The sequence below is a fragment of the Hyperolius riggenbachi genome, chromosome 3 (genome assembly GCF_040937935.1).
Source record: "Hyperolius riggenbachi isolate aHypRig1 chromosome 3, aHypRig1.pri, whole genome shotgun sequence".
NCBI lineage: Eukaryota > Metazoa > Chordata > Amphibia > Anura > Hyperoliidae > Hyperolius > Hyperolius riggenbachi.
This window is the reverse complement of record NC_090648.1, coordinates 185,821,812-185,965,990: the sequence shown is the minus strand read 5'-3', so window position 1 is coordinate 185,965,990 and position 144,179 is coordinate 185,821,812. Positions and strand designations below refer to the sequence as shown.

General features: G+C 44.3%; 1 long non-coding RNA gene across 2 annotated transcripts; it reads right to left on the bottom strand.

Moving 5' to 3' along the window:
* Positions 1 to 44,809: 44,809 nt before the first annotated feature.
* LOC137561252 (uncharacterized) lies at positions 44,810 to 132,705 on the bottom strand. 2 transcript variants are annotated; one of them, XR_011029950.1, is made up of 5 exons: positions 132,446 to 132,491; positions 132,255 to 132,359; positions 98,390 to 98,490; positions 68,345 to 68,429; positions 44,810 to 45,106 (listed from the first exon to the last, which is right to left on the bottom strand). It is a non-coding gene; the product is annotated as an uncharacterized lncRNA (long non-coding RNA). The 2 variants fall into 2 exon arrangements; XR_011029949.1 differs by lacking the exons at positions 132,255 to 132,359; positions 132,446 to 132,491 and adding an exon at positions 132,635 to 132,705.
* Positions 132,706 to 144,179: the final 11,474 nt, after the last annotated feature.

Here is a 144,179-nt window from a genome sequence, read left to right as displayed (position 1 = left end):
AATAGGACTCCTGTCCCTTCCAGTCTCTCACACAAGTCAGAAAGCAGCCCTCCTGGAGTCTAGGGACTGTCAAAAAATGTTCACCTTGTTTAACAAGATGCAGTCATTATGACATAGGGGAGAGACAGATTTTGTCTCATGGACCCTCCAGGCAAGCTCTGCATCATGCTGTGTATATATACCAGCTTGCCTGCCCTTTAATTGCAGTTTTATCAGCTAGCCTAGTATTTTGCATTGCCTTACAACAACAAACCTGAATACACTAGACACCAGCCCTAAATCACTGAATGAAAGGGGGCCTGGGGGGAGATTGCCCCCCAGGTGGAGTGGAGAGACTGAGATAGAGCAGATAGTGTATCTGTATTGCAGTCCCACATCACACAGAGGCTACTTGCATGTACTGTGTCTCCTGTCCCTGCCAGCCAAATCCAAAAAAGCTTTATTGGCAGGACCAAATACATTTAGCATTGCCAAAGCAAAAACAAAACATTAACAACATGGTGGGGAGGATTGTGGGAATAGGGGAATGATATTGTAAGGGATGGTCAGCCTCTCACACAAGCTGCAGGCAGCCTTCCTGGAGTTTAGGGACTGTCAAAAACGTTTCAACCTGTGACACACCTTATGTAGCTGTCTACATGCAGTCTTTACAATAGGGAAAGAGCTGAGTTTTTCCAACAGACCCTGCAGGCAAGCCTCTGTATATTTACCAGCTTGTCTGCTTCAGCGATTTCAGGGAATTTTTTTTAAAGGTACAGGAGTCTCAGGGGGGTGTTCCATACATCCAGAACCCCCGTCTGGATACGCCAGTGAGTAAAGCTAATGGAAACGGTAGCAGCCATTTCCATTAGTGCGATCCAATTGCGTCGTGATTTTTGGCCAGAGTGCAATCATCATCCTGCCGCATTTTATATGCGATCGAGCTCTACTATACTTAGTATCACAATCGCATGAGTGGAAATTGGTTTGAAATGTGATTGTGATCGCATTTCATAGTGGAAAAGAGCCTTTAAAGAGACTCTGAAGTCTCAAAAAAAGATCTTTTTATTTAATAAAAGTGTTTAACATAATAACCTTACCTAAACCGCTGCATCTCCGCCGCTCTAATCTAACTAAATACCCCCAAACTCCTAGGGGTTTAATCCAGGCAGCGCTTCAGTGTGAAGCAGGGCTATGAGCTCTGCCTCACACGTGTCTGTCAGCCCAGATTGCCGCCTCTCCCCCGCCCCTCTCAGTCTTACTTCACTGAGAGGGGCGGGGGAGAGGCGGAGATACACACTGACAGACTGCCTTACACGGAAGCGCTTAGGGCAGCAAAATCCACGACCAAGAAAGTCTGGATGTTGCAGGGGAGAGGGAGGGGGGAGTTAGGGGGGGATTTAGATAGTTTACAGCTGCGGGGATGCGGCGGTTTAGTTAGGGCTATTATGTTATACACTTTTATTAAATAAAAAGATGCTTTTTTTGACACTTCAGTGTCTCTTTAAATCACTTTTTTCTGACAGGACCGATCTGATTTTCAATTGTTTTTCTGGTCGATTGTCCGATCACTTCTATAAAAAAAAATCAGTGAAGCAAACGGAAATCAGATCAGAGGATTAGCCTGGTAATCATAGTTTTATTTACAGTATATAAATAAAGGAGGTACACCAGCTTTAGCACAGAAAACTATGTAACTGTTGCAAAAAAAAAAAATGTTTTATAACTTTTGTTAAAGAAAACCTGAACTGAAAATTAAAAGTCAAAATAAGCATACACAAGTCATACTTACCTTCCATGTAGTCTACTCCTCAGTGTCTTTCTCCTGTCCCACATCCTGTTTGTTCACTGTGATCAAGGGAATTTTCCGTCCTCCATTTTGAAAATGGCCATTACCCATAACAGCTTTCTGGTCAGCACACAGTTAAACTGTAACATCGCTCACTTGGGCCATAGGAAAACATGGACATTACCAGGTACATCAGTTGTCCTCTCAGCTATAACTGACAGCAACTGATATTTTACTGACAGCAACTGATATATTTCAGATCTGACAAAATATTGTCAGAACTGGAAGGGATTATTGTCAGAAGAAAATGGTGAGCTTCTGAGAGTAACTGATGGCAAGATAACTATGTAATGTTCATCTGCAGTTATCTCGTGTGTTTATTTTAAATATTTTTACTCAGTACAGGTTCTTTTAAACATTATGTTTCAACTGGAGTCTGTGGTTTCTTTTAAACGCAGGGGTCATATATGCCAAAAATCGTGTGCATTTTCTGCAGTGTAAAAATGTTTTTGAAAATGCTCATAATGCGTCCCAAAGCAATGCACAATTGCAGTGCACTGAGAGCAATGTGTGTTTTCCCACAGTTAAAATACCGGCAGTGTTGCTTTTTTTCACACATAACATGCAATTCCCTATTGCCAACGGTCAGCTGCTCTCAGCTGGCTATCGGGCAACAGTGCAGATTTGTCCACTGAAAACCATGCATCCGTGCTCTCAAGTGTGACCCCTGCCTTTGTAAATGTACTGGAAACTATGTATACAGCTTGGTGTTTAATAATGATTGCCAATGCACATAATTCAGAGCTGATGGAGAATCATTTATGAACATTTTTTATTAAAACAACAAATGAAGTCAGAGGGATATGCAGGCTGCCATATGCTTTTAAGCAATACCAGTTGCCTGGCTGTCCTGCTGATCTTCTGCTTTTAACCTGCTGGGCGTTTCAATTCAATCCATGCGGCCGCGGGAGGGATTTTTCGCCCGATTTTTTTTCTTATCCTGTAGCTAGCCTAGCGTTAGCTACATGATTCTCCCATTCCTCATCTCTCCCTCCCACCCTTCTGATCGCCGCCGGCGATCACGTCCATAAGGAAATCCCGTTCTGAACGGGATTTCCTTTAGGGCTTCCCCCGTTGCCATGGCGACGACCGAAGTGATGTCATCGACGTCATCGATGTCGTGACGTCACTGGGACTCCCGATCCACTCCAAAGCGCAGCCTGGCAGTGATTGGCCAGGCTGCGCACGGGGTCTGCGGGGGGGGTCCTCTTTCGCGTCGGGTAACGGCGGATAGGCGGCGATTGGGGCAAACACGCAGCTATCAAAGTGCTATCTGCGTGTTTGAAAAAAAATTATCAAAATCGGCCCAGTGGGGCCTGAGCGGTGCCCTCTAGCGTCTCTGGACGAGCTCAGCTCGTCCAGAACGCTGTGGAGGTTAATACTTTTAGCCATAGACCCTGAATAAGCAGGCAGCAGATCAGGTGTTTGACAATATTGTCAGATCTGACAAGATTAGCAGCATGCTTGTTTCTGGTGTTATTCAGACACTACTGCAGTCAAATAGATCAGCAGGGCTGCCGGGTAACTGGTATTGTTTAAAAGAAAATAAATATAGCAGATTCCATATTCTCCTCATTGCAGGTTTCTTTTAAATCTATGCAGCTTGAAAATGGACCACCTAAATCCGACCTTGGCTTGATTTGATTGGTCCATGTCAAGCTGCAAAATTTTACATTTTACATGCAGCTTGGAACTGAGTCAATCTAATGCACTTCCTGCTAATTGGTTTGTCTAATTTCAAGCTGCATACAGTTTATCAGATTTGCTTGCTAGTCAGAATTATTAGAATCTCATTATCTTTTGTGGACATGAGTGGCGTGCAACTAACCCAACTGTATTTATAATAACCTCTCAGGGATTTTTTCTATGGTCTAACTGGAGTGCTGCAAACTTTTGTCACCTAACTGAATACAATTTTTTAAAACCCAGACCAGACCTAACAGATGTGTGTCTGGTTCTTAGGGGTGCAAATGGATGGTCTGTGTGTTGTGGTGCATCATGAGAGATCTTTCTTAAGCTATGTACCCACATTGTGATTTTACTGAGTTTTCCCAATGATTTTTAAACGCAAAGTGGTCATTTCCATAATATTGCAAAGTGGGTACAGGTGCACGACCATGCAAACATCGCTTAGCATTACACGGCGATAACGACTGTCATGGCGGATCTTTAACCACTTGACCACTGCTGACTTTTTTCCCCTTTGAGCACCAGAGCAATTTTCACCTGTCAGCGCTCCTCCCTTTCTTTCGCCAATAACATAATCATTACTAATTACAACAAAATGATCTATATCTTGTTTTTTTCGCCACCAATTAGGATTTCTTTGGGTGGTAGGTTATGCTAAGAATGATTTTATTCTAAGTGCAGTTTAACAGGAATAATACAATTTCTCAGTTTTCGGCCATTCTAGTTTTAGAATAAAAGTTCTACTGTGGCTAAGACCCATACATTTTATTTCCAGTCAAAAATAGCAGCGCCAGCAGGGTCCACTTATAGCCTTCACAGAACCTTTAAACATAAGCAGAAACAAAGAGGGGAGCCCTCATAGCGAGTAACGCCTTATCACAACACCCTTGTGCTCAAAAAGGTCAATAGGAGTGATCAAACTGAGCGCAGTTTCACTCGATACATACATTTTATTTGCCCATTTGTCCCAGTTATTGAAACATTTAAAATATTTCCCTAGTACAATTTATGGTACCAATATTTTATTTGGAAATAAAGGTGCATTTTTCAGTTTTGTGTCTAATTGCAAGCCCATCATTGCAAGATTAACAGTTATACACCCTCTTGACATACATATTTAAAAAGTTCAGTCCCTAAGGTAACTATTTATGTTTTTTTCAATTGTGATTTTTTTTTTATGCACTTTTTTTAGAGAGTAACTTTAGGAGAGTGAGAGATAAGGGGTTAATTTTAAATGTAAGTGTAGGTCAATTTATTATAAAAAAAATGTGTATAGCTGTATTTTTATTATTTGGTCACAAGATGCCCTCAAGATGTCCTCACTCATTATTTTCCTGCTAACGTACTTATTATGCGAACAGGAAACAATGCATGGACATGTAACTTTTTTTATTACAATGGCGGCTTTTCATTGAAGCCGACGATCAATGATATGGCAGCTTAGATCAATGAATTGAAGAGGTGGGAGTGGTGGAGATGCGTATATCTACACCCCGGTAGACTTCACCTCAGCGTCCGGGTAGTTATACACATCTCCACCGCTGTCCGTGCTCCCACTTGCTTGTGCACGCAATCCTGCGCTCGTCCTATTGCTGTCGTTAGCAGGGAGATCAGAGAATGGGAACTCAGTTCCCATTCATTGATCTAAGCCGCTGTATCAATGATCACCAGCTTCAATGAGAAGCCTGCCATCATTGTAAAAAAAAAGTTACTCATCCACGCATTGTTTCTCTGTTTGCATACTAAGTAAGCTAACAGGAAAATAATGAGTGAGGACATCTTGTGGCCAAATAGTAAAGTTACACCTACACACATTTTTTTTTTTAATATATTGAATACCGTTACGATATATACAATATACCGCTGCAGGGCACACAAGTAGTTAAGATCCCCGATGACTCCCACACAAAGTACCACGATCAATTGAATTCTCGTTTGCACCTGATGTGTAACTTCGTGTGATGTCATGCATACCCGCCAGCAGGAAGAGGCGTCGCTGGACAACTGTCTTCAAGGGGAGGTAGCTGGACCCATCGGGTGGTGAGTACGGAGCTTTAGGCCCCATTTCCAGGTCTAACAAATGTGTATCTGGTTCTCAGGGGCACAAATGGATGATCTGTGTGTTCAGCTGTGGTGCATCATGAGAAATCTTTCTTAGGCTCCATTTCCACTTGTGTCTGCAACTGTCAAGAGAGATTGAAGCCAGCACTTGTGCTGATGAAGGTATGAAGGCTGACGCTGTTTTTTTCCCCGCACGCAAGGTCAGAAGCAGCCTATTGCAGTCAATTATCTATCCAAATTCGGGTGCCAAGAAACAATGTGAATCGTACCACATTTTAAAAAGGCAAATTCATGTTTACAATCTCCAGTGGTTTCCAATATAGGAAAACCTTAGCAATTTAGGGCTAAGAAAGCTGTGTTTCCTCTGAAAACTAGCCTTGGTTTTAAACATCAAAATGCCAAAATGTTTACATATTGTATCAGCTTATAATTATAAGTAGCGTCTTTAGGTATTTATGTCACCAGAGTGCAAATTTTAATGGACAAATGTTGTTACTGACTGTTCACTAGATTAGAATTTAAAGTTACAAGACGTAAGCCTTTTGTACCTACAACGTACAGCAATATATTTTGCTAATGGCATTCCTCACGCAAACCTTCAAGTTTCCATGTAAAGTTCATTTATTTTCGATGCCCAAATGAAATAAAACATCTAAACATACTAAGAACATAAATTGAGTATGACTCTTTGCTATGTACAATGCTTTCACCCACAGAGCTGATGTCACTTGCAAAGTCATCATTCATGTCTTCTGCATTCATGTGAAAACAAAGTGCCGAACAATGGGATTTTGTGAGCCAACAGAACAGCTTTACAAGGTTCCTGCAAAGTTCTTAAACTGTGAATGTGTGTTGTGTCATTAGCCCTTCGAGGTATGCTTTTATTCCTTAGTGTACTAAATCAATGCATGTGTTTTAAATAAATGCATGAGGACTTGTTAACCTGCTATAGCAGAAGTTGCAAAAGCGAAAACAACATAGTAAGCTGATAATGTGTGCTAACTATGTGTATAAAGATATCATTTATTGATACCTGCTCAGTGACAAACAAAAAAACGATAGTACCTTGTAAATTAGTGTGTTTAGTTCTTTCTCAGGGGCATAACTAGAAATCACGAGTTTCTCAGCTGAGACATGAATTGTCTACCGAAGCTAAAAAGGGTGCCACAGGTGCCTTGGAAAGAAGGGTGTCGCCATAGACGCCCATTATAAAAGCCACGACTAGCAGCATTGTGAGGAAATTTGGGCACCCAGAGTTGCCTAATAAAAAAGCAGGCACCAAGGTTTCCCACTATGCTAATTGTGGCTATGCAACAGGGGGAGGTTGAGGATTAGGCTTTGCAGTGCGTTGGGGGGTAGTTAAGGGTTAGGTACTATGGATGGGGGGGGGCTTAAAGTGGACCCAAATTAAAAAAATACAAGATTTCAGACATAAAATATGTTTTCTAAATTATAATAATAAATAGCAGGCTTTTTTCAGCTGAATGATGACAAATATAAAATATTTTACATTTATTGGAGGAACCACTCCCTGCCTTTTATATTGCCGGGACAGAATCCGGCAAACTGGTGGAGGAGATGGTGTCCAGCAAAGGATGAATTGTTAATGCCTGCCACCTGTATAACCCTAGTTATGAAAAGAGAAGGGTGAAAAGCATGCACTGAAATGCTCATAGGCTTGAAGAAGTGTTTATTTATCTTTGTATGTGTCAGAGTAGTGCAACTAAATATTTTGAATGTAAAACATTTTTTGGTTTGGGTCTGCTTTAAGGGCTAGGCATCACCAGGGGGGAGGGGGGGTTAAGTGTTAGCCATAGGTAGAGGGAGGGTTAAGAGTTAGGTATTGGCAGAGCGAGGGTCAAGGGTTAGGCATCCATAGAGGTACTGATACAGCGGGGAACACCTCCTTGATGGATTTATCCAGGCGCTCCAAATTAAATGTTAATATCTGCTTCTATGCATGCATTTAGAAACCTTGATTCAAACAGATATGGAGACCATATCTATTAGATTAATAATTAACAAGTCTGTTTATTGGGACGCAGCCCTTGATTTTATAGATTACATGACGTAACAATTAATGTTTATTCATTTGAGGAATTGGTTATGGTTAGTAGAGGGTGTACATAATTATTAAGAGGTGTGTTAGGGGTGTACATAATTAAATATGATGCAATCCAATGAGCTCAGTGTCCTGTGATGTCTAGGTCAGGCCAGCATTGCCAACTTTCTGGCATCACACAACGTCTTGTGATTGATCTTCAATGCTGATTAGGATTTGTCTTTTGTCCCAGAGTTGGGACAGAGTTGGGTATTTCCACTGACATAAACTAAATTAATTGCAGCACATTACACAAGAGAATAAGCAGTATAAAACAATATACAGTGGCTCCCCCTGTCGAATGGAACTTCAATGGGGCCGAATACTTTTGCAAACCACTGTATATATTGAGAGATATGAGCAGTGAATGTTTGGGGGGGTCTAATCAATCAATCCTGGATTTAATTAATAACCTATGAGGTAAAGAATGTTATTGAATACCTAGTCAATAATATGCCCATGACAGCAAGGGTTAGGAATCCATAGAAGGAGGGTTTTGCATGAGAGTAGGCTTAGGTTAGATCAAAGTAAAATATCAGTAAAGATTACTGATAGTTTACTATCAGAATGAAGTGGTAGAATATTGGTACATTTACTGATATTCTACCAGCGGTAATTCCCTGCGTCCTTTTTTTCTAGGCACCTTTATTACATGGATGCCTATTTACGCATGACACCGGTTTAATGTGATAATTGTTATTTATGTGATGGTACATGCCACTCCTATTGCATTCCTAACAAAGCCCCTAAGTTGTATTGAAACAAGTTGGGTTTGTGGGTTGCGTAAGTGTAGTTAGCAATAGCCCCTTATTCTTATCATTAAGGTGATTACTGTGAATTAATATAGTGCTGCCATCTTTTACAATGTTATTTGGAGTCCAAAATTGTGTCACCAAAACCTTGTTCAGACTAAGCAACGCAGGTGGCCCTGACTTGTGGCGCTGATCCCATTCACTTACATGAAATGAGACAACACCATTTTTGGACAAAAATACATGCAGCAGTACATTACAATAATGCACTGCTGCACACCGCAAGTAAGAACATCAGACAGTATATTCTATACAGTACTTATGTACTGAACTTGCATATACCACACTATACACAATCAGTGACGGACAAAACCAACATCAGGCCTCTGTGCAGAATAAATATAGGGGGCCCCTTGAGAGTGGACGTGGTCATAACCAATGTGCCCATTGGTAAGGCAATGCATGCTACTAAATTTAACACTAGTTAGTAACACCGCCGACCAGCAAAGCCCTACACCAGTGTATGCCTATGGGGTGGTCCCACTAGCAGCACTGAAATCGCAAAAACCTGCTTGCAGCATTTTGGGAGTGATCCTGGAGCAATAGCATCAATGGCTATAGTAACCATTGCGGGATCACTCTGGGTATCAGAGCACACGTAGTAGGTCACAGGCTTTAGGCCTTCTTTGACTAACTAAAGCAATAGTTTCCAAATACTCTTATTTCAGTAAATAAAAAACTTTTGTTGCAGTCTGACATATGACATGTTTTTAACGTAGTAGTATAGAGATCAACAATCAGAGGCTGTTTTTTCCAACTCTAAGCAAATTTGTGTTACAATTTGTATGCAGATTGAAGCTGGACCAATCAAATGTAGTTTATGCTGATTTGGATTGGTCTAATTTTAATCTGCATATAAACTGCATCTACATTTGCATCAAGTCTGAAAACATTGCAATTTGTTGATTACCTCTAAGTGGTAGCAGCCCTCTGTTTACTGGAAAAAAAATAGAACTCTACCACTCTAATATACATTATTTTAAATAATTTAATGTCACATTGTTTTCATTTTATCTGAAACATGGCTGTTTTGGTGTTTTAATGTCGCAGTAGTTTGCTTACATTCTACAACAGACAAAACAAAAGCAAGGAGCTGTGTTTTCATGTAGTAGCATACTACATGAAATAATGCAGTCATTTTGTAGATTCACCTAAGGGCCTACAATGGCTGGCAGAAGTAATACTTCCAAAATACTTTTGCGAGACATCCACATATTTTTTAATTTTAATTGCAGTGTGTTCTGAGAAAACTGAAAACAACCCTCCATTCACAAAAATATGAAAAATATGATTATAGTGAAATATAATTATTAAGCACATTAAGAATATTTTTATTATTGATTAATAGATCAGTATTGTCTATGGTGCTGTTCAATACATAAATACCTACACAGACATGTAATATAAAGTAGATTGTATTCTATTGTCTAATTAATCTTGTAGTAGCTATACTATACATATATACATACATACTTGGTAATGAGAAACACAGAAATAATAGAGACAAAAGGAGAGAGAGCACTACCCATTCCAACTTACAGTCTGATAGGAGAAGAGATGCATTCAGGCCTGTAAATAGGGCAATATCTGGGGCACTTCCCCAAATATCAGCCCACGGTGCCCCGGTTGTTTCCGGCGGGCGATAGGTGCCCTGGCCAGGAGCAGTACCAGAGGGTGGTGTAGGGGGGTGCAGGAATGGCGGGGCAAAAGTTTTTAGAAGCTGGGGGATGCAGGGAGGGAGGTGCATCTTCTATCCTATCTTCCTCTCCTCGGGGCCCCCTTCCTGTCACTGCTCTCTCTTGTGCAGTGGAAGATACAACTTCACATTCACCTGGCTCCAACAGATGCTAGAGCGTCAGCTGTCAGGTCCTCTCCTCTGCAATACTACTCACACTACTTCCCGAATCAGTGTGAGCGCATTGCAGAGGAGACAGCGTGGACCTGTTGACTGGCACACTAGCTTCTGATGGAGCCTTGTAAGTATGAATTATGAAGCTGTATCTTCTGCCACTTTAGGGAGCACAGTGACAGGAGGTGGGCCCCAAGGTGAGTTGCACAGCCTCCCGACCAGCCAAAATTGTGACCCACCCCACCAGCCACCACTGTGACCTACCCAACCAGCCACCCCTCCAGCAACCAATGTGACCCACTCACCCCACCAGCCACCAGTGTGACACACCCTCCCATGAACCACCAGTGTGGCCCACCCTACCAGCCACCAGTGTTGCCTACCCTACTTAAGTTGCCCACCACACCAACAGACATCAGTGTTGCCCACCCTCCCATCCCACCAGCATTGACCAGCATTTCCCACCCAAGCAGAATTTCTCACACGTGTTTCCTACCCACCACAGAGGCATTTCCCACCGATCCCCACCAGCCACCATCATTTCTTCCACCCCATCAGCACCCAGCATTTATCCCTTCCTCCCACCACCAACCTCATCATCACTCAGTGTTTATTCCTTCCTCCCATCCCACCAGCACCCAGCATTTATCCCTCCCTCCCTCCTACCCCAACAGCACCCAGCATTTATACCTTCCTCTCTCCCACCCCATCTGCACCCAGTATGTATCCCTTCCTCCCTCCCACCCCACCTGCACCAAGTGTTTATCCATCCCATCCCACCCCACTAGCACCCTGCTACCTTATGTCTGAGGCAACATTTGCTGCATTTCATATATGTGGAGTAATATGTGCATTTCAAGTTGGAGGTAAAGTTTTCTGCATGTCACATCTGTGGTAGTGTTTTCTGCATTTTATGTCTGTAGTAACATCCAAGGTAACAGTTTCTGCAGTTCACATTTTTGCTAATGGTTTCTGCATTTGCAGTATGTGGCGTAACAGTTTCTACATTTCACGTGTGGTAATGGTTTCTGCATTTGACATATGGGGTAAACATTTTTGCATTTAACATGTGGAGTAAAGGTTTCTGCATTTGACATTTGGGGTAAAGTTTCTGCATTTCATATGTGTTGTAATGGTTTCTACATTTGACATCTGGGGTAATTGTTTGTTTTTATATGTGGAGTAGCGTTTGCTTTATTAGTTATGTCTTGCTAGTACTGAGTTGGACCCCTTTTTTATTTCAGAACTGCCTTTATTGTTCATGGAATTCATTAGATTTTGGTTATATTGACAGGATAGGATCATGCAGTTTCTGCAGATTTATCATCTGCACATCCGTGATGTGAGACCACATCATCAGGGAAACACTGCATTGTTGTGTTGGGTATTTTTGTGGGGGAAATGCTGCCCTATTGTATGTGTTTTGTGAAGAAAACTATATCTAATTACCTTTAGGGTCACTTTGCCTAATTGTGTTTTGGGGACCACGTCATGGTCACACCCACTTTCTGGCACCCACATCATGGCCAAGCCAATTTTTCACAGTTGCGCCGCACTCTACCATGGATCTTTAGGATTCTAGCAATGTCCCTCCCATAGCCCATAACAGCCAGTTCCCCCCCCTTCATTCTTCACGAGCCAAATTGAGAGTAAAAGGGAGAAAGTGAGTGGTTGCTACAGAAACACAATGGGTCTTCCTTTAAATAATTCACTGAAGTAATTATATAATTCTAATTATGTTCACTGTTGCTTGTGAAAACAGGAATGCAACAGAATGGGAATGTCGAATCTCAAATTATCAACACATTGCATTACATACAGTGAAGCATAAAGCCAATGAAAAGTATGTTTCACTGTCAACCCACGCGTTATGCGGTAACGCACTGAATGCAGTGCGTTAGGATACTACACATGGTGATAGTTGCATACAGTTATCATTGCAGTGCAACTTTCTGCAAGAACATTCATTAAATCACAATGGGCCAGATTTATTAAAGCATTACCAACAGTTTTTTCTTCAAAAACTGTTCTAACCGAGGAACTGTTTGCATGATCGTAAGAAACTTAAAATCCTACGTAATAGTGGCAGTTTAGCGTGGATTTCTAGAGCTACAACACAGTTAAGAAAAGTGCAAATCCATCCCTAAACTGCAGCAGATTACGAAGTGCTTCAAAGCAATTCTACATATAGTGCAGCAGTGCAGGCTAGACATGATTTGTGAAGGGCTCCTCCCCGTTACTCAGAACCTGCTGACAGCAGATATGTTGGTTACCTCAGCAACAGTCATTTCTGTCACACACTGCATTGCCTGAGAGACCTCCCTAACTCCTCCTATTCCTAAAGGTTTAGGAAGGACTCTGCACTATTTAGTGATTTCTTAGGACGTCTGAGACAATTCTTCACGGATTTCTAAAAACCTAGTAATATTTTGTCTCAGACACTTTTGATAAATGTCCTTCAATGCCCATTGGACCAATAAACTTCCACTTTGATCATCCTTGATCCTTGATTCTGAGATAGAATTGAAACTGTAGCAGATTTCCTATTTGGAACTGCTTCAAATTCAAATAGGACCTCTCAACAATCTTGACATATTCAAAGTCAGCTCACCAAAAGCTTTTTGTTAACTGATCTGCACACACCAGCTAAACCCACACACCACAGGCATAGGACCAAACAGAACTCATTTACATAGCACCCAACGAGGACTGTTTCTGGCCATTTTGAAGGCCAGGGCAAGGTAAACAGTTACATAATCGATTCATAATTTTGCATAATTGCACAAAATTTCACGTAATTTTTGGCCGACTTAAAGAGAGTCTGAAGCGAGAATAAATCTCGCTTCAGACCTCATAGATAGCAAGGGCATGTGTGCCCCTGCTAAAACGCCGCTATCCCGCGGCTTAACGGGGGTCCCTGATCACCCAAATCCCCTCCGTGCAGCGGGGGAGCTCTTCCGCATTGGGGCAGGGCTAACCGCCGCAGCCCTGCCTCCCATGCATCTATCAGACGCATACCTCCGCCTTTCCCCCACCCCTTTCAGTCTTCCTTCACTGAGAGGGGCGGGGAGAGGCGGCGATGCGCGTCTCATAGACCCGCTGAGAGGCAGGGCTGCAGCCGTTAGCCCTGCCTCCAGGAAGAGCAAAATTTACAACCAAGTTGGTCGTTGATTTTGCAGGGGGAGTTTGGGGGTGAAGGGACCCCCGTTTAGCCGCGGGATACCGGCGTTTTAGCAGGGGCACACATGCCCCTGATAACTATGAGCTCTTGTGATGATCTGCTCGGCTGCCTGTGCAGGCAGGCAGCTTTTTGACCATTGTGTAGGTTTGCATGCTGCAGGACTCTGGAAAGAAGAGCTTCTGTCAGTTTTGCAGCTTGTGCTTGCTGAGGAATTTGCATGCGTTGTCATGCAAATTGCCTGACCACATTCATTGGAGGCGTGTACTATAAGTACTATGTGTTTCCCACAATGCTTGGCGGTTCATAAGGAGTCTTCCTGTGTAACAATCTGGGGAGTGTCAGCCATGCTCTTGGTTTGAAGATCAGCTATCAGTCATTCCTGGTAACTGTGCTAGGCAGATTCCCTAAGTGCAGTTAGGATTGTTTATCTGTTTGTTTGTTCTGTTGCTGTTGTCCTGTCCCAGTGGTGGTCGACAGGAAATGGTTGTGCTCTCTGTTCTTGGAGTATAGCTGGTGCAGCGGTTGCTACCAGCTATCTCTTCTGTTCTGTCTCCTGGGATCGCGCTAGCCACTTTTCGCTAGCGCTGTGGATCCTTCTGTTCTGTCTCCTGGGATCGCGCTAGCCACTTTCCGCTAGTGCTGTGGATCCTTCTGTTCTGCTGCTCTGTACCTGGATCGCGCTGGCCACTTTTCGCTAGTGCTGTGGATCCTATCTCTCGCTTGTCCCTGTTTTCGTGTGTCTGTCTTGTCTGCTACGACCGTTTGCTGGAGGCTCGGTGAGGTAACCGTTAAGCAAGCGTTCGCGTCCTCTGTTTCATGTTTGTCTGTCGATGGTTAGTTAGGCGTGCTTGTCTCTATTGTGCTTATCACGTGGAGACTGCGCATAACCGCGTGCACTGTTGCGAATGAGTGCGGTGTTCGCGGTTAGCTAGCGTTTGTTATTTTCGCATCTTCTTATTGTATTATTTGCTGTGCCTTTGCTACCCTCGTATTCTGTTCTGATCTGCCTTGTGTCACGTCTGGCGATCGCACCTCTCGCGATCGCGTTCCTATTTCATATCTGCTGTTGTGTGTGCGCGGTCGCGGGGTGGCGACTGGATTGGAGCACACACATACAAACCTGTCCCTTTGCTCGTTCTCATTCGCAATCGCCTCTCTTGCGATTGCGTTCTGCGCTTCGTACAATTCCTGTCTGGCATTTGTGGAGGTAAAGAGGATTGGTTCCTCTGCACTCCCCAGCGCCATCTGCCGACAGGAATTTCCCTCTACAGGTGCGTAGCACCTTTTGCTGGGTGCCTGCAATTACACGCTTGTGGAGGATTTCCGCCGTGTCAGCGCACGCGTTGTGCGCTGATCACAGACAAAGTTCCACAATCGTTACAGTATGAACAGCCCAACCCAAAGCCCCAGTGTAGACGGAATTTCTGATTTGTACGATTTTGTCGAGTTTGGGTCCTGTGTCTTTAAGATCTTTAAAAGGCTAAATTCAGAGACCAAGGCGGAATTTCTTTCTGAATGTGTGAGGTTTTGTCTGAATCCCACCTTTCAGATTTCTGATCCGTCCACGTCGGCTCTTCTGTTTGCCTATGTGCTCTTAAAAGACGATTTGTTCACCTGGGCATATGATCTGTTAAAAATCAATTCCTGGAATGATAATCTGTATCAGTTTCTTGCAGTGATATTCTCTCACTGGTTTAACCTGACTGGCTTGCCACCTGCTTTGATTGAGTGTGTAGCTGCTGATAGGTCAGCTGATCTTTCCCTTCCATGCACAGAGGCGAATCTGGGTTATAAGGCGCCCATGGCAAACACTAAAATTGTGCGCCCCCCACGTGCGCAATAACAGCCGGTTGCAGGGTGGCGACTGAGTGCTGGCTGAGGGCAGGGTGCAAGGTGCTGCTTGCTGGGGCGGAGGGTGCTGCTTGCTGGGGGGCAGAGGGTGCTGCTGGCTGGGGGCAGAGGGTGCTGCTTGCTGGGGGCAGAGGGTGCTGCTGGCTGGGGGCAGAGGGTGCTGCTGGCTGGGGGCAGAGGGTGATGCTGGTTGGGGGCAGAGGGTGCTACTGCTGCTTGCTGGGGGCAGAGGGTGCTGCTGGCTGGGGGCAGAGGGTGCTGCTGGCTGGGGGCAGAGGGTGCTGCTGGCTGGGGGAAGAGGGTGCTGCTGGCTGGGGGCAGAGGGTGCTGCTGACTGGGGGCAAAGGGTGCTACTGCTGCTTGCTGGGGGCAGAGGGTGCTGCTTGCTGGGGGCAGAGTGCTGCTGGCTGGGGGCAGAGGGTGCTGCTGGGCTGCTGGCTGGCGGCAGAGGGTGCTGCTTGCTGGGGGCAGAGGGTGCTGCTGGCTGGGGGCAGAGGGTGCTGCTGGATGGGGGCAGAGGGTGCTGCTTACCGAGGTCTGAGGCAGAGGGTTCTGTTGGCTGCAGCAGGGGATGCTTCTTGCTGGGCACTGTGGGCAGAGGGTGCTTCTGGTGGGCTTAAGGTGCTGCTTAGCTGCTGCCTCACAGTCAATGATGTGCGCACTCTGTGCCACTTGACCGCCTGCAGCTACAGCCACCCACTGTTTCCTGGTAGTCTCGTCTCATCCCACCTCCATCAGTTTGCGGCCAATCAGGAGGAGGATCGGGGATACAAGGCAGCGAACGGAGCGGCGCCGACGTTGCTATGGCGACCAGAGACGCTGCTGGGACGGAGGTCCCCGCAGCGTCTCTGGTCACCATAGCAATGTCGGCGCCGCTCCGTTCGCTGCTTTGTATCCCCGATCCTCCTCCTGATTGGCTGACTAGTTGAAGGTGGGAGTGGGAGGGGAGACTAGCAGGAAACAGTTGGTGGCTGTAGCTGCAGGCCTTCGGCAGGTAGCAGGGTGAAATACAGGGGTGGGGGCGCGCTGCACAGTAAGTGTCACAGTGAGCGTCGCTCACATTCTCCTGCTTCTCCTCTCATTCTGCGGGCGCAGGTCCGGCGGCACAGACAATTTCGCTGGCGGTAAACCGGCTACTATAGAGGGGGTGATTAATTGCTTACTGGGGATGCGCCCCCCCCAGGTGAGTGACAAGGGGCGCCCATGGCAGGTGCCCTATGTGCACCCCTGTAGATATACCTCTGTCCATGCAAAACCTTTCAGTATGACAATCAGTTCAATGTGTCTGTTGCCACTTCAGGTTTTAAACAGCAGACATGCAAAGTTGCAAAAAAAGGAAAAACTAAAAAGCGCAAGCATCTGAATAAAACACTCCCTAATGATGTGTATGATGATGTTGCTCAATCTTCAGGTTTTTTGCCCCAATCCAAAGCTTATGTGGATCCTGCTGTAGGTAGGATCGCACACTATATTAAAGCAGTTAAAAAATCTGTTCTTGTTCCTGAACTCCACCCATATGGAGATTATCTGGATACTGGCCTGTTTGAACCCCCATTTGCTTCCTGGGATGTTGGGGCCTTGCTGGAAGAATTCGATTTTGATTGGAAAGCCTTTTGCGATTTTTACATCGCAAAAAGCGAAAATGTCTTGAATGCTTGTCTCGATTCAATGTACCTTCTGATTGATTCCGATGAATGTGACAAGGATGATGTGGATCTGGTGATTTATGTGTGGCAGACGATTTTGGATGAGCTGCACACACACCAACCAATTGATTCCAATAAAGAGACATCGTTGTCGGATGATTGTTCCTGCCTTTCTGGGGTAAAGCATGTGAGTCTTGACTTTGTGCAATCTGAAATGAATGAGTGTGCCGCTGTGGTTGATTTCTGTGCGAATCCTGAAGGATTCGCTCCTGACAGTGTGCAGTTTAAATCTGTGCGATCTGATGCCTGTTTCTCGGATGTTCCTGCAGATTGTGATCGGCATGAGTCTGCCGGTTTCCTCAAGGATGTGTGGGATCTTTTTTCGTTTAGAAACAGATCTTTGAGATCTTCCGTCTGTGACCCTGCTATGGGGAAAATTTCTCGACTATGCAGCGTCAAAAGTAAAATTAATATGCCTAATAAAGTTTATCCTGTTGATGTCGCTATTTCTTCTGCAAATGAGTCTCTGTCTCACCCTGTTCTCACCTGTAAGGGCCCGTTGCCTGGGGACAGTTGCTCCAGCGTTTCGGTCCTAGATGCCTTGCAGTCTGCTCCGCAGATCGCGGAGGTTTGCGCTATGAAAGCGTCAGTTTCACAACCTAAAGTGATTTTTGATTCGCAGGTTTTGCGTCCTGGCTCCTCGGATTTGACATTGTTGGCCGAATCTAAGAGTGAGACAGCGCTTCGGTTTTGCGAATCTGATGCTGAACCTCCTTTGCCTTATTCAGAGACGCTTTCTCTGAGCCTGCCCTGTACCATGAATGAAAACATGTTTTCCTTTCACACTGACGTTTGTGAGCCCCTTTCTTGCTCTGAGGGAAGTGCTGATTCTGCACCCTGTACTCTGGATGAGTCAATGTGGCCTACTTAGAATCCCCTGCAGTGTCCCTAGAGGCTCGTCTAGGTATTGCCACTATACTCACCTGTTTTTCTGCAGTTTTGGAGTTACAAGCTAGTTTGACTGCCACACAGAATTCGGGGTACAGTGAGAATGAAGTTAGGGAGTCAGTGTGTGATCCAGTAAATATTCCTGTACATCCCGCTAATTATGATGAAGTTCAGTCTCAGGTTATGGTGGAACCATTCCTGGGACATCTGCCCTGTCCACAAAATAAAGTTCCAGTTTTGCCCTGTGTCTTGGATAGTTCAGAATCCTTTTTAGAAAACCTGGAAAATGATGTTCCTGAGGTCTTGTTTGATGTTCTGGAGGTCTCCGAGTTCCTCCCAAAGGGAGCAGAACTTGTAGGAGATGTCTCCTGCCCCCCAAGTCCTTCTGAGGTGTTGCCCACTTCAGTAGGCATTGCTGTTGTGCTGACTACCTTTGCAGCTCTGGTGGAGCTTCACTCATATGTAGTCAATGATGATATTACAGTCACAGAAAATTCTGAATTTATGTCCGAGTCTTCTTTTGAAAGACCAGTACCTGTGACCTCCACTCATGATGATTCTCTGCCCGGTACTGGTTTTGGTCTTGTCGTGCCGGACTCTGAGGTTGGCAGTTCCCCGACATGTCCTAAGGTTTCTCCTGTGCTGGTGTACCCCAGTGTGCTCTGTGACCCAGAAAGCCCAAGTGTGCCTCGGTTACCAGCGTACTCAGATGCTTCCTCGGTGGAGACATGTTCTGATTTAGCCTGCCTGCTTGCATGCCCAGAAGTGGTCCCTGAAAGTCTTGATCTTGATGGGTGTCCTCGTAATTCTGAATCCGGAATTGTCATTGGTTCCATGGGGGTTCTTGGTAATTCTTCATGTGAGCCTGGTGATTGTTCTGCCCTCTTGGGATCTCTGTGGAGCTTCAAAAGGTTCTGGGAGATTCCGGGAGAAATTTTGCTTGGTACCCTGGATAAGATCAATGGTGGCTTTTGTGTTTTAAGGGACACTTCGAACAGGTATTGTGGCAAGTTTGGTATTTTCGGACGCTCCTTGGAAGGTGGTGGGTATTGTCTAGAGGGTATCGATGGCTTCCTCTCTGGTATCCATAGTCCTGATGGGTGTTACGCTGAGACTTGTAGTGCTGATGGGCATGTTTCGGTGGCTTCTGTTTCCGATGAGGTCGGTTTCGGGTGGACTGACTCTGGAATTGGACCTTGTCGGGCTGTCCCGACCTTCATGAGTCTTCAGTTTGAGTCTGTTGCTAATAGCACTTTTGAGGGTCGTCTGGAATTCGACCTGGAGGGTGGGGTACTGAGATGATCTGCTCGGCTGCCTGTGCAGGCAGGCAGCTTTTTGACCATTGTGTAGGTTTGCATGCTGCAGGACTCTGGAAAGAAGAGCTTCTGTCAGTTTTGCAGCTTGTGCTTGCTGAGGAATTTGCATGCGTTGTCATGCAAATTGCCTGGCCACATTCATTGGAGGCGTGTACTATAAGTACTATGTGTTTCCCACAATGCTTAGCGGTTCATAAGGAGTCTTCCTGTGTAACACTCTGGGGAGTGTCAGCCATGCTTTTGTTTTGAAGATCAGCTTAGAGTAATTCCTGGAAACTGTGCTAGGCAGATTCCCTAAGTGCAGTTAGGATTGTTTATCTGTTTGTTTGTTTTGTTGCTGTTGTCCTGTCCCAGCGGTGGTCGACAGGAAATGGTTGTGATCTCTGTTCTTGGAGTATAGCTGGTGCAGCGGTTGCTACCAGCTATCTCTTCTGTTCTGTCTCCTGGGATCGCGCTAGCCACTTTTCACTAGCGCTGTGGATCCTTCTGTTCTGTCTCCTGGGATCGCGCTAGCCACTTTCCGCTAGTGCTGTGGATCCTTCTGTTCTGCTACTCTGTACCTGGATCGCGCTAGCCACTTTTCGCTAGTGCTGTGGATCCGATCTCTCGCTTGTCCCTGTTTTCGTGTGTCTGTCTTGTCTGCTACAACCGTTTGCTGGAGGCTCGGTGAGGTAACCGTTAAGCAAGCGTTCGCGTCCTCTGTTTCATGTTTGTCTGTCGATGGTTAGTTAGGCGTGCTTGTCTCTATTGTGCTTATCACGTGGAGACCGCGCATAACCGCGTGCACTGTTGTGAATGAGTGCGGTGTTCGCGGTTAGCTAGCGTTTGTTATTTTACGCGTCTTCTTATTGTATTATTTGCTGTGCCTTTGCTACCCTCGTATTCTGTTCTGATCTGCCTTGTGTCACGTCTGGCGATCGCACCTCTCGCGATCGTGTTCCTATTTCATATCTGCTGTTGTGTGTGCACGGTCGCGGGGTGGCGACTGGATTGGCGCACACACATACAAACCTGTCCCTTTGCTCGTTCTCATTCGCAATCGCCTCTCTTGCGATTGCGTTCTGCGCTTCGTACAATTCCTGTCTGGCATTTGTGGAGGTACAGAGGATTGGTTCCTCTGCACTCCCCAGCGCCATCTGCCGACAGGAATTTCCCTCTACAGGTGCGTAGCACCTTTGTTGGGTGCCTGCAATTACATGCTTGTGGAGGATTTCCGCCGTGTCAGCGCACGCGTTGTGCGCTGATCACGGACAAAGTTCCACAATCGTTACAGCTCTGAAGCGAGATTTATTCTCGCTTTAGAGTCTCTTTAATTGGTTACTAGCAAAGCTCCCATACATGCTATTGTCACCAAAATTAATTTTCAAACAGTAGTTTTTGAGAAAATTTATTTTAAAAATGCAAAGGAAAAATGTTTTTTTAGACTCAGAAAAATGACAATCGACAAGGTCTTTTTGACTTATTTCCAGTATTCTCCTTAAAATATGTAGTAATTTTGGTGACAATATCATACAGTATGTGGGGGCGTCTAGTAGCCGCTAAATTTAACACAAAATTACACAAAAAATATGCAAAATATGATATCTGATTATGGTTACAAACTAAATTAATTACAATTTTTCCCAAAATTGTGCGTTACGATTTTGTATTGTAATCGTGAATTACAATGCAAAATTATGATTATACAAAATGTGTGCTCATTCTCTAGTGTAATAATAACAGGAAGATGTTAGTCTATGTTATTTGAGCAGGAATCAATAATAAACTGATAGATTTAAATAGAGCAATGCGTATACATAAGGATACACAAATTCTTTCCATGCCAGTTACATATTACCAGCCCGAAACTCACTGACCCACATAACAAACCTTTCCTATCCCTTTGAGGGTTATATAGCCACTTTATAAGTAACGTTATACTGTTTATATACAGTCTGAGCCTTTACAGATCACAATATTGTCCTGGAAATCTAGAAGAGTAGCAACAATCAATACAGAACAAATCTAAAACAGTTACAGATTAATTAGCAAATTAATAGCACCTGCCATATTAGTGGTATGCTTCCCAGGCTTCCTTTGTAATGAAACTGAGCACTCCATATTTAGAAGATAAAATTACCACCCATCCTTTTGTTAATGGAACTAGCAGTTGTACATAACAATTACATAGAACAGTGTGTTAAGAGTACACCTGTAGTCCCCTCTACTGCTAGTGTCACCCCAGGCCTCTGCCTGTTTTGCCTATGCCTAAAAACGCCTCTGCATTTGTGTATTAATTTATTTATTTGAAGTATTTATATAGCGCCAACATATTACGCAGCACTGCACAAAGTATATTTTCTTGTCACTAACTGTCCCTCAGAGGGGTTCACAATTTAGTCCCTGCCATTGTCATATGTCTGTGTAAGTATCGTGTAGTGTATGTATCATAGTCTAGGGCAAATTTTTAGGGGGAAGCCAATTAACTTATCTGCATCTTTTTGGATATGAGAGAAAACAGGAGTTTCCAGAGGAAACCCACGCAGAAACAGGGAGGCCATACGAACTCCTTGCAGATGTTGTTGACCTAGCTGGGATTCGAACCGGGGACCCAGCACTGCAAGGCAAGAGCGCTAACCACTACGCCACTGTGCTGTTAATAGCTTAGTGTGTCAGCAAGAGATATGGCAAGCTGGATCAACTTATCCTCTGTTGTGCATTGTCTCTCTGCCCCCTTCCCTAGTAACAGAAATCATCACTAACCTACAGGCTAGTGATGAGTCTGTAAGTCAGCCATTAACTGTCGCCTGAGGGAAGGAATGAACATCCACGTGGGCAACAGTAATTGAATAAGCATGTTTAACTTTATTGTACAACCTGCCGTTTTTACAGGTTGATAAAGAGCTGCTAAAGTAGTGTATAAGGGCCTGAGCCCACTACTGCAGTTGTGCACAGTTGTTTGCAGTTGTGTCCGCTTTTCAGCATCTGTAACATTGATGTGTTGCTGAAAAGCGGACACAATTGCACATAACTGCATTAGTGGGCCCAGGCCCTAAAGGAAAATGATTAGTTGTTCTCTGACAGCTATTGCATATCTCAATTTCCTTTTTGAATTTCTAGTATGTTTTAAAAACTGGATACAGAGTGTGATTGGTTGTAGTTAATTACTCCACCATTTCCTTCCCTCCTCATAAAATAAACCTAAAAGGTAATATGATCACAACATGTCTAGAGGCAAAGTATGAGCACGCAAGACATTCAAGTGAAAAAAATATCTCTCGTTATTTCAATGAAATTTACAAGTACATTCCAGCTGTGTTCTAATAAAATGACTAGGACATTCAAGACAAATAATTGAAAAGGCTCGCTGTCACTTAATGAATCCTTGTACTCTTCATTATGTGAATACTTAGATAAGCTCTCCAGGACATGGCTTTATTGCAAAGAATACTACGCATTGTTAGGAGAAAGGAGGTAGCCAACTCTTTTGTCGCGCTCTGGGGTTTGTTTTTTTTATCAGATATACTGAAATGTACATTTTAAAACTCAGCTACATTTCATTGAGGTTAAATGTCTGCAAAGTGGATGAACGGATACATTTGTAATGTCAAATGTTCCAAACATTTTATTAAAAATAATAATAATAAACATTGAATTATCCTGCATGCTATATGTTTAAAGCCCCATCTACATGGTACAATTTTTCATCAGATTTACCAGTGATCTGATAAGAAATTGCATCGTGTGTAGGCATCCAAATTGTTTCCGATCGATTTTGCAAAAGATTTTGCATTAAGTACCCAAAATTTATCACAAAATTGATCAGAATCTGATCAGACCGGTCAGAAATGATCTAATAGATATGTCAAACTGACGAAAAATTGTACCGTGTAGATGGGGCTTAAGACTGGAAGAAGCAAGAAGGGTGATGAACCTACTCACTTTACAGAGGAGGGAAAAAACATCCCACAGTGATTTACCTTTCCAGCAGTAAAGTTGCCGGCATCACTGATAAACGTAAACATGATCAGTGTGGGGTGGGATTAGGCAGGCATTGACAACATAATTGATAAATGAAAATTGTAAAAATAAGCAGTTTTATTCATGAAAACATAGACATTAATGTTCCACTCAAAGGAAAAAAATCTGCATTTAAATCTCCTAAAATTAAACATTCACTTGCAGGCCCACATTTACCTCACATGAGCCTATAGGCACAGGTGTCCTGGCACCTTAGACTTCACCCTCCATGGACCTACAAACTCCACCAAACTGCACCACAAGTGTGCTGGCCCAGCTGTCACCACTTCCTTCCCCTGCACGTCGTACGTAACTACAGGTGCCCCTTAGTATTAGGTCGTCAGACGTACCCTCAGTAATAAGTAGCTAGAGGTGCCCCTGACTCAAGGGAGATCTCCTCAGTGAAACACCGAGAACAGGGTGAATAACCTCTCATTTACACTCTGCTCTGAACTCTGTATAGGGAAGTAGATTGAGGAAGGGAGACACTCAGGGAGAGAAGCGAGCTGCCTTTCCATCATCAGGCACCTGTAGGCAAGTGCCTAAAGTGCCTTATGGTAAATCCAGCCCTGTTACCTTGTATTATTTAATTTCCTCCTAATTTTAAAAAGTTATAAAAAAATCATATTTACTATTTAACACAACTGATAAATAAAGAGACATTTTTAAAAAATCACTATAAATTCCCTTTCAGGTGATGACGCCATGAGCAATTACAGGTGCTATCCACTTTTTAACATTTGAAGGAAATATGAGAAACTTGCCGCACTCATTCTCCTACCACTTAACCACTTGCCGACCGCACGCTTATACCGTGCGTCGGCAAAGTGGCAGCTGCAGGACCAGCGACGCAGTACTGCGTCGCCAGCTGCAGGCTGATTAATTAGGAAGCAGCCGCTCGCGCGAGCGGCTGCTTCCTGTCAAATCACGGCGGGGGGCTCCGTGAATAGCCTGCGGGCCGCCGATGGCGGCTCGCAGGCTAAATGTAAACACATGCGGAAATAATCCGCTTTGTTTACATTGTACGGCGCTGCTGCGCAGCAGCGCCGTAAGGCAGATCGGCGATCCCCGGCCAATCAGCGGCCGGGGATCGCCGCCAAGTGACAGGGGACGTTCCGTCACTGGCTGCACAGGATGGATAGCGTCCTGTGCAGCCTCGATCGCCGGGGGGGCCAGGTAGGAGAGGGAGGGGGAGGATTTTGCCGCGGAGGGGGGCTTTGAGGTGCCCCCCCCCCCCCACAACTAGCCTGCCCACCAGAGCGATCAGACCCCCCCTGCACACCGTCCCCATAGGGGGGAAAAAAGGGGGGCGATCTGATCTCTCTGCCTGCAACCTGATCTGTGCTGGGGGCTGCAGAGCCCACCCAGCACAGATCACTCAAAACAACGCTGGTCCTTAAGGGGGGGTAAAGGGTGGGTCATCAAGTGGTTAATCCACCACTGCTGTCATTTGGGACAGATTCACAAAACACCCATTGTGCGACAAAACTTTACGCACGTTATTCTGCTTACCGCAATTTAGAGACTACGCCCATGGTAACATGCAAAAATCTCCTATCTCCTATAACAACAACAACAACAACAACAAATAACATTTGTAAAGCGCTTTTCTCACGTAGGACTCAAAGCGCATAAGCATGGCTCAGACCATCGTGGTACAGAGGAAGAATTTTATAAGTCCGGAAATGCCAGGCTAAACAGGTGGCTTTTCAGTCTGGATTTGAATAGCTCCAGGGATGGTGCTGTCTTTACTGGGTGTGGCAGGGAGTTCCAAAGAGTAGGGGCAGCATGACAGAAGGCTCTGTCTCCAGATTTTTTGAGGTGCACTCTGGGAGTGACCAAGTTTATAGAACTTGCTGATCTGAGGTTGTGAGAGGTGAAACAATCCACTATTTCTATCTGGAACCTCAATCAACTAATTATGTGAAAAAAATTATCTTTATTTAAACTACATTTATTTTCATTACCTTAGATTATTGAACAAAAATAAGAATTCAAAATGAGGTGGTTTTTATGCTGTTGTTGTTTTTACATATTGAATTTGAATAGTAGCGACATAGATTGGTTGGAAAAAAAGACATTTGTCTATCTCAACCTAAGGAAAAATAACAAAACTAAGTAAATAAGTAAAAATGATGTACATTTCTGCCCTGCGCCTTCTCATTTCCCAGTTGCTTGTGTGACATGCAGACGTCAATCCATGAGAAATACTTTCACAAACAAACCCAAAGCTCTGCCTTGCTGGTCTCCGCTATGAACGAGTGTTTATGTATCTGGGACTCTTGTCTGCACAAAGCAGAGTCCCTGCTGTTTGGACAGAAAGTAGCTTGAATCCCGCCTGCGTAATTAAAAACCCTTTCCAATTATAATGTGGCAGCAAAGTCTTCTATTTCACTAAGACATGTTTGTGCACTCCACAGCTGCGGCAAAATGATTCTCTGATTGAAAAAAAATGCACACAAAAGTGATATAGAAAAAGAATGACTTCATTTATCTATGGCATTTTAAGACAAGTAAATAAGATACTAAATCAACATACAGTTTATATAGAGTGGTTATATTCACAGAATGCTTTTCATGCAAAATTAGTAGTCAAGCAATTCCAGCTAGCCTGGCTATTAAATCACTTCTGCAGCAGTTTTTTAAGCTTCAGCTTGTAATAATGCCCTCATATCAAGAAATCAGAATTAAGCTTGCGCTGCTCTAAAATAGTCAATACTGTGGTTATGGCTGTTTAAAGGGACTCTGTAGTGAAACAAAAGTAAATAAACTTAACACAACCTCATGTGGGGCACTGACTGTGAAGCACAATCTGTGCTCTACGTGAGGCGATGGCTAGTTTATTTACTTTCGTCTCGCTGCAGGGCCCTTTAAATCCCAACTAAACCCGAAATTGAATAAAGTAAATCCTTAAAGCAATCATGTTGATCACTGTAAATTATAACTACAAAGGTTGTATAGAATGAAGAGAGCCTGAGGATGAGTAGAGCCTTCCAGTCCTCTAAGTGGCAGAGGAGTGAATGTCAGAATTGATAAAAGCTGGATATGAAAGGGGCACTATGGCAAAAAATAAAATAAAATTTAAAATATGTGCAAACATATACAAATAAGAAGTATATTTTTTTTTCTAGAGTAAAATGAGCCATAAATTACTTTTCTCCTATGAAGTGACAGGTTTTGGACTAGTCTATCTCTTCATAGGGGATCCTCAGGGATTTATTTGTTTTCAAAAGCACTTAGTGAATGGCAGTTGCTCTGTCCAACTGCCAAAACATTGTGTAGTGAGCGGGGAAGCTGGCCAGCATCATTGTTTAAATCCTTTTTAGGGAATATCTTTATATAGAATAAAAGTCTTGCTGAGAATCCCCTATGAAGAGATGGATTAGTCCAAAACCTGTCACTTCTGTCAGATTTCAACTACCTACTGTAAGTGACAGCAACATAGGAGAAAAGTAATTTATGGCTCATTTTACTCTGGAAAAAATGTACTTCTTATTTGTATTTGTTTGCACATATTTTAAATTTTACAATTTTTCACCATCGTGCCCCTTTAAAGAGAACCCGAGGTGTGTTTAAAGAATGTTATCTGCATACAGAATCTGGATCTGCCTATACAGCCCAGCCTCTGTTGCTATCCCAAACCCCACTAAGGTCCCCCTGCACTCTGCAATCCCTCATAAATCACAGCCGTGCTGTGAGGCTGTGTTTACATCTGTAGTGTCAGTCTCAGCTGCTCCCCCGCCTCCTGCATAGCTCCGGTCCCTGCCCCCGTCCCTTCCCTCCAATAAACAGGGAGGGAAGGGATGCAGGCGGGGACTGGAGTTCTGCAGGAGGCGGGGAGAGCAGCAGACTGACACTATAGAGATAAACACAGCCCGCTCTGACAAGCTGTTTGTCAGCAGCATGGCTGTGATTTATTAGGGATTGCAGAGTGCAGGGGGATCTTAGGGGGGTTTGGCATAGCAACACAGGCTGGGCTGTATAGGCAGATCCAGCCTCTGTATGCAGATAATATTCTTCAAACCCACCTCGGGTTCTCTTTAACCACTTGCCGACCGCGCACTCATACCGCGCGTCGGCAAAGTGGCAGCTGCAGGACCAGCGACGCAGTTCTGCGTCGCCGGATGCAGGCTAATTAATCAGGAAGCAGCCGCTCGCGTGAGCGGCTGCTTCCTGTCAATTCACGGCGGGGGGCTCCGTGAATAGTCTGCGGGCCGCCGATCGCGGCTCGCAGACTAAATGTAAACACAAGCGGAAATAATTCGCTTTGTTTACATTGTACGGCGCTGCTGCGCAGCAGCGCCGTAAGGCAGATCGGCGATCCCCGGCCAATCAGCGGCCGGGGATCGCCGCCATGTGACAGGGGACAGCCTGTCACTGGCTGCACAGGACGGATAGCGTCCTGTGCAGCCCAGATTGCCAGGGGGGACAGGGAGGAGAGGGAGGGGGGGAATTTCGCCGCGGAGGGGGGCTTTGAGGTGCCCCCCCCGCAACACCCAGGCAGGCAGGAGCGATTAGACCCCCCGGCACATATCCCCCTAGTGGGGAAAAAAGGGGGGCGATCTGGTCGCTCTGCCTGCACCCTGATCTGTGCTGGGGGCTGCACAGCCCACCCAGCACAGATCAGCTAAAACAACGCTGGTCCTTAAGGGGGGGGTAAAGGGTGGGTCCTCAAGTGGTTAAGGTTTGTTTGCTCATGAAGTAACACCAAAGCCAGGGCCAGAGCAACCATCTGGGCAGCCTGGGCATTTTCCCCAGCCCCCCCACCTGAGTGCTACTGGGTCTCCCCCTGACTTGTGCTGCCCAGAGGCCATACAAAGTTATTTGCAACTCACCTGTACTGTCATGCTTCTGCGTTAGTCTGTGCCCCCCATCTTCATCCTCACCGACCACATCTTTTCCATGACCTGGCACTGAGAAGACAAGATTGCACGGACTAATGGAGCAGTGCACCTGGACAGGCTGCAAAAAACAAGACCTGAGAGGGCCCAGCAAGGCTCAGGGGCCGAGGGGGGGGGGGGGAATTAACCCTTGGTGAGTAGGGGTCAGAAGGGCCACCAAGTTATTTTTGTCCCCGGGTCAAATTGAACCAGCTTTGACCAAAGCAGTGAGAACTGGGCCAACTAAAGTGCAATAAAAGTGTCTGCTTCAGTGCAACAGCTGACTCATGTCGTCTAATGCTCTGTCAAAGGTGGTCTGGATGGTTCATGAGGAAGGTAATTATGCTGCAACATCCACAGGAGTTTAGTGGCACTGGCAATGCATGATGACGGTGCCCAGTTATGTGTAGCTGTTTACATCTTGCAATTGGCAAGGAAACAGTGCAGGAGAGGAAAGACAGTAGCCAGCTGGCAACCCTGCAAACACTGGCAATGAACCAACTTGTGTTAGAACTGATCAGCGACACAAATGCATTGTATTTGATGTGTTGGAGGTGGGAACTAGTTTGAGTCAGAGCACACTGGAACAAGTTGTCCACCACAAGCACCTATCAGGGATAATGTGGGTGGCACGCCCAAAGATGAGTTTCCTCAGGCAATATGGGCATTGTCAAAAATATGGCATTGGTGCATCAACATCTGGGAGAATATCTGGAAAGTGTAACTTGAATGCTCCAAGAATTAGTGACCATGTAATTCAAAGCAGTCTAATCTACTGTATTTATACACACCTGCATTTTCTTTGGAATTGAACTTTTCAAACTGAAAAATCTATTGAATAGCTCTACTTACCTGAACTTGTATGTCTATCCATACAGGCTTACAGCCTATTCACATATGTAGCAATGCACACCACCAATGCTGACCTTCACTGTGTAGTGGTATGTGTCCTTATTCTATAGAAGTGAATGGAGCTACTCATCTCCACAACTTCAAAATGCATCTTGATTATGGACCACATTTAACAATGAATCAAGTAGCTATAACATTCGATTTAGGTCAATTTGCAAATGGCAGCTGTTGAAATTTAACATGAGCCACTCCAAATGTAGATCAATGAGAAATAGCTTCTTACCTAGAATAATTGAAATGTGCAGAATGATATGTCAATAATACTATACATAAGGTTGACTATAATACATATAAAATGTTCCAAGCTATTCATGGCATATGTGCCCATCAGATACACACAATACTGGTATGTGCTAATCAGTGCCAAGCTGTACTTGTCAGGTACACAAGGCAAGATGCAGAATACCAGTATACGTCCATCAAATGTATAATACCAATGTGTGCCACCAAAAAAATCCGTCCATGCAATAAGGGTCAGCACCAGTTAGAAGTAAATATAAGCTCTTTATTTAAAAATCAGCTGCTGCCGCAGCTTGATAAAGTGGGATGACTACCCCTCAAAACAGCAGTCAGTCACTGCAGATGCTTTTAACTCATTAGCAGCTTCAAACAAATGAGTGCACTGCTTTTGACCTCAGACGGCAGAACTCGTTGTGCTGTAAATTCATGGAATGTGTTGATGTCTCTCTGCTAGCAGAAAATGTAGAAACTGAAAGCAGAAGTCTTCTGCCCCCAATGACAAGTGTTCATAAATACACATTACAGCAGTACTTATTTGTAGCAAGGAAATGTAACAAATAATGTGCTAAAAATAAATTGGCCTGGAGCCCTTGCAAACCTCTAAATACATTGACTGCTAAAGGGTTACATGCTTTTATGACTGATTTTTGAATAAGGAGCTAGTATACTACTTCTAAGTGGTGCTGACCATCGTTGCATGGGCTTATGATCAGCTCCAGAAAGCTCCTGGTTTTAGCACACTGAGCTATAATTACATTGCTATTGGGTGCTCCTACTACCCGTATACCAAAACATTCAGTAGTACAGGAATAGATTGACTTGCTATGGATGTACAGGAGTTATTCTTACAGGATTTTTCCACAACCAGCATTAATTTGAGCTTGATCTGAAGTAGCATATTAAATTGCTTCATTTTTTAAGCCTTTTATTTATTTTAGGTAGCCTGTGTATAGCAGATGGTAAACCTGGCACTGCATCCATTAATGATGATGTTACACATCAGTAAACCCTCTTAGCTGGTATTCCAATGTAGTATACATATGAAGGAATATCCATATATCTATCCACTGAACAACTATAAACATTTTACAACATGCTGGAAATTTTGTGATTGCAATGGTGAGCATTTCCATCTCTCATAATTTAATTGCTTTTGCTCTCAACTAAATCCCTACATAATTATGTCAAATGAAGTCTAGCTCATTCTCACCATTTGATAATAACGTGTGCACAGCTAGATTTAGTGGAAGTGATGTCACAATTACAGGACTGGAAACTTGGCATTTTTTTTTCCTAGCAGCCATTAGATATTCTAACTAATCTTCAAACCATACAATTTATATGGCGCTGGTAAGTAACCCTACACAAGCTGCGTGTTGCAGAGGGATACCTTCAACCCTCTCTCAATGTAATACCACAAAATATAATGTAATCACAACTCGCGCTAATTCTGTATTCTATAGAATAAATTTTATTAAAATATAATGTATAAAATTCCAAAATTCCACACTCCACACTCCACACTCATACACACCACAACCACTCAATATTGTTATAGGGCCCTTTAAATCAGCAGTGCTCTAATTGCCAACTAACTATAATAAGTTCGATAGGAATCACTTATCAATGCACAGAAGGGATCCAATTTGTGCTTAAACTTGTGAATAGATAGTTCTTATGTTTATAGATAACACATTTATTATGCAGAAGCGCTCATATCTGTGCACGAAGGGGATCCAATTTAAATTGTCCCGTTTTCATTGAGGAAAATTACAAACAGATCCTACTTATGTTGTCTCAGAGTGACAGGGTTCAGGTCTCTTATATAGGAGCTCTGTTAGTAATCACTTAGTATCCAGTACAACGATTCCTTGTATGTTTAATTCTTATATGTCAGTCTCTCATAGCCAGCTGCACTCACCACGGATTCTTTTCTGAAAACCACTCTGATGCAAGTGCTTATCCTCTACGATCTCCGCGCTGCCTTCCACTGTCGGCGGTGTTCAGGCGGGGCCGCTCTGGTTGTCCACAGAGTCCCCTCGCTGTACTACTTTCGCCCAGCTGGTACCGGTGTGCGCTAGTTGGGTGACGTCACCACTGCAGGGTATTGGATCTTTGTTATTCAGAACGGCTGCTGCGCGCTGTAGGTCAGCCAGATCCTTGCCCTTAACTGATCGTAATAGTAAATCAAATTAACCTGAACGCGTTTTGACCGATTAACGTCGGTCCTCTTCAGAAGGATTTTGGTTATGAGAGTGTCCATCAGTCCAGTGTGATATAAACTCCTTGTGGGTAATCTCCGCCTCTATGCAAAATTCCTCAAAGGCTTTTCATTAAAGTTATATAGTGCCCATTTTCCTGTTGATTAGATTGTGTTTCACCTATGCATAGTTCCCATTTTGCTGCTGATCTGGTTATATTTCACCTATGCAAATCACCACACCACACTCACCTACAGTAACCATCAATAAAATTGTATAGAGATGATTCAAACAAATGCATGAGAAAAACAAAAAAAAAAAATGATTCAAACAGATGCAAATGCATGCGCAGATCACCCCTTGTGGGCAATCTCCGCCTCAATGCAAATTTCTTCAAAAGCTTTTCATTAAAGTGATATAGTCCCCATTTCGCTGTTAATTGGATTGTGTTTCGCCTATGCATATTCCCATTTTGCTGCTGATCTGGTTATGTTTCACCAATTCAAACCACCACACTGCACTCACCTCCAATACTAACCATCAGTAAAATTGTATAAAATACTTCAGGCAAATGCAAAAAAAAAACAGATAAATGCATAGACACATAACTGCTCCAATAAAAAGATACTGTGCTATTTTAAAAAACCAAAGATTTCCATCTCACTATTGAGAACCTTTGGTATCAACGTGTCCAGCTGGAAAATCCATTTGGATTCCGTTTGGGACATTTTTTTAAATATAATCCCCACCCCTATCATGTTATTTTACCACTTCCAATCCAAAAAACACAGTATTTCTCAGACTACCCTGACGTTTTTCACTGTAATGCTTAGACAGGGGATGTTCAACATTTTTCTTCTCGATATTATTAAAATGCTCTCCAATTCTTTCCTGTAATTATCTTTTCGTTTTCCCAATATATCGTTTCTGACAAGGACATTGTTTGCAATAGATCACCCCGCACGTAGTGCAGGTGATACTATCCCTAATTTTATAGTCAATTTGGTCGGGAGACTGTATCTCTACCACTCGTCCCATATTTGTTGTTCTTCTACAGTTTTTACATAGACCACATCGAGTGAAACCTCCCCTTCCCCTTTGTATTATAGATTGTCCCCTCTTTATTTCCTTTGCTGCGGTGGCGATAGTTAATCCTATGTTGGGGGCTTTTTTAAATACTAATTTTGGTCTGTCTGGTAATAGTTCTCCCAACACTTTATCCTCTTTTAAAACGTTCCAGTGTTTTTGAATAATTCGCTCTATTTTTTTGTGAATGTGAGGAATACTGTAACACCATATTATATTCTCCATTGTCTCGATTGTTCCTCACTGTAGGCTTCAACAGTTCCTCCCGATTTTTCTGTCTAATCTCTACTCTAGATTTCTCCAACTGCTCTGCTGGGTACCCTTTTTCTATAAAGAACCCCTTTAATCTCACTGCCTCACTATCATAATCCTCCACCTTAGTGCAGTTGCGACGTAGTCATGTATACTGCCCTTTTGGGATATTGTTAAGCCATCTTGGTAAATGACAACTAGTATACAGGATGTAACTATTTACATCGACAGGTTTCTGATAGGTCTTAGTGCACAATGCGCCATTACTAACATACAGTTCCAAATCCAAAAAACTAATAGTACATTTGCTAATATTTGCTGTAAGCTTAATTTTCCAATCATTACTATTCAATACCTCAATGTGTTGATTCAATGAGTCCACATCACCCCTCCAGATCAGAAGCACGTCATCAATAAAACGACGCCACAGGACCAGATTCGCACCCGGGGCCCGTTTCCCATAAACATACTCCTCCTCCCAATGGGACATGAATAGATTTGCATATGTGGGTGCGAATCTTGACCCCATCGACGTGCCACTCACCTGCAGGTACCAATTACCTTCAAATTCAAAATAATTGTGATTCAAAATGAACCTTATAGAGTCCAATATAAAATTCCTATGTGTCTCATTGATATTGTCACTTTTCTCCAAATAGTGTTTTGCTGCCTCTAATCTTCAAACCAAAAGTACAAAATGAGTCTTAAGACTTTTGGGCTACGTAGCATTCTCTTCTTCCACCTTCAGTAAATGAGCTTCATTGGGTGCCAGAGCATTAAAGCTGTTATTATCATGTATACGTAAAGTGGCAACAGTGCTAAGCATAGATGCTATTTTAATTCTTAACAAGAGTTAAACTATGTAAAATTATGCTGTCAGTTCTCAGTGACAACACATTTTCCACAAGTGTAACAAATTAACGCAAGAATATATCAATAAGCTGAAGCATGTATCCTTAAACCCACAGTCTTCCAGAGTACTACCACTTTACCTCCCTAAATGCTTGTATTTTATCTTAAAGCATCTGTTCTTCTGAAACCAAATCATGGGGCGGGTGGAATTATACAACTATGATCATTTATAATAATGTCCAGAGAACATATTGCTTATAATCCCTCTGCAGATATTCAAAACTCTAGTATTAAGCGAACCATATGTGACATGGCAGCCACATGTCAAACACATATGACCCAACCTATATGATCTGGCTGTTTGACACCTATTCTCTGGACAACATAAATGGTCTCACAATAACCAACTATCTATATAAGTTCAAGAGAAAAACTGTCCTGCACTACTCCAAATCTCACAAAATGGTTTTATTCCGAAGGCTGCTTTAAGCGGAAGTCTCAATACAAAAGGCTGGAAAAACAGATTGACATACCAGATGTGATGATATGGCTATGGGGCAGATTGGGCCCGCCTAACAAATGTCTCTCATGTCCCGTGTCTTCAGAGGCCTTGCGGCCTTTGGAATATAGCAGTTTTATGAGATTTGGAGTAGTACCAGACAATTTTTCTCTTGAACTTAGATTTATGCATGCCTGCTATTGGTGTCCAGAGCACACCCAGTAACTCATCCATTTATTTGGACCACCAGCATACTATCCCCTTCAATCCAGCTCACCCGAATGATAATTTAAAAAGTATGTTTACTGCAGTGCCAGCTCTGTGTTTTCTCTGTGATCCATCTACCTATATGTTTGATAAGTGACTATTTTTTTTGTATTCGCTTACATAATCGCCATGCGGCTACTGATAAAGAGTATCTTGGACCCATGTCTGTATCTCTAGGCAAGGTCTACAGGAAACCAGCTGTGTAGCAATCTCATCCTCCAGGAAACAGTTGACTAAAACCTTAACCTTACCATTGCTGGCAAAAAAATAACCAATCATATGTGCGTGTAGTATGTGCCACCCAATATATATTTAAACCAATCAACCCAATTCACCTAATCATTGCTGCATTGCTTTATGCCTGACAAGCTTAAAGTCACTTTCCGTTTATTTGTTGGGCACACCTACAAAAACACAATTGTGGGAAGAACACCTCTCCTCACCTCAGCAAGGTTTTCTAGCTATTCTTTACACTTTTACACTTTTCTCTTGGTGATTTCTCTTCTACTCACCGTGTTCTCCAGCGGGTGGGACAACTGGGAGTGTGGGACAGCCCCCCAACTGGAACGAGTGCTAGTAGTGTGGTGTGTTGTGTGTGTGTGTGCAGTGGTGCTCAGCAGAGCTCGAATATTCGAGTAGCTCGAATATTCGAGCTCTTTTCCAGCTATTCGAGCTCGGTATTCGAGCTCCGAATAGCTGGAGCTATTCGAATGGGCTATCCGAGTACACTCGAATAGCCCATTCACTATTCGAGCTATTCGAGCAACCCGGCGCTATTCGAGCTCGGTACCGAGCTCGAATAGCGTCATAGCCCAGATTGATGTCCTTAGAGCCAATCAGAGGGCTCCCAGGCCCTCTGACGGCAGCCAATCACAGAGGGGGACCCTGGCCAGCCCCTACCCTATAAATAGCGGCCGCCATGTTCCGTTTCTCCATGCTTGCCTGAGACTTGTACAGAGAGAGAGAGTTGCTCCTTTGTGCTTTGGCTTAGCAAGTGCTCTATTGTGATCATTTACCTAGCGTTTTTGCTCACCTACACCTGCCATATACACCTATATTGTTGTTAGTTAGATAGACATTGTATTTTAGTTAGTAGCTTGTGTGTTACATTAGAGACAGGCAGCTGCTGCAAGCTTACAGGTTTAGGCCTCAGGGGGGCCTTGCCTCTGTGGGCAGCTGTCCTCTGTTTATTTCTCTCATCTATACCAGTATTTCTGCTGTCCTTTACTAATAGTATTGTAGTTATACTGTACTAGGAGTAGGACACTCACTGACTGTCACTGTTTATAGGCTACTAGCTAGCTCCTGCGTGTGTGCACTCACTCACTGTCTGTGTGTACACACACTCTATTTCCTTCTGATTACTGATAGATTATTGTTATTTAGTTGTACTTACTTACTACTTACTCTTACTGTACCCGTAGGGACACTCACTGTCACTGTTCATATAGGCTACTAGCTCCTGCGTGTGCGCACTGCACTCACTGTCTGAGTGTACACACACAACACACACTCTATTTCCTTCTGATCGCTGATTGATTATCGTAATTAGTTAGTTGTACTTACTGTTACTACTTACTCTTACTGTACTAGGAGTCTAGGACACTCGGTCACTGTCCATAGGCTACTAGCTCCTGCGTGCGTGCACTCACTGTCTGAGTGTACACACACCCACACTCCATTTCCTTCTGATCGCTGATTGATTATCGTAATTAGTTAGTTCTACTTACTGTTACTACTTACTCTTACTGTACTAGGAGTCTAGGACACTCAGTCACTGTGTTCATAGGCTACTAGCTCCTGCGTGCGGTCACTCACTGTCTGAGTGTACACACACCACCCACACTCTATTTCCTTCTGATCGCTGATTGATTATTGTAATTAGTTAGTTCTACTTACTGTTACTACTTACTCTTACTGTACTAGGAGTCTAGGACACTCAGTCACTGTGTTCATAGGCTACTAGCTCCTGCGTGCGTGCACTCACTGTCTGAGTGTACACACACCCACACTCCATTTCCTTCTGATCGCTGATTGATTATTGTAATTAGTTAGTTCTACTTACTGTTACTACTTACTCTTACTGTACTAGGAGTCTAGGACACTCAGTCACTGTGTTCATAGGCTACTAGCTCCTGCGTGCGTGCACTCACTGTCTGAGTGTACACACACCCACACTCCATTTCCTTCTGATCGCTGATTGATTATTGTAATTAGTTAGTTCTACTTACTGTTACTAGTTACTCTTACTGTACTAGGAGTCTAGGACACTCAGTCACTGTCCATAGGCTACTAGCTCCTGCGTGCGGTCACTCACTGTCTGAGTGTACACACACCCACACTCCATTTCCTTCTGATCGCTGATTGATTATTGTAATTAGTTAGTTCTACTTACTGTTACTACTTACTCTTACTGTACTAGGAGTCTAGGACACTCAGTCACTGTGTTCATAGGCTACTAGCTCCTGCGTGCGTGCACTCACTGTCTGAGTGTACACACACCCACACTCCATTTCCTTCTGATCGCTGATTGATTATTGTAATTAGTTAGTTCTACTTACTGTTACTACTTACTCTTACTGTACTAGGAGTCTAGGACACTCAGTCACTGTGTTCATAGGCTACTAGCTCCTGCGTGCGTGCACTCACTGTCTGAGTGTACACACACCCACACTCCATTTCCTTCTGATCGCTGATTGATTATTGTAATTAGTTAGTTCTACTTACTGTTACTACTTACTCTTACTGTACTAGGAGTCTAGGACACTCAGTCACTGTGTTCATAGGCTACTAGCTCCTGCGTGCGTGCACTCACTGTCTGAGTGTACACACACAACACACACTCTATTTCCTTCTGATCGCTGATTGATTATCGTAATTAGTTAGTTCTACTTACTGTTACTACTTACTCTTACTGTACTAGGAGTCTAGGACACTCAGTCACTGTCCATAGGCTACTAGCTCCTGCGTGCGTGCACTCACTGTCTGAGTGTACACACACTAAATTTACTTGTGATTACTACTGATTATTGTAACTGCTAGTTGTACTTCCTGACTGTTACTACTTACTTACTGTACTAGGGGACACTCACTCAGTCACCTCACCAACCAACCCACTCCATTAAAGTACCCCACTTTTCAGCCGCCCTTTTAAAAAACTTTTCTCTATACGCCCAAAACATTGAAGATGTCTGGAAGTGGCAGCCAGCGCGGTTTGGGCAAGGGGAAGGGCAGCAAGGGAATCAGGAGGAGAGGGAGCAGCATTGTGGCAAGCCGCGGCCGCGGGCGCGCCACCATGCACAGTTCCGCAGCAGCAGCGTCAGTGGCTAACATTCCTCCCATAGCCACTGGCCGTGGACGCCTTGGGCGCCGCCCAGCAGGAGCATCTGCAACTCACGCTGCAGAGACACAGCAGCAGCAGCGTGTAGCACCTGCTCCCATTTTCCTCCAGCCGGGTCGGAAACGTCCCATTGAGGAAAAGGATGCAGACACTGTGGTGCAACTCATGACGGAGGATGAGCAGCCCGCCATCAGCTATGCATCCGAGGCCTCCACCCTCACCACCACCACCACCCCTGTTCGCAGCAGCCGCCCAGCAGGGTCTGGGGAGGAGGCCAGTTCACCGTCACTCGCCGACCTGTCATTCAGCAGTCTTTTGACCCCAGGCATCATGAGTAAATTGTCTGCTGTTGTTGGCGATCTTGAGGAGGAGATGCTGATGGGCACTTTGGGGGATGAGGGATTGGACAGCAAGACTGTGGCGACAGTCAAGCAGCCCATCCATGCATCAGGAGAGGAGTTTGGGGGGTCCTCATCCCAGCAGGACATGTTTCAGGAGGGGGAGGATGATGATGACCCGGTGACAGACAGAGACTGGGTGCCACCACCTCCAGGGGATGTCGTCCTCAGCAGCTCTGAGGAGGAGGAGGAGGATGCTCTTGTGGGCCTTGCAAGGAGGCGCATCATTGCAAGCATTGGCAGCAGCAGTAGGCAGGTCCCACAGCCTGCTGGTGTCTCAGGCTCAGCAGCAGCAGCAGCAGCATCTGCCAGTACCACCACCAGCCGCACCCAAGCCCCCCAAGCCCCCCCCCCAACCACCACAGGGAGACAGGCAGCAGCGCTTCCATGCCGTAGGGGGATGTTTAAGTCACCAATCTGGCGATATTTCACCATGCCCACTGTGTACAGCAAGTACGCCACTTGCAACCACTGTCAGCGGAAGTTGAGCAGAGGTGCAGACCCCTTAAAGTTCTGCACCAGCTCGCTCATCAACCACCTTGCGGCTAAACATTTCCACCAGCATGAGGAGTTCCAGAGGCTGAAGGCATCTGGTGCTGGCAGTGGCACCACACCCATCACTGCACAGCCTTCAGCAGCAGCAGCAGCAACAGCAGCCACCCGCCCTCCTGCTCCTCCAGCAGCACCAGCAGGAGTGCGGAAACGCACTGCTCCTCCCCCCTCTGCAACTCCTGCCGCCGACACTGAGGCCTGTTCTGGCAGCCAGTCCTCAGTGGCCTCCTCCGCTGTGTCTGCTGATTCCCGTGCCAGCAAAAGGCCACGCCAGAGCCTTTTGAGCGAGTCCTTCCAGGGGGTGGTTAGGGCTCTGCCTCCCAGCAGCCGTCGCGTGCGGCAGCTGAACGGCTTGCTGGCACGGGCCATGTGCTCCCAACTCCTGCCGTACACGCTCGTGCAGGAGGGGAGCGACATTCGTGCGCTGCTTGCTTGCGCAGCCCCAGACTGGCAGCTCCCCAGCAGACACTTCTTTGCCCGCAAGGCCATTCCTGCACTGCACCGCTTTGTGATGGCCAATGTGGAGCGAGGGCTGGAGCACGCGGTTGGTGAAAGGGTCCACGTCACCATGGACTCCTGGAGCAGCCGCTTCGGGACAGGCCGCTACCTGTCCTTCACTGTCCACTGGGTCAGCTTGGTGGAAGGGGGTGAGGATGGGAGAGCAGCAGCGGGCACAGCAGCAGCAGCAACACAGTGGGTGGTGCCACCCCGCAGGGTCAGGGGAACTGCAGCAGGTTCCTCCGATCCTCTGCCATCCTCCGGCACACCTGGCCAAACCCCCCGCCTCAGCAGCAGCGTGAAGGCCCGCCACTGCCAAGCGCTGCTGCACTTGGTCAGCCTTGGGAAGACCAAGCTGACGGCAACCCATGTGTTGGCCAAACTCCAGGAGCAGGAGAGGATTTGGCTGACCCCCAGAGGCCTCAGAGTCGGAGAGGTGGTGGCCGACAATGGGGCCAATCTGGTTGCCGCAATAGACAGGGGAAACCTGACCCACATCCCCTGTCTTGCCCACGTGCTGAACCTGGTGGTGCAGAAGTTCCTGCGCACCTACCAGGGGATGGGCGAACTGCTGGAAACGGCAAGGAATGTTGTGCGTCACTTCCGGCGCTCGGCTGCAGCCTGTGCGAGCCTGGAAGACGTGCAAAAGGAGCTGGATCTGCCACGCCATCGGCTGATCCTTGACGTTCCGACTCGCTGGAACTCCACCCTGGCGATGTTGGAGCGTCTGGTTGAACAGAGGCACGCTGTCAACCAGTACCTTGCCCTGGCCACTGTTTCCGCAGCTCAGAGAAGGGACAAGACCAGCAACATCCCATCCATCGTCCCCGATGATGACTGGAGGCACATGCAGCAGGTGTGCTTTGTGCTGGCTCCCTTCCTGCAGGCCACAAACATGGTGAGCAGGGACCATGCTATGGTCTGCGAGTGGGTGCCCCTGGTTTCTCTGCTGAACAGGGCCCTCGATGCTTTGCTGGAACAGGGAGCGGCAGCCTTGGACCAGCAGGAGCGGCAACCAGCTGCGCAGTCCACCTCTGAGGGGGAGGAGGAGGAGGACTTGGTGGAGGTCCCTGACCTGGCTGCTGATGAGGGGGATCAGCACAGCGCAGCTGAGTTGGTGCGGGGGTGGAGAGAGGATGAGGCGGCAGAGGAGGAGGATGAGGACAGCACTGACGTCGATGTGCCAGCAGACGTGGCCCGCCTCTTCCCAATGGCAGCGCACATGCTGACGTGCCTGCGCAGGGACCCCAGGGTGATCCAGATGAAGCAGAGGGAGGACATCTGGATCAGCATGATGTTGGACCCACGACTCAAGGGGAAGTTGAGCCAGTTCCTGCCGCCTGCAGGAGGAGACCCAGCGCAACAAATAAGGAGCTTGCAGCAGGCCCTTGTTGAGCGCTTGGAGGAAGCCTTCCCCCAGCCTTCCACCCCCACTGTCCAGCAGCCAGCACAGAGGCAGCAGCAGGTGCCTGCATCCAGCAGCAGCAAGCGCCCCACAGACCTGCTGTCTCTCAGCCACGAGCTCTACAGGACTGTAGAGGCTCCGGCAGCAGTGACTAGAGAGGAGATGCATGCAGCAGCATCCTCCTCCGGTCACAGCCAGCGCCTGACCCGCATGGTGGCTGACTACATGGGGTCGTACAGCGGGCTTGACAGCGATGCCCCTGTTGATCCCATGGAGTATTGGGTCAAGCGCATGGAGATCTGGAGCGAGCTGGCGCAGTACGCCCTGGAAGTGCTGTCCTGCCCCCCTTCCAGCGTGCTGTCCGAGCGCTGCTTCAGTGCAGCTGGTGGCGTGGTCACCGAGAAACGCTCACGTCTGTCTCACAAGTCTGTGGACAGACTGACGTTTCTCAAGATGAACCAGGCGTGGGTGGAAGGCGAGTTCCTGGCCCCTGTTGTCGGCGAGAGGGGGACATGAACTGGCTGCCGGAACCATCGTTAATGTGCCTTACCACCCTTTACCACCTCCTGGCTCCTGCTCACTAAGCCAGCCTGGTTCACTTTGACTATTACGTCGCCTGCAGCCACACATTTTACACCTACAGTGGGCTGCTGTGTACTGCCCTTCTGCTGTCTGTCTGTGTTTCCCACTGCCAGGGTACACAGAATTACCTTCTTCTGCTGCCACTCTGCCACCAGCTATTACGTCAAACAATAGCTATATTGGTTGCAAAACCAAAACCAAACAAACCATTAAAAAAAATAAAAGGTTTAATTTTTCGGAGGTGCCCGGGTTGAAAACTGTGTTGTCCCAGTTGTGTATTGGACACAATGTGGGCTGCACGACCGCTGTCTGGGACCTCCTGTTGTGTTTATTTACAGCCCTGGTATCACCGCTAGGTACCAGGGCTATTATGTCACGCTGCCTACCTGCTGCCACACTCACACTGCTCCTCCACACCTCCTCCTGCTGCTGCTGCTGCTGTCTGTCTGTGTTTCCCACTGCCAGGGTACACAGATGATTTACCTTCTGCTGCCACTCTGCCACCAGCTATTACATCAAACAATAGCTGCTCGCCTACTCCTCCATTCCTCCTCCTGCTGCTGCTGTCTGTCTGTGTTTCCCACTGCCAGGGTACACAGAATTACCTTCTTCTGCTGCCACTCTGCCACCAGCTATTACGTCAAACAATAGCTATATTGGTTGTAAAACCAAAAACCAAAAAAACATTAAAAAAAAAAAAGGTTTAATTTTTCTGAGGTGCCCGGGTTGAAAACTGTGTTGTCCCAGTTGTGTATTGGACACAATGTGGGCTGCACGACCGCTGTCTGGGACCTCCTGTTGTGTTTATTTACAGCCCTGGTATCACCGCTAGGTACCAGGGCTATTATGTCACGCTGCCTACCTGCTGCCACACTCACACTGCTCCTCCACACCTCCTCCTGCTGCTGCTGCTGCTGTCTGTCTGTGTTTCCCACTGCCAGGGTACACAGATGATTTACCTTCTGCTGCCACTCTGCCACCAGCTATTACGTCAAACAATAGCTGCTCGCCTACTCCTCCATTCCTCCTCCTGCTGCTGCTGTCTGTCTGTGTTTCCCACTGCCAGGGTACACAGCATTACCTTCTTCTGCTGCCACTCTGCCACCAGCTATTACGTCAAACAATAGCTATATTGGTTGTAAAACCAAAAACCAAAAAACCATAAAAAAAAAAAAAGGTTTAATTTTTCTGAGGTGCCCGGGTTGAAAACTGTGTTGTCCCAGTTGTGTATTGAACACAATGTGGGCTGCACGACCGCTGTCTGGGACCTCCTGTTGTGTTTATTTACAGCCCTGGTATCACCGCTAGGTACCAGGGCTATTATGTCACGGCGAGCTGCCTGCCTCATTGACTGCCTGCTGCCACACACTCATCCTCCTCCTCCTGCTGCTGAATTTACCTCCTGCTGTCTTTGTGTTTCCACTGCCAGGGAGCACATACAATGGCGCTTCCAACATGCGTGCGCCCACCAGCTATTTGTTACGCTCAAAAATAGCTGCATTTCTTTAAAAAAAAATTGAAAAGAGAAATACGTGAAGATGATGAAGAAGAAGATGAAAAAGAAGAAGAAGATAAAGAAGAAGAAGATGAAGAAGATGAAGAAGAAGAAGATGAAGAAGAAGATGAAGAAGAAGATGAAGAAGAAGATGAAAAAGAAGATGAAAAAGAAGAAGAAGATGAAGAAGATGAAGAAGAAGAAGATGAAGAAGAAGAAGATGAAGAAGAAGAAGAAGAAGATGAAGAAGATGAAGAAGAAGAAGATGAAGAAGATGAAGAAGAAGAAGATGAAGAAGAAGAAGATGAAGAAGAAGAAGATGAAGAAGAAGAAGAAGAAGAAGATGAAGAAGAAGAAGATGAAGAAGATGAAGATGAAGAAGAAGATGAAGATGAAGATGAAGAAGAAGATGAAGAAGATGAAGAAGAAGATGATGAAGAAGAAGAAGAAGAAGAAGATGATGAAGAAGAAGAAGAAGAAGAAGAAGATATAGAAGAAGAAGATCTAGAAGAAGAAGAAAGATAAAGAAGAAGAAGAACAAGTATATACAGTAACACTACTGAACAAAATTTAGGACACAACTTCTCTTTCCACATTTTTTTTTAAAGGAACATCCCCACATAATCACTTGCTGTTGTTACTTGGAAAAAAAAGATGTTTCTTGCATCATTCACCCTCAAAACAAGTGTTGGAAGCTATTTAAGGCCAATTCGAATAGTCAGCTCGAATAGTCAGCTCGAATAGTGAGCTCGAATACCGACTCGAATAGTGAGCTCGAAGTCCGAGGTCGAATCGAATAGTAAAAATTATTCGACTCGAATATTCGACTGACCTCGAATAATTTACTATTCGAATTCGACCAAACTCGAATTTTAAAAAGGGGTATTTGAGCATCACTATGTGTGTGTGTGTGTGCGTGTGTTTGTGCCTGTGCGTGTGCCTGTGTCTGTGCGTGTGTCTGTGCGTGCGTCTGTGCGTGCGTCTGTGCGTGCGTCTGTGCGTGCGTCTGTGCGTGTGTCTGTGCGTGCGTCTGTGCGTGCATGTGTCTGTGCGTGCGTTTGTGCGTTCGTCTGTGCGTGCGTCTGTGCGTGCATCCGTGCGTGCGTCTATGTCTGTGTGTCGGTGCGTGTGTCGGTGCGTGTGTCTGTGCGTGTGTCTGTGCGTGTGTCCGTGCGTGTGTCTCTGTGCGTGTGTCTGTGTGCGTGCATCCGTGCGTGCGTCTATGTCTGTGCGTGTGTCGGTGCCTTTGTCTGTGTCGGTGCGTGTGTCGGTGCGTGTGTCGGTGCGTGTGTCGGTGCGTGTGTCTGTGCGTGTGTCTGTGCATGTGTCTGTGCGTGTGTCTGTGCGTGTGTCTGTGTGCGTGTGTCTGTGCGTGGTGTCCAGCATAGTGCAGTGTGCAGATAAATCAGGGAAGATTATCGTTTTCACAATTTGCGAATTCATACACATTATTAAATGTTTTTTTTTATTTGTAAAACATTATTTGAAATGCAACACAATATGCTTATAAACGCTATTATCGCTTATCGTTTACACCCCGTGCCCTTTATGGTGTAAAATGCACACAGCCCGGCCAGTACCTGTGCAGTAGTGCCCGACTTTGGCAACCCGGAAGAGGCTGCCGAAGGGGCATTTAGGTAGGATGTGGGGCAGAGAGAGGAGAACATAAGGGAGCGGTAGGCATCAGGACAGGTCACAGTATACCCGTTCCCCCTTTTCTCTAGGTTATTTTAGCTCTGGTATCCTTTAATTGCACAGAATCCTAATCCAACATGCATACAGGCTATCAGACGGAGTTACATAATTCATACATATCAGCAATACCCTCCATAAAAGCAGGACATGGATTTCTACACTTGTCTATTTGTCAGGGTTGTAAGAGCAGCAATATATTCTATAGAATATCCAAGAACAGCAAATCTCATGATTAGAGTTGAGCCAGCTGCTGAGTCACCATTGTGAAGCCTTCGCTGTATCCTGGTATGGTAGCACACAGCATCTCTGTGGAACTTCCTCCCTGTTTAGTACTGTCAGAAATAAAGAAAGCCTGAGCCATGGATTGGGCTGGTCTATTTATTTTTTTATTTTATTTTTTGTACAAGCAACCACTGACCCTGAAGGCCTTCTCCTGCTGGTTTCATATGTCTTATCTGAAAATACAGTGCTGCAATTTCCCTGCAGGAGTTTCTGTCTGCAGACCATAATGAAGGTGTCAATCTCCCCCAGCAGGATCTCTCAGCTATTTGTTTATTCTATATTATGTAAAATCCATCAGGGCAGCCCAGTGCTATTATTTGGTTCTGTAATCGCTGTTGCAGTTAGATGGAACTGGTTATCCTGAGGGGATGTTTCATCATCACTGGAGTCTAAAAAGGAGACAAGAAAACATTGTTTGCCCGTTTTTGGAGGAGAGGGATTCTGGTATCAGGCAAACACCTTGTAGTCCAAAACAGGCAACTGTCTGTGGCACAAAATCTAAATACTAATTGGACTACAAGATTGAAATAACGCTACTTTTACACAAATATTTTAGATAACTGTCAGATAATACAGCTTAAAGGGAACCTGAATTGAGGGACATTTGGAGGCAGCCATATTTATTTTCTTATACCACTTGCCTGGTCGTCCTGCTGATCTTTCTGGTCAGTGGTGTCTGAATCCCACACCTGTCACATGCTACAGTGAAACCAGTCAGAAACAACTGATCTGCATGCAAGTAACTCGTGCTCAAGAGTCGGGTAACGAGTGCAATCACGAGTGCATTCGTGATCGAGAGCCGATCACTAATGCCGATTACAACCTCGTGATCGCAAAATACGTCTCTTGATCACGAGCTTGTGATGAGCACCACTGCTAGTCTATGGGGAATTGCGCTGGGTCCCATGAAGTAAACTAGCCCTTTTCTGTGGGTGAATACAGAGAGGCTGTTGGTAGACATGTTGCATCACATACAGTGAAGCCTACAGTCAAGGGTTCATTGCCACCATTAGCATGTGCATTATGCTGTAATATACTGCATGCTTCGTGTTTGTATACTGCAGTTTGTTGGATCCCATCGCACTGGATACACTCTGAAAATCACATCGACTTACAAACGTAGTGCCATTCTGAGCATTATAGTGCCTGTGTTACATCTCACCACAGTGCCCCACTGTTAACGTGGCCTTAAACTTTTTTAGCCATAGGCCCTGAAAAAGAATGCTGGTCAGATGTTTCTAACTGGATTAGCTGCATGCTTGTTTTTAGTGTGTGATTCAGACATTACTACAGCCAAAGAGATCAGCAGGACTGCCAGGTAACTGGTATTCAGGAAAAATAAATATAGCAGCCATCATATCCCTCTCACTTCAGGTGTACTTTAAGACGTGGGCGCTAGTCTACTTTAGGGGACCCAGCAGGAAAGATAAATTCAGCTAATGTTATTGCGTGGATCGCACCCTCTTGAATTGCTAGGTTTCCAAGAGGTAAACTATGCCCACACTATTTGACCAATCACAAGACTTTGTGCAGCAAGAGGGTACTGTGATTGGAGAACTGTTCACTATGAGGTTTCCTACTGGGTCCCCTAAACTAGACTAGCGGCAATACGTGTCCAAAAATTGGCCTCTTTTGCCTAGAACATTAAACAAAAAAACTTTAAAAACAAAAATAATTTAAAGGAAAGATGTGCTTTCAGTAGAGACAAGTTAGTCTTGAAACCAGCAGTGCATAAATATTCTAGCTTGGGGAACAATAATCTCCATTATAGCAGCCTTCAATTAACTCCTTCCCGACCGCCTAATGCATCAGGAAGGTGTCGGAAAGGTGGCTCGCCCAGGACTGCCTAACGCCAATCAAGTCCTGGGGGCGGAGATTAGCGGGGATCACTTGCGCAGATGCGCGCATCCCCGCTCAGTGACAGAGCAGAGCTCCGTAAACAACCTGCCAGTGGCGATCGCGGCTGGCAGGCTGTAAAAGATATAAAAACAGCAGAAATGTCTTGCACAACGCTGCGATCTAGGGCAGTGCTGTACGGGGGACAGCTCTGTCACTGAGCTGTCCCCAGGAGAGGCTCGCAAGCTGATGCCTATGAGAGGTGATTAGCTTGATTGGATCTCGGGGGGAAGAGAGGGAAGGGGGAGGGATAATTGAAAAAAAAATGGTTGTTTTTATTAAGAAAAATAACATTTAAATTAATTTTTTTTTAAAAAAGCTCAGTTGGTGGCAAGAAAAGGGGGCAATATTCATTTGTGTGCTATGTTGTATAGCCCTGCAGCAAGCTGTTAAAGCTGCAGTAGGCTGAATTGTAAAAAATGGCCTGGTCACTAGAGGGGGGTAAGCCTGTGGTCTTCAAGAGGTTAAATAGAGCTGATATCTGAGCATATTTAAATCAACCAAATAAACCGATATACACAGAAATTCTCCTTGCACAGATAATGCAATTTGCTGAAAATATTTACAGGTCACTTTCTTCTGACCTCACCCACATTCTGCTCTGTTCAATGAATACAAATCCTTTGCTGATAATGCACATAACACCCATTTTCTAAACTGCGGCGTGCGCACATTTTTAGAACACGCAGTTACAGCTGAATGGTAAATTACCACGTTTACAGAAAATGAACTGGCCTTGATTTCTGACATTTGAATAATCAAAGAAAAACGATTTCAAATAGAAAAATAAAGTAAAAAAAAAAAAAAGAAAAAAAGTTCAGGGCATATATAAAAAATTCATGGAGCACTTCAAAGGCCTTCGCCTGTTATCCAATTTCCATACTTTAGGGAAAGATCAAGACAATTAGTTTTAAACATATAGCTTATAAAATCAGTCCGTGGGTAAAAGTCTTTTGCTTGAAAATCAAGTCACGCAGGCTGCCTTCATTAAGTACAACTAGAATAAGCACAGCATTATCTGACTAATGTGAGGCACAATGCCAAATGCAGTCTAATCAGACTGCATTCCAATTTTTAGAATAGATGAACCAGTGACTTCACGTTGCCCTCATCAAGGAATACTGATATTGTCATCAAGGCTTAGTTACTGCACTCATCCTATATTACATTCTAAGCTATCTATTTTGTTTCCTAAATCAGCAAAAAGGTTTTCATGTTCAATTCCACATTTACCTCCTTGTTAAAGACCAATTATTGCGCTGCCTTCTGCAAGGAAACCGTCAAGATAGACAGGTATAGTGCGTGCTTGGTGGGAGCAGGCTGGATAATTGTGGGAATTCAATTAACATGAAGTGCAGATGTGCATTGTTAGAGGGTGTGAGTGAGAAGGTGGTGGCAATAAGAGGAGCATAGCTGATTTCAATTAATCCATCACCCTTTCCTTGTGCAAACAGAGCTAAACGCTCAAACGGATCCGCCGTGAATATATTTGCAGGTTTCTCCTTCCTGAACACACAATGATGTGATTCCACCACCTCCTCCGTTTTTGATTTTTCTCTTTTCTTTTGTTGCACACTTTAAATATTCAAACCTTTGTGCTTGTTCCGATAATGAGGAATATGCACGTTTTGTTGAGTTTAATTAGGGACGAACGAATGAACCTAAACTCCTGCCATTTTCCCTCAGTACACATTCAAAATAATCTAAAACACAAGGAACAAGCTGGGAGTAAAAATCAATTGTCAATGCTAGATTTTAAGGAAAAGTACAGTTGTATGATATTAGGTATAATACCTTATATTTATGAGTTTGTATCATTGTTATTCTACCACACATGAGCTGGAGGTGGATAAGGCTAAGTTCTGGGCTTCTTCTAGCCTTTTTGTCACCCCAGGCACTTCTTTCCATCCCTCCCCTTACAAGTCACATGACACTGGGGAGCATAGGAAAACACGAGGACTGACAAAGTTATTCATTTCCTGCAAGGGGCAAAAAAGGAGGATGTCGGGACACTGTAACTGCACCCCCATTGTTTGCTGCCTGGAGTACGTGCTGTACGTGCACGTTGATTAATATATTTCTCTGACAAAGCTGGGACGGGTGGAGCCATGGATTTGGGGGGCAGAGCTATGGTTCAGGACTAGCGCTTTGGCTGCTGATAGGCGCCCTAAGCCATTGCCTGTAGTGCCTGTACATTTAAACAACATTTAAAGTTGTAGGGTTATTAGAAAAATTATAGTTAATAGGTACTTTAGGGAGATTGAAAAATGATCAATCCATTGAAGTAGAGATGGGAGTTCATTGCTCCATTTTTCAAGTGGTTGAAATGTACATAAAAAATTGTATAACTCTGTGAAGCAACTCAGGAACATGCATCATGCAGAACATGCATCTGATTGACCTTGTCCCAAGCTGCATTCGATGCACACTAAGTTTGCATGCAAGTTAGCATTAGAATATCTCTTTCACCATCTCTATTGTTCAGTTCATGGCCCAAGTGAGCATTGGACACTCTTGCCCTTTATTAACGGACATAAAAAAAACAACAATAAGAAAAAAACAGAATTGCCAGGTGACTTTTTTCCTTTTGGTGGCCTCAGACATAGGAAAATATCAATAAATTAGAACTGATGCTTTGTACATATGCAAAGTCAGATAATCCTAGCTGAGAAATCACTCAGGAAATGGAGAATTATTGCTGCTATTCCTTCTACTCCCTATCTCTTGAAAAGCAATTGTTGGAGGTTGCTTAACACTAACTAAATCCTACCTATGCATATGCATAGCCTGGGCGCGCTACCAGTAAAACTAAGAATTGCGCAGAAAAAGTGGGATCAGCGCATCACCAGGCCGCCTCTGAATGGCCTCAGCTCAGAGATGCGCTGAGCCCCCACAGAGACTACAAACGCACCTTGAACCCAAACAGAGGCTCTGCATATACACCAAAGAAAAACTAACAAGTGGGAGCAGCTGACCAGAATTAAATCAAACATAGCAAAGAAATGAACAGCGCTACTTAAAAACAGATGAATGCTTACCTGCAAAAAAGGCGCCCAGGCTATGCATATGCATAGGTAGGATTTAGTTAGTGTTAGGTCCCCTCCCATGGAGGAAAGACTTCTTCGACAGTGGGAGGGACAAGTACCTAACAAATTGCATGCAAACTGTTAGTGGAAACTAACATCCTCCAAATGGTAGACAGGTTGTATGTGTGCTCATTGTGTATTTGTATCCCATGAGTGGGGTCTGCACTTTTTTGCAGGTAAGCATTCATCTGTTTTTAAGTAGCGCTGTTCATTTCTTTGCTATGTTGTGATTTAATTCTGGTCAGCTGCTCCCACTTGTTAGTTTTTCTTTGGTGTATATGCAGAGCCTCTGTTTGGGTTCAAGGTGCGTTTGTAGTCTCTGGGGGGGCTCAGCGCATCTCTGAGCTGAGGCCATTCAGAGGCGGCCTGGTGATGCGCTGATCCCACTTTTTCTGCGCAATTCTTAGTTTTACTGGTAGCGCGCCCAGGCTATGCATATGCATAGGTAGGACGTAGTTAGTGTTAGGTCCCCTCCCATGGAGGAAAGACTTCTTCGACAGTGGGAGGGACGAGTACCTAACAAATTGCATGCAAACTGTTAGTGGAAACTAACATCCTCCAAGTGGTAGACAGGTTGTATGTGTGCTCATTGTGTATTTGTATCCCATGAGTGGGGTCTGAACTTTTTTGCAGATAAGCATTCATCTGTTTTTAAGTAGCGCTGTTCATTTCTTTGCTATGTTTGATTTAATTCTGGTCAGCTGCTCCCACTTGTTAGTTTTTCTTTGGTGTATATGCAGAGCCTCTGTTTGGGTTCAAGGTGCGTTTGTAGTCTCTGGGGGGGCTCAGCGCATCTCTGAGCTGAGGCCATTCAGAGGCGGCCTGGTGATGCGCTGATCCCACTTTTTCTGCGCAATTCTTAGTTTTACTGGTAGCGCGCCCAGGCTATGCATATGCATAGGTAGGATTTAGTTAGTGTTAGGTCCCCTCCCATGGAGGAAAGACTTCTTCGACAGTGGGAGGGACGAGTACCTAACAAATTGCATGCAAACTGTTAGTGGAAACTAACATCCTCCAAGTGGTAGACAGGTTGTATGTGTGCTCATTGTGTATTTGTATCCCATGAGTGGGGTCTGCACTTTTTTGCAGATAAGCATTCATCTGTTTTTAAGTAGCGCTGTTCATTTCTTTGCTATGTTTGATTTAATTCTGGTCAGCTGCTCCCACTTGTTAGTTTTTCTTTGGTGTATATGCAGAGCCTCTGTTTGGGTTCAAGGTGCGTTTGTAGTCTCTGGGGGGGCTCAGCGCATCTCTGAGCTGAGGCCATTCAGAGGCGGCCTGGTGATGCGCTGATCCCACTTTTTCTGCGCAATTCTTAGTTTTACTGGTAGCGCGCCCAGGCTATGCATATGCATAGGTAGGATTTAGTTAGTGTTAGGTCCCCTCCCATGGAGGAAAGACTTCTTCGACAGTGGGAGGGACGAGTACCTAACAAATTGCATGCAAACTGTTAGTGGAAACTAACATCCTCCAAGTGGTAGACAGGTTGTATGTGTGCTCATTGTGTATTTGTATCCCATGAGTGGGGTCTGCACTTTTTTGCAGGTAAGCATTCATCTGTTTTTAAGTAGCGCTGTTCATTTCTTTGCTATGTTTGATTTAATTCTGGTCAGCTGCTCCCACTTGTTAGTTTTTCTTTGGTGTATATGCAGAGCCTCTGTTTGGGTTCAAGGTGCGTTTGTAGTCTCTGGGGGGGGCTCAGCGCATCTCTGAGCTGAGGCCATTCAGAGGCGGCCTGGTGATGCGCTGATCCCACTTTTTCTGCGCAATTCTTAGTTTTACTGGTAGCGCGCCCAGGCTATGCATATGCATAGGTAGGATTTAGTTAGTGTTAGGTCCCCTCCCAAGGAGGAAAGACTTCTTCGACAGTGGGAGGGACGCGTACCTAACAAATTGCATGCAAACTGTTAGTGGAAACTAACATCCTCCAAGTGGTAGACAGGTTGTATGTGTGCTCATTGTGTATTTGTATCCCATGAGTGGGGTCTGCACTTTTTTGCAGGTAAGCATTCATCTGTTTTTAAGTAGCGCTGTTCATTTCTTTGCTATGTTTGATTTAATTCTGGTCAGCTGCTCCCACTTGTTAGTTTTTCTTTGGTGTATATGCAGAGCCTCTGTTTGGGTTCAAGGTGCGTTTGTAGTCTCTGGGGGGGCTCAGCGCATCTCTGAGCTGAGGCCATTCAGAGGCGGCCTGGTGATGCGCTGATCCCACTTTTTCTGCGCAATTCTTAGTTTTACTGGTAGCGCGCCCAGGCTATGCATATGCATAGGTAGGATTTAGTTAGTGTTAGGTCCCCTCCCATGGAGGAAAGACTTCTTCGACAGTGGGAGGGACAAGTACCTAACAAATTGCATGCAAACTGTTAGTGGAAACTAACATCCTCCAAGTGGTATACAGGTTGTATGTGTGCTCATTGTGTATTTGTATCCCATGAATGGGGTCTGCCCTTTTTTGCAGGTAAGCATTCATCTGTTTTTAAGTAGCGCTGTTCATTTCTTTGCTATGTTTGATTTAATTCTGGTCAGCTGCTCCCACTTGTTAGTTTTTCTTTGGTGTATATGCAGAGCCTCTGTTTGGGTTCAAGGTTAGTTTGTAGTCTCTGGGGGGGCTCAGCGCATCTCTGAGCTGAGGCCATTCAGAGGCGGCCTGGTGATGCGCTGATCCCACTTTTTCTGCGCAATTCTTAGTTTTACTGGTAGCGCGCCCAGGCTATGCATATGCATAGGTAGGATTTAGTTAGTGTTAGGTCCCCTCCCATGGAGGAAAGACTTCTTCGACAGTGGGCGGGATGAGTACCTAACAAATTGCATGCAAACTGTTAGTGGAAACTAACATCCTCCAAGTGGTAGACAGGTTGTATGTGTGCTCATTGTGTATTTGTATCCCATGAGTGGGGTCTGCACTTTTTTGCAGGTAAGCATTCATCTGTTTTTAAGTAGCGCTGTTCATTTCTTTGCTATGTTTGATTTAATTCTGGTCAGCTGCTCCCACTTGTTAGTTTTTCTTTGGTGTATATGCAGAGCCTCTGTTTGGGTTCAAGGTGCGTTTGTAGTCTCTGGGGGGGCTCAGCGCATCTCTGAGCTGAGGCCATTCAGAGGCGGCCTGGTGATGCGCTGATCCCACTTTTTCTGCGCAATTCTTAGTTTTACTGGTAACGCGCCCAGGCTATGCATATACATAGGTAGGATTTAGTTAGTGTTAGGTCCCCTCCCATGGAGGAAAGACTTCTTCGACAGTGGGAGGGACAAGTACCTAACAAATTGCATGCAAACTGTTAGTGGAAACTAACATCCTCCAAGTGGTAGACAGGTTGTATGTGTGCTCATTGTGTATTTGTATCCCATGAGTGGGGTCTGCACTTTTTTGCAGGTAAGCATTCATCTGTTTTTAAGTAGCGCTGTTCATTTCTTTGCTATGTTGTGATTTAATTCTGGTCAGCTGCTCCCACTTCTAAGTTTTTCTTTGGTGTATATGCAGAGCCTCTGTTTGGGTTCAAGGTGCGTTTGTAGTCTCTGGGGGGGCTCAGCGCATCTCTGAGCTGAGGCCATTCAGAGGCGGCCTGGTGATGCGCTGATCCCACTTTTTCTGCGCAATTCTTAGTTTTACTGGTAGCGCGCCCAGGCTATGCATATGCATAGGTAGGATTTAGTTAGTGTTAGGTCCCCTCCCATGGAGGAAAGACTTCTTCGACAGTGGGAGGGACGAGTACCTAACAAATTGCATGCAAACTGTTAGTGGAAACTAACATCCTCCAAGTGGTAGACAGGTTGTATGTGTGCTCATTGTGTATTTGTATCCCATGAGTGGGGTCTGCACTTTTTTGCAGATAAGCATTCATCTGTTTTTAAGTAGCGCTGTTCATTTCTTTGCTATGTTTGATTTAATTCTGGTCAGCTGCTCCCACTTGTTAGTTTTCCTTTAGTGTATATGCAGAGCCTCTGTTTGGGTTCAAGGTGCGTTTGTAGTCTCTGGGGGGGCTCAGCGCATCTCTGAGCTGAGGCCATTCAGAGGCGGCCTGGTGATGCGCTGATCCCACTTTTTCTGCGCAATTCTTAGTTTTACTGGTAGCGCGCCCAGGCTATGCATATGCATAGGTAGGATTTAGTTAGTGTTAGGTCCCCTCCCATGGAGGAAAGACTTCTTCGACAGTGGGAGGGACGAGTACCTAACAAATTGCATGCAAACTGTTAGTGGAAACTAACATCCTCCAAGTGGTAGACAGGTTGTATGTGTGCTCATTGTGTATTTGTATCCCATGAGTGGGGTCTGCACTTTTTTGCAGGTAAGCATTCATCTGTTTTTAAGTAGCGCTGTTCATTTCTTTGCTATGTTTGATTTAATTCTGGTCAGCTGCTCCCACTTGTTAGTTTTTCTTTGGTGTATATGCAGAGCCTCTGTTTGGGTTCAAGGTGCGTTTGTAGTCTCTGGGGGGGGCTCAGCGCATCTCTGAGCTGAGGCCATTCAGAGGCGGCCTGGTGATGCGCTGATCCCACTTTTTCTGCGCAATTCTTAGTTTTACTGGTAGCGCGCCCAGGCTATGCATATGCATAGGTAGGATTTAGTTAGTGTTAGGTCCCCTCCCATGGAGGTAAGACTTCTTCGACAGTGGGAGGGACGCGTACCTAACAAATTGCATGCAAACTGTTAGTGGAAACTAACATCCTCCAAGTGGTAGACAGGTTGTATGTGTGCTCATTGTGTATTTGTATCCCATGAGTGGGGTCTGCACTTTTTTGCAGGTAAGCATTCATCTGTTTTTAAGTAGCGCTGTTCATTTCTTTGCTATGTTTGATTTAATTCTGGTCAGCTGCTCCCACTTGTTAGTTTTTCTTTGGTGTATATGCAGAGCCTCTGTTTGGGTTCAAGGTTAGTTTGTAGTCTCTGGGGGGGCTCAGCGCATCTCTGAGCTGAGGCCATTCAGAGGCGGCCTGGTGATGCGCTGATCCCACTTTTTCTGCGCAATTCTTAGTTTTACTGGTAGCGCGCCCAGGCTATGCATATGCATAGGTAGGATTTAGTTAGTGTTAGGTCCCCTCCCATGGAGGAAAGACTTCTTCGACAGTAGGAGGGATGAGTACCTAACAAATTGCATGCAAACTGTTAGTGGAAACTAACATCCTCCAAGTGGTAGACAGGTTGTATGTGTGCTCATTGTGTATTTGTATCCCATGAGTGGGGTCTGCACTTTTTTGCAGGTAAGCATTCATCTGTTTTTAAGTAGCGCTGTTCATTTCTTTGCTATGTTTGATTTAATTCTGGTCAGCTGCTCCCACTTGTTAGTTTTTCTTTGGTGTATATGCAGAGCCTCTGTTTGGGTTCAAGGTGCGTTTGTAGTCTCTGGGGGGGCTCAGCGCATCTCTGAGCTGAGGCCATTCAGAGGCGGCCTGGTGATGCGCTGATCCCACTTTTTCTGCGCAATTCTTAGTTTTACTGGTAGCGCGCCCAGGCTATGCATATGCATAGGTAGGATTTAGTTAGTGTTAGGTCCCTCCCATGGAGGAAAGACTTCTTCGACAGTGGGAGGGACGAGTACCTAACAAATTGCATGCAAACTGTTAGTGGAAACTAACATCCTCCAAGTGGTAGACAGGTTGTATGTGTGCTCATTGTGTATTTGTATCCCATGAGTGGGGTCTGCACTTTTTTGCAGGTAAGCATTCATCTGTTTTTAAGTAGCGCTGTTCATTTCTTTGCTATGTTTGATTTAATTCTGGTCAGCTGCTCCCACTTGTTAGTTTTTCTTTGGTGTATATGCAGAGCCTCTGTTTGGGTTCAAGGTTAGTTCGTAGTTCCTGGGGGGGCTCAGCGCATCTCTGAGCTGAGGCCATACAGAGGCGGCCTGGTGATGCGCTGATCCCACTTTTTCTGCGCAATTCTTAGTTTTACTGGTAGCGCGCCCAGGCTATGCATATACATAGGTAGGATTTAGTTAGTGTTAGGTCCCCTCCCATGGAGGAAAGACTTCTTCGACAGTGGGAGGGACGAGTACCTAACAAATTGCATGCAAACTGTTAGTGGAAACTAACATCCTCCAAGTGGTAGACAGGTTGTATGTGTGCTCATTGTGTATTTGTATCCCATGAGTGGGGTCTGCACTTTTTTGCAGATAAGCATTCATCTGTTTTTAAGTAGCGCTGTTCATTTCTTTGCTATGTTTGATTTAATTCTGGTCAGCTGCTCCCACTTGTTAGTTTTTCTTTGGTGTATATGCAGAGCCTCTGTTTGGGTTCAAGGTGCGTTTGTAGTCTCTGGGGGGGCTCAGCGCATCTCTGAGCTGAGGCCATTCAGAGGCGGCCTGGTGATGCGCTGATCCCACTTTTTCTGCGCAATTCTTAGTTTTACTGGTAGCGCGCCCAGGCTATGCATATGCATAGGTAGGATTTAGTTAGTGTTAGGTCCCCTCCCATGGAGGAAAGACTTCTTCGACAGTGGGAGGGACGAGTACCTAACAAATTGCATGCAAACTGTTAGTGGAAACTAACATCCTCCAAGTGGTAGACAGGTTGTATGTGTGCTCATTGTGTATTTGTATCCCATGAGTGGGGTCTGCACTTTTTTGCAGGTAAGCATTCATCTGTTTTTAAGTAGCGCTGTTCATTTCTTTGCTATGTTTGATTTAATTCTGGTCAGCTGCTCCCACTTGTTAGTTTTTCTTTGGTGTATATGCAGAGCCTCTGTTTGGGTTCAAGGTGCGTTTGTAGTCTCTGGGGGGGGCTCAGCGCATCTCTGAGCTGAGGCCATTCAGAGGCGGCCTGGTGATGCGCTGATCCCACTTTTTCTGCGCAATTCTTAGTTTTACTGGTAGCGCGCCCAGGCTATGCATATGCATAGGTAGGATTTAGTTAGTGTTAGGTCCCCTCCCAAGGAGGAAAGACTTCTTCGACAGTGGGAGGGACGCGTACCTAACAAATTGCATGCAAACTGTTAGTGGAAACTAACATCCTCCAAGTGGTAGACAGGTTGTATGTGTGCTCATTGTGTATTTGTATCCCATGAGTGGGGTCTGCACTTTTTTGCAGGTAAGCATTCATCTGTTTTTAAGTAGCGCTGTTCATTTCTTTGCTATGTTTGATTTAATTCTGGTCAGCTGCTCCCACTTGTTAGTTTTTCTTTGGTGTATATGCAGAGCCTCTGTTTGGGTTCAAGGTGCGTTTGTAGTCTCTGGGGGGGCTCAGCGCATCTCTGAGCTGAGGCCATTCAGAGGCGGCCTGGTGATGCGCTGATCCCACTTTTTCTGCGCAATTCTTAGTTTTACTGGTAGCGCGCCCAGGCTATGCATATGCATAGGTAGGATTTAGTTAGTGTTAGGTCCCCTCCCATGGAGGAAAGACTTCTTCGACAGTGGGAGGGACAAGTACCTAACAAATTGCATGCAAACTGTTAGTGGAAACTAACATCCTCCAAGTGGTATACAGGTTGTATGTGTGCTCATTGTGTATTTGTATCCCATGAATGGGGTCTGCCCTTTTTTGCAGGTAAGCATTCATCTGTTTTTAAGTAGCGCTGTTCATTTCTTTGCTATGTTTGATTTAATTCTGGTCAGCTGCTCCCACTTGTTAGTTTTTCTTTGGTGTATATGCAGAGCCTCTGTTTGGGTTCAAGGTTAGTTTGTAGTCTCTGGGGGGGCTCAGCGCATCTCTGAGCTGAGGCCATTCAGAGGCGGCCTGGTGATGCGCTGATCCCACTTTTTCTGCGCAATTCTTAGTTTTACTGGTAGCGCGCCCAGGCTATGCATATGCATAGGTAGGATTTAGTTAGTGTTAGGTCCCCTCCCATGGAGGAAAGACTTCTTCGACAGTGGGAGGGATGAGTACCTAACAAATTGCATGCAAACTGTTAGTGGAAACTAACATCCTCCAAGTGGTAGACAGGTTGTATGTGTGCTCATTGTGTATTTGTATCCCATGAGTGGGGTCTGCACTTTTTTGCAGGTAAGCATTCATCTGTTTTTAAGTAGCGCTGTTCATTTCTTTGCTATGTTTGATTTAATTCTGGTCAGCTGCTCCCACTTGTTAGTTTTTCTTTGGTGTATATGCAGAGCCTCTGTTTGGGTTCAAGGTGCGTTTGTAGTCTCTGGGGGGGCTCAGCGCATCTCTGAGCTGAGGCCATTCAGAGGCGGCCTGGTGATGCGCTGATCCCACTTTTTCTGCGCAATTCTTAGTTTTACTGGTAACGCGCCCAGGCTATGCATATACATAGGTAGGATTTAGTTAGTGTTAGGTCCCCTCCCATGGAGGAAAGACTTCTTCGACAGTGGGAGGGACAAGTACCTAACAAATTGCATGCAAACTGTTAGTGGAAACTAACATCCTCCAAGTGGTAGACAGGTTGTATGTGTGCTCATTGTGTATTTGTATCCCATGAGTGGGGTCTGCACTTTTTTGCAGGTAAGCATTCATCTGTTTTTAAGTAGCGCTGTTCATTTCTTTGCTATGTTGTGATTTAATTCTGGTCAGCTGCTCCCACTTCTAAGTTTTTCTTTGGTGTATATGCAGAGCCTCTGTTTGGGTTCAAGGTGCGTTTGTAGTCTCTGGGGGGGCTCAGCGCATCTCTGAGCTGAGGCCATTCAGAGGCGGCCTGGTGATGCGCTGATCCCACTTTTTCTGCGCAATTCTTAGTTTTACTGGTAGCGCGCCCAGGCTATGCATATGCATAGGTAGGATTTAGTTAGTGTTAGGTCCCCTCCCATGGAGGAAAGACTTCTTCGACAGTGGGAGGGACGAGTACCTAACAAATTGCATGCAAACTGTTAGTGGAAACTAACATCCTCCAAGTGGTAGACAGGTTGTATGTGTGCTCATTGTGTATTTGTATCCCATGAGTGGGGTCTGCACTTTTTTGCAGATAAGCATTCATCTGTTTTTAAGTAGCGCTGTTCATTTCTTTGCTATGTTTGATTTAATTCTGGTCAGCTGCTCCCACTTGTTAGTTTTCCATTGGTGTATATGCAGAGCCTCTGTTTGGGTTCAAGGTGCGTTTGTAGTCTCTGGGGGGGCTCAGCGCATCTCTGAGCTGAGGCCATTCAGAGGCGGCCTGGTGATGCGCTGATCCCACTTTTTCTGCGCAATTCTTAGTTTTACTGGTAGCGCGCCCAGGCTATGCATATGCATAGGTAGGATTTAGTTAGTGTTAGGTCCCCTCCCATGGAGGAAAGACTTCTTCGACAGTGGGAGGGACGAGTACCTAACAAATTGCATGCAAACTGTTAGTGGAAACTAACATCCTCCAAGTGGTAGACAGGTTGTATGTGTGCTCATTGTGTATTTGTATCCCATGAGTGGGGTCTGCACTTTTTTGCAGGTAAGCATTCATCTGTTTTTAAGTAGCGCTGTTCATTTCTTTGCTATGTTTGATTTAATTCTGGTCAGCTGCTCCCACTTGTTAGTTTTTCTTTGGTGTATATGCAGAGCCTCTGTTTGGGTTCAAGGTGCGTTTGTAGTCTCTGGGGGGGGCTCAGCGCATCTCTGAGCTGAGGCCATTCAGAGGCGGCCTGGTGATGCGCTGATCCCACTTTTTCTGCGCAATTCTTAGTTTTACTGGTAGCGCGCCCAGGCTATGCATATGCATAGGTAGGATTTAGTTAGTGTTAGGTCCCCTCCCATGGAGGTAAGACTTCTTCGACAGTGGGAGGGACGCGTACCTAACAAATTGCATGCAAACTGTTAGTGGAAACTAACATCCTCCAAGTGGTAGACAGGTTGTATGTGTGCTCATTGTGTATTTGTATCCCATGAGTGGGGTCTGCACTTTTTTGCAGGTAAGCATTCATCTGTTTTTAAGTAGCGCTGTTCATTTCTTTGCTATGTTTGATTTAATTCTGGTCAGCTGCTCCCACTTGTTAGTTTTTCTTTGGTGTATATGCAGAGCCTCTGTTTGGGTTCAAGGTTAGTTTGTAGTCTCTGGGGGGGCTCAGCGCATCTCTGAGCTGAGGCCATTCAGAGGCGGCCTGGTGATGCGCTGATCCCACTTTTTCTGCGCAATTCTTAGTTTTACTGGTAGCGCGCCCAGGCTATGCATATGCATAGGTAGGATTTAGTTAGTGTTAGGTCCCCTCCCATGGAGGAAAGACTTCTTCGACAGTAGGAGGGATGAGTACCTAACAAATTGCATGCAAACTGTTAGTGGAAACTAACATCCTCCAAGTGGTAGACAGGTTGTATGTGTGCTCATTGTGTATTTGTATCCCATGAGTGGGGTCTGCACTTTTTTGCAGGTAAGCATTCATCTGTTTTTAAGTAGCGCTGTTCATTTCTTTGCTATGTTTGATTTAATTCTGGTCAGCTGCTCCCACTTGTTAGTTTTTCTTTGGTGTATATGCAGAGCCTCTGTTTGGGTTCAAGGTGCGTTTGTAGTCTCTGGGGGGGCTCAGCGCATCTCTGAGCTGAGGCCATTCAGAGGCGGCCTGGTGATGCGCTGATCCCACTTTTTCTGCGCAATTCTTAGTTTTACTGGTAGCGCGCCCAGGCTATGCATATGCATAGGTAGGATTTAGTTAGTGTTAGGTCCCTCCCATGGAGGAAAGACTTCTTCGACAGTGGGAGGGACGAGTACCTAACAAATTGCATGCAAACTGTTAGTGGAAACTAACATCCTCCAAGTGGTAGACAGGTTGTATGTGTGCTCATTGTGTATTTGTATCCCATGAGTGGGGTCTGCACTTTTTTGCAGGTAAGCATTCATCTGTTTTTAAGTAGCGCTGTTCATTTCTTTGCTATGTTTGATTTAATTCTGGTCAGCTGCTCCCACTTGTTAGTTTTTCTTTGGTGTATATGCAGAGCCTCTGTTTGGGTTCAAGGTTAGTTCGTAGTTCCTGGGGGGGCTCAGCGCATCTCTGAGCTGAGGCCATACAGAGGCGGCCTGGTGATGCGCTGATCCCACTTTTTCTGCGCAATTCTTAGTTTTACTGGTAGCGCGCCCAGGCTATGCATATACATAGGTAGGATTTAGTTAGTGTTAGGTCCCCTCCCATGGAGGAAAGACTTCTTCGACAGTGGGAGGGACGAGTACCTAACAAATTGCATGCAAACTGTTAGTGGAAACTAACATCCTCCAAGTGGTAGACAGGTTGTATGTGTGCTCATTGTGTATTTGTATCCCATGAGTGGGGTGTGCACTTTTTTGCAGGTAAGCATTCATCTGTTTTTAAGTAGCGCTGTTCATTTCTTTGCTACAATTGTTGGAGGCTGTTGGCAACTATCCCTACTCCCATCTCTACAGCCAAGATGGGAATGATTGTTTCTGTAGCCAATATACAGTGAATATGGAAAGCCTGAGGGAGCAAAAAGTAAATCTCAGTGCGATTGGTTCTTCAATTTTGTTTTATATATGTATTTATTTACTTTGTATTTTGATGTTTTCCAATGTAATTTCAATAAAGCAGTTTCCACTAAATACATTTTATGTAATTCGTTACAAGGTGAAAAAAAGGACTACTTTCTACAGATTTTCACACCATGCATTGTCCCGCGTGCGATTCGCATATAATGAAGTCAATGGTCCCACATGCAAATGCTTGGTTTCGAAGTGAAAAAAATGCATGCGTTTTATACGTTTCCCATCTAACATGCTTCTTCTTCATGCTTCCAGTGAAGGCACGGTGTGTCATGTTGCTATGGCAATTACAAATCGAATGTGAATATTTGCATTCAAAACGCACATCAAAATGCATGCTTTTGAATAATTTGCATTGAAAATACATGTCTGCAAGTCGCACGCAAGACAGTGAAAATGGGCCGATCACCCCCAGGGAGACAGCTGCTCGTCCTCTGTATAAATACACAACTAAATCACTTTATTTAGATCTTGTTTGCTTGGAATAAAGTTTCAACTGTCCTTTTTTCTAAGACAAAACCTTCATGGAAAAAAGAAAGAAAACAAACTGTGTGACTTGAATCTGATTAAATATATCCTGGGGGCAACTGTGTTATTTCATAACTCGCTGTCGTTTTTAGCTTAGCAAAACAAACATACATGGGACATTACGTGACGCATTGTTTGCTTTGCATCTGGTTGTGTCAGCTCTCATTGCTTTCAGCTCTGCAAATGAAATCCAATGTGACCTGACACAGCACTGTACATGTGTCACCTTGCAGCACACATTCACAGGGGCTTCTCTGTGCTCTGTCTCTTTTCATCAAACATGGCAGTACCTGACTTGAATGTGTAATCTCCTGTAATGTACACAAAAACACCAGCTACAGGCATTTCTAGGATGTTACCTGCCTGCTTCAGAGTGAACAGTCTTCCACAGATGTTGATATAAATGTATCGCATGCTGCTATTTGAAAACTTTCAGTTCAACCACATTCCTAGATCAGGAGATAACAAAGTAGGTGGTGCTCACAGCGTCCAGAGGACATGGAGGTGGTAAAATTGGCCAATCAAGATTGGATGCGTATACCTAGCTTTACTCTTTTTTCCACATCCCAAAGGCTCGTCTAGTCTTTTATTGGACCAGTTGTCTGCCTGGCTTTCTCACTTACTGTTTACTAACATAGATCATCTTATGGGACTTCCCGTTGGCATTAATAACTCCTCTACTACTAAATGTTTCTCACTCATTGTGTTTCATGCTGTGAATCACAATGGCCCTCTCCCTAGACTCACTATAATATTCTTATTTGACTTTTTCCCTATTCCCTATCCACCTTCAGTGTCTTCGCCAGTATAACAGAGGGTTATGAGGGACTTTTTTTGTTCAGCTTATCCCTTTCCATTGCCATTTTCCCCTCATTCAAATTTACTATTGCATCTTCAATACTTAAAGGAATTATCAGCCAAACAAGATGAAAGCCAATTTACTTACCTGGAGCTTCCTCCAGCCCCCTGCAGCCCCACACTGAGAGCTCAGTTCACAGCCGCTGACCCAGGGTCCCCACATGGTGCAGAGGTCGAGGTCGTCCTTACTGCACCTGTGTTAAGCGCCGCTGTCAATCAAGCCCACATTGTACCTGGCATACTGGGCAGGCGCAGTAGATCTGCACCTGCGCAGTAAGCTGTGGACAACGTGGCCTTGGTTGACAGCGGTGCTCATGCAGGCACAGTAGAGGATGCCTGGCGAGACACTGTGCAGGGACCCCGGGCCGGCCACTGAAAGTGGAGCTGCAGCGTGGGACATGTCAGCTGCAAGGGGCTGGAGAAAGCCCCAGGTAAGTAAATTGGCTTTCATCTTGTTTGGCTGATGATGGTCCTCTCTAACTGGTATTGAGCATGATTTGAGGAGAGGCTTCTGGGCATCAGAGAAAGAATGCAGACCTAAGTTATTTTTTTTTTGTTTGTATTTTTATTGAAAAGTTATAAAGTAAACAAGGTGAACACATAGTCCACTGTATGCCCACAGAACATAACAGTGGACCTTTTACACTAACTAGTGATAATACTGCCATGCAGAGACAGTGCACAGGATTATTACCGGTACTACTGCAGCAGTGTACCGTGAGTTATGCAATTAGCTCTACCCGTGGTACTCGAGTAGCATTGCTATGATAATCCATGTTACTAATGCGCATTACCGTAGCAACACACTTATAGTACTACGGGACGCATCAATAGCATAACTTGCGATACACTGTGTCAGTCAACGTAAGGCAGTATTACAGCTAGTTAGTGCATTAGGCCCCATGTATGACCAGTTAGCAATACAAAGTGTATGGCATATCTCAATCCAGGAGTCCTATGAGAAACAAACATATGATCAACATGCACATGTGAATGGAATAAAAAAGGCAGCCCATAGGCTAATTAATACAGAGTTTGAAAGTATAAAAAGAATAGAAAGAGAGAAAAAGGAGGACAAGTAAAAATAAAAAAAATAAAAACAACCAAGTGTAAAAAGACACAATATCCCAGACCTTCTAAAAGATATATATTCTATCTTGAAGTGTAGCAATTAGGCATATGAGCTTGTAGCTGTATTACATTCTATTATGTACTTCTAGTATTGTATGTGGTTTAACATCCTTCCAATGCCTGGAAATTAGACTACAAGCAGCCATGAGATAATGATTTAAAAGTCTCTGGGAAGGAGCCTTTAACTTGGGCGCTGGGAGAGCCATTGGGAACAGTGATGCTAGTTTAGGTTTTTGATAAGCAATTTAACTTCATCACAGAAAAATCTGTATGACTGGGCAAGTCCAAAACAGGTGGAGCATTGATACCAGATTACCACCATTCCTCCAACATGATCCATCATCCTAGGGGATAGAGGGAATATACTTGTGCAGACATATAGGAGTTTTATACCACAAATATGTATGTAAATGGAGGTCTTAGCAGCGTTCACCTAGATTTTAGTCCAAGATTCCATTGTGGTTGTCGTATTAAAGGCTTGGTCCCGGTACTGCATGTAGTTTGCCACAACCTTTGCAGAAATATGTGTTCCTCTGCCGCGGTGGCAGGAAGAAAGAAGGAGATTGTTTTTTAATAAGTTTTAATAGTTTTAGATCAGAAAGTTCAGTTAAATTGAGGTCAGAAAGAGGGAGATGGTGCAGAGGAAATCTGAAATAGGCAGTGGCAAAGCAAGAGGGGATGTAGAGGATATAAGCACACCGGGGCCCCTACCCTCCATCTTATTAGCTTTTAATTGGTGTTATGCTGGTCATGAACATTCTGATTACACCTCTCTAACACTGAAGCTGTACTCGGTAGATTTTTGGGCACAATATTTTGGGCGCAATATTATTAAAGTGCTTGGGACCGCATGTAAAACTCGCACTGGGCCCCCAAGCTCCTTAGTTTCTCCACTGGAGATAGGCAATAGGAGGAGGGGAGCAAGAGAAGATTGATGGTGACAGAATTAGTAATGTCATTGGGAATGTTGGTCTTTTCTAAATCAAAATGGATAATAATAATAACAACACATTACTTGCAGATATTAAAAGGGACTTAAGGATCCATCCTTAGCAGAGTAGGATAGGTTTTTAGTATTTACCATCTCCTACACAATTTTCTCAATTTCATATAAAGCAGAGTAAAAAACTCCCTTTCATTTCAAAAGTTTGAATTTTAAAGGCTTTTAACTTTGATAATCTTGGAAGGAGAGTGATAAGAGGTGGGTTTTTTCCACAACTCCAATGGGAACAATTGGAGATAGTTAATTTCCCCTCTTAAAAATGAATATCTGTTTCACTGCCACATAAGAACTGACCACTTACAGGGAAAAATGTATGTTCCTCTGTGTTCATCTGTGCTGCCTCTTCCAACAAGCTTGATGCTAGGTGCACACACAAAACCACAATGACAACAGAAAATTCAGCATAATGGCATTATTGATAATTATGTCCCAGCTGCAAAAGGTTAAGCACCACTGCCCAAGAATAATGTACAATGATATCATTGTTATTACTTGGCACGACAGGGCTCAGTTTGTTCTCTGCTTCTCAGTTGTTCTCTAGGACTAAATCATTCAGGATGCAGCTGAAAATGGTCAAAAAGGCATAGAAATAATATATCTGTATACACTCAAACATAGACCACAATTTGCAAGAAATGTGCATACAAGTCTGAATTACCACCATCTCATTCATCTTTAATCTGAGGCCCCATTCACACTTGAAAGCGCAAAACTCCGGCGATTATCGTCCGCGATTTGCGGGACTGATTTTTCCGCAATTTTACACGGAAAAATCACTGGACACTGCAGCGATTTTCCCACGATCACGTTTAGCGCTTCTATAGCACTGAAACGCGATCGCCGGGAAATTGCCTGAAAATGGTTCAGGCTACACGTTTGCGCAAGTGAGAACGGCCCCATAGGGTTTTTTTACACTACCTCTTTAAAAAGCGCTAGTGTTTGAGCGTTTTGCCGAAATCGCCAGCAAAACGCTTTAGTGTGAATGGTGCCTTAAAGTGGATTTGAGACAAAGTTTTGCTGCCTTCATCTTCCGCCCCTTACATATAGTTTATTGGGCATTCTTCCCCCCAAATGCTTTTTTTTTAATTTATTTATTACCTACTTGCATGTAAATGAATGTATCCACGCCCTCAGCTCCTCCAGCGCCTAGGCATTCTGAGTCCCATGCTGCAAGTGCTCATGGGAGCTCAGCCTGGGGAGGAGGAGGCTTTTGATGAAGCAGGAACAAGATTTCAGAGGCAAGGGGACAGAGAGAGGAGGAGAGGGGTGAAGTTTTCACAGGCTGAGGGGAGAAGATGCAGAGCAGCTTTCCTGTGTAATGATGGCAAGCAGAATATTTGTGCTCTCATTGTATCACAGGAAGAAATAATCATATACTGCTGAAGCTGTTTACAGCTAGATTTACTGTGTAAACCATCTAAACTTTAGATAAGATATATAGTCAAATTACTTGCTATAGTTAGTTTTTCATCTTGGATCCTCTTAATCATAGGCTAGCTCAGACCTGTCAAACCTTTGGAGAGACTGTCGTGTCTTTGGATGTGAATTCTCTTGTCGCACTTTCCTCTATAATAGAAGCAGGGGCATAGCTAGGGGTAAGCAGCCCTTGAGACTGTAGTGGGGCCCAGAGGTGTGGGGGAGCTCAACTACTAACCTTCTTTTCTCTGATACTCCAGATCAGGCGTTTTTGTGGCTACAGGCATATGCAGATCATGGTGGACACACTTGTTCTATAAGCCTTGTAAGGTGGGCCCCCAGACTGTGAGGGTCACCAAGAAAAGGCAAAGGGCCCCATCTAAAGTTTTGCAGGAGGGCCCAGTGATTTCTAGTTAAGCCCAAGAGCTCCGGGGATCGCTGCACAAAGATTATGCACAATTGCAAAGTGCAGCAGCAGTTGGTCCCTAGCCTTAACACTATACTTCACACTCCCAGACTTTTCATTATTAGGAAATGTGGACAAGGGAAGATGCCATTATTCATACAATTGTCATATTTGTCACAGGAGAGTGGGAGTTTCATGCCCTGCATAGACCCAATACCTGACATAAAAACAACCCTCCTCTATTTTCCCTCTTGCTGAGCACAAGATGCAGGTGGGCTGCATTAGCTCTCTGTTCACAGGAAAAGATTGTCTGGTCTTCATTGTATCCGATATACAGACCTATAATTAGCCATTTAGAAAAATCTCATTCAGTTTGACTAAAAACACCATACATTCCGATATTTTAATAGGCTAGACAAATACGATTAAAAAGAAAAAAATAGCATGAAAATCTAGTAAAACAAGGGCACCTTTTAAACAGATTAAAATATTGATTGTGCATTGATCAGGAGAAGCTGTTCTTTTTCAGATGGAGAAGGCTGAACGTGCAGATGCAGCTCTCCTGTGATATTTTCCCCAGGTTTTGCACTGCATTGAAGAGCACAGTTACAATGACGTAGCAATAGGGGGTGCAGAGGTTGCGATCGCATTGGGGCCCTTGGGCCAGAGGGGCCCCATGGGGCCCTCCCTCAGCCACAGTATTAGCGGTTTATTGGTCCTGTGCTGGTAATAATCACTTCTATAGATGCTTTAAATATAGTAGTAATCATGAACACACTGTTTCCCATCCCCTCTTGCACCTCTAATAGTGTGGTTGTCCTTGATTGATTTTGGTGCACCGTATCAATTGTTATGTATAAAGTGCTTGGGGAGCCCCAAAGTATAATTTGCACAGGGGCCCACAGCTTCTTAGCTACGCCACTGCACAGTTAGAATGACATTCCATCAAATGTTGGCTGCCATGTGATGGGAGGGCATCCTAATATCAGCCAGGTATTAATCATTTTAGTAGATCTTACGTCCATCGGTGTAATGTGGGCTTTCCTGTTCTGCTGACTTCTTAGCTTTCTGTGTCACTGGTAGTATTGAAGTAACACACGAGAATCGGATGGTAAGTGCTCATTACCTAGCAGCACCTGGTTGTTAAAAAGGAACTTTAACAAAGTACTGAACTTCATTCCAACCAGTAACTGATACCCCCTTTCCCAAGAGAAATCTTTACCTTTTCTCAAATAGATCATCAGGGGGGTCTGTATGGCCAGTGGCATAGCTATGGAGCTATGGGCCCTGATGCGAGTTTTATATTGGGCCCCCCCAAGCACTCAATACGTAACACTTGATATAGCTTCCGCAGTATTAGAGGTGCAAGAAGGGGATGGGGAACAGTTTGTTAATGATTACTACTATTCAAAGCATCTGTAGAAGTGATTACCACCACAGGACCAATAAACAGCTTATACTTTGGTTGAGGAAGGTCTCCATGGGGTCTCTCTGGTCCAAGGGCCCCCGATGCGGTCACTACCTCTGCAACCCCTATTGCTACGCCACTGAGAATGGCTGATATTGTGGTGAAACCACTCTCTAAATGTGATGTCAGGGCCATGGCCTCGACAGTTTCCTGTCTGTGAACCTCATTGCATTGTGAGAAATAACCAAGCCTTCCTATAATTGTTATGAGAGGTGCATACCGCTTTATAAAAAACACTATACTTTTTATGTACAGCCTGGGTCTTTACAGGTCAGAATATTGTCCTGGAAATCCAGAAGAGTTGCAAGTTAACAATGAATACATACCAAATGTAAAACAATTACAGCTTAGTTAGCACAATAATAGCAATATTATTGTTGTGCTATTCAGGCAGTCCTCCTTTACTATGCTAATTGGCAGTGCCTGTTTAGGTGCTAAAGCATACCTGACATGTTGAGATAAACAAGGATACATAGAGTATCATTACCCTAGTAACAACTTGCCTGTAGAGAGAGTCAATGAGATGCAAATAATTCCAAGTTGATGCAAATGTAATGCTTCATTCCAGGAAAACAACTTAAAGTGACCCTGTAGAGAGAGAGAAGTGCAGAGACAGACATGTTGGCTTGTTTAAAAAAAATGGCAGGTGCCTGGCTGACATATATATATTTTAGTTACAACAGGTTGATTCACACATTAGCAACAAATATGTAGTCAGGATAGTTAGTAACACCTGATCTGAATACTTGTTCTGGCTGGGTTATTAAGGCCTTAGACACTTGTTAGATAATCCTTGGCTCAAATGATTGTTTAGGACAGTCTTGGATCTATTCATCAAAATCTATCAAGTCCTCATCTGCCCCACCATGTTGTTTAGCTAGCCACCATGGTGACGTCCCGGTTCCCTTTTTCATACAGCAGCACATGCTGCTCAATAGCAGAGCAGTTCTATCTCTCTAATGATCAACTGATGAATGCTAGGACTACACAAATGTAGAATGTGCATGAGGCTTAAAGAGGAACTCCATTGAAAATAATGTAATATAAAGTGCTTAATTTGTACAATAATTATGTATACATTATTTAGTCTGTGTTTGCTCATTTTAAAATATTTCCTCTCCCTGATTTACATTATGACATGTATCACATGGTGACATTTTTACTGCTGGCAAGTGATGTCACTGAAAGGAGATGCTGCTTGCTTTTTTGGCAGTTGTAAACAGCTGTTATTTCCCACAATTCAACAATGCTCCCACAGTGTGATGTCAGTACCTCAGTGCTGTGAGGCACTGACATCATTTGTGGGAGGGGTTTCAGCACAAAATCAGCCATACAGAGCCCCCTGATGATCCGTTTGAGAAAAGGATAAGATTTCTCATGGGAAAGGGGGTATCAGCTACTGATTGGGATGAAGTTCAATTCTTGGTTACGGTTTCTCTTTAAGGACTGGTTTAGACAGACAGTTCTGCGACGGTAAATGATGGCTGTGACTGCTTGTGGCTAGTGTTGGGCGAACAGTGTTCGCCACTGTTCGGGTTCTGCAGAACATCACCCTGTTCGGGTGATGTTCGAGTTCGGCCGAACACCTGACGGTGCTCGGCCAAACCGTTCGGCCACATGGCCGAACTAAGAGCGCATGGCCGAACGTTCCCCGAACGTTCGGCTAGCGCTGTGATTGGCCGAACGGGTCACGTGGTTCGGACCCGAACGCGCTCTGATTGGCCGAACGGTCACGTGGTTCGGGTAAATAAATACCCGAACCACGTCATATCTCCGCCATTTGTCTGTGGGTTTAGCTTTGGGTAGGCAGGCAGGGTAGTTCGCGCTCCAGCCACGCTAGCCAGGGTCCCCCCTGTCATTGTGTCACTGCTGGGAACAGTAGTACACCGCTTGCTCAGCCACACTATATAGCATTCTGTTTACTGCCACTCTGTGTACCTCGCTCAGCCACACTATATAGCATTCTGTTTACTGCCACTCTGTGTCTGCTGGGAATAGTAGTACACCGCTTGCTCAGCCACACTATATAGCATTCTGTTTACTGCCACTCTGTGTACCTCGCTCAGCCACACTATATAGCATTCTGTTTACTGCCACTCTGTGTCTGCTGGGAATAGTGGTACACCGCTCGCTCAGCCACACTATATAGCATTCTGTTCACTGTTCTGTGTCTGTTTGGAATAGTGGTACACCGCTCGCTCAGCCACACTATATAGCATTCTGTTTACTGTTCTGTGTCTGCTGGGAATAGTGGTACACCGCTCGCTCAGCCACACTATATAGCATTCTGTTTACTGTTCTGTGTCTGCTGGGAATAGTGGTACACCGCTCGCTCAGCCACACTATATAGCATTCTGTTTACTGTTCTGTGTCTGCTGGGAACAGTAGTACACCGCTCGCTCAGCCAGAGTATATAGCATTGTGTTTACTGCCACTCTGTGTACACCGCTCAGCCAGACTATATACCATTGTTTACTGACACTCTGTGTACACCGCTCAGCCAGACTATATACCATTGTTTACTGACACTCTGTGTACACCGCTCAGCCAGACTATATACCATTGTTTACTGCCACTCTGATTCTGCTGGGAACAGTAGTACACCGCTCGCTCAGCCAGACTATATACCATTGTTTACTGACACTATATAGCAGACTATATAGCATTGTGTGTACACCGCTCAGCCAGACTATATACCATTGTTTACTGACACTCTGTGTACACCGCTCAGCCAGACTATATACCATTGTTTACTGCCACTCTGATTCTGCTGGGAACAGTAGTACACCGCTCGCTCAGCCAGACTATATACCATTGTTTACTGACACTCTGTGTACACCGCTCAGCCAGACTATATACCATTGTTTACTGCCACTCTGATTCTGCTGGGAACAGTAGTACACCGCTCGCTCAGCCAGACTATATACCATTGTTTACTGCCACTCTGATTCTGCTGGGAACAGTAGTACACCGCTCGCTCAGCCAGACTATATACCATTGTTTACTGACACTCTGTGTACACCGCTCAGCCAGACTATATACCATTGTTTACTGCCACTCTGATTCTGCTGGGAACAGTAGTACACCGCTCGCTCAGCCAGACTATATAGCATTGTGTTTACTGCCACTCTGTGTACACCGCTCAGCCACACTATATAGCATTGCGTACTCTGCCAGTCAGTGTGTATATTGCTGGGATCAGTAATACTCCACTCACCGTCAACCACTATATGAGCTCAACATGAGTTCCCCAGAGACCTCCGCTGTGAGCAGCACTCCCAACAACAGCAACAGCCAACGCCCCACGCAAGCTATAACATCCACCCCAGCAGCCAGTGGTCAGCAGCAGCCCTCCCCGGAGGAGAACGTTGTGTCCATCAGTCCGTCGCCAGAGCGATTAATGAGGGCTGCCATTGAGGAGATGATGGGGCCTGATGTGGAGGAGGAGGTCTGGCTCAGGCCAGCATCCCAAGTTAATGTTGAGGACGATGAGGGGTCTGTGTCTGGGGATGTTGGGGTGGCAGAGGTGGTGGGTGGGTCAGACTCAGGAGAAGAGTTGTATGATGAGGATGATGATCGGGACCATCTGTATGTGCCTCAGAGTCCGACCCCGGAAAACATGTTGTATCGTGTGTTTAGGTACTAAAATCTGCGTTCCCTCCCAGTAGTGTTGGGCGAACAGTGTTTGCCACTGTTTGGGTTCTGCAGAACATCACCCTGTTCGGGGTGACTATATAGCAGACTATATAGCATTGTGTTTAATGCCACTCTGTGTACACGGCTCAGCCACACTATATAGCATTGTGTTTACTTCCACTCTGTGTCTGCTGGGAACAGTAGTACACCGCTCACCCGCCACTGTATAGCATTGTGCTCTGTGTCACTGCTGACAATAGTGGTACACCGCTCACCCACCACTGTATAGCATTTCTGTACTGCCACTGTACTGCTGCCAGTCAGCGTGTACTTTAAGGATAAGTGAAATGAGGAAGAAATCCGGTGAAAGAGGGAGGGGCAAGGGAAGAGGTGTTTCCCCTCACGGTTCACGTACAGGCCACAGGGGAGCACCCAAGAAAACCCACTCAATACTGCCCATGTTGTCCAGGACAACAACCCTCACAGATCCAAAAGAACAGGACCAGATAATTACTTGGATGACCCCTCAAGCGTCCAGCAGTGGGTTAAGCAGCACCAGCACATCACGCACGAGGTCCGAGTCCTCAGCCAGTTAAAGTCTGGGCTTTCTTTGAAGACTGCACTGAGGATGTTACCATGGCGATTTGCAAGGTGTGCAAGACCCGCCTGAGCAGGGGGAAAAGTATTAACAACCTCTCCACCACCAGCATGAGCCGCCACATTCTATCCAAACATCCCACTCTGTGGGCAAACGCGGCAGGACAGGGTACCACCAGCAACACTGCCTCCCTTGGGTTCACCAGACTCACCACCAGACCCGCCTCAGCAGCAGCAGTAGCCCAGCCATTGCGTGGTTCACAACATTCACAAACATCAGACGATGCTGACACTGTCACTTTCCGGACTAGTGCTCTTGAGGTCTCCCAGTGTTCATCAAACACAACAACCAACAGCCCTTCGGTGTGCAGCGCTACGGTTGAGTTGTCTGTCTCTGAGATGTTTGAGCACAAGAGGAAATTGCCAGCAAATGACCCCCGGGCCGTGGCAGTAACAGCCAGCCAGCATAGCCAAGCTTCTGGCCTGCGAAATGCTGCCATATCGAGTGGTGGAGACAAACAGCTTCAAGGGCATGATGTCAGTGGCCATCCCACGTTACGTGGTTCCCAGCCGCTACCACTTTGCGCGCTCTGCAGTGCCTGAGTTGCATGAGCACGTGGTCAGCTAAATAACCCGAAGCTTGAAGAATGCCGTTGCCTGCAAGGTTCACCTCACCACTGACACCTGGACGAGTGCGTTCGGCCAGGGTCGATACATCTCCCTTACCGCGCACTGGGTGAACCTTGTGGAGCCTGGCAGCGATTCCTCACCTGCTACGGCGCGGGTGTTGCCCACGCCGCAAACAGCTGGATAACAACAGCAGCACCTACCTCTCTGACTCCTTCTCCTCCAACGCATCTCAAAGCTGTACCTCATCCGGAAATGCTAACCCAGCACCAGCAGCAGTAGGATCGTGGAAGCAGTGCAGCACAGCTGTTGGCATGCGTCAGCAAGCGTTGCTGAAGCTGATCTGCCTTGGGGATAAGCAGCACACAGGGGAGGAAATTTGGAGGGGAATAAAGGAACAGACGGATTTGTGGCTGGCACCGCTGGACCTGAAACCGGGCATGAAGCTAGACACCTGGCACGAACTGGCAATGTACGCAATAGAGGTGCTGGCTTGCCCGGCAGCCAGCGTTATGTCGGAACGCTGTTTCAGTGCTGCCGGAGGCATCATCACAGATCGGCGTATCCGCCTCTCCACAGAAAATGCAGACCGTCTGACTCAAATTAAAATGAATCAATCCTGGATTGGAAACGACTACGCAACACTCCTGGACCCCAACCAAGTAACATGACCGATGAACATCTGGGATGGTTTAGCGTTTCCGGTCCCTGTTTATTGAACCTCTCATCTGTATTACATTTATGACTGCATGGCGGCAAAAAGCATTGCTGCTATATCCGCACGCTTTTTGTCCTCATGCAAGGCCTGGGTTGTTGTGTCTCACAAAGCGTGGCCTTCTCCTCCTGCGCCTCCTCCTGTTCCATCACGTGTGCTGCTGCTGCTGCTGCTGGGTTACCGTTGCCGGTCCCTGTTTATGGAACCTCTTATCTTTATTACATTTATGACTACATGGCGGTACAAAGCATGCTATCCGCACGCTTTTTGTCCTCATGCAAGGCCTGGGTTGTTGTGTCTCACAAAGCGTGGCCTTCTCCTCCTGCGCCTCCTCCTGTTCCATCACGTGTGCTGCTGCTGCTGCTGCTGCTGCTGGGTTACCGTTGCCGGTCCCTGTTTATGGAACCTCTTATCTTTATTACATTTATGACTACATGGCGGTACAAAGCATGCTATCCGCACGCTTTTTGTCCTCATGCAAGGCCTGGGTTGTTGTGTCTCACAAAGCGTGGCCTTCTCCTCCTGCGCCTCCTCCTGTTCCATCACGTGTGCTGCTGCTGCTGCTGCTGCTGCTGGGTTACCGTTGCCGGTCCCTGTTTATGGAACCTCTTATCTTTATTACATTTATGACTACATGGCGGTACAAAGCATGCTATCCGCACGCTTTTTGTCCTCATGCAAGGCCTGGGTTGTTGTGTCTCACAAAGCGTGGCCTTCTCCTCCTGCGCCTCCTCCTGTTCCATCACGTGTGCTGCTGCTGCTGCTGCTGCTGCTGGGTTACCGTTGCCGGTCCCTGTTTATGGAACCTCTTATCTTTATTACATTTATGACTACATGGCGGTACAAAGCATGCTATCCGCACGCTTTTTGTCCTCATGCAAGGCCTGGGTTGTTGTGTCTCACAAAGCGTGGCCTTCTCCTCCTGCGCCTCCTCCTGTTCCATCACGTGTGCTGCTGCTGCTGCTGCTGCTGGGTTAGCGTTGCCGCGTGGTCCCTGTTTATTGAACCTCTTATCTTTATTACATTTATGACTACATGGCGGTACAAAGCATGCTATCCGCACGCTTTTTGTCCTCATGCAAGGCCTGGGTTGTTGTGTCTCACAAAGCGTGGCCTTCTCCTCCTGCGCCTCCTCCTGTTCCATCACGTGTGCTGCTGCTGGGTTAGCGTTGCCGCGTGGTCCCTGTTTATTGAACCACTTATCTTTATTACATTTATGACTGCATGGTGGTACAAAGCATGCTATCCGCACGCTTCTTGTCCTCATGCAAGGCCTGGGTTGTTGTGTCTCAAAGCGTGGCCTTCTCCTCCTGCGCCACCCTCCTCCTGTTCCATCACGTGTGCTGCTGCTGGGTTAGCATTACCGGTCCCTTTTCCTGGAACCTCTTATATGTATTACATTTATGACTGCATGCCGACAAAAAGCATGTTACCTGTGCAAAGAAAACAGACATTTCCCGCATTTAAAAGACAGTTTTCCCTTTGAAACTTTAAAATCGATTTTCTCAAAAACTATAAGCTCTTTTTGCTAAATTTTTTTTCCTCTTGTACCCACTCCCAAGGTGCACATACCCTGTAAATTTGGGGTATGTAGCATGTAAGGAGGCTTTACAAACCACAAAAGTTCGGGTCCCCATTGACTTCCATTATGTTCGGAGTTCGGGTCGAACACCCGAACATCGCGGCCATGTTCGGCCTGTTCGGCCCGAACCCGAACATCTAGATGTTCGCCCAACACTACTTGTGGCTTAAACGATGTCCATTCAGATAAATGGACAGCCATCGGTACTCTTGCTTGCCGTTATTTACCTTCATTTGCGCAACCGCCGTGTTTCGATCATCATCGGCGCTTAGTCAGTCCTGGAAGCATTATGGTGCTTCCAGGATCGTTTAGGGTGAGGGTCCTTTTACACTATATCAGTTGGTGTCAGTTGTAAGTGAAAGGACAGCTGATGTGCTGTCCAGTGGCCATATTTCCCTGAAGAACTGGAGTTTTTTCACAATGCACTGCTATGGAAAAATAAAATGCATTAAAACACAACACACAGCAATGCATTAAAACACATAAATGACTATGGTAGGGATAAGATTGTGAGCTCCTCCAAGGGACAGTTAGTGACAAGACAATATATACTCTGTACAGCGTTGCGGAAGATGTCGGCACTGTATAAATACTAAATAATAATAATAAAATGGTCCTTACTCCCACTCTTCCATATGCCCGTCGGGATGAAAAACGCAGCATGGCGGGAAGTGGCGCTGAAAGCCGGCAACGCAAGCTTGCAGGAAAGCATTGGAACTCCAGGCTGTCTGAACCAGCCCTAACAAGTACCACGCTGTAACAAAGAATTAAAGATGGCCTGGGGTACATCATTTGCCGCAGAACACTCATGTGTTTATATTTTTGACCGGAGTGCTGTTTAGAATAATTGAGTGTAAGACACTAAAGTGGTTACATATTTAGGCAGAGGCATATCTACAGGGGTGCAGGTATGGCATGTGCCTCGTACTGGGAGCACTGCACCATAGTATCCCTGGTGTTCTCATAGATCCTAGTGTAGTATATATATATATATATATATATATATATATATATATATATATATATATATATATATATATACATATATATACATATATATATATATATATATATCCTAGTTTTCATCTGGGGGACATTCGGCAGGCTGGCCTATTGCATACTTTAATAACGTAATTAAAATGTGCTGCAATGGACTGTGTAACAGCGAAACACAATACATTTTATAAGTTTACTGCTACTAAACTCCTTACAGATGATGTCCTGACCACAGTTTGTGCCTGGGAAGTGAGAATGTGAGCTTGTATATATATTTATATTCTTTCTTTCTGTGAAGTTTGAGTTCTGATGATACAGTACTTAGGCTTCTAATTAAACACTACATGGCCGGCTTTGCTCTGCTGTATGTTTTTAATTAGACGAATTATCCTGACATCTCCTTGTCCCAGGTGTCCAGATGAAAACACAAGACCCACCATTTCCAGTAAACAATAAGAGGTCACTTTGAACCTTCAGGTCCCTGTGCTGGAGTTCTGAGATATTTTCTTACAACATGTACAATTTAATCTGACATGATACAAGAGAAGTCTGCAGCTTCAGCCCTGGCCAGATGTTATCCTTTACCAAAGTTTGCATAGGAAAGTCACCTGTGGCTAAGCACAGAAACCATTCCATACTAATTGTCTGCTAGAACAAAACAGACAAGAAACACCCCATCTGTTAGTCCATCAGAGTTACGGCAGTTACAGGGAATGCTTTCAGATTCTCTTTTCTCTAAATCGAAAATATGGTGTGTTGCGGTCATTAAAGCCGGTCTGCAAGCTGCAGACCTTTGGGACGCAACACAAACAGGTCAAAGCTAAGGCAGCTACAAAGGTTCCGAGCTGCAGATATCTGTGATAGCCTCATCGGACCCATAACGTCTTATCGACATTTCAGTAAGAGCATTACAGAAAATAAACACTGACGGACATTGCTTTCTTTTCCCAAAGAAAAACAGGAGACCTCCAGTCGTTAGAATCCTTTCCGAAGCCGTGTACAGTTGCTCTGATCAGCACAAGCCAAGAAGACATAAAACTTACAATTACTAAAGTTACCAACAGATTATCTCATAATGTACTCACAGTTGGAAGAATGTCATTGCGCTAATTAGAACAAAAGATAATGGCTGTTTTCATTCAGGCAAGAATCATAAAAATGAAGCTGTTCCACATAAACAAAGGCAAATCAAGTGCTGTGCGGCTACTGTAGAGATTCTGTACCACAAACATACAACAGCCCTTGACTGGGAAAAAGTCAGACGAATATTAGATTGCCAGCTTGGGTAATCGTAGGCTAAATGGTGGACCAGGCCTGATTGAAACTGGATGGAAGATCAAGCTGTGCTCAGTTTAAAAGAAATTCTACAATCTGGCACACTTAAAAAAGGCTTATTTCCTGTTCATGCTGTATGAACTGAGCCTGATTACTTAGCCTGTTATTATCACCCATAAGTAAATACAACCTAAAGCTGTAATTAACAGACCAAAAGGCTGATAACATTTACAGCTGTCTAATAAATGCAGCTAAATTGTGCATGACTTGTGCATTTTTTTTTGTGCGCAAATTTACATGCAGAATCTTACTGCAATTACATTTAAGGCAATTTTAGCTCAACCCTACCGAATCAGCAAAAGAACCTGTCTCTAGATATGCCATATATAAGTGAGGATAGGCCCATCTATGGGTAAGCGCACCCCTGAATGTTTCCTACAAAAATCAAGAAAAATGCATGACGCTCAGATAGTTCTCCCATGTCTATGCCTAGGCCCTCATAGGGAGAGCATATTGGAAGGGTGGTTTTGTTGCAGAGTACGAGTTAGTGCATGTTGGATGTATGCTTGTGTCAATGGTTACCTCTCTCATAGGCTCCAACAGCACTCTTCATGTCTTCCCTGCAACTTCACACACCCCACCAGAGCTTTGGTGCTCACTGTCACGGAGCTCTTACAGGAAACCTGAAGCTACAGGGGCGATGGGAGGAGTGCTGCCAGAACCAGGAGGGGTAACTATGGTTATAGGATGTACTTTGCAACAGGTCAATGCTTCCATTGTTCATTTTGCATGAGGGGGCCCCTCACATCGAAAAAAAAGTCCCATGATAATAAAAAACAAACATATTAGTTACACGCTTCTAATAGGCTGCAGGGCACCATCAAATCTATCTCTGCACCTTCAGGTCCTACACAGCAATGAAAGTAGCCATGACTGGAAGTGGGAAGTGGGACTCAGTAAAGCATCATAATGGCGCCTGCACAAACACTGGTAAATGTACATTTTACAAGGCAAAACCAAGCCCCATGCAAGCCCAGCACAAAGGCAGAAAGGGCTGTCAGTAGATGAATCTCAACTATCTGCAACTGCACACTCGCTAGGATGCAGTAGCCAATGAGTGTGCAGCATCTCCTCCCTACACATATACCAGTTCATGTGGTTTTCAGCATGTCCATGTGTCCCAAAAAGAACAGGGGTGGTTAACTGGATGGAAGATTTAATGTGCTATCTAGCCATGCCTTTATAATGGAGAGACAAACAGCCATTTTCACCCAGGTATATTGGTAAAAGGGGTCATTTTAAAGCAACACTGGAGTAGGTGTGTGGCAGGGGAGCTAGATACTGATCTCAGTAGCTGAAATCCTCTGGTAGGTCAAAGCTTCTTGGCTCTTCATCAGAGGCGTAGCTAGGGTTTTCAGCGCCCGGGGACAAAGACTATTAATGCACCCCCCAAAGTCAAGGTTGTGGCGCGCGCAGCGCGCCGCGCCAAAGAGGGGCGTGGTCACATAATAAATGTGGGCGTGGTTATGGGTGGATCAAATGTATATGGAGGTTAGCAGGCTCACGCTCACCCACCCTCCCTCAGTATGTACCTTCCAGCATGTTCCAAGACAAATTCAGCAATCATGAGCCCCCCCCCATCAAGACAAATTCAGCAATCATGAGGCCCCCAACATAACCAACTCAGCAATCATGAGGCCCCCAACAAGACAAATTTAGCAATCATGAGGCCCCCAACAAGACAAAAATTCAGCAATCATGAGGCCCCCAACAAGACAAATTCAGCGATCTTGAGGCCCCCAACAAATCATGAGGCCCCTAACAAGACAAATTCAGCAGTCATGAGTCACATAAATAGACAGCATTTCACATAAATAGGTAGAATGCCCCCTTAATATGGTAGACACCTCTCACCTGGCAGCAGTTCTCCAAAATACACTCAATCTGACGTGGTTCCCCAAAAATAGGTAGCCCCAGGTCTATAGTTGTCCCCAGAATAGGTGGCCAGCAGTATAGATGTCCCCAGAATAGGTGGCCAGCGGTATAGATGTCCCCAGAACAGGTAGCCAGGGGAAGAGATGTCCACAGAACAGGTAGCCAGGGGTATATGTGCCCAGTATATGTAGGCAGGGATATATGTGCCCAGTATATGTAGCCAGAGGTATATGTGCCCAGTATATGTAGCCAGGGGTATATATGCCCAGTATATGTAGCCAGGAGAATAATATGTGCCCAGTATATATAGTTAGGCGTATATGTGCCCAGTATATGTAGCCAGGGGTATATATGCCCAGTCCATGTAGCCAGGGGGTATATATGCCTAGTATATGTAGCCAGGGGTATATATGCCCAGCATATGTAGCCAGGGGGTATATATGCCCACTATATGTAGCCAGGGGGTATATATGCCCAGTATATGTAGCCAGGGGGTATATATGCCCAGTATATGTAGCCAGGGGTATATATGCCCAGTATATGTAGCCAGGGGTATATATGCCCAGAGTAGGTAGCCAGGGGTATATATGCCCAGTATATGTAGCCAGGGGGTATATATGCCCAGTCCATGTAGCCAGGGGGTATATATGCCCAGTATATGTAGTCAGGGGTATATATGCCCAGTATATGTAGCCAGGGGGTATATATGCCCAGTATATGTAGCCAGGGGTATATATGCCCAGTATATGTAGCCAGGGGGTATATATGCCCAGTATATGTAGCCAGGGGTATATATGCCCAGTATATGTAGCCAGGGGTATATATGCCCAGAGTAGGTAGCCAGGTGTCCCCCTCCCTGGCTCCCCAGCAGGGGGGAGCAGCGCAGAGAAGAGGGAGAGCTGCTCTCCCTCCCTCGCTGTCCCCTCCATTAATGTCCGGGTGCTGGCAGCGGCGGGCGGAACTTACCTCCGTCTCGTCGCAGCGCAGATGGATCTGCCGCTACTCTGGTCTAGTCCAGACCAGAGCAGCGGCTGCGGGATCCGAACTTCCGGCCGGCGCTGGAGCGAGACGGAGGTAAGTCCCGCCCGCTGCGCCAGACACCCGGACAATAACGGAGGGGACAGCGAGGGAGGGAGAGCCCTAAGGTGAGAGAAGAGGGGGGAAGTTGGCCCCCTTCTCCACCGTCCGCATAGCTCTCCCTCTTCTCTTCTCTGCGCTGCTCCCCTCCGCAGAGGAAAAAAAAAATCAGCTCAGCTGGGCGCCCTTAGGGACCCGGTGCCCGGGGGCACTTGACCTACCCCGACCCCCCCTAGCTCCACGCCTGCTCTTCATAGGGTTCAGCATTCCAGCACAGGGTCCCTTGTCATCTTCTGGCCATGCTTCAGGCCTTCTACAGGCACATCCAGACTGGGCATGAGTGCGTTAGATTTAAAATAAATTATTTTAACTTATTTTCAGCACACTTAAAGTGGTCTGAAACTCAGCATTTCTTCTTTGCTCTACAAGATTCCTTACAACTTTAACGCTACTATCACAAAAAAAAAATGTGTACCAGAACAGCATTCAAACAGTTATACACAGCACTTTGTCCTGCCATGGAAAGCCTCTTCAGCTTAGGATTGGATTGGAACTACCATATCATATTGGCTGAAATGTGCCCATACAACGTTCCATCAGAATCAAGAACAGTCAATAAAATTCTCTGCTTTTCCATATTATTGTCCGCAATATTCTTCTATTCTTTTATTGACTGTTTGTCACTATTGATCGACTGTCTGCATATATATATGACTGTCTGTTATACTTGACACATATTCTGTGAAACATCCAACTTTATGTTATATGTTATACAATGTAAATTGATACACTGCCATTGCTTTATGTCAAATTTAAAACTTTGACTGTTAAAAAAATTTTAAAATGTTTTTCTCAATAAAAATTATTGAAACCGGATTGGATTGGAATGGGAGATAAGAATCTCTCTCTGCTTCAAGCATACCCACAGTTCAGAACAGCTCACTAGAAAATTTTAATATATATAATAAAAAGCAGCTTGCATAAAATGCAATGACAGCTTTCAGAGCATATAAGCTGTATTTTGGGAATTTGTAATTTGTAAACAGACAATATTACTTGTGCACAAAAGCAAATATGGTGACTGTGTGGGTAATAAAGTGTAGGAAAACACGTTGTTATCGAATGTTAGGTCAGAGCTTCAGACCATTTTAAGTAAAATTACACTACCACTTTAAAATAAATGTTATCTATGTCCTTAGATGTAATTTGTCATTCATGTCACCCAGCCATACACCCATAAGTCATGTAATTTAATACACAACGAAATACCAACACTAAATAACATAACATATAGCCTATATATAGTAGATAAGCAATATGTTTTGGTCGTGGGGTGGTTAAGAGGGCATCCTGGCCAATCAATGGCTTGGCTATGTGAATAAGGCAGCAAGTCAGAGGCTTTGCTTTCCTCCAAAAGAAACCCTCCCCCCTTTCCCCGTGGTTAGAACGTTTACAAAAGTGCCTAAAGTGTATAATGTCTGCCATCAAAATAATGGTAGAAGAAAGGAATTGCTGCAACCATAATGAAGCCCACCACATAGGACTGTACCAATCTTCCATATTATTAACCAGCCCATCCAAATTCCATTACTATTGACTTCCTGATCCTGAACTCCAGGGCAAACTAAACATGGAAACATGTTACATGCAACACATTGAGGCTACTTACACACCAGGACGTTGCATTTAGGGGACGTTATAGGGCACATAACGTGCCCCTAACGCAACGCCTGGTGATGTTGGAGCAGGACGCTACCAAGAGCCGCGTTACAAGCAGCTCTTGGTGCGCCTGCTCTGTCGGAGGCGCTGCAGAGACCACGTGAGCGGAGCTCTCCGCATCACGTGGTCCCGCCAGCCAATCAGCGGCCGCTCCAAAGAGTAAACACTGCAAATGCAGTGAATTCCAAGTAGCCATGTGCCTGGCTACGTATCGGCCTCTCCCTGCCTCCTCTCCGCCCCTAAAATAAAAAAAATTCACTTATACTGAGCATGTGCAAACAGTCTAACACGGCTTAGCCGCGTATAAAGTACTGCATGCAGTACGTTGTCTTGACGTGAAGCGTTACTGTGTATCGCAACATGGGCACAGTGAACAGCCCATTGATTTTTCATTGCTGTGCGGTGGGGGTGCGTTATAGGCTGCTCTAACATGCGCCTGTAACATCCCACTGTGAAAGCAGCCTAAGTCTGCAAAACAGAATTGAATGTTAACAAAGATGCTGGTCCAGGTAGTTATATAGTTGCTTCTTACATTATTAGTATTATATCACTCTGCAGCACATCATGGTGCTGTAGTTGTTTGATAATTGGTAGTGAGCCAAGCTTCACACTGATTCTAGAGCAGGTCAAGTAGCCACAGTGTCCCACTTTTACATCATGGAGTAATGTCAAATATACATTTGAGCTTATTAAAGGTCAGAGTGGTTATGTCATTGGTGCTGTCCTACTTACTGGTGCTGTTGTTCAAGTTAATTATTCCTAACTCATGCTGGCTTGGTTGAAACGCACCAGATTTTATAAGTGTCACTGGTTGTGCTCAGTGGAAGTAGTCCTCCACCTTTTAAAAGCTGTGTGCTTGGAGAATATAGTGGTATCATGTCATTTTTTTCAGAAATAGAGGGTATATTTATAAAAGGGCGTAATTTTTCATTGTGTTGATATCTTAACAAGCGTTACATAAGGTGCGTACTGGAATTGTGCAAATTACCTTAAGAGGACCCGTAACGACATATGGCAAAACATAAATTTAGGGTACTCATTTTTACTTTAATTATCAGGGTTTCAGCATTGGAAATACTTTTTATATCCATGTATTGGTTTATATTGGTATACTGTATGTATGTAACCATTCCCTTCCAATGATGTTCAGCCTAGGCTATGATGTCACTCAGCCCCTGTGTCTTCCTTGTGTCCACCTTGGCCCCCATTGTGTCCTCCTCTGTCCCCTCATGTCCTCCTCTGTCCCCTTGTGTCCTCCTCTGCCCCCCTTGTTTCCTCTTCTGTCACCCTTTTGTCCTCCTCTGTCCCCCTGGTGTGCTCCTGTGTCCCCATGTGTCCTCCTCCGCCCTCCCTTGAGTTCTCCTGTAACCCTTGTATTATGTCCTCTTCTATCACTCTTGTATCCTCTTGTGTCCCCCTCTGTCCCCCTTGTGACCTCTTCCGTGCCCCTTATGTCCTCCTCCTGTGTCACCCTTGTGGGGAAGAAAAACTGCATATTATGGTCCGAAAAATATGGTAATTAATACATTAATATTTTAAAAAATAACAAATCTTATTTATTCATTTACCATATTCTTGGCTACACAAAAGGGGGGAGGAAAATTAACTTTGTCTAGTCCAGGAGGCGCCTGGAGATGGCAGCCTCGGCAGCTTGCTCTGTCTTTCTATGTTTGTTTTATGTATTTTTGTTTTTCAACATTGCCTTGTGCAACCCAACCCGGATAACCTTCACCAGTGAACAACTACTGAGCATTCGGAACTTAGCTAAATATAATCTACCCCTGGATATTTAATCTACTCTTGATCTTCTGGGGATTCTGACCAGTGGAGCTACAGTGCTGAACCAGGCAGTGAGGCTTAGAAGAAGAGGGAAACGCTCCGGGATCCAGACTCGCTTTCGACGCAGAGGACTGCGCTCTCCACTACCTGGAATCATACTCTCTAATGTCAGGTCCATATGCAACAAACTAGATGAGCTTAAACTACTGATCAGAACAAAGAAGGACTTTTATCTCTCTGCGGCTATTTGCTTCACAGAAACTTGGCTATCTGAGCTTATTCCAGACCACGCTCTGCAGATTAATGGATTTACACTCTACAGATCTGACCGGGACCCACTTACTTCTGGCAAAACCAAAGGTGGAGGACTCTGTTTCTATATTAATGATAGGTGGTGCACGGATGTTACAGTTATTAAGAGGACATGCTCGGCTGGGCTGGAAACACTCTTCATAAACTGCAAACCCTACTATTCACCCCGTGAGTTTTCTTCATTTATTTTGGCTGCTGTGTACATCCCTCCACAAACATGTATACAGCCTGCGCTCCAAGATCTCGCAGATCAAATCACCGAGGTGGAAAGGGAGTACCCAGATTCTTTTTTTATCATACTAGGGGATTTCAACAGTGCTAATCTTTCCAAAGAACTCCCCAAATACAGGCAACACGTCACAAGCGCAACTAGAGAAGGTAAGACACTTGATCACTGTTACACTACGACTAAGGACTCGTATCACTCTGTCAGCAGGGCAGCTTTGGGGAACTCTGATCATGCTGTTATACAGCTTATCCCAACATACATCCAAAGACTAAAAACTGCCAAACCTGTAGTGACCACAGTTAAGAAATGGACTAGTGAAGCTGTAGAAAAACTGCAGAGCTGCTTTGATTTAACTGACTGGAATTTATTTAAAGAATCCTCCAGTGACCTAAATGAATACACTGACGCTGTGACATCATATATTACCTTTTGTGAAGAGTCCTGCATCCCCACAAAAAAGTGCACCAGGTACAATAACGATAAACCCTGGTTCACATCACATCTTAGGAAGCTGCGCCTCGATAAAGAAAGGGCATATCGTACAGGCGATAAAGTCCTCTACAAAGCTGCAAAATACAAACTGCAGAGAGCCATTACCACCGCAAAAAAAGATTATTCTCAAAAACTTGAGGAAAATTTTTCTAACGCCGACTCATCCACAATATGGAAATCTCTACATGAAATTACCAGCTACAGGAAGAAATCTCCTCCCCCCTCACTACATAACCTGCAGCTTGCAGATGAACTGAATACATTTTATTGCAGGTTTGACACTACCAACAAAAGCCAAACACAACAAGTCAATTTGCATCTCTGCCACAGGCAAACTGAACACTCTTCCTGCCAGCCAACGTCTCCACCCCCTGCGGTGCCTCAGCAACTACACAACACAGGAGGCCAGACACAATCTATTGACCTGTCCTCAGATGTGCATGCTCTAACAATATGCCAATCAGATGTAAATGGACTCTTTAAAAAACAAAACACCAGGAAAGCAATGGGACCAGACGCTGTGTCTGCGAAATGCTTGAATCTCTGTGCTGACCAATTAGCGCCTGTATTTACAGACATATTCAAAGCATCTCTAGAACTCTCAATTGTTCCTGCCTGTTTTAAAAGCGCAACTATTGTACCAATTCAAAAAGAAACAAAACCTACATGTTTAAATGATTACAGGCCTGTTGCCCTGACATCACTGGTCATGAAAGCATTTGAAAAACTGATAATGACTTATCTGAAATCCATCACAGATCCCCTGCTGGACTCTTTGCAATTTGCCTACAGGCCTAACAGATCCGCAGACGATGCCGTGAACATGTGTATGCATTATGTACTACAGCATTTAGATATCCCAGGAACCTACACCAGGATTTTATTTATAGATTTCAGCTCTGTATTTAATACCATAATTCCATCACTGCTGCACAGCAAGCTCTCCCAGCTACACATACCTGAATCCCTCTGCAAATGGATAACCGACTTCTTAACTGACAGAAGACAGCGTGTTAGACTTGGTAAACTCACATCAAGCTCTCTGACAGTCAGTACTGGTGCACCCCAGGGCTGTGTGCTTTCCCCACTGCTGTACTCACTTTACACCAATGACTGCATCTCCACAGATCCATCTGTTAAGGTTCTGAAGTTTGCAGACGACACAACAGTTGTTGGTCTCATTCAAAACGGGGATGAGTCTGCATACAGGCATGTGGTGGGACAGCTTTCCTCCTGGTGCAGCAGCAACAACTTGGAACGAAATGCTCTCAAAACCATGGAGATGATAATAGACTTTAGGAGATCTCCCCCCCAGCACCTCCCCTTAACCATAAATGGATCCACAATAACCCAAGTAGAGTCATTCAAGTTTCTTGGGTCCACGATCTCAAACGACTTAAAATGGGACAACAACACCGCCACTATTGTCAAGAAAGCACAACAGAGAATGTACCATCTGCGGCAGCTGAAAAAGTTTGGCCTACCTCAAAATCTAATGGTGCAGTTCTACACTGCAATCATCGAATCCACCATAACATCATCCATGACTGTATGGTTTAGCTCCTGCTCAGCATTAGAAAAGGGGAGGCTGCAGCGCATCATCCGATCAGCGGAAAGGATAATTGGCTGTAGCTTACCTTCCCTGCAGGATCTTTACACTAGCAGGTGCAGAAAGAGAGCATCCAAAATTGCCTCTGACCCCTCTCACCCAGCTCACTCCATCTTCCAGCGCATGCCTTCAGGAGTAAGATTCCGGTCAATCGCTACCAAAACCTCTAGACACAGGAACAGTTTTTTTCCTCAAGCGGTAGCCATACTTAATGCTGAACCACGTTAGAGCTGCTAGGACTGAAAGTAATCAGCACAGAACTAAACATGAACAATTCTCACATTGCTTACTGCCACTATACTTATAATGTCCTTAACTTGTAATATTCACACTGTCTGTCCTTGTAATGTTTTTGTTTGTGTTTGTTAAGCAACTGCCAAGACAAATTCCTTGTAGGTGCAAACTTACTTGGCGAAAATAAATTGATTCTGATTCTGATTCTGATTCTGGAGCAAATGCTTCATCTCTGCAGGGCACTAGGTCAAAGTAAGTATAGACTGCAGACCGTACCATGTGTCAGAACGGGGGAGGGTGACACCAAGCTGCTGAGAGCTGAAAAACCAGGATTCCAGAAAAGATCCTGCCTGAACTTCACCCTTCCTGAAGACTCCCCTCTGGCTGTTGCTTCTGAACACTAACTTCAGAGGAGAGAGTATTTCCAGCAGTTACCCCCTCTCCTCCCCACGACAATCAGTATGGCAGGACCAGAGACACATGTAAAAACTGCAGAGGGGAGATAACAGGGTGCTGGGAGGTAAAATCTGCATCTGTATGGGCAGTGAGTGTATACGTATCGAGCATATGTGTGATGTGGGTATAATGTATGGTGTGTATGATGTGTGTCCATGTATAGTGAATGTGTGTGTGTGTGTGTGTGTGTGTGTGTGTGTGTGTGTGTGTGTGTGTGTGTGTGTGTGTGTGTGTGTGTGTGTGTGTGTGTGTGTGTGTGTGTGTGTGTGTGCATGCGCATAAGGGGCTCGATTCACAAAGACGTGATAAATACTATCACAGCCATGATAAGCTTAGTGCGTGAGGTTGCGCGCGTACAGGTTTACACGCGTAATAGTAAAGGTTTGTGTGCATTAACTTTCCCTGTTCATGCACTAACCCATATGTTAGCCCGTGAATGGGAAAGTTAATGCGCGCAAACCTTTACTATTACGCGTGTAAACCTGTACGTGTGCTACCTACGTGCTAAGCTTAGTTACCACGGCCTTGATAGCATTTATCACGACTTTGGGAATCAAGCCCCAAGTGTGCATATGTATGGGTTGTGTGTATGATGTGCATATGTATGGTATGTGTATATGATTTGTGCACACATGTATGGCATGTATGCATCATGTGTGCACATGTATGATGTGTGCACATTTATGGCCTGTCTTTATGATGTGTGCACATGTATGGTGTGAATATGTGTAAACGGGGATCACTATTAACTTGGAGGGGGTGAAACCTAATGCTCCGCAAGACGCCCCTGCACCCAGAAGATGCACCTGGTTAAAATATTATTTCCTCCTCTAAACCTAGGTCAGTGATCTGCAAACTTGGCTCTCCAGCTGTTAAGGAACTACAAGTCCCACAATGCATTTGCCTTTATGACTTTATTTTGCCTTTATCATGACTGTGGCTGTAAGACTCCTGCCATGTATAGTGGGACTTGTAGTTCCTTAAAGGGAACCTAAACTGAGAGGGATATGGATGTTTCTTTTATTAAACAATACTGGTTGCCTGGCAGTCCTGCTGATCTCTTCAGCTGCAGTAGTGGCTAAATCACAGACCTGAAACAAGCATGCAGCTAATCCAGTCTGACTTCAGTCAGAGCATCTGATCTGCATGCTTGTTGAGGGGCTGTGCCTGAAAGTATTAGAGACACAGGACCAGCATGAGAGTCAGGCAACCGGTATTGTTTTAAAATAAAAAAATCCATATCCTTCTCAGTTTAGGTTCCCTTTAACAGCTGGAGAGCCAAGTTTGCAGATCACTGGCCTAGGTGCGTCTTATGGAGCAATGCGTCTTATGGTAGCAGGAAAAAAGGGCGCCGGCGGCTAGTGGACGAAAAGGACGCCCCATAGGCTCTAATGCAACTATCGTTAATACGGCCAAAAAAGCAAGAAAAAGGGCGCCCGATAAATATCGTTAACAACATTAGAACATTACATTTTTTGAAGTATGTTATCATTTTAGAAGCTTGCAACATTATAGTTTTGTCATATTATTTTGTTTGTATGTACAGATTTTACGTTATCAAAGATATTATTGTTCCTATGTGTAAAAGTGTAAAAGTGCAGGGAGGTATTTAGGGTTAGGCACCATCGGGGGGTGGTGGTTAGAGTTAGGCATCATCCCAGGGGCGGTTAGGGTTAGGCAACACCAGGGAGGTGATTATGGTTAGGCACCACTGGGGGTATTAGGCAACACTGGGGAGGGGAGAAGTTAGGGTTAGGCACCACCAGGGGAGTGGTTAGTTTTATACAACACCAGGGGAGGGTTCTGTGTGAGAGTAGGGTTGGGTTAAGCTGTATTGTTGAACTACGTAACAATTTTTAACGTTTATATATTTTCGTTATCAACTCCCATCTGTTTTAAAACTGTGTTTATCATAAACAAATTTCTTAAACAATGTTTATCGTTATTGAGATTTTGTTATCCACCAGCGCCATTTCATTATCCAGCCAGGCCGGTTTTTCCTGGTGCCCTTTTTTCATGCACCCCATCTTATGAAGCAAAAAATACGGTATAATCAGTAAAATACCTCTTTTACTCATACCATGAATTTCACAAATAATACAAGTGTAGTATGCAACCAGTGCATACGTTGCTCCATATGCGCTGGGTGAATACAGCCCTTACACTATTTTACATAATGGTGTAAACTTTCCGTAATGCTGTAAAAGTTCAAATCTTTTTGTGAATACAGCATATCACTATTTTCTTTTAGCCATATTTTTCTCCAAAAAATCCAATTTTCACACATGTGAGAAAACAAATAGGTATGAGAAAACACATAGCTGAGATTACACGTTGAAATAAATGGACATGTGAAAGTATTGTATGGGTGTATTTTTCTTTAACTCTCTATGCAAGCTTTTTTACATACATACCTGGATTTAGGTGAATATTTGCTGACTTGTTAAAGCAAAATATAACCCAGCATTTCAACTTTGCTCTAAAACATTATTTGCAGCATATTATATGCATAATGCAACCAGCATTTTTTTTTTACTAGACCAGCATTGGAAGGGTTACACACAGAGCTTTAAAGTTCAGTGGAGAGAAATGCAGATGCATCTGAAGTTTAGATAGATACATTTAAGTAAACACAATGTAACAATAGAGGAATGTGACTCACTCTCTCTCTGTGTCCGGGAGCTCCTGCACAGTCAGAGTGTGTGTCACATTCCACATTTGTTACATTGTGTTTACTTAAATGTATCTATCTAAACTTCGGATGCTTCTGCATTTCTCCCCACAGAACTTTAAAGCTCTGTGTGTAACCGTTCCAATGCTGGTCTAGTAAAAAAAAAAAATGCTGGTTGCATATAATATGCTGTAAATAATGTTTTAGAGCAAAGTTGAAATGCTGGGTTATATTCCGCTTTAAGTGTTTGATAGTTGCTGTTCAAAGACTTTGTCTGTGAAGCCTGTTACCGGCGCAATGCATGTAGGGAGATGCATGCTGCAATGCATGCTGGGAACAGTAGTCTGTACATCTCCCTGGCAGGTGATGTGCTTAGAGCAAGTAAAGACATGGGAAAGAAAGCTATACATGTTATTTTATTTTTTGGTCATTTTGTTCAGCCCAATATTTTACATTGTAATTGTTATTTGTGCATAAATGCATACCTATGTTAGTAATACAAACTCAGAAGTCATACTTCATGGCAACAAATCATTTTCTAAAATAATGCTGCTTCGACCATCCTGAAGCCATTACAGAGTGATGCCACAGGTAAATATTGTATGCACACATGTGTAATATTCCCTATTCTTAATGGAGTTATCTGGAGCTCCTGATGTACCACTGTATAGAACTGTCTGCACATCACAGCCAAACTGCCAACCAAAGTTGTCATCACACCACACCTGGTGATCACAGCTGCAGTGGCACACTGAGTCAAATGTCTGCAATTTGCAATCCTTCGGGATAGTGAATAAGGTATCTCAGTGTCAATTCTGTGAAGAGCTGTAAAACCCAACAGCACAAGCTCTCTGATTGACTGTCATCTGACTTTCTAACACAACCACACTCCTCTCAAGGGAGCTGAGAGGCAGAGATGACCTTTTAGCGACTGGGGTAAGTGTTGGATCTCACTTAGAAACATATGCGCAAGCAACACTGCTTTCAGAATTGGTAAAAAGCAAGATGTGATGGCACATTTTGCATCTCTAGCCACCAATATGAGATGATGACACTAGGAACTTGGGAAACAGTATTATTAAGGTATGTAGAACATGACAGGGATGATATTGTGTCGGAGTAAAGCTAAGTTTAGGTTTGTTTTATGTTTCTGTTATTATATTTCTCACAGCCCACTATCATTTTCCTTTACTGATGACATCAGTTAGCTTCAGAATATGTGCTGTTATGGGCAGTGAGGTGTCCTTTCACCTAACCATGCTTTGGCATTGCCACTTGCTAGATCATAGACACATGCAATGACAGGCTTTCATATTTCAGGCACCTTAATGTGTTTTTAATGAAGCATTAATCTAGGTTTATTTTGTAATTAAAGTAGTCCATGTTGCGAATTGCGATTGCATTTTTTATTAATGTTATCCTAAATGATATAAACCAGATTTTTAACCCTGAGTGTTAATCCAACCAGACTGGTGTCTCTGATTAGTTTATCACTATCCAAAACAGCAGACATGTTGGTTTTGGGCTGTTTCAGCTTATCTCTGATTGACAGATTGTATAAAAAGCCAGGTCCATTTTATTTCTCACTCTGAATAAAGGATTTTTCTTTTCTTCCAGCAAGGCATGTAGATACAGGTTTATCCCATAAAATATCCAATTTCCTTGCAAATGTTGGCAGGATGCCTTTGTAAACTTCAGTTCATATAATTTCTCGTAATCCTTTACTGCTGCAAGTCTCCTGACTGGAGGAGAAGTATAGCGCAGACTGGGTTTATCACAGGTGGCTATATGGGTCATTCACAAAGCCAAGTTAGTCAATCATTAGCTTCACGTCTTTCAGCCATGGCTGTGATATTCAATGCATGTGCATACACACAAATTCTATTGCCCAACAGTACAATAAGCACGTAAAAAGTGCAAAGCACAATGAGAATTACAAGTCATAGCAACCATTTAGTGGAGTTGAATGAAATGTTTGGCTTAAAGAAACACTGAAGCGAAAAAAAAATATGATATTATGATTTGTATGTGTAGTACAGCTAAGAAATAAAACATTAAGATCAGATACATCAGTCTAATTGTTTCCAGTACAGGAAGAGTTAAGAAACTCCAGTTGTTATCTCTATGCAAAAAAGCCATTAAAGGGAAGGTCCAAGCAAAAAAAAAAATGAGTTTCACTTACCTAGGGATTCTACCAGCCCCATGTAGCCATCCTGTGCCCTCATAGTCACTCACTGCTGCTCTAGTCCCCCGCTGGCAGCTTTCTGACCTCGGAGGTCAGGGCCACATTGCATACATTTTTACGCATTCCAGCTAGTGCAGGAACAAAAATGTACGCGTTGCACCACTAACGCGTAAAAATGTGTGTGTTAATGTTCCTGCACTAGCGGGAATGTGTAAAAATGTACGCAATTTGGCCTGACCTCCGAGGTCAGGAAGCTGCTAGCGGGGGACTGGAGCAGCAGTGAGTGACTACGAGGGCACAGGATGGCTACATGGGGCTGGTAGAAGCCCTAGGTAAGTGAAACTCATTTTTTTTTTTGCTTGGACCTTCCCTTTAACCACTTCCCGACCGCCTAACGCACAGAGGCGGCCGGGAAGTGGAGCCCTTAAGGACCGGCTCACCCACAGAGGCGGCGGTCCATTTAAGGGCATGGGCGGAGCGATCGCGTCATCCGTGACGCGATCCTCCGCCGGCGCCTGTCACCGCTCGCTCGCCGCAACATCCCGCCGGCTATACGGAAGCGCCGGCGGGATGTTAACCCCGCGATCGCCGCATACAAAGTGTATAATACACTTTGTAATGTTTACAAAGTGTATTATACAGGCTGCCTCCTGCCCTGGTGATCCCAGTGTCCGAGGGACCACCAGGGCAGGCTGCTGCCACCCTAGTCTGCACCCAAGCACACTGATTTCTCGCCCCCCTGCCCCAGATCGCCCACAGCACCCATCAGACCCCCCCCTGCCCACCCCCCAGACCCCTGTTTGCACCCAATCACCCCCCTAATCACCCATCAATCACTCCCTGTCACTATCTGTCAACGCTATTTTTTTTTTATCCCCCCCCCTGCTCCCTGCCCCCTCCTGATCACCCCCCACCCCTCAGATTCTCCCCAGACCCCCCCCCAGACCACCCCCCCTGTTTACTGTATGCATCTATCCCCCTGATCACCTGTCAATCACCTGTCAATCACCTGTCAATCACCCGTCAATCACCCGTCAATCACCCGTCAATCACCCCCTGTCACTGCCACCCATCAATCAGCCCCTAACCTGCCCCTTGCGGGCAATCTGATCACCCCCCCACACCAATAGATCGCCCACAGATCCGACATCAGATCACCTCCCAAATCCATTGTTTACATCTATTCTCTCCTCTAAACACCCACTAATTACCCATCAATCACCCATCAATCACCCCCTATCACCACCTGTCACTGTTACCTATCAGATCAGACCCTAATCTGCCCCTTGCGGGCACCCAATCACCCGCCTACACGCTCAGATTGCCCTCAGACCCCCCCTTATCAATTCGCCAGTGCAATATTTACATCTGTCCTTCCCTGTAATAACCCACTGATCACCTGTCAATCACCTGCCAATCACCTATCACCCATCAATCACCCCCTGTCACCCCCTGTCACTGCCACCCATCAATCAGCCCCTAACCTGCCCCTTGCGGGCAATCTGATCACCCACCCACACCATTAGATCGCCCGCAAACCCGCCGTCAGATTACCTCCCAAATGTATCCTTTACATCTGTTATCTTCTCTAAACACCCACTAATTACCCATCAATCACCCATCAATCACCCCCTATCACCACCTGTCACTGTTACCCATCAGATCAGACCCTAATCTGCCCCTTGCGGGCACCCAATCGCCCGCCTACACGCTCAGATTGCCCTCAGACCCCCCCTTATCAATTCGCCAGTGCAATATTTACATCTGTCCTTCCCTGTAATAACCCACTGATCACCTGTCAATCACCTGCCAATCACCTATCACCCATCAATCACCCCCTGTCACTGCCACCCAACAATCAGCCCCTAACCTGCCCCTTGCGGGCAAACTGATCACCCACCCACACCAATAGATCGCCCGCAGATCCGACATCAGATCACCACCCAAGCGCAGTGTTTCCATCTATTCTCTCCTCTAAACACCCACTAATTACCCATCAATCACCCATCAATCACCCCCTATCACCACCTGTCACTGTTACCCATCAGATCAGACCCTAATCTGCCCCTTGCGGGCACCCAATCGCCCGCCTACACGCTCAGATTGCCCTCAGACCCCCCCTTATCAATTCGCCAGTGCAATATTTACATCTGTTCTCCCCTGTAATAACCCACTGATTACCTGTCAATCACCTATCAATCACCCATCAATCACCCCCTGTCACTGCCACCCATCAATCACCCCCTGTCACTGCCACCCATCAATCACCCGCTGTCACTGCCACCCATCAATCAGCCCCTAACCTGCCCCTTGCGGGCAAACTGATCACCCACCCACACCAATAGATCGCCCGCAGATCCGACATCAGATCACCACCCAAGCGCAGTGTTTCCATCTATTCTCTACCCTAAACACCCACTAATTACCCATCAATCACCCCCTGTCACTGCTACCTATCAGATTAGACCCTTATCTGCCCCTAGGGCACTCAATCACCCGCCCACACCCTCAGAATGCCCTCAGACCCCAGCCCTGATCACCTCGCCAGTGCATTGCTTGCATCTATTCCCCCCTCTAATCACACCTTGAGACACCCATCAATCACCCCCTGTCACTCCCTAGCACACCTACCCATCAGATCAGGCCCCAATTTGCCCCGTGTGGGCTCCTGATCACTCGGCCAAACCCTCAGACCCCCTTCCGATCACCTCCCCAGTGCATTGATTGCATCTATTTTCCCCTCTAACCACCCCCTGAGACACCCATCGCCTCCTGTCACCCCCCTAGCACTCCTATCCATCAGATCAGGCCCAATACAACCTGTCATCTAAAAGGCCACCCTGCTTATGACCGGTTCCACAAAATTCGCCCCCTCATAGACCACCTGTCATCAAAATTTGCAGATGCTTATACCCCTGAACAGTCATTTTGAGACATTTGGTTTCCAGACTACTCACGGTTTTGGGCCTGTAAAATGCCAGGGCGGTATAGGAACCCCACAAGTGACCCCATTTTAGAAAAAAAAGACACCCCAAGGTATTCTGTTAGGTGTATGACGAGTTCATAGAAGATTTTTTTTTTTTGTCAAAAGTTAGCGGAAATTAATTTTTATTGGTTTTTTTTCACAAAGTGTCATTTTTCACTAACTTGTGACAAAAAATAAAATCTTCTATGAACCCGCCATACACCTAACGGAATACCTTGGGGTGTCTTCTTTCTAAAATGGGGTCACTTGTGGGGTTCCTATACTGCCCTGGCATTTTAGGGGCCCTAAACCGCGAGGAGTAGTCTAGAAAACAAATGCTTCAAAATGACCTGTGAATAGGACGTTGGGCCCCTTAGCGCACCTAGGCTGCAAAAAAGTGTCACACATGTGGTACCGCCGTACTCAGGAAAAGTAGTATAATGTGTTTTGGGGTGTATTTTTACACATACCCATGCTGGGTGGGAGAAATTTCTATGTAAATGGACAATTGTGTGTAAAAAAATCAAACAATTGTCATTTACAGAGATATTTCTCCCACTTAGCATGGGTATGTGTAAAAATACACCCCAAAACGCATTATACTACTTCTCCTGAGTACAGCGGTACCACATGTGTGGCACTTTTTTACACCCTAAGTACGCTAAGGGGCCCAAAGTCCAATGAGTACCTTTAGGATTTCACAGGTCATTTTGCGACATTTGGTTTCAAGACTACTCCTCACGGTTTAGGGCCCCTAAAATGCCAGGGCAGTATAGGAACCCCACAAATGACCCCATTTTAGAAAGAAGACACCCCAAGGTATTCCGTTAGGAGTATGGTGAGTTCATAGAAGTTTTTATTTTTTGTCACAAGTTAGCGGAAAATGACACTTTGTGAAAAAAAACTATTAAAATCAATTTCCGCTAACTTGTGACAAAAAAATAAAAACTTCTATGAACTCACCATACTCCTAACGGAATATCTTGGGGTGTCTTCTTTCTAAAATGGGGTCATTAGTGGGGTTCCTATACTGCCCTGGCATTTTAGGGGCCCTAAACCGTGAGGAGTAGTCTTGAAACAAAAATGACCTGTGAAATCCTAAAGGTACTCATTGGACTTTATGCCCCTTAGTGCAGTTAGGGTGCAAAAAAGTGCCACACATGTGGTATCGCCGTACTCGGGAGAAGTAGTACAATGTGTTTTGGGGTGTATTTTTACACATACCCATGCTGGGTGGGAGAAATACCTCTGTAAATGACAATCTTTTGATTTTTTTACACACAATTGTCCATTTACAGAGGTATTTCTCCCACCCAGCATGGGTATGTGTAAAAATACACCTCAAAACACATTGTACTACTTCTCCCGAGTATGGCGATACCACATGTGTGGCACTTTTTTGCACCCTAACTGCGCTAAAGGGCCCAAAGTCCAATGAGTACCTTTAGGATTTCACAGGTCATTTTGAGAAATTTCGTTTCAAGACTACTCCTCACGGTTTAGGGCCCCTAAAATGCCAGGGCAGTATAGGAACCCCACAAATGACCCCATTTTAGAAAGAAGACACCCCAAGGTATTCCGTTAGGAGTATGGTGAGTTCATAGAAGATTTTATTTTTTGTCAAAAGTTAGCGGAAATTGATTTTAATTGTGTTTTTTCACAAAGTGTCATTTTCCGCTAACTTGTGACAAAAAATAAAATCTTCTATGAACTCGCCATACTACTAACGGAATACCTTGGGGTGTCTTCTTTCTAAAATAGGGTCATTTGTGGGGTTCCTATACTGCCCAGGCATTTTAGGGGCCCTAAACCGTGAGGAGTAGTCTTGAAACGAAATTTCTCAAAATGACCTGTGAAATCCTAAAGGTACTCATTGGACTTTGGGCCCTTTAGCGCAGTTAGGGTGCAAAAAAGTGCCACACATGTGGTATCGCCGTACTCAGGAGAAGTAGTATAATGTGTTTTGTGGTGTATTTTTACACATACCCATGCTGAGTGGGAGAAATATCTCTGTAAATGGACAATTGTGTGTAAAAAAAATTAACAAATTGTCATTTACAGAGATATTTCTCCCACCCAGCATGGGTATGTGTAAAAATACACCCCAAAACACATTATACTACTTCTCCTGAGTACGGCAATACCACATGTGTGGCACTTTTTTGCAGCCTAACTGCGCTAAGGGGTCCAAAGTCCATTGAGCACCTTTAGGCTTTACAGGGGTGCTTACAATTTAGCACCCCCCAAAATGTCAGGACAGTAAACACACCCCACAAATGATCCCATTTTGGAAAGTAGACCCTTCAAGGTATTCAGAGAGGGGCATGGTGAGTCCGTGGCAGATTTCATTTTTTTTTGTTGCAAGTTAGAAGAAATGGAAACTTTTTTTTTTTTTTTTCTCACAAAGTGTCATTTTCCGCTTACTTGTGACAAAAAATAATATCTTCTATGAACTCACTATGCCTCTCAGTGAATACTTTGGGATGTCTTCTTTCCAAAATGGGGTCATTTGGGGGGTATTTATACTATCCTGGAATTCTAGCCCCTCATGAAACATGACAGGGGGTCAGAAAAGTCAGAGATGCTTGAAAATGGGAAAATTCACTTTTTGCACCATAGTTTGTAAACGCTATAACTTTTACCCAAACCAATAAATATACACTGAATGGGTTTTTTTTTATCAAAAACATGTTTGTCCACATTTTTCGCGCTGCATGTATACAGAAATTTTACTTTATTTGAAAAATGTCAGCACAGAAAGTTAAAAAAATAATTTTTTTGCCAAAATTCATGTCTTTTTTTATGAATATAATAAAAAGTAAAAATCGCAGGAGCAATCAAATAGCACCAAAAGAAAGCTGTATTAGTGACAAGAAAAGGAGCCAAAATTCATTTAGGTGGTAGGTTGTATGAGCGAGCAATAAACCGTGAAAGCTGCAGTGGTCTGAATGGAAAAAAAGTGGCCGGTCCTTAAGGGGTAGAAAGCCCTAGGTCCTCAAGTGGTTAAGCTCTATGACTTTCAAAGTCCTGGAGAGGGCTGTCTTCTGACTTTTATTATCTCAACTGTTAGTGAACACATTTCTTTTTCTCTGCCAAAGGAGAGGTCATTAGTTCACAGACTGCTCTGAAAGAATCATTTTGAATGCTAAATGTTGTGTAATATGCACATATTATAGAATGATGCAATGTTAGAAAAAACACTATATACCTGAAAATAAAAATATATGAGAATATTTTCTTTGCTGCTAATGTTCTAGTAATTGTTCATAGTACACAACCAAATCATTATATCATATATTTTTTTTTTTTCGCTTCAGTGTCTCTTTAAATTTGGATTTACAGTTGTTAGTGGTTTATATAGTATCATTATTTTCAAAGATTCTGTACAATTAGATGACCCATGCAATAAGTACATACAATTGACATGCAGCGAAGAAAATACATGGAGCTCGCTTACCTAAAAAGAACTGGTTTTAGGTTGAGTTTTCCAAGGGTAAGTGATTGACAAACTAATTGATGGAGAGGGTTTCAGAGAAGGAGTGAAACTCATAAGAATTCCTGAATGAGGGAATGAAAACAGGTGACTAAACATGGTTATAAGAGAATGCAGAGTAGAGGCAATATTTGGATGGTATGTGGGTGTATGTGCAACTATGTTTAAAGGGAGCAAGAGTGATTACAACAAAATAAACCGATGAGATAAACAATGTTGTATATGTTACGGCCAAAACCCGAAGTCTGGCCACTTCGGGTTCTGGCCGGTCAATATGCGAAGTGGCCAGCTCATGCGGCCAATGTGAGAAACGGGCTTCAGTTTCGGACTTTGGCCGGCCAGAATGCGTTGTGACTTCACGTGGCCGGCCAAGTCCCGAAGTCCCACTCACCGCCGCCAGGAAGCCCCACTCACCTCATCCCCTGCTGCCGCTAAGTACTCAGACCTCCGATCAGGGCGACCGTACCAGGGAGGCAGAGAGAGGCATAGCAGCTGCCAGCTCACGCGAGACCCGCTGGACCCCAACACTTCAATGCAGAAGTGACGTCATTGAACACTTCTGCATATGAAGTGTATGGGTCCGGGCGGGTAGCATGCGCGCTGCTCTGCCTTTCTCCGCCTGGTGGTCGCCCTGATCGGAGGTCTGAATACTTAGCGGCAGCAGGGGATGAGGTGAGCGGGGCTTCCTGGCGGCGCCTCCAGCAAAGCTCCCCCAGCGCAGCAAAGCTCCCCCAGCTATGCAAAGCCGCCCCCCCCCCCGACCATGCAAAGCATTTCCAGCCATGACCAGCCCAGCAAAGACCCCCCCAGCCATGCACAGCCCCCCAGCAAAGCACCCACCACAGCCATGCACAGCCCCCCCAGCAAAGACCCCCGCAGCCATGCGCAGAACACCCACAGCCATGCACAGCCCACTAGCAAAGACCCCCCAGCCATGCGCAGAACACCCACAGCCATGCACAGCCCCCTAGCAGAGCACCCACAGCCATACACAGCCCCCCAGCAAAGCACCCACCACAGCCATGCACAGCCCCCCAGCGCCATTCATGGTGCTAGACAGGACCCGGGATGTTTTGGAATTTGTGTGTTTTGGACTTTGGCCGACTGACTTTGGCCGTGTCTAGAACTGGCCGGCCAATGTCAGAGATTCCCAGCATTTTTTACTTTGGCCGACGTAAAATCGGCGAATTGGCCGATTTCTGGTTTTGGCCGTAACATATACATCAAGCGAGGTTGCACTACATGCTCATCACATGTTACGTTTGTTGCATTAACACTGGTAAAATTGAAGTGCCCTGTTTTAATCAACCAACCCCTGTGCCATTTCACACACAATCTTTATATTTAATGCACTAGTTCCAGGAAAATTCCATTAAGGAAAGGTCAGTTACATGACCTAGAGATATGTGCACAAAATATAGAAATAGCAGCTGAGTGAGAGATTCTTCCTCTTATTAAAAATATACCCCTCAAAAGGGATTATGGCCTATTGACACTTAAAATCTGCAAGTAGCCCAAAAGCACCATGATGACGCCAACTGTATATGTTGAAACATGTTGGTCATTCGCAATTTTTTATCGCACTTGCACTTTATGTTACCCCCAGTACCTAGTTAGTAAATATCTGGTTTTAGGGGCCCAATTTCAGTTGAGTAGAGGAAAGGATACTAACTTTTTGGGGACTCGCAGATTTCTCTGGAATCCATGTTGGACTATATATGGAAGTTCACCCTGTTGTTTTACTCCCATTATTATTATTATTATTATTATTATTTAGTATTTATATAGCGCCGACATCTTCCGCAGTGCTTTACAGAGTATATGTAGTCTTGTCACTAACTGTCCCTCTGAGGGGCTCACAATGTAATCCCTACCATAGTCATATGGATATGTATGTATTGTGTAGTGTATGTATCATAGTCTAGGGCCAATTTAGGGGGAAGCCAATTAACTTATCTGTATGTTTTTGGGATGTGGGAGGAAACCGGAGTGCCTGGAGAAAACCCACACAGACACGAGGAGAACGTACAAACTCCTTGCAGATGTTGACCTGGCTTGGATTGGAACTGGGGACCGAGCGCTGAAAGGCAAGAGTGCTAACCACTACGCCACCGTGCTGCCCATTATACACACTGTTTACGTGTAAGTTCCCTGACCAGAATCTCTTGTAGTTTTAGAGATAATAAACTTATGTGTGTGTGCCCCATGGCAATTTTAACATACTCAATAAATGTTGAGTTTTAATACTATTAATAGGGCCTAATCCCCATTGGGCGATAAGTTATTCACAGCTATATTTCCCTGACACCCCTCGGACCTATTTTGTAATTCAGATTCTCTGCACAGATGCATCACCTGAACCCATTCAACTCCTCCATCTTTTCCCTCCTTTGTGCATGGTCAGCCACATCTCCACAGGAAAAAAATAAATGATGCTTCCTCACGTCTCCTCCCTGACTGCCTCACTGTAGTGACAAAGGGACAAAGTAAGCAACTGCAAGCACCATGACCCCTCCCGGAAGGGGCCACAAGAGTCCCGAAGCCCCAACATGATGTCACTACTGGATAACAAGGAGGCAGGGGCTGGAGGGAGGTCTTTCATAGCATTATTTATGGTGGTCAATTGCGGAAGGGAGAAACCCCCAAAAAAGCAAAAAAATTGAGATTCAATTTAGGAGATGAAGAAGAAAAGATCAGATTCATACACCAAATTGACCAATACTTTGGTACTACGTGCTTGGTGTAAAGATAAACACTGGCTAGGCAGTGCAAACCATACAACTTTTTCTCTACATTCCTATTTCTAACCATTATCTTGTCTCCAACCTAAAACTTACAAAAGAAAAAAACAGAATAACTGTACATCTCCTAATATTTTGAATACAGCTCATAAAAATCCTTCTGTCTATCACTCTCCTGGGTACACAGAATGACTCAGTTTATCAGATTATCACCACATTTTTTGTGATCATTTTAAGGAACTTCTTTAATTGCCATTACCAAACTTCATAGAACCACAGAAACATATGGAAATATTTGCAGTCGTTCCAATAACTCCCAATGTGATTTTATATGACCACAAGGCTCATCATCAACTTATCTAATTATATAAAGCAGACAACACCCCACCCTCTTCCCTCTTATCATCCTACTCCGAAGGAGATGGGGCGTCGTGAAAAGGAATATTTGCTTTCTTGCTAAAAGACTAGAATAACTAAACACACATTCTAATCATTTAGTACAATTTTTATATATATACATTATCATTGTAACTCTACAAATCAAAATACATCTCCCGGAGAGGAGCCGACCCTTGTGTTTCAATCTTTCAGACCTCAGCCATATGGCACGTCAGAAACATTCTAGTTAAATGTAACAGATTTTGCCATTATAGTAAATTCTGACTTGACAGTGATGTGGCAGCTTAGCATGATGCATGCTAATCTCCCAAGGCGTACTCATATACTGAATAATTAAAAATAGCACTGGGAACCTAATGGATTGTAAGGAGGTTTATATGCATCCTCATATCCTATGGAGACGTATGGCAATGTCATTCCTTCTTGGTCCATGGGACTGCCTGTGAGCTTTGTGTGGTCTCAATATTTTTATCATCTAATTACTATGCAGACAATGTTTAATCTTCCAAGACTAGTGATTAAAGTTAAATAGCTCATAAATAAAGAACTATAACAGGGCACTGCTAGCTTTGTAAAAAAAAAAGTGATTTAAATGGTTTCTAGTCTGTATCAAAGGTTATCCTAACTGCACATTGCACGCTTATGAAGAAAATAAAGTCCCCGGGTTATTTTACTTCTTTTGTAGATGGAGCCAGAAGGACCTGAGCTCATTAAATCAAGATGGGATCACAGTTCTAAGATACAAAGTATATAAAGTCGTACATCTTCTAAAAGGCTGATTTAGCGTACAGATCATGTGGATTGCTGACTTTGCTTTATAAGTCCTTTAGACCCCGTCTTAGAGTTCGGATCAGGTTGGTTGTATAAAATGTACACAGCAGAACTGATATTCCTTGGCTAAGTGATAAATAGGTCAACAGATTATTAACCTTTCACCTACTGCTAGCTTTAACTACTAAAAAGAAAAAAGATATTCTAAAGCAGTAAAATAATGGAGTCCTTTTAAAATTTAAAATTCAATTGCAAGTAAAAAAATATTTTAGGTTTAGACAATGTGGAAAGGGGCACAGGAATGTCACACTCCTGTCCTCAAGGGCAGAGGTCCTCACAATTGTTTGCACAGTTCAAATGAATTGATGGGCCTGAACCAGGAAAGGCGCGGTTCATCAAGTAGAACATATTTCTACATTTCTATCCTAAACACCGACATGAATATGGTCCTCGAGGATTGGAGTTTGAAAGCCTCTTTTAGATTTACACAGATACAGTAAGTCTCCATTTGAAATATTCTCCTTCCTTCATTTCCTTTCCTTTGGATCTCTGTTTTTAAACATATTGTACCCAGCTGTCAGCATATTTGGGACAGGAAAACAAATGATGTGGGTGCTATTTCACTCAAAAGAAAGAGGTTTTATTTGTTGTTGTCTTTGTTACTGTTGGAGATCATTTTGAGACTCGGCCAGGCTTTCATTTAAAGAATGTACCCATATCAGCTATATAGCTCTAAAAGAGATTTTACAGAGCATCCAGTTAAGCCATGGAAGGCCAGGACAACTAGGCCCCCTTGTCACAAATGTGTCTACCAGCATTGCTGCAGTAGCTCTGGCTCTTCCAGGAGACAGCTCGAATAGCCAACTACCTCTACTGCCCGATGCCACATTCCCAGAGGCCATGCACTGCACACATGCACATGTATATGGCCCTGCATCTACTTGCCCATCTCATTCACTCTGGTAGCACTACTATCCACTGGAGGAGAGTCAGAGCCGGGACAAGGTCCGCCAGCACCCAAGACTGGGACACCAAAGTGTGCCCCCCCCATCCCTCCCACCCCAGCCGTCACATACTGATTGCTATTAGACTAAAGGTCGCCACACACCATACAATTTTTTAAATATCTGTTCAATTCAAGAATTGCAATCAATTTTTCTGACTCATTGTAACATTTCAAAATCTGACCAATGTACCACACACATATGTTCAATTGTTCCTCAATTATGATAAAAATGATTGGAAACTCTGAAAAAAATGCTTGGGTGTTTATATTAATAAATTGACAATCTACTAAACACCATTAAATTGTCATAAAAATTGATCAGAAAAATCCACCATTCCCGATCAACTTTTATCGAATGAAATTGCAAAATCCGTTCAGACTTCTTGAATAAAAAAAAGCTTTAGATTTTTCAGGAAATCTGATTTTTTTTTTATCGAATTGCCATAAAACCTGATCATTTGATTGTATCATGTGTGGCCACCTTAAAGAGAGAGTCTGAAGCCAAGAGAAATTGTGCTGTTTATTTACCTTTTCTTTTCTGCCATATCAGCTAAGATGAATCGCTGCATTCCCGCAGCATAACGAGGTCTGTAACAACCTGAACTCCGGGGGGCAAAAATCCCCATTACTTTTTGGAGGAGGCAGAGCTTTTTGCTGTAGCTCTGCCTCCAGTTTAGTCAATCAGTGCTGATCGCCGCCTCTCCACACCCCTCTCAGTGAAAGAAGACTAAGAGGGGTGGGGAGAGGCAGCGATCAGCGCTGATTGACTAAACTGGAGGCAGAGCTACAGCCCAAAGCTGTGCCTGCCCGGGCAGCAAAATCCATGACTTTGAAAGTTGTGTATTTGTGCCCCAGGAGTTCGGTAGGGGGGGGGGGGTACAGACCTTGTTTTGCTTTGGGAATGCTGCAATTCATCTTAGCTGATATGGCAGAAGAGAAGAGGTAAATAAAAAACACTATTTTTCTTGGCTTCAGAGTCTCTTTAAGAAGAGCCTCAACTCCTCCCCAACACCTTGATCTCTAGTTATCTGGCTTGCAGTCACTGGCATGTATCCCCTTTTCTTATTTCTCTCTGCTTCAAACACAATAGGGGAATGATAGCTGAGTGAGTTGTGCGCCCCCTCCTACACTGCGCCCTGAGGCTGGAGCCTCAATTAACTCTGCCTCGGCCCGGCCCTGAGGAGAGTAGACAATTGTATTGATAAGTGACCAATAGGCCATTCTGTTGTTTGATCAGCCAATGGCTTGTTAGATAAGTAGTCCCAATTAATTGGTCCCGGCTCAAATAAAAGCTTACTCCTGTCCATTGCAACTCACCCATGATAGTGGATGATTTGTTAGTGCTGTACTGCTGGGTGTGCTACAGACTGCTTCTTATTATGACACTTTACTAGATTCTTGACCTACAATTTAGAGTCCCACCTGGTTTGACTTTTGCTATTTATGACTACATCCCTATCTGATCCCTGGCTACTAGATGCACCGTGTATGACCACTGGCTTGTTCCTGACCTCGAATTTGCCAATCAACAGTCAACAGTTTTCTGACCACTGGCATTGACCTCTGGCTTAGTTGCTGGACATCAGCCTCTGTTTGACGTTCTGATATTTTATTGGCTTCCTTAACCTCTGATCCTACATCTTGCATTCATAAGTCTTGGGGAACCCCAATTGACACTCCCCTACCCTCACCCAATGTTTGCATTGCCTATAAATACCTAAATCTATGGTATTTTTTGAACTATAAGACTCACGCAAAAGAGGGGAAAAAATTCTGCATCTTATAGTCCAAATGCAGAGAGTTCCTGACTTGTGAACACTTGCCAATACGGACCTCCAAACTGCCACAATGTCGGGGATTCACTGTACTGTGCTCATGCAGAGGAGGAAACAGAGGAATAAACGGAGGACACAGGAGGATACAGAGGGGCATAGAGGAGGACACAAGGGGGGGACATAGGGGCATGGAGGAGGACACAAAGGGGCATAGAGGAGGACACCAGGAGGATAGAGGTGGACACACGGGGGACAGAGGAGGACACAGGGAGACACAAGAGGTAGAAGAGGACATGAGGTACAAAGGGAGCAAAATCAACAAGATGCCCCTTCACCATGGATGCACCAGTTTTAGTATATATATTTTTTCCTCCTCTAAACCTAGGTGCATCTTATGGTAACTGATGCTCACTATTCACTGATTTCATATTGTCTTTTTGTGTTATCCCCCCAAGACAGGCACTAGAGTTTGCAGACGATATATACAGGTACTGTAAACAAGTATTTACACTATATTTCCATAACAGATTTGCTGATTATTGGCCAAGAAATCTGAAAACAAAACAACAATAACCAGCAGTGGGTTTTGACAAAAGAACTACAGAATTCTGAAGAATAAATAGCTTTAGTTTCAGCTCTTCAGCTTAACGCAAAAGCTATAATTCTCTGGATATTACTGTAAAAGGCCAGCGCGTCATTGTTCATTCCTTACAAACTCTTTCACTCTGTGTTTAAGCATACAAAATAATTGCTACTTTTCTGAAACGTGCAAAGAAATTAAAATAACAAAGATAAAGATAACAGTTTGTAAATTACTGACTAATCCTTAATTTAACACAAATACTTAAAGATGCTTTGTTTTGCATAAATGTCTTAATTTGAGGTCAGCTTTAAAGATTCACTATTTTTTCACTAGCAATATTGTGGCAGAAAGGTGTAGGAGTAAGTTCTGCTGTGAGCCATAATGTGTTGGGAACACACATGATTGGCGTAAGGAAACTGACGACATGTACACAAAGAGCAGAAAGGATGCTTTCTATACTGTATCTTAAAGTAAAACTAAAGCTACCTAAAAAAATATAGCTACTCACCTATGGAAATGGAGAGGGAAGGCCCTGGATCCAATGGACCGTTCTTGGTCCACTTGTGTCCTCCTCCATGAAGATATTCGACCAACTGGTTGAATAGGGGGTCTTTGTGAAAGCTTTGGAAGTACTCATATCCCCGAGTACTTCCAAAGCCAAGTGGGTCCGTCTGGGCTTGCATAGTCTTCGGAAGCACTTGGGTGCTGCATGCTTGCGGTAGGTAAGTGACTCAGAAACTACTGAAGCTACAAGATCAATATTCAGCATCACACCCAGCTAACTGTATTTTAGATGGTTAAAGGTTCCCTGAGCTCAGGCTAAAACTAAAATTAGGACTTACCTGGGGCTTCCTCCAGCCCCCCGTAGCCCGCGAGGACCCCGACGACCTCCTGGCTCCTCTCCTGAAGTCAGCCGTGTGTGCCTCGGCCGTGCACATTACACGTCATCACGCGTGAGAGTCCAACACAGGGTCCCTTTAAAGAATACTTGATCCAAGCTACCTAAGGTAAGCACAGAGGTATGTTCATGCTGAACCCACTGTGCATTGTCTGTTCCTCTCCTCTCCTCCCCTCACCCCCCCCCCCCCCTTCCTTTCTGATCCTGCAATAACTCTTTGAAAAGGAGGCTTGCTGCGATGTTCCCTCCCACCACACTCCTATTCCCTGCTCTTCCCCGCCCCATTCACTCTCCTTAAGAGGAGGAAATTGGAGGGTGATAGGAGGGAACATCACTGCAAGCCTGCCTTTTACTGTCTGAAAATGTGACTTTGGCCAAAAGACAACATTTTCAAGGGATTGATTACAGGGACAGGGGGAGGGATAAGGAGAGGAATGGACAACACACAGATGTGGATCCAGCATGTATCTCTGTGGTTACCTTAGGTGGTTTGCCTTGGGTCATGTATCCTTTAAAGATATCAGACCCTACTTTCCTCTCACGTTGATTTAGCTTTCAAATATACATGAATTCAGGATGCCTTTTGAAAATAAAAGTTATTTCTATGCACACCACAGAAAACCATTTTTTCACTTATGATTTGTTTACATAACAAGAGCTCTATGAAGTCAACAGTTATGCCTGAGCATCTGACCCTGTTATGAACCTCTAGTGTAAACAAACTTGGCAATGGAGGTGGAGAGGCTAAGATACCCATTATTGTCTGCAACAGATGACACTTAGGAACATTAGCTCTGTTGAAAAGGCAATTTGCAGTATTTCCAAAAAGCAAGATAAAAGCTCCCATGAAAATAGGAAGCAAATTCTGAAACTCTGGCCAGCACAGGCAGATGATTCACACTTGTGTCAGTGTAATTTACGTATGTAGAATGTGGCAGAGATGGAATCATGTAGAAAAAGGTGTAAGTACAGGTTTGCTTTAAGGTTTAGGTACATAATCCTTTATTCTTATGTGTATTTAATAGCCCTTTTAAAATGAACTTAAATACAAAGTTCACATTTTGAATAAGATTTTCGGGAGCCCTGACAAAGGAGGCCTTCTGTAATCAGTACGGTATAGGCAGCCATTGCTTGAGCACTCTTCTGGATTCCTGCACAGTTATTTTGCTCACCAATTATTGATGCTGTAGCATGCACTGTAACAGTGTATAATGTCTATACCAGGCTGGCATTACAAAATAGTCTTCAGTGTGACCCACACAACATTAGGTAAGGTGTAATGGAGAATGTCTTCCTGGCATGTTACAGACAGTCTATCATTATCATACAGCGCCCTCCAGAAACTATGCCCAGGGACATATGTCCTCCTTGCCACCACCCCATTGCTATGCCTCTGAGGCGGAGCATCAAATGTAATCTGTTCTCCCTACTGAAATATATGAATGGGGTTAACAAGTATGATCTTCACAAAGATTTTTATACAACATTACCCGTCCCGTTGGCTTCTGGCTGTCATAATAGACAGTCCCTTTCTCAAAACCTTGTAGTACTCATAAAAGTGAAAAAGTAAAGGATTTTGAGTAAATACAAAATAGAGGTGTACATCAAAGATTTGTTTTTAATCTTTCAGTGTGTTTTTTATGATCTGTTTCAAAATGACTGCTTTAACCACTTGAGGACCGCGGGCTTTACCCCCCTTAAGGACCGGCCACTTTTTTTCCATTCAGACCACTGCAGCTTTCACGGTTTATTGCTCGCTCATACAACCTACCACCTAAATGGATTTGGCTCCTTTTCTTGTCACTAATAAAGCTTTCTTTTGGTGCTATTTGATTGCTCCTGCGATTTTTACTTTTTATTATATTCATCAAAAAAGACATGAATTTTGGCAAAAAAATGATTTTTTTAACTTTCTATGCTGACATTTTTCAAATAAAGTAAAATTTCTGTATACATGCAGCGCGAAAAATGTGGACAAACATGTCTTTGATTAAAAAAAAACCCATTCAGTGTATATTTATTGGTTTGGGTAAAAGTTATAGCGTTTACAAACTATGGTGCAAAAAGTGAATTTTCCCATTTTCAAGCATCTATGACTTTTCTGACCACCTGACATGTTTCATGAGGGGCTAGAATTCCAGGATAGTATAAATACCCCCCAAATCACCCCATTTTGGAAAGAAGACATCCCAAAATATTCACTGAGAGGCATAGTGAGTTCATAGAAGATATTAATTTTTGTCACAAGTAAGCGGAAAATGACACTTTGTGACAAAAAAAAAAAAAAGAGTTTCCATTTCTTCTAACTTGCGACAAAAAAAATGAAATCTGCCACGGACTCACCATGCCCCTCTCTGAATACCTTGAAGTGTCTACTTTCCAAAATGGGGTCATTTGTGGGGTGTGTTTACTGTCCTCGCATTTTGGGGGGTGCTAATTTGTAAGCACCCCTGTAAAGCCTAAAGGTGCTTATTGGACTTTGAGCCCCTTAGCGCAGTTAGGCTGCAAAAAAGTGCCACACATGTGGTATTGCCGTACTCAGGAGAAGTAGTATAATGTGTTTTGGGGTGTATTTTTACACATACCGATGCTGGGTGGGAGAAATATCTCTGTAAATGACAATTTTTTTATTTTTTTTACACACAATTGTCCATTTACAGAGATCTTTCTCCCACTCAGCATGGGTATGTGTACAAATACACCCCAAAACACATTATACTACTTCTCCTGAGTACGGCGATACCACATGTCTGGCACTTTTTTGCACCCTAACTGCGCTAAGGGGCCCAAAGTCCAATGAGTACCTTTAGGATTTCACAGGTCATTTTGAGAAATTTCGTTTCAAGACTACTCCTCACGGTTTAGGGCCCCTAAAATGCCAGGACAGTATAGGAACCCCACAAATGACCCCATTTTAGAAAGAAGACACCCCAAGGTATTCCGTTAGTAGTACGGTGAGTTCATAGAAGATTTTATTTTTTGTCACAAGTTAGCGGAAAATGACACTTTGTGAAAAAAACCAATAAAAATCAATTTCCGCTAACTTGTGACAAAAAATAAAATCTTCTATGAACTCACTGTACTACTAACAGAATACCTTGGGGTGTCTTCTTTCTAAAATGGAGTCATTTGTGGGGTTCCTATACTGTCCTGGCATTTTAGGGGCCCTAAACCGTGAGGAGTAGTCTTGAAACAACATTTCTCAAAATGACCTGTGAAATCCTAAAGGTACTCATTGGACTTTGGGCCCCTTAGCGCAGTTAGGGTGCAAAAAAGTGCCACACATGTGGTATCGCCGTACTCGGGAGAAGTAGTACAATGTGTTTTGAGGTGTATTTTTACACATACCCATGCTGGGTGGGAGAAATAACTCTGTAAATGGACAATTGTGTGTAAAAAAATTAAAAGATTGTCATTTACAGAGGTATTTCTCCCACCCAGCATGGGTATGTGTAAAAATACACCCCAAAACACATTATACTACTTCTCCCGAGTACGGCGATACCACATGATTAGCACTTTTTTGCAGCCTAACTGCGCTAAGGGGCCCAAAGTCCAATGAGTACCTTTAGGATTTCACAGGTCATTTTTGTTTCAAGACTACTCCTCACGGTTTAGGGCCCCTAAAATGCCAGGGCAGTATAGGAACCCCACAAATGACCCCATTTTAGAAAGAAGACACCCCAAGGTATTCCGTTAGGAGTATGGTGAGTTCATAGAAGTTTTTATTTTTTTGTCACAAGTTAGCGGAAATTGATTTTTATTGTTTTTTTTCACAAAGTGTCATTTTCCGCTAACTTGTGACAAAAAATAAAATCTTCTATGAACTCGCCATACTCCTAACGGAATACCTTTGGGTGTCTTCTTTCTAGAATGGGGTCATTTGTGGGGTTCCTATACTGCCCTGGCATTTTAGGGGCCCTAAACCGTGAGGAGTAGTCTTGAAACCAACAATGTCGCAAAATGACCTGTGAAATCCTAAAGGTACTCATTGGACTTTGGGCCCCTTAGCGTACTTAAGGTGTAAAAAAGTGCCACATATGTGGTACCGCCGTACTCAGGAGAAGTAGTATAATGTGTTTTGGGGTGTATTTTTACACATACCCATGCTGGGTGGGAGAAATATCTCTGTAAATGACAATTGTTTGATTTTTTTTACACACAATTGTCCATTTACAGAGAGATTTCTCCCACCCAGCATGGGTATGTGTAAAAATACACCCCAAAACACATTATACTACTTCTCCTGAGTACGACGATACCACATGTGTGACACTTTTTTGCAGCCTAGGTGCGCTAAGGGGCCCAACGTCCTAATCACAGGTCATTTTGAGGCATTTGTTTTCTAGACTACTCCTCACGGTTTAGGGCCCCTAAAATGCCAGGGCAGTATAGGAACCCCACAAGTGACCCCATTTTAGAAAGAAGACACCCCAAGGTATTCCGTTAGGTGTATGGCGAGTTCATAGAAGATTTTATTTTTTGTCACAAGTTAGTGAAATATGACACTTTGTGAAAAAAAAAATCAATTTCCGCTAACTTTTGACAAAAAATAAAATCTTCTATGAACTCGTCATACACCTAACAGAATACATTGGGGTGTCTTTTTTCTAAAATGGGGTCAGTTTGTGGGGTTCCTATACCGCCCTGGCATTTTACGGGCCCAAAACCGTGAGTAGTCTGGAAACCAAATGTCTCAAAATGACTGTTCAGGGGTATAAGCATCTGAAAATTTTGATGACAGGTGGTCTATGAGGGGGCAAATTTTGTGGAACCGGTCATAAGCAGGGTGGCCTTTTAGATGACAGGTTGTATTGGGCCAGATCTGATGGATAGGAGTGCTAGGGGGTGACAGGAGGTGATTGATGGGTGTCTCAGGGGGTGGTTAGAGGGGAAAATAGATGCAATCAATGCACTGGGGAGGTGATCGGAAGGGGGTCTGAGGGGGATCTGAGGGTTTGGCCGAGTGATCAGGAGCCCACACGGGGCAAATTAGGGCCTGATCTGATGGGTAGGTGTGCTAGGGGGTGACAGGAGGTGATTGATGGGTGTCTCAAGGTGTGATTAGAGGGGGGAATAGATGCAAGCAATGCACTGGCGAGGTGATCAGGGCTGGGATCTGAGGGCAGTCTGAGGGTATGGGCGGGTGATTGAGTGCCCTAGGGGCAGATAGGGGTCTAATCTGATGGGTAGTAGTGACAGGGGGTGATTGATGGGTAATTAGTGGGTGTTTGGAGGAGAGAACAGATGTAAACACTGCACTTGGGAGGTGATCTGATGTCGGATCTGCGGGCGATCTATTGGTGTGGGTGGGTGATCAGATTGCCCGCAAGGGGCAGGTTAGGGGCTGATTGATGGGTGGCAGTGACAGGGGGTGATTGATGGGTGGCAGTGACAGGGGGTGATTGATGGGTGATCAGTGGTTTATTACAGGGAAGGACAGATGTAAATAATGCCCTGGCGAATTGATAAGGGGGGTCTGAGGGCAATCTGAGCGTGTAGGCGGGTGATTGGGTGCCTGCAAGAGGCAGATTAGGGTCTGATCTGATGAGTAACAGTGACAGGTGGTGATAGGGGGTGATTGATGGGTAATTAGTGGGTGTTTAGAGGAGACAATAGATGTAAACACTGCGCTTGGGTGGTGATCTGATGTCGGATCTGCAGGCGATCTATTGGTGTGAGTGGGTGATCAGATTGCCCGCAAGGGGCAGGTTAGGGGCTGATTGATGGGTGGCAGTGACAGGGGGTGATTGATGGGTGGCAGTGACAGGGGGTGATTGATGGGTGGCAGTGACAGGGGGTGATTGATGGGTGATTGACAGGTGATCAGTGGGTTATTACAGGGAAGCACAGATGTAAATATTGCACTGGCGAATTGATAAGGGGGGGTCTGAGGGCAATCTGAGCGTGTAGGCGGGTGATTGGGTGCCCGCAAGGGGCAGATTAGGGTCTGATCTGATGGGTAACAGTGACAGGTGGTGATAGGGGGTGATTGATGGGTGATTGATGGGTAATTAGTGGGTGTTTAGAGGAGAGAATAGATGTAAACAATGGATTTGGGAGGTGATCTGATGTCGGATCTGTGGGCGATCTATTGGTGTGGGGGGGTGATCAGATTCCCCACAAGGGGCAGGTTAGGGGCTGATTGATGGGTGGCAATGACAGGGGGTGATTGATGGGTGATTGACAGGTGATTGACAGGTGATCAGTGGGTTATTACAGGGAAGGACAGATGTAAATAATGCCCTGGCGAATTGATAAGGGGGGGTCTGAGGGCAATCTGAGCGTGTAGGCGGGTGATTGGGTGCCCGCAAGGGGCAGATTAGGGTGTGATCTGATGGGTAACAGTGACAGGTGGTGATAGGGGGTGATTGATGGGTGATTGATGGGTAATTAGTGGGTGTTTAGAGGAGAGAATAGATGTAAACACTGCGCTGGGGTGGTGATCTGATGTCGGATCTGCGGGCGATCTATCGGTGTGGGTGGGTGATCAGATTGCCCGCAAGGGGCAGGTTAGGGGCTGATTGATGGGTGGCAGTAACAGGGGGTGATTGATGGGTGATTGACAGGTGATTGACAGGTGATTGACAGGTGATTGACAGGTGATTGACAGGTGATCAGGGGGGATAGATGCATACAGTACACAGGGGGGGGGGTCTGGGGAGAATCTGAGGGGTGGGGGGGTGATCAAGAGGGGGCAGGGGGGGTAAAAAAAAAATAGCGTTGACAGATAGTGACAGGGAGTGATTGATGGGTGATTAGGGGGGTGATTGGGTGCAAACAGGGGTCTGGGGGTGGGCGGGGGGGGTCTGAGGGGTGCTGTGGGCGATCTGGGGCAGGGGGGGAGAAATCAGTGTGCTTGGGTGCGACATAGGGTGGCTGCAGCCTGCCCTGGTGGTCCCTCGGACACTGGGACCACCAGGGCAGGAGGCAGCCTGTATAATACACTTTGTAAACATTACAAAGTGTATTATACACTTTGTATGCGGCGATCGTCGGGTTAACATCCCGCCGGCGCTTCCGTATGGCCGGCGGGATGTTGCGGCGGGTGAGCGGAGACAGGCGCCAGCGGAGGATCGCATCACGGATGACGCGATCGCTCCGCCCATGCCCCTACAAGGACCGCCACCATTTGTCTATACGGCGGTCCTTGCGGGGTCCACTTCCCGGCCGCCAATTGTCAATACGGCGGTCGGGAAGTGGTTAAAGTGAGCCTGAGATGAGTGTGATATGGAGACAGCAATATTTATTTCCTTTTGAACAATACCAGTTGCCTGGCAGACCTGTTGATCTTCTGGCATTAGTAGTGTCTGAGTCTCAATCCCGAATCAAGCATGTAGCAAATCCAGTCAGACTTGAGTCAGAGCACCTGATCTGCTTGCTTGTTCAGGGTCTAGGGCTAGAAGAATTAGATACACAGGATCAGGGGGCAGCCAGGCATTTAGCATTGTTTAAAATGAAATAAATATGGCAAGCCTCCATATCACTCTCACCTTGGAATATCTTTGAAGGGGTAGATAGCGAAGTGAAGAGCACCTTTTCTATTTCCATGTATGGAGGTTGCATGCAGTCTGCTAACAAGAGGCTAAAAGTCTATACCAGTTACATACTTGGTAACATCCCTTTACCAGTTCACATACTGTAATTGGTAAATTTACTGCACCATATTTTCTACTGAGTGATTAGACATGTAACAGCAAATATTCATTTTCTTGCTCAGTACTGCTTACTACAAGTTGCTGCTCTTTGCTTTTCATATTTACTTTGTACAGCGCCATGGAATATGTTGCTGCTTTATAAATCAATAATAATAATGATGTATACTTTGCGGTGTCTTATTGAATATACTGCTATACTGAACAATGTGTCCCAAATCAAAGTAAATTGGTAATTACTAACTCCAATTGTACATGTAAATTAGCAAATTTACATATAATTTACCACTTAAGCAATCACTAAAGGCCTTCATAAAGCAGCAACAGTAACAAGAAGGAAAAGGATCAATCTCTGCTCAGAATGAGGCTGGAGTCCCACAAGCATCATTAATTGTCAAGATCAAGAGATTTAACTCCTAATTCACAACTGCCTGATTTAAAAATGAGTGCATGAAGCTTTTGCCTAGGAACAGTTAGAGGCCTTGACTTCAAGCAATTAATCTTGCTCATGTAGCCCAGGCCTAACAATCCAAAAATTATTCTGTACATTGCTATCTCGATATACAGTTGCTCCACATAGATATCTCTCTACAGTCAGGCAAGCATACCATGAATGCCAATGTCATATTTTGTGCAGCAGAGTCACGCCTGTTCAACAGTCTTAAATCATTCATGTATTTAACTAGCTCTTTAACGTGAAATGAAAGATCTAATATGTGAATTCTCATTTTCACAAACTGCTAACAACCTCCCCCCCCCCCCCCTTTTTTTTTTAATCAGAGTTTGAGCTGAGCGCTAAACTGATCCCAATGGAGTCAGAGATTATAACCTGTATAGTCAGCACTTCACACAGAGCACTGCAAAGCTGGAAGATTTGGTGCTGTTTAATCCTCATTCACAATTTCCACTCACCAGGATGTTCATAAAAATTCTTTATCAGAAACAGTGGCCTTAATTCACTAAGATCTTGCTGGTGATAATAAGGCAAGTAAACGTATCACCACACATCAATCAGTATTTTAAGTGTTAATTCACTAAAGCAGCTTCCCTTATTGCAGTGTAGTAGATAGGCTTGTGTGTGTGTGTGTATGTGTGCGTGCGTGCATGCGTGTTTGCGTGTGTGCATGCATGGGTGTATACACTTGGGGTGTCTCTCTCCCTCCCTCTCTGTGCACCTGCTGTGTATATTTCTCTCTATACAGAGTCCCCTTCTGCATAAACTAGTAAAAGATAAAGCAGACAGCTCAGAATGCTTCACTTTACATTGCAGTCTGTAGTAACACTCCACTTAATGACAGCTCCGACCAGGTAGGTGATAACTCCTCACACACTTAACACTTGCATTCCTCTCTGTGAATAAACAAGCCTGTCTTTAACTTTAGAATTCTGACATTATTTTAGGGACCGAACCATTAACTTTAGAAATCTCTCCTCAACTTAAAGACAGAATAATTAACTTAAAGACAGAATAATTAACTTTAACACTTAAATTGGATAGTGAATACTACATGCTTCAATCCTATCCCCTCTGCTGTTTGCAATCTACATGTTTCCACTCGGTACACTTATCCAACGTCATGGCCTGACGTACCACTGCTACGCCGATGACACACAGCTATACCTGTCCTTCAAACCTGGTGGAACAGACCCTACCCCAAAAATAAACTCTTGCTTAGCTGAGCTACAGGCATGGATGAATGATAACTGGTTGAATGCTGACAAAACTGAGGTCCTGTTTGTCCAAAGCCAGCACTCGCCATCAAAACCGCTCTATCCTAAAGCAACACCAATCAGGATTGGGAATTCAGACATAAACAGCTCCAACCTTGTGCGCAGCCTTGCAGTACTAATCGATGGGGAATTGAGTTTCAGAAACCAAATTTCATCTGTAGTTAAATCTTCCTTCTTTCATCTGAAGAACATTGCAAAGATTAAACATCTGATTCCCCCAGAGGATCTTCCAACCCTAGTCCACGCCTTCATCACATCACGGCTGGACTACTGCAATGCCCTTTATGCTGGCCTCCCCAAAAAGGACCTGCGTTGCCTGCAATTAGTGCAGAATGCTGCTGCCAGATTGCTAACAAACCAGCCTTGCCACTGTCACATTACACCGATCCTTCGCTCACTGCACTGGCTACCAGTAGAATGGAGAATACTCTTCAAGATTGGACTGCTGACATTCAAATCCCTGCACAATCTGGGCCCTGGATACATGAAGGACCTGCTGAAGCTGCACCACACTTCTCACAACCTCAGATCAGCAAGTTCTATAAACTTGGTCACTCCCAGAGTGCACCTCAAAAAATCTGGAGATAGAGCCTTCTGTCATGCTGCCCCTACTCTTTGGAACTCCCTGCCACACCCAGTAAAGACCACACCATCCCTGGAGCTATTCAAATCCAGACTGAAAAGCCACCTGTTTAGTCTGGCATTTCCAGACTTTTAAAATTCTTCCTCTGTACCACGATGGTCGGAGCCATGCTTATGCACTTTGAGTCCCATGGGAGAAAAGCGCTTTACAAATGTTATTTGTTGTTGTTGTTGTTGTTATCACCATGGTGAAACTTACTGAAGACAGGAGATGAGCTTAGTGAATTGTGGCCAATGTAGAGCTTGTATGGAAAGAAATAACATTGGGGAAAGCTGAACTAATTATTTATTTGCCTGACCTAGGCTTGTGAGTTATCCATGCATGGAAGCGAATTACACCATCTAACACTATTGATTAGGAAGCAACGTCATCCACTGAGGAACTTGCATACAAGATGCAACATATTAAATGTATATATCATGTTAGTTTAATTGAAGACAATGTAAAACGTGCACAAGGGACTTGGAGATGGAAAAAATAATTATTGGGAAAATAACTCTAGAGCGGAGAATGATATATGGGGAACGAGCGATTGTCTGATAACTACTCTACATGAGAAAGCACTACATTGATTTTGCAGATACTGGCTACTGTACAGCTAAATAAACCCTGATGCCTAAAAACTATATTGAAGCAGCAAAGGTTCCAGTTTTGAATGGGATCTTAATATACTGTATATGTGAATTGCTACAAATAGCAGCTCTTCTGAGTATAACATGCTCATCATGAAATAAAATAACATTTTTATGTTAATACCACAAAATGTAAATATGATTAATAATATTAAAGGAAAACTGACCTCAGAAGGATATGGAGGCTACCATGTTTATTTCCTTTTAAGCAATACATATTGCCTGGCTGTCCTACTGGTCGTCTGCCACTAATACTTTTTTTTTATCATATACCGTGAACAAGCATGCAGATCAGATGTTTTTCACTAAAGTCTTAATGGATTAGTTGCATGCTTGTTTCAGATGTGTAATTCAGATACTACTGATGCCAGAATAATCAGCAGGGCTGCCCAGCAACTGGTATTGTAAAAAAGGAAATAAATATGGCAGCTTCCATAGGTCTCACACCTTGGGTTCGTTTTAAAGGGTGACTGACCTCAGAGGGATATGGATGTTGCCATATTTTTTTCCTTGTAAACACTGCACATTGCCTGGCTGTCTTTGCTAGTTCTCTGCCTCTAATATTTTTGGTCATAGAGCCTGAACAAGCAGGCAGATTAGATTTTTGACTTAAAGAGAATCTGAAGACAGATTAAAATTGGCTTTTTAGCTTAAAAAACGCCGCTATCCCGCGGCATAACGAGGGGTCTTTACCTCACAAATCCCCTCCGTGGTGCCCGGGGAGCGTTTCCATGTGAGGCAGAGCTATGAGCTGCAGCCCTGCCTCACACGCATCTGTCAGCCGCGGATCATCGCCTCTCCCCGGCCCCTCTTAGTCTGCCTTCGCTGAGAGGGGCGGTGAGAGGCGGAGATACGCCCTGACAGACGCGTGTGAGGCAGGGCTGCAGCTCATAGCCCTGCCTTACACGGAAGCGCACAGGGGCAGCAAAATCCACATCCAAGAAAGTCGTGGATTTTGCAGGGGGAATTTAGGGGGGTAAAGACCACTCGTTATGTAGCGGGATATCGGCGTTTTAGCAGGGGCAAACATGCCCCTGCTGAATATAATCTAAAAAGCCATTTTTAATCTGGCTTCAGATTCTCTTTAAAGAAACACTTAAGCCAGAAAAAAATTAGTTTTACTCACCTGGGGCTTCTACCAGCCCCCTGCAGCAGTCCTGTGCCCTCGCAGCCACTCACTAATCCTCTGGTCCCCCGCTGCCAGCTAGTTTCGTTTTTGCCGACAGGCCCGTCAGGACTGGCCACGCGTAACTTTTTCTGCATTCCCGACTGTAATTAGTGCTATTACGGGCCACAACACGTACAAAAATACGCGTTGCCGCATTACGCACGCATAGATATGCGGCAACGCGTATTTTTGTACGCGTTGCGGCCCGCAATAGCGCTAATTACAGTCGGGAATGCGGAAAAAGCTACGCGTGGCCAGTCCTGACGGGCCTGTCGGCAAAAACAAAACTAGCTGGCAGCGGGGGACCAGAGGATTAGTGAGTAGCTGCGAGGGCACAGGACTGCTGCAGGGGGCTGGTAGAAGCCCCAGGTGAGTAAAACTCATTTTTTTTTTCTGGCTTAAAGTTCACTTTAAGTTCAACTGCATTTGCAGCATGCTTGTTCTTGATACATGAAAGATCAGTAGGGTGTCAGGCAATGGGTATTGTTTGAAAGGAAATACATATGGCAGACTCTGTATTTCTCTAAGGTCAGTTGTCCTTTAAAGAGGACCTATTTCATTATCATTTATAAAACTTTTAATGTAAAGCCCTATCTATTGCAGAGCTGAACCGATTGTCAGATGTCAGCAGCAGTCCCCTGCTCGCCCCGTGCCTGAAAATCATTTGAGATCTGACGTTCCTGACTTACCATGGCAGTTTTTTCTAAGGTGTTCTAAAGCTCTGTGGCCAAAGAGATTTGGCATACTTCGGTTACAAATGTCTGCAACCATCTTGCCAATAGAAGGGACAGAGTTTCAGACCTCTCATGATTTACGGGTGCCGGGCGAGAGGGTGAGTTACTGCAGCTGACGTCCGCCAATCCGTGCAGCTCATAGATGGAGCTTTACATTAAACCTTTTATACACATATAAAATAGCTACTCACTACATGAAACTACACATTAATAGCAGCACTTTGGTGTAGTGGTTAGCGCTCTCGCCTTGCAGCGCAGGGTCCCTGGTTCGAATCCCAGCCAGGTCAACATCTGCAAGGAGTTTGTATGTTCTCCCCGTGTCTGCGTGGGTTTCCTCTTGTCACTCTGGTTTCCTCCCACATCCCAAAAACATACAGATAAGTCAATTGGCTTCCCCCTAAATTGACCCTAGATTACAATACATACACTACACTATACATACATAGACATAAGACTATGGTAGGGATTGGATTGTGAGATCCTCTGAGGAACAGTTAAAGTGACCAGACAATATACTCTGTACAGTGCTGTGGAATATGTCAGCACTATACAAATACTAAATAATACAAAAGTAGCATATTACTGTATATATAGTATTCTGCATTGAGGTTAAAAAGGTGAGGTAGTACCACATCAAGGAATCGCAGGCCCTGATTTAGCAGAGCATCACTAGGCAAACACTGGGAGAACACTGGAAAACATGTCATTCTGCAAAACTGGCCTTGATTCTTTGTATGACAATGTAAAAGTAGTCCACTTGGATCCTATCAGACCATTGTGAGGGTTGTTGAAAGTTCAGTAGATCAGTGACTATTTAATTATAGTCAGGTGTGAACACTCTCAAGTCCCAACAAGAGCTTGTTTTTTTTATTAATCTAGACCTTTTTAAAAGTATGTTCTTCTTGTGAGTAGGTGAAGGACATTGCAAAACACAGCCACCAAATCCTTTTTCCAACAACCCTCACTGTGGCGGATGGCTTGGTGAATCAGCACCAGGGGCCTTTGGGTACTATGGGGAATTGTACATGGATATTAATTACCTTCTTGCAGCACCAGGGTCTTTTCCAACTCTTCAATAGCAATCCTACTGCTCTGCTCCTCTGTGCTTCTATCATGCGGTCCTGCTACTGGTCATGTGACAACAACATGACTAAATGACGCATTATTCTATATTGTCACGGAAACTGAACTCAACATAGCCATATATTGGTATTGCTAAGGGAAAAGGGTTAAGCGCTTCCTGAATCCAAACTGCTGCAGCTGAGGTAGTTTATTCCAGAGGATTGATAAACCAATAGTAACAAAACCTCACTTCTGGCAAAGCAGATCTTGCATTATGCATAGCTTTAAAAGTATCCTCCTGTAGACACCAAGTGCTAAGAGGGACAATGTGACTGTCACCAAGATATGAATTAAAAGCACTGCTCAGTGTCCAGGAGTTCCAAGCAAGAAAAATGTATTCAAAATGTTGCATATACACAGATAAAAACATATATTCACATTGTGGGTCCTGTACAACCGGAACCCAATCAACATAAACAAGCCTTATTGCACATCAAGTGCCAGACAGGTGTAGTAAACCTCTCTCTACATTATACCTGACCGGTTCCTCCGTTTTTGCAGTCATCAGCATCTTTTGCGCTATCTCCTTAATTTAGAAAGATTTCTCTTTAGCTAGGTGACAGTCAGGTGGATGCTTGCTAATTTGCTGAGTGTACTGTAGATGACCAGCAGTTAGTTAACAGGTGATTGCCCTACCTGCAGGATATGCATATTTGTATTGCTGTTTTTACATTTATCATTGTAGTACATTGAAAAATTGGTATACTTTCTAATGAGTGACCAGTTTAATTTTCTACATATTATTTAAAAGACTGCCCAGAGAGGTAAGAGGAAATTCAAGAGTGCACTAATCCCTTGATGTCTATGGGCTCGATTCACAAAGCGGTGATAACCCAGTTATCACGCCTAAAAGACTTTAGGCGTGATGACCTTTTCACCACTGAGTTATCACCGCTTTTTCCTGCTCTTCGCGCGAAGTTACCGCGCGTACGCGCGTTCGCGCGTACGCGCGTGAGCGCGCGCGCAAAGTCCCATAGGGTTTAATGGGAGCTTCGCGCGAAGCGTCGGGTGCTGCGCGCGCGTACGCGCGGTAACTTCGCGCGAGTTTCTTCTTATCACGCCTAAAGTGAGTTTAGGCGTGATAAGGGGCTTTTCACTGGCGTGCAAACACTTTGCACCGCTTTGTGAATCAAGCCCCATGTCTGGAGAAGAAGAAAGTGATCATTTGTCTTGAATGCTAAGAAAAGGGCAATGGGTATGAGTATGAAGCAGTGGCCTTTTAATTTTGCTAGAAGAAGGTCATTAGTAACTCTGGTAGAGACTGCTTCAGTTGAATGGTAGAGGCAGAAACCAGGAGATCACGTAAGGAGTTTGTACAGAGATAGACAGTTCTGAATGTATATGCCACTGAAGTAGTTAAGAAGCAAAGGGGAGACGTAAGACAGGGCTGTAGTTACAGTGGGTCCAGAGAGAGTGATGTCATTAGTGGTGTTATGATTGCCTGTTTGAATTAGGAGGGGAAAATGCCAATAGAGAGAGAAAGGTCAAGAAGAAATGTTAAAGCAGGAATGAAAGATAAGGTGAGCAGTAAGGTGGAATGAGACAGATTTTCAGAGGTTGGCAGATACGGCTGGAGTAAGACTGAGTAGAAGGGATATGTTAATACTATTGTGCAGGTTTGGGAGAAAGTTAAAAGTTAGTGCTTGATCTAGAGATAACCATAGGAAGGTAGGGTCTCAGAAAGGGGTCAGCATTAGCTGATATTTTTCCACCCAGAAGAAGAAGACAGAGAAAGGAGAGATGAGCAAATGACTTGATGTGTTTAAGGAAAGGTAATGGACAACTGACCCAAGGAAGGTTACCTAAGATAAGCACAGAGGTATGTTCATACTGGATCCACATACACCTGTGCATTGTTTGGTCTTCGCCTTGTCCCCCCTCCCCCCACCCCATTTCCTGTGATTATTCTTTGAAATTTTCAGACAGGAAGTGGAAAGTTTACTGTGATGTTTTTTTTCCTATCACCAGCCTATGGACAATGCAGAGGTATGTGGGTCCAGTATGAACATACCTCTGTGCTTACCTCAAATAACCTTGCTCAAGTCAGTTCTCCTTTAAGGAGGAGCCATCAGCCATACTATCTCAGAAAAAGAAAACATATATAAGTAGATAAATACTTGCTCTACTTACATAACATATGTATTGCACTGACTACATTTAGATTTTAGTGATTTTTCTATGGTAAAAAAAGAGAAAATCCTTCTTAGGATTTTCCATTTTGACTGTCTATCTTGAAGCCAACCCTGACATAATGTCCTCCCTTACTCTGTTTCTGTATCATTACCTGCCCTTATACCCAGTCTTCAGACACTCCCACCCAGCTCTGCAGTACAAAGTGTGTTGTCTCAGCATGAGAAATATTCACCAATCAGAGAGAAACAGAGGTGTGGGAGGGGAAAACAGGAGGGAAAGAGGCTTCAGCCAATCAGGCTACATTAGTTATGTCTGAGGAGAAAGTAAAGAAGAAAAAAAGAAAACCCAGCATGCCCTGCAATTTCCTTTGTGCAACAGATGTACCAAATAAGAGCCAGAGAAACTGGGGAATGATATTTTATGGAGAAGAATAGTAAGAGTGATTTTTAACTTTCAGATTGCCTGGTTAGCATCCGTATTACTTGGTTACCAGATACAAATAAAGAATTGTTTTTTTTATTTTATTCCTAACAGTTACACTTTAAGGAAAGGCGCATGAGCAAAGAAGTAAGTTTTAGCTAGAAATAACTGGAGAAGATAAAAAAGAAGTGATGTAAGTATAACTGCCAACAGTGAGAATGGGGATTGAGCAAAAAGTTGGGAAAATAAATGGATTTGAGAAAGAATGAATGTAATATTAATAATTGAATTTTTTTTTATCTATTTTTAGTATTGAACACACAACCCATACAACACTACACAAAGTCTTTGAAATAACTGGAGAAAAGATCACTGTCTGGCTTGCCCGTGGTAATTTATTAGATGCTTGATTTTCAGTTATAAACTGAGTGGTTGCTACAGCAACGCAAATACTAATTTCAATTTGTTCCATATTTCTTTATCATTTCCCCTTAATTCCTAACAATCAGCAATTATGTAGCACATTTGTTTTTATGTTTGTTCTTCTAGGCTTCATGAAGAGTCTCTGAAGTCTTATATTAGCAGCTGATCCGTGTATTAACTGCAGATCACAGCCAGCAAAGGAAAAAAAAAGGAAATAAATAAATTCCACTTGCCTGACTTCCGTGATTTTCCTTTTATAATTAACGTGTCAACTTTATAAATACTTCCTGCACATTACTAATAGACACAGCTTTGTGCAGCGCATGATTCATCAGTACGTTGTTCTGTGATAACGTAAGATCTTAATGAAAAACGTTACCTCCCTCAGTTCTTTTTCATCTCTCAATATGTTTAAGTGTGTTATTTTGTATTCTCTTACTCTCAGTCTGCCCGTCTTATTAAAAAGGTAAGTAGTAAATTAATATTCACTGACACTACTCGTCAGCAGAAGCAAAGTACCTCTACGTGATCCTGACTTATGTTCAGCTGCTGACAAACATCAGAATTAGTCTCATTTTACTATTCAGCAGCTTAGCTTCTGTAGAATATTAAAATACTCGTTCTCTTCCTTGTGTTCCTTAAATAAGGATGTAGATAAAGACATAATAACAAAAGTCATGGCCGGATACTCAGATCTCCGCTGAAAGAAAGGCAGGTTTTGTCTTTGTTTTTCCAGTCTGATTAATCCTTTTATAAAAGTAAGAGTAGCTGTCCTCTGAAGCTGGATCACATGACACACCGCTTTGTCTGCCACCTTCAACAAAGACAATCCTTCAAGTTGAAAGCAACAACAGGTTACATTCTCTTCACATTAAGCATTGGTGATTATAGTTATTTTAGAAGGGTGTTTTTTGGGCTAATTTGTTCTGATAACATGAATCGAATGTAAGGCAGAAATAGGTCTATAAATAAGGTGGGAATGAGAAAGATAATGGCTCAAAAGATTGGGTTAGGGACTGAGCTTGCCAGTATGTTGCATCCTTTGAAGACTTGCAATTGAGTTATGGCTAAACTGTAGATACATGTATACCAGTTGTTAGGACTCTGGAGTAATAAAGAGTGTTTCTTTTTTCTACAATATAGTAAACCCTTCATTTGTCCTCTAGTGTCAGTGGAGATAGATTTTACCTTTAATTCTCTATCACTCGGGAAAGCACAGCAGCCCATTCCCACCCATTAGAAATTGTCTTGTATTAGTGTAAAGCTCTCAGGATGTGCCATACATTACTGTTGGATGCCATCAGTTATTGCAAATTTTGTAGTGAGCATATTTATATTTTTACAGCAGGCAGAGGGGGCAGCATTTCCCAAGACAGGTTGCATCTGAATAACTAGCAGCATAGATGTGCAGAGCCCAATTATGGGCAGGGTACACAACTTGCATTCAAAACAGATGCACCAAAATTAACATAATGGAGTATGTTTGCTTCCAAAAACAGTTTGCATGCAGATTGAAAATGTATATTTTAGTATATCATACATTTCTACTTTCACTGAAGAGTATTAGGAGTACAGGCGAACCTGTGCCAGATTTTTTTTTTTTTTTTTTATCAAACTTTCTTTCATTATATAACTTTTGAAATTTTATATGACAAGCTCAAACATGTAACAGCACTGGACATACTTTCATCATCATAACGGTGGCATAACATTCTGAATGATTGCATTTACAGAGCTACTCACTAGTACTAATAACTTCCAAAGATTTGTGCACACGCACTATAATTGTCACCCATAGGGATCAGCATCCAAACCTCAGGGCAACACTGGAACACTGTTGCTATGGGGAGGAGTGATGACATATGGTGCCATATCCTATATGAGAGGATAAAAAGCTTGTAGAATGCGAGCTACATATCACCTAGCCATTGCACAAGGATTACCGGCAAATTCAATTGCCGGCTTCACTCATGCGATGGCCACTTTTCTTGGCGCCAATATATTTTCTATTATATATTACATTCTTCTTCTCGGCAGCGGTTTTATTGTTTCTTGGCGCCGATATATTTGCTATTATATACAGTATTGCCTGATGGCCAAATATTAAGAACAATACTCAGACAAAAGCCCAAGCAATGTCCCCATATCCTAAACAATGGCAAGCAGGGATTTGTGCTGTGGTGCAGTCCTTCAGCACCACGGCACAGCCGCCTCGCTTCCCTGGGAGATGTGTGCATACCTGACTTCCGCTTCCAACCACTTACCCAACATCCGCATTGCATGCCAGGCACTGCTAGAATCATTGCCTCCTGTCACTGTGAGCCCCCCATGGGAGGATGCGGGACCAATGAGAATCAGGATGATTCTCATTGTTCTACTTAGTGGACAAATATGAAGCCCAAGATGCTCCTGCTGGGGCTCCAGTGAAAACGGAGAAGAGGACAGCGGCGGCAGCAGTCATGGCGGGTCCCAAATTAGGTGCACAGCAACCAGGAGGTGACTATGCCAGCAGTGCCTGGCATACAGAGCAGACTTCAGGTGAGAGACAGGGATTGGTGATAGATAAATACAGAAGAAATATTTTTTTTTATATGAACAAGGACTCTGTATGAGAGGAAGAGGCTTTGTCACCCCTCTGTTACAAAGCCCCCCAATTAATGCACCATGTGGGCTTGTTTGGCTAGTATGGTGGAGACCCACGAAGGTTGACTCAGCCATCCTGGCTATACCAGCCTGCATGTTCAATAAGTTATCATAACGCTAAAGGTAAATGGAATAAATATTTCCCTTTAGAGAGAGCAGCAATAGGCGCCAGTGAGACACTTAAACCTTCAGACATAGAGTTTTCTCTCTTAAAACAAAATAAGAACGGAGGACTCCAGAAAACGTCCTATTTTGAACATATTCTAGAGATAAAATATACAGTGCTGCCCATGATTATTCATACCCCTGGCAAATTTTGACTTAAAGTTACTTTTATTCAACCAGCAAGTAATTTTTTGACAGGAAATGACATAGATGCCTCCCAAAAAATAATAAGACGATGTGTACAGGAGGCATTATTGTGGAAAAAAAACATTTCTCAGCTTTTATTTACATTTAAACAACAAAAAGTGTCCAGTCCAAAATTATTCATACCCTTCTCAATAATCAATAGAAAAGCCTTTATTAGCTATTACAGCAATCAAATGCTTCCTATAATTGCAGTCCAGCTTTTTGCATGTACATTATTCATGGGTATTTTTGCCCATTCATCTTTAGCAATGAGCTCCAAATCTTTCAGGTTAGAGGGTCTTATTGCCATCACTCTGATCTTTAGCTCCCTCCACAGATTCTCAATTGGATTCAAGGCAGGACTCTATTTGGGCCACTCCAAAACGTTAATATTGTTGTCTGCTAACCCTTTATTAACCACTTTTGCTGTGTGTTTTGGGTCATAGTCCTGCTGAAATGTCAATTGGTGGCCAAGGCAAAGTTTCTCTGCAGACTACCTGATGTTGTCATTAAGAATCCTCATGTATTACTCTTTTTTCGTGGTGCCGTTTACTGTGATTAGGTTCCCTGGTCCATTGGCTGAAAAAACAACCCCAAAGCATTAGGTTCCTACCACCATGTTTGACAGTACGGATGGTGTTCTTCTTTTTTACGCCAAATGAAGGAAACATCATTGTGACCAAACAATTCCATTTTTGTTTCACAGAAGACCAGAAGTCTTCTTCTTTGTCCAGATGAACATTTGCAAAGGCCAAGCGAGCTTTTGTGTGCGTTATCTGGAGAAGTGGTGTCCTCCTTGTTCTGCATCAGCGGAACCCATCAGTGTCTGTTGGATTGTCTGCCTTGAGACATTGCCACCAGCAGAGCCCAGATTCACCAGGATGGCCTTGGTGGTGATCCTTGGATTCTTTATCACCTCTCTCACTATTCTCCTGGCCAGCACAGGTGTCACTTTTGGCTTCCGACCACGTCCTCTGAGATTTTCCACAGTGCAGAACATCTTGTATTTTTTAATAATACTTTGCACTGTAGCCACTGGAACTGGAAAACATTTAGAAATGGCCTTGTAATCCTTTCCTGACTTGTGAGCAGCCACAATGCACAGCCGCAGGTCCTCACTGAGCTCCTTTGTCTTAGCCATGACTGTCTACAGACCAACTGCAGAGAGCTGCTGTTTTTCACCTGTTGAGTTGATTAAAACAGCTGTTCCCAATTAATCAAGGTAATTAGGATGTTTTAGAACAGCTTGGAATATTTGGAATGGTACAGAACTTTGGATTTTCCCACAGACTGTGGCAGTTTGTGAAGGGTATGAATAATTTTGGACTGGCCACTTTCTGCTCAAATTTAAAAAAAACCTGAGAAATGTTTTTTCCACAATAGTGCCTTTTGTACACCATCTTATTATCTTTTGGGAGACACCTATGTCATTTCTCATCAAAAAGTACTTGCTGGTGGAATAAAAGTAACTTTAAGTCAAAATTTGCCAGGGGTATGAATAATTATGGGCAGCACTGTATATGTTTATCTTATTAGTGTATCTTCATTTCAGGTTCACTTTTAAAATCATATCCTGTCTGGGTAATTTTGCACTATATTGTTTATCCCATAACCAACGGTTTCTCAGATTGTTGCATTTGTAACCTGAATATTGATTTTTTTCTATGGCATCCCACCACACATAGCTATGCTCTTGTCAGAGCACCTACATATGAAAATATAAAATAAGCTATCAAGGGAGAATCCAAACGCCCACTGAGTGCAGTCCAGTTGCCTAAGATGAATGACTTAATACACATGAGCAATAGATGAAAGATTACCTTCATTGCAAGCTAAGAGCAATGGTGCTTAAGGTGTCTGAAAACTATTGATTCTGCTGCAACCGTTTCTAGTATGGGTTCACCCACATCAGCAATGACAGCTTTTCAGCTATTTCTACTTCAAAATATGAGCTAAAAACAGTGGCGTAGCAATGGGGATAGCCGCCATAGCGTTGCTACGGGGGCCCCGCGGCAGCGCTACGTCACAGGGGGCCCGCAGCTGCCCGAGAGGACTTTTTTTTTTGTTTTGTTTATTTTTTTTTTTGTTTCGCCGGGCCCCCCTCCCTCACCTCAGTGCCCCCCCCCCTCCTCACCAGGGCCCCCCCCCCTCCTTTTATCAGCGGCGGGAGGTGAGTCATATATAGAAGGCTCCGTCGGAGTAATCAGCCACTAGAGGTTCAGCTGCTTCCGGGCTACGGTGTCCCCACTGTATTGCTGCTCGCACCACTTCCTGGTCTATTGCAAGCAGCAATACAGTGGGGACACCGTAGCCCGGAGGCAGCTGAACCTCTAGTGGCTGATTACCCCGCCGGAGCCTTCTGTATATGACTCACCTCCCGCCGCTGATAAAAGGAGGAAGGACCCCAGGTGAGGCAGCTACCTCCCCTCCCGCACGGCTACCTAACTGCCCACCCTCTCACCCGGCTGCTACCTAACTGCCCACCACCTAACTGCCCACCCGGCTACCTAACTGAGGGCTACCTAACTGCCCACCCACCCACCCACCCACCCGGCTACCTAACTGCCCACCCGGCTACCTAACTGCCCACTACCTAACTGCCCACCCGGCTACCTAACTGAGGGCTACCTAACTGCCCACCCACCCTGCTACCTAACTGCCCACCCACCCACCCGGCTACCTAACTGCCCACCTGGCTACCTAACTGCCCACCCTCCCACCTGGCTACCTAACTGCCCACCCGGCTACCTAACTGCCCACCCAGCTACCTAGCTGCCCACCCGGCTACCTAACTGCCCACTACCTAACTATCCACCCTCCCACCAGGCTACCTAACTGCTCACCCTCCCACCTGGCTACCTAACTGCCCACCCTGCCACCTAACTGCCTACCCTGCCACCCAGCTACCTAACTGCCCACCCGGCTACCTAACTGCCCACCTGGCTACCTAACTGCCCACCCTCCCACCTGGATATCTAACTGCCCACCCGGCTACCTAACTGCCCACCCAGCTACCTAGCTGCCCACCTGGCTACCTATCTGCCTACCCTGCCACCCAGCTACCTAACTGCCCACCCAGCTGTCTAACTGCCTACCCTGCCACCCAGCTACCTATCTGCCTACCCTGCCACCCAGCTACCTAACTGCCCACCCGGCTACCTAACTGCCCACCCTGCCACCTGGCTACCTAACTTCCCACCGGCTACCTAACTGCCCACCTTTCTACCTAACTTCCCACCCGGCTACCTAACTGCCCACCTTTCTACCTAACTTCCCACCCGGCTACCTAACTGCCCACCCGTCTACCTATCTGCCTACCCTCCCACTCGTCTACCTATCTCCCTACCCTCCCACCCAGCTACCTAACTGCCTACCCAGTGCATTGCCTGCACCGCAAATAGTGTGCCAGCCTGCCCAACCACCCTCCCTCCAGGTAATTAATGTTAGCCCACTATAGACCTAACTACATATACTGCATTTTGTGGGGAAATCTGGCGACAATCTGATTGCATTTTGTGGGGAAATCTGCCGCCAATCTGGTTGCATTATTGTGTGGAAATCTGCCGACAATCTGGTTGCATATTGTGTGGAAATCTGCCGACAATCTGGTTGCATATTGTGTGGAAATCTGCCGACAATCTGGTTGCATATTGTGTGGAAATCTGCCGACAATCTGGTTGCATATTGTGTGGAAATCTGCCGACAATCTGGTTGCATATTGTGTGGAAATCTGCCGACAATCTGGTTGCATATTGTGTGGAAATCTGCCGACCATCTGGTTGCATATTGTGTGGAAATCTGCCGACAATCTGGTTGCATATTGTAGGGAAATCTGCCGACCATCTGGTTGCATATTGTAGGGAAATCTGCCGACAATCTGGTTGCATTTTGTGGGGAAATCAGATTGCCCCACAAAATGTTTGGGTGGGAGGTCCGAGGTCTGTGGGGTTGGAAGGTCGAGGGGGGGGGGGGGGGCGATAATTTTTTTTTTGCTATGGGGCCCAGTCATTTCTAGCTACGCCCCTGGCTAAAAAGAATATAGAAAATGTTTGTGGAAGAAACGCTGCTAGACTGAGGACTATACTGAGAGTATTAAATTGCAATGGAGCTTTCAAGAGTAGCCACTGAAGTTCAGTTCTTACCTTTGTCTGTCAGGCGATTTCATTGTTTCTCCTAATCTCCATCATCTATAGCCATCCTACAGGGATCACATTTCAAACCCAGGTGGCCTTGGATTACCTGTCTATATTCCAACAGACTCATTACTTTTATACCTTTGTATTATGTCAGTGCTTTGTTTGGATCTTTCTTTCTTCTGTTTAGATGTTTTGCAATTAGTTTTACTTTATTATTAACGAAGCACAGTTACTACCACATTTGATAAACATAATTAATTGCTGAACATAATTAATGCTGAATTCCAATGTATGGATGATACTTCTATAAGATGCTAATATAACTACACCCCTTTAACTGCTCTAATAGCCAACAAAAGCTGCACTTAATGGACAAAAAATAATGTAATAAAAAAACTGTAAAAACTAGAATACATACTGTCTTTATCTTCTGTTTTCTTTGCTGCAGTTGTTTAGTTCTGCTGATTTCTTTGCTGCATAAGTTTCTGGATTACACCCTTGAAACAAGCATGTAAGTGATCTACTCCGAATGGCCTCCATCAGAGATGCGCTGAGCCATTCGGAGGCGGCCTGGTGTTGCGCTGATCCACCTTTTGCGCAATTTTCGATTTTATTTGATTAGCCGCACCCAGGCTATGCATATACATAGGTTAGGATTTAGTTAGTGTTAGGCCCCTCCCATGGAGGATTGACTTCTTTGCAGTGGGAGGGACGAGTATTTAATAGGTTGCATGCAAGCTGTTAATGGAAACCAACATCCTCCTCTAGTGGTAGACAGGTCATGTGTATGCTCGGTGTGTATTCGACCCCACAAGTGGAGCTTGCACTCTTTTGAAGGTAGGCACTAGTCTGTTTTTAAGTAGAGCTGCTCATTTCCTTGCTATGTAAGTGATCTAGTCAAGCTTTAGTCAGAGCACCTGATCTGAATGCATGTTCAGAGACTATGGGGCTTGATTCATCTAAAGCAGCACGGCTTAATGAGCCGTAGTGCGCCCTATGCACACCTTACATAGTGGTGCGCGCTGCCATGCCATGTAAGGAGTGTGCCTTCCTTAGTTACGTACATTGCAATGCGTGAAGCAATGCGCGTAACATTAACTGCGGGTGGCCCTGCTTCTGTGAAGTATCACTACCGCGATACTGTATTAATTTACACTTGTAAAAAAAAGCGGATGTGTTTGCTGCATTGCGGTAAACGGATTGACGCTTCATAATACTCATGTGTCCCACCGTCATTTGGTGCCTCATACACAGCCCGGTGGCTGGCAGAAGTATGGGGATCTCCATTGGGCTGGAAAAGACCGGACCGGAAAAGACCGGAAAAGATCCTCAGCAACAGAGAGAATTCTCATTGGTTCATGGTGGACCAGTGACAATTCTCCTTGTTGCTAGGAAGAATTGGTCTATTGCATCCTACAGAGAGCCCCATGTTCCTGCCAGCCTCCAGGATGACTACAGAGGGACTGAGCAGCAACAATTGGCAGTGGGATACGTGAGTGGCAATCGCAGGTGAAGCGGATGGGCAGACGTGCTGTCATCCATTACCATAGCGCTTATATTTTTCTTCATCTCACTGCTGGGATCTTTAGGAGCAATTTCCACATAACAGTGCAGTTATCTGTAGGTTCATTATTTTCACATGAGGAACTATTTCTCATGCATATGGTGACCCAGAGAGGAGTTGTCAGATATGAACCTTGAATGACTACAGTAGTGCTCTGCGGGCAACAAAAGTGACCTTTCAGAACTTCCCATACTCCCTTCATATACATCCCATCATTGGAAACTAAAATACAAGTTAATAAAAGTATATGAATATAAAGTATCACTACCACAGAAAGCAGCTCCGAAAAGCTCAAACTCACCTTTCTGGTAAATACGATATTTTAAAATAAGACTGAATTTATAGCTGATGTATCTGCTGGGTACCTGCAGACTCTTGTTATCTATCAATGTAAGCTTGTGGGAGCCTTGAAAGTAAGCAAACAAGCTGTGTTACATGACACACCGATGTCACCGCTTCTATCCGTTGACCGTACCTGACACATCTACATACCTCTGTTATACCACGGAATCAAAACGAGAAAAATAGCATTACTCCCTTCCCGACTAATGCAGAAACAGCACTTTGATCTCCAACAAAATAAAACACAGCGTTGGCGTAACCAACCCAATATGTTCCAGAAATGCTGCAGGGCAAACAAACAGGATTCAATAGTTCAATCACTGTGAATATTATGTTCACCTTTTTTTTAGTTCATCTTCAAAATGATTCACTCCAAATGAGCAAGCAGGATGCTGTCTTTGTAGTCTCATCACATATGAGTAAGTAAGAGATGGGAGGTGAAAGGTTGCTTCAATATAAACATAATATCCACGACCCAGTAATAGGGCAGGAGTTTAGAACTAAGCCTATCTGTCTGAAACACTGTATTCTTTAGCACTCCTGTTATCTCACGAAACCACATAGCAGTGCAACTGTGTGGATTAATGCTTTTCAATGAGTAAAGCAGCTTTAGATTAATAAGTCTCTTTGGCAACCTTTATGTTTTTTTCCCTTCGCTTTTTTTGTTTTTGTTTTTTGTGCTTAGAGAAAACAACAAATATGCTGAGAAGCTAAACAGACTCAGTATTCTCATATTTGGAATGATCATGAAAAACAGTTGCAGAGGACCGTTTTATGAAAAGTTACAGCTATTTTGTATCGTTCGGTTACTTCAATATACTTGTTTCATAACCAGCTAATTAACTTGTGGAAGGACAGTTAAGCTTCTCCTTGTGGAGATCTACAGAATATTGCAGTATAGCTGTTTTTTTTTTTTTTCTTTAAGATCTCGTTGCTATAGTAGAATTCCTTGAAGAAACAGATAGCATGTGTTGAGGATTATGGATTAGAGAATATGAAAATCCTATTAAATCTTCAAATAAAAAATGGCAGGTTTTCTTCGGGTTGTAAATTCCAGTTTTCCCTAACAGACACATAAAACTTATAAAATTATATTTATATTTGGTTACATATGAATATAATATAGAGGAGGGCTGCTAAGCGACATCAGTGCTATTATCTATATTCTTCCTAGGTTTGTTGCCTCTTGCAGCTGCGGCGAAGCAGAGACAATTAAATTATTGTCCATTATTAGAAAGACAAATAGACATTATGACACAACATGCATTTATGCACACATACAGACAAACACATGCTATAGAAAGTGTTTGCTGTGACATGACTCATAGGGGTCAACAAAACAAGCCAAATTAGTGTTTATAAGTTACTAGCTAATAGAATGAATTTGTAAATTCCCCCACCTCTTATTTATGTTGCCAAGCCAGGAATCACGCATTTATTTGTGTATTTGTCAACAATAATCTCTAAATGCTAATGATGGCTTGGAACTGTCTAGTGAACTAATAAAGGGGTCCTTTGGACTTCCACTGAAAGTAGCCAATGACCTCTTTCTGAACAGAGATCCTCTGCTCTGGTTTTACTAACTTGAGGTGTCAATTTTGCATGCTAATTGATCTTCCGATCCAATGGGAATCAGTGCTATAATATGACCACAGACCACCCAATCCATTTTGATCGCTTTCTGGCTCAAATTGGTCACACATACACCACATTGGGCAGGATTTACACAGCTTTTTCACCAGTTTCCTCAGTTTTCACCTTATCTATGTTACTTTTGTAAGCTCACAAAGAGCAAAAATATAATATAATTAAGGTAAGAAAAGTAATATTGAAATTAAGTGAATACAAAATTACTTACTTTGAATAACTATCTTGCTTGTAAATGTGCTGGGAAGTTATTTTTATCAATTAGGTGATAAAAAAAGTCATTTATGACAAGCTTTGTGAATAGAGCCCATTGTAATATTGGGTAAGATTTGAGTTTTATAGCCAGGGGAGCCCCCTGTATTGGAATCCAGAGTGTGCCGGCGGGTCACATGATGACAGACACCACTGGAGCCATAGGGACAGGACGCCTAGAAAGAAGGTGGATCATCACTGAAGCTTTACTTCTCACCTCCTCTCTGTTCGCCGCTCTGCACTTCAGGTACCCACCACAGGTCTCCATGAGGCCCACGGCTGACCCACTTATTACTAGCCACTGAAATGGACTTGACTGATGATCCCTATGCCACTAACCTGTACCCTATACTACATATGGAACCACAGGGTGAGGAAGTGCGCTAGTAAGGGGTCAGTGATTAACTGTGTGAAATACATTGCAGGACTGGATTCAACAGATTACCAGCATATAAAATGTTCTTATGCTCTATGCTTATCTCTAGTGCTAACATCATTCCTTCTGTCTCGGCTATATATTTTTTAATGGGGCATGTTGAACAAACCCACATGGGCATCTAGAGCTGTCAGCCTATTTTGACTTATGGGTTATGGGAGCTGTCCGAAGTTTTCAAAATTTTGATTCACAGAAATATTCTTGGCATTAAATTCTACCCAACCATTCAGCCAAATTACTCGTTTATATTCTGTCTGGACTGAATTTGAATTATTCATGTTATCATTATTAATGTTCCATAGGCTTTTAGGTTAATATTTACTGGGAATCTTTAAAATGCAAAATGATTTCACAATTTAATAATTAGTTATATAGTAATATGCTGTCCTTCAGCTCAGCACAGTGTGTGCAGAAAGCATAGGTACTGGTGTATAATGTCCCAGGAAATTAGTGTAAAATGTTAACAACTTTTGAAGCCTTCATTGCAGTACTGATAGATTTTTATTGGCTGTCAGGGATCCTAGTACTGCATCAACAGTTGATAATAAACAATCTCAGATGATAAGTTTCCCCTTCAGGAGGTTGTGACTGTAGAAGAAATGACATAGGATAGCAAGTGGAATGAGCCTAACCAACTAGTAATAAACGTACAAAGTTTTGAAAAAAGCTAGGGTCACATAACGTGCGGTGGGACTTTTTCGTATCATTGTGTTGCTTCCTGTTATGCCGGGAAAGCAATGCAATGTCCCACTGTGAACCTAGCCTCATATTTTAAAGCAGAGATCCTCAAACTATGGCCCGTGGCTTGTCCTGCCCCAGCTATATCAAAAGATTGATTTGTGCTTCCCCGCCACATCAGGGAGACCTGTGCTGCACATCTACGTGTCCCTCCCTCCCACCACGCTGCCTCGGCCCACGCTGCGTCCAGTATCCTTTTCTACTGTAAAGATAGCAGCCACAGGTTGCCATGGTGACGTCTAAAGGGGCGGTGATGGGATGTGCTGTGCAGAGCTTATACTTCCTCCCCTCCACAAAGCAGCAAGGGGAGGAGGCGCCAGCTCTGCACGGCACATCGCGTCACCACCCATTTGGAGATCATTATGGCAACCCGTGGCTGCTATCTTTACTGCAGACGTTGAAAACAGCGCGGGAAGAGGCGGCATAAGGGGAGGTAGGGACGAGCAGACATGTAGCACAGGTCTCTCTGATGTTGGGGGACAGTTGCAGGCCAAACTTTTAATAAACATGTTGGAGGAAAACTAATTGGCACTAACATACGTGGTTTCCCCTACCAAGGCTGAGTCTCTCTGCCTGTTCTGGGCCAAGTTCAAGTGACGTTTATACACATTAGGAGATGGGTGTCCAGCACTAAAGTGGTTTTATTTGCATATTTGTGCATACATCTTGAACTGCATGCAGCAGAAGATAAGGGTGTACAAACCTGGTGGCATTCAGTGCCCTGCACCCACCACACCTCTCGCCACCAGGTTTGTACACCCTTATCTTTTGTGAGCAGTTCACGATGTATGCAAATAAAACCACAGCAGTGCTGGACACCTGTCTCCTATGTTGTGTTATCAGTCTTTTCATATAGCTGGGGCAAAACAGGATGGGTACAATGAAATGTTGGTACACCAGTCGGAAATTGTTTTATTTCTTTTTTCCAAATGGTAGATTCGGCCCCCTAGCAGTTAGGAGATCCGTGGAATGGCCCCCGGTTTAAAAAGTTTGAGGACCCCTGTTGTAAAGCCTCGTATACACTTGTGAGGCATGTCACCTGGCAGGAAATTGAGATCTGATACCTCAACACTGCAGAGCCATCACTGTACAAACACATCACTAGCCAGGCTAGCGACATGTCCTGTTGTTAAGGTGGGGAGGGAGTGGAGGGCCAACGGAACTGCCATTTACTGGACAATGCTATTGGTCAACAATCAGCCAAATCAGTCTGCAAGGTTGATTGCTGCCTGAGCCATAGAGAGGCAGCAAGGGCTGCTGCACTCACACTAGATTCTCGACAGAAGTAGTCATTATCAGGCAGAGTGTCATCGAGCATGTGTACGAGGCAAGGCATACGTCTCTAATCGGGCAGTCATGATCACATGATATAGTCGCTTGCTGTTACTCACTGGATGTCTTCTATAGAAGAAGCAATGTATGAGAAATCAGGGGAACTTACAAAAGGTCATTACATTTTACATTGTGTTAATGGTACATTGTAATGTTTAATGAGTTACATACGTATAAAGTGTAAACGCTTCATGCACTCAACGCATGTGGTGCTCCTTTCATGTGTGCTGTTTACACACGTAAAAGGAGTAACATGTTGGGTGCATAGCGCACTTACCCTATGCGTTATTGACATACACAGTTGACGTAACACTTAGGTAAAGCTCAGTAAGGGTCCTTTTACACTTAATCAGTTGGTATGCGTTAATGTGCGTTAGTGTGCGTTAGTATGCGTTGGTACACGGTTTTTCCATAGCAGTGCATTGGGAAGAAGATTTCAGTTAAAACTCGTTAAGTGTGAAAGGTGCCATAGGAAAACATAGGCATTACTTTGAAAATCAGTTTTCTTTCGGTTATAACTGAGAGCAACTGATTAAGTGTAAAAGGGCCCTAACTGTCAGCACAATGCAAAATTTATAGGCCTGCTCAGTGAAGCACCTAGGACAAAGTATTACTGAGCTGGTACTGGGTCTTTCTTTCTTTCTTTCTTTCTTTCTTTCTTTCTTTCTTTCTTTCTTTCTTTCTTTCTTTCTTTCTTTCTTTCTTTCTTTCTTTCTTTCTTTCTTTCTGACACTGTAGTATTATTAAATAGCTCTAAACTGAAAAGTTGACAAGCGCCAGAGTAGGTACAGTGGACCCAAATTTCAGTTGTTGTCCTCAATATAAACCTCAAATGGCTTACTTTTTCTGTAATTCTTTAGCTTTCTGCAAATGAGCAAATATACTAAGAAGAACGCTTTGTGGATTAAATGCTGTAAATTATTGTTTATATGCAAAATACTTAATGCATTATATTCCAGTGTATGTTGCACAAGGGTTTATTTTGGCTCGATGCCCAGAGGAATGTAACAAGCATATGATAAATAAGCATTTAACTTAAGAGAATTACAGAGATGTTACTATAGCAACTGAGTTTGCACTATAAATGCTCAAGGTGTACAGAAAAAACAAAAATATCATCCTCCTAAAAGGAATCTCATTATACTGCTTAAAAGTAGACATTTAAATGTTATGTACCAGAAAGTTTCAGTGATTCTTTTTTAACTAACGCATTGCACCCCTCATGAACATCTTATCTAAAATATAATTAAATATGCGCTGACAGCATTCCTGCATGAAATACTGGCATGCATAGAAACTGAAATTCAGGCAAGCTAGCTAGTTGAAAAACATGATGGAGCTGTTTCACTCAGCTGCAGAGTTAGCGCAGGGAAGCGATGTATACAGCAACTCACCTCCCTGCGTTCCAATCGCCATTCACTTGCCGCTGGTCTCCTCTGCATTGCTGCTGATACACGCTCTACTTCCTGCTAAACAGGAAGTAGAGTGTGTATAAGCGGCTATGCAGAGGAGATGACCAGCAGCAAGTGCTGTATACTTTGCTTCCCGCTGCCCTAACTTTGCAGCGGAGGGGAAAGCACGGAGGACGGCCCGGGGAGAGGAAGGGAGAGAGAGGTCAGGCCACCCTCCCCACAGCTGCGGCTCCCATCATGGCGCACTCTCCCTCAGTGTTCAGGGCAGCTGCACGGGCCGCACACCCCTAGAAACGGGGATGGTTTTAGAACTGCAGCAACACACCATCATTTTAATCCTGTACATCAAGTCATGAAAGGTCAGTAAAATTGCAATATTGCCGGTACTTACAGCAGTTAGTAGCGCACAAGTAGCGCAGCTCATGTTATCCAGGTAACACACGTGTTGCTATTGTAATTTTTTCAACAGAGGTAATATACAGGGATTGATTCATGGAAGGTGTGTAAAATTGCTGTATGAAGGTTCCATTCTTTAGTAAAACAGTAACTGCTCTATGTAAGAAGTGGTGTAAATGTAATGGTCACATATAGAGAGGGCTAGCTGAGAATGTTGTGCACAATGTGGCAATTCTCCTCTTGCATCTACTGTAGGGAAATTCATATAAATACTGTTTGGCTTTGAGTTGAGATATTTTATTTTTCCCAGAAAATCCAGGTATAGCTCCATGTCTGTGTTTATATGAGTGCGCAGCTAGTGATGGGCGAACACCTGGATGTTCAGGTTCGGGAAAGTTCGCCGAACATGGCCGAGATGTTCGGCATGTTCGGGCCGAACCCCGAACTTCCCGAACATCCCGCTTTTGGGGGCCCTATGGGGTCGCAGGCATAAGGGGGGAGCATGCCCCGATCGCGGGGGGGGTCGGAAATTCCCACCACCCCCTCCGCTAGCGCTCCCCCCTCTGCCCGCTTCCCCATACAAAAGTTTCAGGAAAGTACCTGTGGTAGTGGATGGCCTGGCAGTGGCACTGTGGAGTGAGGAGGAGGAGTCCGGAGAGTGACGTGTTGAGGGAGGCCGGGCAGCGGGCGGTTCAGCGGTAGTACCCTTGTGGTACTTCCGCCCTTTCTCTGACCTCACGCCCGCTGCCCGGCCTCCCTCAACGCGTCACTCTCCGGACTCCTCCTCCTCACTCCACAGTGCCACTGCCAGGCCATCCACTACCGCAGGTACTTTCCTTAAACTTTTGTATGGGGAAGCGGGCAGAGGGGGGAGCGCTAGCGGAGGGGGTGGGGGGAATTTCCGACCCCCCCCGCGATCGGGGCATGCTCCCCCCTTATGCCTGCGACCCCATAGGGGGGCCGTATTGCGGCATATTCGGGCGAACAGGGCCCTGTTCGGCCGAACAGGGGCCCTGTTCGGCCCTGTCGGCGGCCATTCAATAGTTCGGGCCGAACCCGAACTTAAAAGGCCGAACACCATCAGGTGTTCGGCCGAACTCGAACATCACCCGAACAGGGTGATGTTCTGCAGAACCCGAACAGTGGCGAACACTGTTCGCCCAACACTATGCGCAGCACAGCAACCTATAGAAATATGTAGAATAGATGGTAAACATTTGGCAGCAATGGCTAGTTAAACTGTTTTTGTCTGTTAACATTGTGCACACCACTTTTCTTGTGGTCGGTAGGAGTAATTACTACAGGTAGCTGTAACCAGATCCTTGAAGGTCCATCTGGAACATAATTTAATCACAATAACCCAAGCTATTTCAAAGTAACACAATACACTGCCATATAGGGGCTGAGCTCAAAACCAAATTAAAGCTAACCTGAATATGTCTGCTGGACTTATTCAAGCGGGCCAGTAAAAAAGGGCGCATATGGCTAATGGACAAAAAGGGCGCCGCCATAGACTGCAATGCAAAATATCGGCTATTGGGCTCCTGACAGGAAAAAAAGGGTGCCCGAGAAATAGCGGTTGCAGGGATTGTGTTAACAAAATTTTTCCTTTACAGAATAAGGTTTATTACAAATACTGTTTACAAGTTCATTTTAACTTTGTGGTTTACTTATTTTTTCGTTTTTAAATTTTGCTTTATAGGAGCTTTTACTTATTTTTCCGTTTTTAAATTTTGCTTTCAGGGCTGTAACAAGTAAATTATCGTTTACACATATTTTATCATTTAAAATTTGTTTTCATACGTATAATGCTTAAATATCATTATCAACCTTGTTCTATTGGAAATACGTCGCTTTTGGTATTAACTTTGTTTTTTACACTTATAATGCGTTGATTATAGTTTTCTAATATATTGCTTTTAATATTACCGTTATTTTAAGATTTTTAATGCGTACGTGATTATAAGGCTATCTACTCTATTATATATATATATATATATATATATATATATATATATATATACCTTTTTCTATTTATAATATTATTAATGTGTACATGATTTTAACGCTATTTATTCTATTACAAATATATAAATTATTCTATTCATGTTATTTATAGTGAAGTATTTTAAGGATTAAATATATTATTGTTTATATGTGTGTAAGGGTGTTTGGGCAGTGGGGAAGGTAAGGGTTAGGCATGACCAGGGGGATGGTTAGGGTTAGGCACCACTAGGGGGATGGTTAGGATTAGGCACCACCAAGGGGGGGTTAGGGCTAGGTACCACCAGGGGGGTCTTAGGGTTAGGCACCACCAGGGGGGTGGTTAGGGTTAGGTACCACCAGGGGGTGGTTAGAGTTATGCACCACCAGGGGAGTGGTTAGGGTTAGGCACCACCAGGGGAGTGGTTAGGGTTAGGCACCACCAGGGGTTGGTTAGGGTTAGGCACCACCAGGGGGGTCTTAGGGTTAGGCACCACCAGGGGGGTTAGGCACCACCAGGGGGGTCTAGGGGTTAGGGATAGGTACAAGGAGGATTCTGTGTGAGAGTAGGGATAGGTATAGTTACAGTACAATATACACCAAGGGGGTGGTTAGTGTTAGGCACCACCAGGGGGGTCTAGGGGTTAGGGATAGGTACAGGGAGGGTTCTGTGTGAGAGAAGGGATAGGTATAGTTGCAGTACAATATTTGTAATTTACACAATTTATTAAATTATGTATATTTACACAAAAGAGGGGGGGGGGGGTCTAGGGGTTAGGGATAGGGATAGGGAGAGCCTACAGTTAGGTATAATTGCAGTAAAATACCTGTAAAATCTACCATTGTTTTACTATGCTTAATACAAGTGTAAATATCGTTTTTTTTTTGGTATAGATGCTATTTGACGTTTCATTTCTGAATTCGTTTGTTGTTATAGATGGTATTTTGCTGTTTCATTTCTGTTTATTGAACCAATTTAGCACTATATTTTCATTTATAAGCTATAAACGAAAAATATTGTTTTACATTACAACTTATAATTTCGGCTATATCCCGTGCCCTTTTTTCCAGGCACCCTTTTTTGATACACGCTATCCAAGTATCCTTGTCCTTGGTTGAGAATTATAATGACTTGAATTGAGTGCATTACTATCCTAGAATAACAGATACAAAATGCATGCGGTTATGTTAACCAGTTCAGCACTAAGGGTTTTTTCCCTTATGGACCAGAGCAAATTTCACATTTGAGCCTTCCTCCCTTTCATTTGCCAATAACTTAATCATTATTTATCACAACTAAATTATCTATATCTTGTTTTTTTCACCACCAATTAAGCTTTCTTTGGGTAGTAAATTTTTCTAAGAATTATTTTATTCTATATGCATTTTATTGGGAATAATAAGGAAAAAAATGGAAAAAAAATTATTATTTCATTATTTTTCAGTTTTCTGCCATTATAGTTTTAAAATAAAACATGCTACTGTGGATAGCACTCATTTTATTTTACCCATTTGTCCCAGTTATTACAATATTTACAATGTGTCCCTAGTGCACTGTATGGTGACAATATTTTATTTGGAAATGAAGGTGTATTTTTTCCATTTAGCCTCCGTCACAAGCCCTTGTTTCCAACAACAATAATATAATAGTAATACTGTATACCCTCATGACATACATATTAAAAAAAAAGTTTAGTTCCTAAGTTTTTTTTGAATGTCACTTAAAAAAGAAATAATTATATATTTTATTTAGATAACTATGAGAGGGGAGGTAAGGGGTTAATTAATGGGGTATTTTATGTATTTTTATTTAATGTAATGTATGTAGGTGTAATTTTACTATTTGGCCACTAGATACACACCACACACACACACACACACTGTATTCCTTCTGTGTACTGTGATGCCGCTGTACTAAATAATGAACTGTGCACTAGCGTTAAGTGATGGGAACGCTCATGGGAGCACATTGGGGATCGCCGCAAGTTACGTATATCTATGCCCCTGGAGCAAAGATGAAGCCTCTGGGTGCATAAATATACTGTTGAAAGTGCATTAAGTGGTTAAAATGTAGGCAGACTCAAATCTTTAGAATTGCTTCATAGTAATATACTGAAATAGAACTCAGGAAAGGGAATTAAAAACTACAACTCACAGCAAAGCTGTCACCACCATTGCAGTACCGGATATGGGGAATGATCTCTCCTTTGCTGTCACGGTCATCACTATCCTATTTCTGTTTTAAGAAAGCAAACTTTTGTTTTCCACTATCCTAGAGAAACTCTGTTTTGGGTGGAACTCCATTAACTCCATTGTTATCATACAAGTATCATGGGAACTACTTTATCAACTTGGAATGTTCTTTTCTTAAGTGAATACTGATATTTTATTGGTTTTCTTTTTTTAAAGCAAACCTAACCTAAAAATCAAAGTGTAAAACAATTGTTGTTCAAGTGCTCGATTTGCATACAGATAGCACCGCTCTAATAATCTTTGCAATAAAGAGTGGGCACAGGTAGATTCCAAGGAAACTTAGTACTGAATGTACCCATCTATATATCACTGTGCAATGCATTCGCTAACTTTCTGTAAATTTCAGGTTGTGCTGATAGTGTAGGTAAAGATTACTGAATGCTAAGCAAACTGCCTATCACAAATTACATAAATAGTATAAGACAGAAACAACCAATGCATGCATGGCTCCTATTTTGTATGTAGTATGCTGTTGGTTGCATACTGCACTTATGATATTTGCTTAATGTTTATGCTATTTGCGTAATTCAGTAGCAGTTTATGTAACACTTGATGAACTTTACCTGGGCTATCAGCACAACATTCATTTTCCCAAAGGTAAGTGATTACACCTCTGAGTCCCAAGTCAGTGCAGCTACGGTTTAAAGGACACCCAAGGTACGGGGGGAAAGTTGAGATTTACTTACCTAGGGCTTCTTCCAGTGCCTTGAAGCCTATCAGGTCCCTTACTGTGCTTAAAGGGACCCTGAGCAGTGAAAATAAACAAAATCGGTACTTACCTGGGGCTTTCTCCAGCCCACCGTAGGTTGGGAGGTCCCCGGGCATCCTCCTGGCTCCTCTCCCGGTCCCGCTGCACAATCCATCACTGGCGACACCCAGGCTGAGTGTCGGGCTGACACTTCCTTAGCGGTGACGCTCGTTGTCATCACGCTGACCGCATCAAGCCGTCCGGTGTGACAGTACTGCGCATGTGCGGTTTTCTAACTCTAAACTGCGCATTTTCGGTACTGTCACGCCGGCAGCCATGACGACGAGCGTCACTGATAAGGGAGTGTCAGCCCGACTCTCGGCCAGGGTGTCGCTGGTGATGGATTGTGCAGCGGGACCGGGATAGAAGCCAGGAGGACGCCGGTGGACATCTCTACTTACGGTGGGCTGGAGTAAGCCCCAGGTAAGTACCGATTTTGTTTCTTTTCACTGCTCAGGGTCCCTTTAAAAAGCTGTCACATTTCAAAATTTTCCCACTTTCAAAACTGATGAAAATGCATCACTTTGGCAGAGTTTCTCACTACTTCTTTCCTCTTTCCTAGAGGTTCAGAGCAACTGGAGACATTCAAGAGTAGAGATGGCCCGAACAGTTCGCCCGCAAACTTATTCGCGTGAACTTCGGTGGTTCCCGTTCGCGGTGAACCGCGAACTATATGCGAGTTCGACC